The sequence below is a fragment of the Octopus bimaculoides genome, chromosome 7 (genome assembly GCF_046866305.1).
Source record: "Octopus bimaculoides isolate indiv1 chromosome 7, ASM4686630v1, whole genome shotgun sequence".
In the NCBI taxonomy this organism is placed as follows: domain Eukaryota; kingdom Metazoa; phylum Mollusca; class Cephalopoda; order Octopoda; family Octopodidae; genus Octopus; species Octopus bimaculoides.
Genome location: NC_142934.1, coordinates 76,206,613 through 76,329,112, shown reverse-complemented (window position 1 = coordinate 76,329,112; position 122,500 = coordinate 76,206,613). Strand labels below are relative to the sequence as shown.

The 122,500-nt window shown below is 37.1% G+C and overlaps 1 protein-coding gene across 1 annotated transcript; it reads right to left on the bottom strand.

Annotated features, from left to right (window-relative positions):
- Positions 1–2,146: 2,146 nt before the first annotated feature.
- Positions 2,147–121,353, bottom strand: LOC106878151 (protein patched homolog 1). The gene is made up of 29 exons (XM_014927283.3): positions 121,262–121,353; positions 120,616–120,732; positions 101,704–101,896; positions 49,221–49,407; positions 39,518–39,587; positions 37,057–37,154; positions 32,816–32,918; positions 29,794–29,886; positions 29,567–29,688; positions 28,529–28,676; positions 27,652–27,783; positions 26,793–26,951; positions 26,188–26,280; positions 24,645–24,770; positions 17,072–17,190; positions 15,334–15,923; positions 14,911–15,071; positions 14,467–14,640; positions 12,961–13,099; positions 12,671–12,816; positions 10,880–11,048; positions 9,765–9,853; positions 9,201–9,392; positions 8,422–8,559; positions 7,139–7,281; positions 4,447–4,546; positions 3,322–3,582; positions 2,363–2,459; positions 2,147–2,243 (listed from the first exon to the last, which is right to left on the bottom strand). The coding sequence occupies exons 1-29, from the start codon at positions 121,301–121,303 to the stop codon at positions 2,158–2,160; spliced, it is 4,287 nt and encodes a 1,428-aa protein (XP_014782769.1). The 5' UTR covers positions 121,304–121,353; the 3' UTR covers positions 2,147–2,157.
- Positions 121,354–122,500: the final 1,147 nt, after the last annotated feature.

Here is a 122,500-nt window from a genome sequence, read left to right as displayed (position 1 = left end):
TTCTCTGTACTGTGGGTAGTAGTCCACTCACAAATGGTGTCTGTATGCTTTTATTGAAACACTCCAATTGTAGAGTGTATATGATAGGAGAACATACCACTATTGTCTGTTCAATGGGAATACTCCTCTGCTACCTGCGTTGTTGTCGAATAACCCACCACCTGTGGCTGTACCCTTGCTGAACACTCCACTATCAGTGGCTGTTCTATTATCGAACACTACACTTCCACCAGAATTTATTTTACTTTTGTTGAATACTCCAATCCCAGTTCTTCATCTGAAGATTGAATGTGTTGGCCTTTCTCAATGCACATTCCAACCTATCTTGCACAAAGGATAAGTGCCTTCCACCGTATGCTGACCATTTTGCCCAAGAAGGTCTTGGTCATTATCACATGACTGGTAAACAGCTCTAAGCAGAAGTTAAATCTCTGTGATGGTTGATAAAGTTAAATAACAGGGATGAGAGGGTTGATGGCAGTAGTCAGAAATTGAAGTTCAATAATCTGGTTGGTAAGGATGATATTTTGCATGAATATTTCTGAAAAGATAACAAAAAAAAAAAAAAAAAAAATATCACTGAATAAATTAATTAGTAACAAGAATTTAAAGTCATTGAAAAATTCTTTTCCTGTTTGTTTTACATTTATTTCAGCCGCCACACCATTTGCTAAAGCTGTAGACCCAGGAAGACGTGGGATGAAGTGGTGAGAAAGAATCTTCAGATACTGGACCTAACTGAGGAAATGACTAGGGACTGGAAGGCATGGCAATTTGCTGTACTTGAAAAGATGTGTCAAGCTCAGTAAAATTGTCTTCCATACATACATGCTTGTCCTTTCAAGTACCAGTGCCACATACAAAGCATCCATGCTGGTGGGCCATAAAAAGCACCCAGCACACTGTTAAGTGGTTGGTGTTAGGAAGAGCAACCAGCCATAGAAACCATGCCACAACAGACAATTGGAGTCTGGAAAGCTCCTGGCTGCCTAGCTATGTCATACCATCCAACTTATGCCAACATGGAAAACAGATGTTAAACGATGATGATGATGATACTGTCCAAAACTTTAATGAGGATTCAAACTTGGCTCCTATTAATTCCTTCACATTTATTTCAACTCTTCAACTCATAAAAAATTAGAATTAACAGAAAATATAAAACAAAGCAGAATAATGTAGGTTTCACAATTGAAGGGAAATGAATCACAGTGAAGGGACGCAACTCCAACTGCTCATCATATACAGCCACCAACACTTGACACTTTTGATAGGATGCAGAGGGTGGGCTTGGAATACATATACATTACGTAACGATCGTTTTGATCTTCGATTTTCATCATCTAGCTTGTTTATAGCGTTGGGTCTGCACTAAGAGCTAATAAAACGTGTAAATGATTATATATATATATATATATATATATATATATATATATATTTTAGCGGAGATGATACTCCATGTATAGTACAATTGTTTTTTGTGTGCTCGTTTATGAGCTAAGGAGTAATAAAATTTTTAGTATAAGATAAAAACTTCGGTTGTCAGTAATTTACATCCCAATAAACGAAATCATGTTTCCAGTGATTTATAAGACGTGATTGAATGGGATACATTTATCTTCTAAAAATCATATATATACACACACACACACATAAATATACATACATATATATACATGTATATATATATATATATATATATATATATATATATATATATATATATATACACACACACATATACACACACACACACATATATATATATATATATATATATATATATATATATATATATATATATACATACATACACACACACATATTCATACTGTTAATTCCTTTGTTGTTAGAGATGAGTAATTTACAATATTTACTTCTTAATATATTAACAGAACAGTAGTCATTCCTTTTGATTTCTAGACAGAAGCAAATAAGAAATAACACTGATCAAAGCCTAAAACAAAAAATTAAAATTTTGTTACAGTGACCAACTCATACCAGTATGGAAAAAAGTGGTGTAAAAGAATGAATAATTGAATACTCTAAAGATGGGTAATAATCTAGATTATGATGTTGATTGATTACGTCTTCAGTTGTATTGTTTCATAAAAGACTTCTTCAACTTACTTATGTTAAATAATTCTTTTTATTTTGCTATTTACTGCCGTCTGAATCTGAACTATCTTGTTCTTTAAGCTTCCGTCTTTTGCTTTTGTAACTGTGTTCTTGCTCCACAGCACCTGGAATGAATAATTGAAAGAATTATATCATATTGGTGAAATGGTGAAGCCTTAATATATTAAGACATTCTTACAATAAGAGCTGGTGAAAAAGAATGTTCTATGAAATCTTTCCTTACCTGGTAAAGGTGTGTGCACTTCAACTTTGACTGTAGCTGTGGCTTTTACTCTGGTTATATGTTTGGTGGGGGCTTGGGGTGTTTCATAAGAGAAATTCTGAAAGTAGAATTAATAATAATAATAATAATAATAATAATAATTTATTCTACTCAAGGTACAAAGCTTGAAATTTGGAGAGGGGAAATAAACAATTAGATCAACTCTTGTGCTTGACTAGTACTTTATTGTCAACCCAGAAGGATGAAAAGCAAAACTGACCTCAGTAGAATTTGAACTCAAAATCTAGAAGGCAATAATAAATTACCATAAGGCATATTGGCTGATACTCTCATAATTCTGTCAATCCACCAACCAAACACAAAGCTATAGACTTCGGAAGAGGGTTACACTCACTCAAATGGTTCCTAGTGTTCGACTGGTATTTATTTTATTGAGTTTATTTTGGTGTTTATTTGGATTCAGAATGTAAAGTGACGAAACTAAGCATCACAAGGTATTCTGTTCGATGCTTTAGTGATTTTTGCCATTCCTCTGACTTCTTGATATAATATTTTTATTTTCTAAGATAGGCATAAGCCCTCAAGTCATTATGAAAGGAAATATTGACTAAATTGAGTCAAGTAAATGGCCAGTACTTATTTTATTGATCTCAGAAAATGAAAAGCAGAGTCAACTTTGACAGGATTTGTACTAAAAAACCCCACAAAAGAACATAATAATGGGAAGTAAATAATTACCACAAGGCATTTTGACTGGTATTCTACTACCCTACACTTACTACCTTCCATGGCACAAAACCTCGCCTTACCTGGTAAAAGTGTGAGCACTTACATTGGCACAATAACATTTTGATACAGAGGGGTTACTATTACCTCTAGTTTTATAATCATTGTTCAGGAGAAAATCAAGGAATCATATAACAATATGTAAAGATATGTGTAGAGGAAGGGGTACTTACATTATCACAAAAGTCTTTTTTGGTCTGTGTTGACGATGTGGTGATAGGAATGGTGGTAGTTTCAACAACCACTTCTGGCTGTACAATGATTTCATGTGAGGAGTACTGCGTAGGTTCTTCTGTTATGGTGCTCAGTGAAATATCTGAAGGCATTCGAGGATATATATGCCGGCTCACTGATTTGATAGGTCTTTCTCTTGGCCTTGGTGAAGGTTCTGGAGTAGGAGGCTCAATCATATCACCATTATCTTTGGGTACAATCTTTGAGTAAAGCAGAAAAAAACAGTCATTAGTTAAAAAAAACAAAATAAACACAGCAACATTAAAGTCAAAACAATTAATACTAATATGGTTATCTTGTTTTAAATTCATTTTTTTTCATGCTTGCATATAAGTGGGCTAGTGTCTATTAAACCTTGATGATTTTCCTGATGTTAACAACTCAAAAGGTGTGTGTGGGGGGAGTAGTGCCCTTGGTCATCACAATCCTTTCAAGGCTGGTGAGATGGGATCGATACAGACATCTAGTTTAACTATTTATATATTAACACATCTGCAAAGAATTCCAGAGCCTTAATGCTTTGAGGAAGAAGGACTGAACATGGTGGTTAGTATGGTGCCTGATGGGTAAGCTACAATAGGGCTGATGAGAGGATGAGAGATGAATTTCCAGTCTTGCTTGGAGTCACTACTACACACAGTGGCTCTAATTAGTTGTTGACGGAGACTAACCCCGTGGCTAGTGGTTCAGTCATTTTGAAAATAAATAAATAAATAAAAAGTAAAAAGATCTATTATGATAAATCTAGACAAATTCAAGTTACTGATAACATGTGGTAAATATAAAAATGGAAGTTACTGACTGAATTAGTAACTGTAAGATTGAGAGTTCAAACTTTAAAACAGTAATTATATTGTAGTATAGTCTCCTAGACAAAGTATTTTAGATTCTTTTCTACTGCAGGCTGCTCAGTGAAAAACAGGCCATACCTCTCCAAGTCCCATGATTCAATTTTACCAGACTAACTTGGATCCATTACAAATGAAAAGTGGAAGGGAATGAAAGTAAGGAAGCACATTGGGGGAGTAAAAAATAAGCAGAGCCATTGCTCTTTGCAAGCTTACCTCACCAGGTGGACCGATCACAGAGAGAAGTACAGGTAAAAACCATAAACCATTTAGTAAACCTAAGAGTACCAACACTGATAAAACATTGAAGATATATCTGAAAGAGGAAAATATAAATCAAAATAAGCAACAAAATATCCAGAGGTAATGCAGTACGATCATTTCAAGCAATTCCATTTAATTGAACAATGCAACCATTACATCAATTTAAATGCAGAGCAGTCCTCAGCTGCATAAAGACATATAATTTAATTAAATTAAAACAGATGGACACATTAAAGGCAACATGATTAATAATCGATTAGACCTTAGGGTATCATGTGCACATAGTGTCACCCGCACCTTTAAATATTTTAGAAAGTAGCACTTTATTGATCTTGTGATTTAAAACCTATAATATACCCCTTAGTATAAAATCAGTGTATAATTAGCATGTCCTACAACATCAATATTACTTTAGTTAAGACAGGGTATCAATCATTATAGATACAAGCTAAATATGTAAATAAACAATTTTTAGTTTTAAATACTTGAATTATTATACATTTTCTATAAATCTTCTCGATTGATGTTACTGAGTTGTATATATACTTCATCAGGACTTATTCTTTGTAAGCCTAGTACTTATTCTATCGGTCTCTTTTGCTGAACCACTAAGTTACGGGGACCTAAACACACCAGCGATGTTGTCAAGCGATGTTGGGGGGACAAACACAGACACACAAACATACACATGCACATACATATATATATATATATATATGACGGGCTTCTTTCAATTTCCATCTACCAAATCCACTCACAAGGCTTTGGTCGGCCCGAGGCTATAGTAGAAGACACTTGCCCAAGGTGCCAGGCAGTGGGACTGAACCTGGAACCATGTGGTTGGTTAGCAAGCTACTTACCACACAGCCACTCCTATGCCTATATATATAATTTTTAGTTTAGTATACTTTGAATTGTTATACATTTTCTATAAATCTTCTCTTTTGATGTTAATAAGGTATACATGTTTTTAGTGATTAAGCTATTTAATTCCTTTTCTATGGTGTTCTGCCCTACCTGATTATTTTAGTTTTTTATTATTTTATAATAGCCTTTATGTATAATAAATCTAATTTTTGTACCTGTATAAATTCATACTTAGCTTATATAAAACAATACTGGTATATTCACTACTTAAAATAAACTGCTTAGATTATAAATAAATTAATTGATAGTTAGCATGTTCTTTTACCTCAGTACTCCTTTATTAAATACCAGTATATACCAATTGATCAATATTCACAGATACCATCTGATAAGTTAGTATTTAAGTATATAATATGTATAAATATTAAACTATTTCTAGATAATTTCTTTTCCTTCCTCTATTATGGTAAATGTTTGGTACATACTCAAAAAACTTTTTATCCTTTTGTTATAATATTCTTCTGAATAACCCTAAACTTTAACTTTATACAATAAGGCAATCATCATCATCATCATCATCATCATCGTTTAACATCCGCTTTCCATGCTAGCATGGGTTGGACGATTTGACTGAGGACTGGTGCAATATTGTTTAAAATATTTAACTATAGTAGTACATGATAAGATTTCTGTTTCATTACCAATGGTCTGCTAGTGGCCAACCCCCTTAATTGTCAGCTAGCATCTTGATTTCCTTTACCAAATTTCATGATATTGCTTCTAATAAATCTTGATAGTTTTTTTTTTTTTTTTATGACTGTGTCCACTATGATTTCTGTCAACTCCTCAGCCCTATTCCTAACAGACACTGCTCCTTGTTCTCTCGGCCTTTTTGATAAAACTAGTCTGTAAATTAAAACTGACCCCATAGAGCAGTGACAAGCAAAATCTGTAACAAGTCTTTCTTCCTGATACCTTAGTAGTTTCTAAGCTGAAGTGAAGGCAGCATGTTCTTTGTCTATCTCCTTAACTTCTAGATTTTAAGTAAAATTATCTAATTAAATTCTATGTCTTTGTGCAGCTGAGGATTGCTCTGCATTTTAATTGATGCAATGGTTCAATTAAATGGAGTTGCGTGAAACAATCGTACAGCATTACCTCTGGATATCCTTGTTGCTTATGTTGATTTTAATCACCTTATTTTGAAATTGTATGGATAAAAGCGTACTAAACTCTGGTGCCTCAACTTAAGTACCATATTCATCTGAATCTAAATTTTTGCTATAAAAGATATAAATAGATTCAGAAGAAAATAGACATTTTCTTTTAAATCTTATGATGAAGTAGAATTAAAAGATAAAAGTAATAAGATCATAGTCTCAATATTTACATCTTTATTATTTGTTTGCAATTGATAAGTGAAGTAAAGCCACTACTAATTGACATATATATATATATATTACACACACACATTCATGCTTCCATGTTAAATAAAAAATGGCACATTGGTTAATGTATCCTAGAAATACAATGTCTGATAAGCTGGGGTAGTCATGGTTACAATGTCTCTAATCATAGACTTGTGCATTTATGACTAAACAACAACCACCATCACAGTTCTATCTACCAGACCCTTCTCTCTCTCTCTCTCTTGCAAACATCACTGACCATGCTTCCTCAGAAGCTCACCCAGAGCTAAATAAAAACAATGAGGTTGCTAATGTCACAGTCACTGACAATGCCAACAACAAGAACAATTATAGATAAGAAAACTTACTTAATAATGAAATCAAACTCTGCTCCTATTAACATAATGATGCCTAACAATGTTGAGATACCGCCATGGACAACAGGGACGAAAGTGTGTTCCAGTGCTAACAACATACGGCGGTCTCTACTGCCCACAGATGTGATGAAACCCTGCAAAATAGAAATGAAACATTATCATCATGCTAACCAGTATCAACATCATCATCGTAACCATTATCATATAACATCATCAATTACCATCTCTTCTATGATCATATTTATTTTAATCCTCCTACACAATAATCATCAATCCCTTTCTACTCTGCAAATATTGGTTTCAAATTATGGCACAAGGCCAACAATTTTGAGGGATGGAGTAAGTCAATTACTTTGAGCCCAGTGTCCAACTCTTACTTATTTTAATGACCTTGAAAAGATGAAAGGCAAAGTCGACCCTGGTGGCATTTGAACTCAGAAATGTAAAGACGGACGAAGTGCTGCTAGGCATTTTGCTTGACATGCTAATGATTTTGCCAGCTTGCCACCTTCTACTCTACAAATATTATCAACCCCTTCGTCCATCCCAGTCCACCTTCTCTTCATTAGAATCAACAGGTCAACTCTTCTGCTGCTATTGCTCCTCCTCTTTCTCCCCCCTCCCCCTACTACTACATAGTCATGGCCATTGCCACCACAGTTAGTGCCACTGCTTGACATCACCAGTAAAAAAAAGAACTCCCCTGAGGCACAAGGCCAGGCAAGGTTGTTTTTAATGGAAGACCAGCAGTCGCTCATGCATACCAGCCTCACATCTCTACACCACTGATGTTATCCAAGGGAACGGCAAAGGCCGATACAGCTTGGCACCAGTGATGTTGCAACTCATTTCTAGAGCAATGTGAAATAAAGTATCTTGCTCAAGAATACAACACACAGTCTGGTCCAGGAATTGAACTCACTATCTCATGATTGTGGGCCTGATGCTCTCAACACTGAGCTACGAGCCTCCACTTTGACATACCATTAACACAATTGCTATCAACAGATATAAAGCCTGCAGATTTATGACTATCATCACAACTATTGCTACCAATTCCTACAGTGACCATCACCAAAGCCAATGACAAATTCCTATAATTCTGACCAGTACCTACATCTAGCACCACTAATGTCAGCAGTGACTAGCATTGAAAACTATAACTAATGAGATTCCAACTGTAAGCTGATATAGATCAAGCCACCATTAAACAAATCAATGACAGATGTATGTAATATAAGTCATGCAGATGTTGTTACTGTTGCAATACTTACTATGCATACATGTGCAATAAATTCCATGCCAATGCCAACAGCTATGACCAAAGTAACTGCAGGCACTGCACTTAGCTTGATTCCTGCAATACCCATAAAACCAAGGAGTTGTAACACCAAACAAAGCAGTATCGCCATCTACAGAAGAAAAAAAAATATATCATACTGAGTGAATATCATTCTATGTGATAGGTTGGAAAGATTCTGGACATTATCATAGAAGATGGTTAATGCATGTGATAACATGAATGTGTGTGTGTGTTAGATAGATAGATAGATAGATAGATAGACAGACAGACAGACAGAGAGTTTGTATTGTTGTCTAACTCCAAATTAGCTCTGAATGAGCAGACCTATGATCACAAAAATGATCCAGCCAGTCATAATAGTCTGTTTATTTGTATATAACATATTCATCCATTATTAAGATGATAGGATGTTACCCGAGGATATTTGGCAGTTATTTTTAACAGTTGATTCTTTAGAATGAAAATATAGTTGTTGTTGATTAATCCAAGGTTAAGCCTGATTATAAGAATTGTGTGATTATACACAGACAAAAACTGTGCCAGAGCTTCCAGATGCATAACTGTATACGGAAAAGTAACAATAAAGGGAAGTGGGGAGAAGATAGGAAAAAAGACAATAAGATGTAACGTGAGAGAGATTTGGCTGCTATTTCTTTCAAGTTCAGTAACCATGTAGTGGTTCCCATGTCAAAAAGAGTGAACAGTGTGAAGAGATTCAAACAAGAGGAAAAAAATAAAATATATACTTACCACAATTACAGCTATCCATAAGTTGACCAGTATGATAGCAATGACAAGGAATGTCATTATAAGGATACACAAAATAGACAAGGAGAGGTACATGCGAAGGTGCAAATACTGCTCCCAGTAGGTAAAAGGGACCCCACGTGGGTAATTAGGGAGTCCTTTGCCTTCAAACTCCTTACATATGGAACGGATGTGCTGTAAGAGATAAAAATAAGAATATATATATATATATATAATTTCAAGTCACATCAAGATGTGAATTTTCAATTTCAGTTTTGTTGATAGCAATATATGTAATTTTTGTTGTGTCTAGGGAGAGTCATTATGCCAATTAACACAAACACTGGTTCAATTCCACTCCTTTTCTTTATTATTAGTCAAATGGATAAATATCCAATTAACTAATTTGTTTTGTTTTTGTTTGTCAAAGCTCTTTCATTCCTACTCACAACTTTTTCAATTTCACATTATAAATATAACAGTAAAAAAGACAAGTGGTTATTTGCAAGCATGATAATATGGTTGAACTATAAACTGAGGATTAAGGGAAAAGAAATGTGAACTTACTCGTACAGTTTCAATCATATCACTGGTGTTGGATAAATTAGTTAGGTAAAATGGCAACTGAGCATACTGTATTTGGTGAGATTTGAATACTGAAAATGGTAAGAAATGGTATATGGTAAGGTGGTATATAATGGTATGAAATATATAAACTGTAAAGTCAACATAAACTTTTAGAAGAATTCTACAAAAAAAAAGTGTTTAGAGAAAGTAATAGTGTCTCAAAATACTGACTTAAAAAACGATTGTAAAATATGATTAAATCATTTAGAACCCCTTTTTGCTTAAATCCTAATGTCCTAGCGTCTCAGTGATATACAAATACAAACATTAAAGTGAACTGTTTGTAGATAGCACTGGTAATTTTATTTACACTTAAATATGTACATAAGAGTGAGAAGAAAAAAAAAAAATTCGCCACCTTAGGTTGAAAATATTGCAATGCTGGGAAACCTCTCTAATGACTTTTGAGACATGCTAGCACACTTGCAGCATTGCCACGGGTGATGGCGAGGCTGATGTGCTGGAACAACCAAGTGCCCTCACGGACTTCACCAGTTATCTCTGCTAGGTGAGCTGCCAGTGAAGACAGGAATCTTGTAATCAGTGGTCCAACCCCACCAAACGTCTATAGATGTTGTTCAAATACTAATTCACTTCTTTTATTAGCATTCATGTCAATGATTTCAGGCTTTTTCTGTGGAAAAACCTTATGATATGAACACATTAAGAGCAATCTTGACTATCTTTTTGTCTTACCAACTCATCATTTTGTTGAATATAGTGGGCATGTCATCCACAATGAAAATAAAATGGCCAGTAAATCAACTGAGAAAGAAAGATATTGAAGACTGCAGAATAGAAATCTTCTACTGGTCAGTTGTATAAACAAAGGTAGGCTCTTACAGTTTAGTTTCCAGCATTGAAACACATATCAGTTCAGGGTCCAAAAATAGACTGAACAGTCGAGGGAGTACAACCTGTTTAGGTTGACACACTGTACTCCATGTTTCTGTATAATCTTCAGCTAGATGGCGAAATGATACAAGCTTCTTAATTACAAAAAGTCACATCAATTCTATTGAATTGCCACCTGACATAAATCTGCTCAAGCTTACCTTCTAAGCTTCTATCTCGATAGTCATGGACAAAGGATTTTAATGGTGGGTAGAAATCACCCATAGCTGAGTCGTATCCTAACACATCAGTTCCTCGCCAGGCTGACAAATAGTTATAGAATCCTGATGGGTTGATGATGCCATCCTTAACAAGACGTACTTTGTGAACCTGGAAATACAGGGAGAAATAGTATAGGTTATAATACAATGTGGCTAAGTGGTTCAGGTATGTATTTATAGTGTTTAACATAAAGGTGTCTGTACAGTCTATGCTTACAGTGTGTATATCTGCCTGTATGCTGTATGCCATTATGTTAATTCTGTATTGCATTGTGTTAAGGTACCACATACACATGCCATACAACATGTACCATGGTGTATGTAGTCTATATCAGCTATGTATTGCATATTTGACAAAAGCAATATACTGTGTTTAATTTTTTTTTAATGGCCATGCTGGGGCACTGTCTTCAAAGGTATAGTCAACTGCATCAATACCAGTACTTATTGTAGGGATCTTGGAAGAATGTGAGGCAAAGCAGAAGTGGGCAAAATTTCAATTCAGAATGGAATGATACAAAAAGTATTTTGTCTGCTGTTTTTTGTCTTTTGCCAACCACCTTCCATGTTTGTAAATATCTATATCACACACACACACACACACACACCTATGCAGGCATGATTGCGTTGTGTGAGGTTCAAAGCTCTAGGCAGGTATCTTTTACAATACTTTTGGAATTGACCAAAATTATATTTACTATGAGAATATGATCTGGTAGGTGGAAACTAACAATGTTTCCACATTGTTAGTTTCCACCTACTGTCATTGCATGTATGTGTGTGAGCATGAGTCTGCATTATATATCATCATCATCATCATCATCATCGTTTAACGTCCGCTTTCCATGCTAGCATGGGTTGGACGATTTGACTGAGGACTGGTGAAACCGGATGGCAACACCAGGCTCCAGTCTGATTTGGCAGAGTTTCTACAGCTGGATGCCCTTCCTAACGCCAACCACTCAGAGAGTGTAGTGGGTGCTTTTACGTGTCACCCGCACGAAAACGGCCACGCTCGAAATGGTGTCTTTTATGTGCCACCCGCACAAGCCAGTCCAGGGGCACTGGCAACGATCTCGCTCGAAAATCCTACAGGAGCCAGTCAGGCGGTACTGGCAACGGCCACGCTCAAAATGGTGCATCTCATGTGCCACCCGCACAAGAACCAGTCCAGGGGCACTGGCAACGATCTTACTTGGCTTGCCGGGTCTTCTCACGCACAGCCCATTTCCAAAGGTCTCGGTCCGTAGTCATCGCCTCGGTGAGGCCCAATGTACGAAGGTCTTGCCTCACCACCTCAGCCCAGGTCTTCCTGGGCCTACCTCTTCCACGGGTTCCCTCAACTGTTAGGGTGTGGCACTTTTTCACGCAGCTATCCTCCTCCATTCTCACCACATGTCCATACCAGCGCAATCGTCTCTCTTGCACGCCACAACTGATGCTTCTAATGTTCAGCTTTTCTCTCAAGATACTTACACTCTGACGGGTATTATATATATATCTATAAACATATATAGATGCATGTGTTTATGCTTACACAAATCTAAAAACTAGTTTAGTTCATATTGCTGCTCTTTAGGCATCGCTTTATTAGTGGATTCAGAGGAAATAACAGACTTAAAAACAAATATTGAGGCTGATATAATTGACTTAAATCTTTGAATATGGTGCTTCAGTATGGCCACAGTCCAATGACTGAAATCTGTAAAAGAATCTCTAATCAATTCTTACCTGATTGACATCAAAAGGATCGTCAACATTGCCAGTCTGGGCCAGAAGTCGGAAAGCCAAAATACCATTCTGAGAGGCATTTTGGTACCATTTCCGTGGACCAATGCACTTATTAGCCACATCATCATCAAAAGACTTTTGTAAATCTGAAATTAAAAAGGGCAAAAAATGTTGAGTAAGCGAAGGATTTCAGATGTATAACAAATGAAAGCTGAAGAAATTAATACATGAACCCAAGGTAAGGAGAAAGAAGGAAATAAAGGGTTGTTTTTTTAAAATTAGTAGCATACCATGGAGCCATTCTCTGAAAAGTTGTAGCCAGAATGTGGGCAGAGAACCATCTTCTCGCTTGATGATGTGATTGACTTGTTGGAATGCTTTGTGATAGGAATACAGTAACTGCTGGTTGTGAGCATAATCAAAGTTGTTCTGTGGAGAAACACAAGCAAAATGAAAATGAGAATGAGAGGGAAATTGGGAGAGAAGAGAAGAAAATAGTGGAGAAAGTGTACATATATATATATATTGTATTTCGGGATGATCTTTTTTTTCCCCACCAAATAAACACATTCACTATATATTCGTTCTTCACTCATTTATTACTGTTCTTATTTTTAACTCATGTCCATTGTCTGGAAATCTTTTATTACATATCTATGACCTCTCATATATATATATATATATATATATATATATATAAAACAAATGAGAGAAAGGGGAAAATGGAATCCATGAAATACTTTACTAATCACAATGATAGTTTTGACCCATCTTGCATCAGTCCCTCATGGGTGAGATACTGTACAACTGGCTGTGGTGCATCCTCTGGTGCAGATGTTTCTCGTCCGGTGACTTTTCAAATAAACTCAGTTTTGCTTGGTTCTATCATAATGCATGTGGTTATTTGCCTGTAGCTGGTTGCCTATGTATGTATGTGTGTGTGTGTGTGTGTGTGTGTGTGTGTGTGTGTGAGTGAGAGAGAGAGAGAGAGAGAGAGAAAAAGAGAGAGAGAGAGAGAGAGAGAGAGAGAAAGAGAGAGAGAGAGAAAAAGTATGTGCAGGTATGGTGTCTTGTTTCATTCTATTCATGAAGTACAAAATCCCAATTTTTTTTTTAAACAAATGAGAGTGGAGCTGCACAGTTAAGGTACTGGGCAATTTTTGAGCACATGTGCATGCACAACTTCAGATCTTGCTATAGCTGTTGTGCTGTGCTCCTGAGCAAACCATCTAACCCTGCTGAGCCAGTTTGTTTGATTGAAACTTTCACATAATATGGATGATTAATGGAAGAATGTCAACTGTCTGCTTGTAAAAAGAATTGATCTAACAAATATTTTATCTCACCCATGTAAGCATAAGGAAATAGTTGTTAATACAATTTGGTAAAACGAGAACACCTAATGAAATTTATGACTGCCTTCATAGTCAGATTCTGCCAAATGCACCCAAGAGCAAAGGGAACTGTCTTCTGCAATGGCCTTGCACAATGTTTCTGTCTCCCAAATTTCCATTACAGGGCTTTGATGAAGCTAAGATTATAACCAGAGACACTTGCCAAAGTTGTCATGCAGTGGAACTAAACCCATATCCAAAATTAAAACCACACAGTTGTAAAACAAATCTCTTAACTATGCAGTCATGCATGTGTTGTAAACATAGAAAGGACTGAACCAAAAAGGATATCTATATAAAAATGTCAGGATCTAGCCATCCTGACCAATGAGTAAGGGACAGGACACTGTCCTGGAAATCAGGTCATTATAAAAATGTAGAAATACTTATATATTTATTAACCTTTGTCACAGCAAAGAAGTTGTAAAATCCAAAATATTTGGATTTTGCTTCCAAGAAATTGTACTCGGCCGTTCCATGTGGCACAATGTCTGTAAGTTCTAAGCCGTCTTCCACAAGTGTGATGCCATAAATACCAATGAGTGTGATAATCAAAAATACTACAATAGTGAAAACCTGGAAATAAAGAAATATGTATGAGTCTTTCATCATCCCAATTCAAAATAAGAATCAATAAAAAAATTTAGGTTTCTATAAAATATTTCAGAAATTTTTAATTGTAAATTATAACATATTGATTGCTCTTTCTCATTATGTGCTCACTACATTAAGTGTGTTAGTAATCACGGTTGATCTGAAACTAAGCAATAAAAAACACAAAGATCATAACTAACAGAAACAGTTATGGAAAGCAACAACAAATGTCACTTGTGTTGCTGAACCCACCTTTGTTGGTGTCTTCTGTAGAAATGGCCCATAATGATTCTTAACAATATTTGCTAACGAGAAGTTGAAGCATTCATGCTGCATCTGTAGCCAACAATCCTTGAATGAGACGCTGTCAATTGGTGTCAAACACTGACGAGACGATGTATTGGATGGACATGCTGCAAATAGAAATCATTGAAGAATGAGGTTATGGTCTCCACCGAAAATTTCCTTTCATCTTTCTCAAATAATAATTTCACTGTTCAATCTACAGACAGATACACACATACACTTGTATGTATAAAGGAAGAATATGTACACACACACAATCATCATTTTAACATCCATTTTTCCAAGCTTGCATGGATCAGGTAGAATTCATTGAACCAGAGTTTCTACAACTGGATGCCCTGAAATATATAAAAATAAATTCAGGCTTACCTGGAGGATATACAGGAGTTTGAATTGGTGGTTTTTCAGTGAGTACGGACTTGAGTGAATTATCTGGAAACAGGACTTTCAGAGGTTTATCAGAAACAAGGAGTTTTGGAGATTTTTCATGAAGAATGGCTCTTGGATATTTTTCTGGAACATTTGAAGGTTTTCCTGGAACTAGGGCATTTGTAGGATTTTCTGGAACAAGGGCATGTGGAGATTTTTCTGGAACAAGGGCATTTGGAGTTTTTTCTGAGACAAGAGCATTTAGAGGTTTTTCTGGAACAGGGGTCTTTGAATGTTTTTCTGGAACGGGGGCCTTTGAATGTTTTTCTGGAACGGGGGCCTTTTGTGTTTTTTCTGAATGTACTGGCTTTGTTGAGTGGCTTTGATTGACAACACGTTCTGTTGGCTGCATTGCTAAACAGGTGACTGGCTGAGAGCCATTAACAGAAATTTTAGTTACGGTCTGATGAATAGCAACACTTGATGAGGTATTTGGGATGCTCAGGTGTGTTGAACTGTAACCAAAATGTGATAAACAGTGTTCACTGTCCCTTTGTGGTTGTAATTCTATCACTTGGTTGGCCATTGAACTGTGGGAAAGAAAATTTGGTTTATTAGCTGCCATTTTATGTGTTAGGCAAAGCAAGAATGTGTACAAGTAAATTGTGTCCACCCACCCCACAGTTAATTATTCTACTGAAGAGTTTATTTAAAAAGAAAAGAGCTAACTTCATTGTTATGATGATAGTTAAGCAGTTATTTAGACACAGCTTAGCCCTCAACTAAGCAGATCCATCACTATGATGTTTTTGAGCAGATATAGTATATCTAGGACTACATTATTCAATGTGTCTGTCTGTCTTTTAATTCTAGCAGGTCATGTGACCATATAGGTATTCCCATGATGACTTGTGACATGCATTTTTACATAACAACAGTCATGTGACAACTTTATTTACCACCCTTTTTGTGACCAGAGTTTTAATGAAATACATTTTCTATGTTTTAGTAAATTTCCACAATAGTAAAATCTTTGGAAACATTCAGTAAAATATCAAAATTCCTCATTAAGTTAATTACTATAATTAACATTATTTATCAAAAGATTTTTTCCATGAAATTATGATGAGAGTGTTTGGATTTAAATATGAACACTTTATGTCACAACATCTGCCTCAACAAATGATAGATGACCATTTAAAGGTTTCTCAGAAACTAGGAAGCCTTTGGAAATTATACTGGAATAAACCTTTGGAATTTTCCCCTAAAATAGTTTATATTCTTTGTGTGGAATTTAACCAAATCTCCAGTAGATTGCAATACCTTTCCTAGGCAGATGTTAAATGATAAATGGGTTCTCTGAAATTCTTAACACTATGAATCTTGGTATAATAATGTTTTCTACAGAATTATTCTGATTTGTTGCATTTTTTCGTTATTATGGTTTAGTCTAGGGCCAGGCAGGATTAAGCAGATCTAATCAACAATCTTACTTTTCGTTGTATGCTCACACCTAAATTATTCAATGTGTACTTCTTTTCTAAGATGTGACCCGAGGGAGATTTAGTTACTATTTCTAGGAAGGTGAACAATCATGTAAATGCATGAGTTGCTTTTAATTAAAATGTTAATGGTTCATATAGGTGACATAAAAGCTTGTAATAATATAAAATAACTGTTTTAAAACTCAGTAATATAAGCAAAGTTGTTTATAGAAAGAGAGGAGGAAGAAAAATACCTTTGGAAACAGCAGAATACATCAATTCGTTTATCTTCACGTCGAACTAAATCCCAACTAACAACTGCAGGTAGGATCAGAAGGATAGAACTAAGATTGAAGAACACAAGAATTGCAGCCTGAAATAAACAATTGTTGAAATATAGTATGACATAATATACACAACAGTTTATGGTAACACATACAAGATATATTATATATAGAGATAATATGTATTGTGAACCATGCATCTGTTTACTGTATGACAAGGTACACACACACATCACATAATACACATCAATATTTCCATCCACACATAAGTGTGTGCATGTGTGTACGTTGTAAGAAGTGAGCAAAAGGAATGATAACAAAAAGGACATCTGGTCACAAAACAATGCCTCAAGATAACTGTCCAAACCATACCAGCATGGAAAACTGGACATGAAATGGTGTACTGATAATGGAAGCTGAAGAGAGACAAAGGGGGAGAGAGATTGAGTGAGAGAGTGAGAGAGAGTGAGAGAGAGAGAGAGAGAGAGAGAGAGAGACGTATACTCCTTGCTATTTTGATAGGAATACACATTTCATATTAGTTTTAAAAAGATTTAGTACAGGAAACCACATGGTTTCGGGTTGTCCCACTTTGTAGCATCTTGGGCAAGTGTCTTCTAGAATAGTCCCAAGCTGACCAATGCTTTGTGCGTCAATTTGATTGATGGAAACTGTGTGGAAGCACATCGTATATGTTTATATATGTGTGTGTGTGTGTGGGGGGGGGCATCTTTGTTTGCCACCCACACTGCTTGACAACTGGTGTTGGTTTGTTTATGTCACCATAGCTTAGCAGTTCAGCAAAAGAAATTGATAGATTAAATACCAAACTTAAAATGGGGTCAGTCTGTTTGACTAAAACTCCTACAAGGTGGTGCTTCAGCATGGCTGCAATCCAATGACTGAAACAAGCAGTAGATAAAAAAAAAATCTACTCATATGGAATGAGAACCATTATAAAACCAGTAAAGTATGAAGGTCACAACTCGTCATGTCATTACAACGCTGCTATAGAAGAACTACCTCTGTTACATCACCAGGAAAGAATGAAATCCAGAGTTACCACAAGCACACTATGGGTAAAAATTGAGAGCCATCACTACAGCATTGGTAACCCTTTAGCATTCAGATTATTCTGTGAAATGTAAGGCTTAGTTATTCAATTGTTTTGTATTAATCATCTAAAAGCTGTGAGATTTTGATGATGTGGTTGTTCATTTTTAGATTGACATTGTAGGGTAGGTGTGAGAGACCAGATATGGCTGGTTTGAACAGAAAGAAGGGAGAAACTTCTGGCCAGATATGGCTGGTTTAAATGCTAAGGGGTTAATCATCATCATCATCATCATTGTTTAACGTCCGCTTTCCATGCTAGCATGGGTTGGATGATTTGACTGAGGACTGGCAAGCCAGAAGGCTGCACCAGGCTCCAATCTGATCTGGCAGAGTTTCTACAGCTGGATGCCCTCCCTAACGCCAACCACTCTGAGAGTGTATCATTAAATCCACTGGTAAATGAGACAAGGGAGCCAAGTTTGTATTATAGAACAAGAGGTAGTCTTAGACAGGTTGGTACCAAAGGGGTTAAAGAAAATCAAGCAGTCCAAGAGGAAGGAAGTTGTGAAAGAAGACCAGACCAGTTAAGAATACAAAAAAAAAAAAAGAAAAAAAAAAGCAAAGCTACCTTCTCGAGTCATACCAACTCATAAGAGTCTGTTTCATGGCCTCATGGTGTATATATTCCCCACCTGAAGGGGACACCAGTCTGTTGCAGGATTACTTATTTTTGACAGCTGAATGGACTGGAGCAGCATGAAATGAAATGTGTCACTCAAGAACACAATGCCACCTGGCCCAGGAATTGAAACCACAATCTTATGATCATGAGTCCAACACCCTAACCACTAAGCCACATGCTTCCACATGCAAAGAAGTGGTGAAGGGACTGCAACAAGTGGTGTAATGGGTATTCTGGAGAAACTACCCACCACAAATGAATTCCCATTGTTAAAAAGGTGGGCTTAATGATGTAACTGATGTGGCAATAGAGGCTCTGTGGTGCAGTGGTGGCCCTCATCCTCAGCTAGTGGCATATATGTGTGTGTGTGTGTGTGTGCGTGTGCATGTGTATGAGAGATAGACCACGTTACTACTGTTGCTGAAAAATAAGAAGGGAGGGGGGACACCATCGCCACCACCACAGCCACTACTGTAGTTAATAGTGTTACTATTACAACACAATTAATACACTACTATAGAATTAAAAGACAAATTTGGAGTAGAGCTGGACAACTATGCTTAGTCGTAGTAGTGGTAGTAGTAGTAGTGGTGGAGGTGGTAGTAGTAGTAGTAGTAGTAGTGGTGGAGGTGGTAGTAGTAGTAGTAGTAGTAGTAAGAACCAAATAGGGGGAACAAGCAAAACAATTACTACTATCACCACCACAACAAACAACAAATGCTAGTGGTATTGGTGGTGGTAGTAGTAGTAGTAACAACAACAACAACAGTAACTATAGTGGTGATAAGAGTGTCACAGCAGCAGCAGGGCTAAAAGTATATCCTGAGATAGGTTTGGGGGCAAAAGGAAGAGGAGAGGGTGGTGGTAAAATAAGGGTGAGGGCAGTGGCAGTGGTGGTGTAGAACAGTAGTAACCTGAATAGTGGTGGGAGTACTTTAAGAGTTAAGAGGGGTAGGAGGTGAGGGTAGATTACTACTGCTCCCAGGCCTCTTTGCCATACAACCCCTACAGTATCACACAGGCTGTCCTCTTTCAGAGACTTGTATAAACAAAACTGCAGAGCATCATGGGAAATAACAGCCATAGCAAGAGAAAGAGAAGTAAAGGGAGGCAGACAGACAGATAGATATGAAGAGAGAAAGAGAGAGGCAAGAAAAGATGGAAAAGAAATCAAGAAATACCTTCTACCCACCTTTCCCTCCCAAATTCTATCTATTTTCCTACCTACTTGCCAGTCTGTCTGTCGGTCTATCTGTACAGCTATCTGTCTATCTAACCATTTCCTCTTTTCATCATCCTTATTGTGTCTCATCCCACCTAAGCTCAGGACACTTAATCTAATTGTTCTTCTTCTGTAAGGAGGAGAGACAAATTCTTTTAAGATAGGTGGGGGTGAGTCACAAATAGATATAGATAGGTAGATAGATTGATATAGATAGGTGGATAGAAAGATATATAGATTGAGAGAATCACAAGATAAATAGGTAAGTGAATAAAAAAAATAGCTGCAGGTGTAAGAGAGAGAGAGAGGGGGGAGAGAGAGAGAGAAAGAACGGCAGAAAGTGAAATGAATGAAAAGAAAGAAAATAGGGGCTTCTGTTGACCTACAAGCCATCAAAGTCAGAAGGGACCTAGTGACAGTCAATGCTGGGGGAGAAAAATAGGCCTTTTCCACAACCATGGTAGATGGGAATGAGATGAAGGGATGATTGGCTGACACAAAAGGAGAGGAAAGAGCTTGGCTTTTAAGGATCTAGGAAAAGTCACTGGGAAGAGAAAAAAAAATCCCATAAAATAGTCACACACACACACACACAAAGTTACATGAAATCATTATTTCCATTCCCTTTTTTAACTCCTTAATGTTATTCCACAGACATGTGGAATATGAAGGATAAATCTGGAGAATTTATTTCAAAAATAAAATCTTTCATTCATAAATATTACATGTATATGTGTAGATCTGGATGTATGAGTGTGTATACAAGTGTGCAACAAGTATGTGTGTGTGTGTGTGTGAGAGAGAGAGAGAGGAAGAGAGAGGGTGAGAGTGTGTTGTGTGTCTATATATGTAATTATTAGAGTGTATGAGAATAGCATGAGCATGCATATATGAACATGTTTGCACATTAGTGTTTTTTGTGTACTTTCACATCATCATCATTTAACATCCATTGCCCATGCTGGCATGGGTTGGATGGTTTGACTTGGCTGGTATGCTGGAAGGTTGCACCAGACACCAGTCTGATTTGACATGGTTTTCTATGGCTGGATGCCCATCCTAATGCCAACCACTCCAAGAGTGTAATGGAACTCAGCCACCTAACCTCTGTGAAGCCCAACACTCAAAAGGAACTCAGCCGCTTTGCCTTTGTGAGGCCCAATGCTCAAAAGGAACTCAGCCACTTTGCTTCCGTGAGGCCCAACGTTCAAAAGATGTTCTTTACGTGCCACCAGCATGGGTGCACTCGGCTTGATGGGTCCTCTCAAGCATAGCACATTGCCAAAGTTCTTGGTTATTTGTTAACAAGAAGTGACAATAAGCTAATATATTTCTCATACCTCACACTAACAACTTTTCCCAGTCCTTCCCTCACAAAACAGTCATCCCCAGAAATGATGAAAGGTAACAGACAGATGGAATACTATATGTATGCACCTGACAGGTGGAACGTTACAATCATGTACCCTTACAGGCAGAACACTACATGTAAATATCAACAGGTATAATACAATAAATAAGTTCTTATTGATGTCACACTACATTAAGTACTGACAAGTGGTGTATAACAATGAAGAATGAAACTTAATAGTGATGATGTAAGGTGACTGACAGATAAGTAGAATAAATACTACATGTGTATACAAACAGGTGGCACATTATGTGTAAGTGCTAAATGATTGTCAAGTTGCATCTAGGTATCTAGAAGTATTGGTGTGGGTGGTACTATTACAATTAGTGTCAGTAGTAATATGTGGATCAATTGTAACATTAGTGTGGCTGTTAAGTTGGTGAACTAACAACAGATCATCAAAGCACCAGACAAAATGGCTTTCAGTATATTTCTTCTGGCCTTAAGGCAGTGAGTCAGCAGAATTATTAGCACCTGGAGCAAAATGCTTAGCAACATTTTATCCCTCTTTATGCTCTGAGTTCCCCGTCAAAATTGTTCAGGCTGACTTTAGCTTTCATTCTTTCCAGATTGATAAAATAAGTATCATTTGAGTACTGGGGTCAATGTAATCGACTTACTTCTTCCCTGAAATTGCTGGCCTTGTGCCAAAATTTGAAACCAGTATTTTTTCTGGCAGATCACATAAAGTAATTGTGACTTTTTTCCTAGCCAAAATTGTGTTTTTATTACCAGTCAGCATCAAATATTGGGGTGGGCGATGCAATGAAGTGCAAGGTGAATACCGAAGTCCATCTAATCAACTAACCCACCCCCAACAAAAATAGGTAGCCTTGTGTCTAAACTAGAATCAGATATTATTACGGTTTGGGCAGTGTAAATAGATGGAGGCAAAAGTGGTGTTGGTGGTGCTAGAGAAAGTGAAAACAGGTTGGTACTGTTGAAGGTAGTGCAAATGTAATGGTGGAAGCATATAATAGCAGTAGGGGTGGTGGTCATCACTTTTGGCTAGTAACAAGTCAGCCTTGATTGATTAAGACTTATGGTCAAAAGAAATTCCAGCCATGACCATGGACTCTACATCTATAGTATCCAATGTTTCTTACTTTATTCCAAGACATTGGAAAACGTTTTAAGGGAAATTTGGTTGATAGAGTTCTCCATTTCTTAATAGTTGCTGTGGTCTTAGTTGTTGTTAGAAATAGTAGTGGTGGTGGTGGTAGTAGTAGTAGTATTGATGGTGGTGACAGTTGTAGCAGTAATACTACAGTGGTAGTAAGTTGTCACCACCACAAATAGTAGTAGTAGTAGTAGTAGTAGTAGTAGTAGTAGTAGTAGTAGAAGTAGTAGAAGAAAGTGTGGTGGTGATGGTGGTGCTTGTGATGGTATACTGGTGAAGAAAACTATCCTGACCCAAATATGACTTAAGAATAAAAAAAAAAAGGCCAACAAAACAAGAGCCAGAAAGATTGAGAAGGAGCAGCAGAACGATACTGTTATTGTTGTTGATGATGATGATGATGTAAGAAAAAGCATTGGTGGTGGTGATGATGGTGTTATTGAGTGATAGGAAATTGATGTATGGGTTGATAGTGTTAAAACATTTGAGACAGTTGAAACAGCAGGCAGAACACCACCACCACCACCATCATCATCCTCCTCATCATCATCACCATCAAAGTGTGGTGGTGGGTGGCCCTGCTTTCACTTCTTAATCCACTAAGCCCTGTGGACACCCTCCCTGCTCTATCCCCACCCCATACAACATCTGCACATATATTCTCTGTCCCCACCTCTACCCTCTGTTACAGCCACCAACCTAACACATCTCTCTCACCAAGAAACACCCACTCTTACACAAGAATAAACAAGAACATGTAGAGATGTGTCTAGAATTTTACATACATACATATATATGTATGCATATATATAAATTCTAGAAGAATCTCTCTCTCTCTCCACACACACACACATATATATATACATATATATATATATATATATATAAGTAGAAGAATCTCTCTCTCTCTCTCTCTCTCTCTCTCTCTATATATATATATATATATATATATAAATATATATATATATATATATATATATATATATATATATACACACACACATCTATATATAAAATTTATATATAGGTAGATGTATATATATATATATATATATATATATATATATACACACACATACACACACAACATTCCCCCCTCCCCCACTATTACTGATATCATCCATTCCCTATATCTCTCATGTAGAGACACTCACTCTTACACTAAGGTAAACTGAAACATGCAAAGAAACTTCTAGTATTACACACACACACACACAGAGGAGCAGGCATGGCTGTGATTAAGTTCGCTTAGTAGCCATGTAATTTCAGTTCCAATACATGACATTATGGATAAACGTTTTCTACTAGAGTCCTGGGCCAACAAATGATAGAGGGAACTACAATACACTTCATGTTTTTGTGTGTGTTTTTGCAGTTATATATTTACAGAAGTTGAACCCTGTCAAACTGTTCAACCCATGTCGACATGGAACAAAGATGTTAAATGATAATTATGTATTATATATATATATATATATATATATATATATATATATATATTTGTGTGTGTATGTGTATACGAACACACAAGCATGGTGAGGCGAACATCTTTAAATTTAGCTTTTTTCATGGTAAATTTAACTGAAAACAGGACAAGTATTGTTTAATTCAAAGCCCAAAACTGGTATTAAGTTATCTACCATTTGCTCTGCAGCCTTCACAAAGGTAAGAGCTTAAATGTTTATTCACCACCCAATTTCACCATGCTTGTTTTTAAGTGAGCTTTCTGCAGCTTCGGAGTTCATTTGATTCCCACCTCTAGCAAAGCTGGTACTTTTCTAGTTCCATCATATTTTTTAAAACTTGCCTGCATGGTTCACACTTTGAATTGCCACTAATATTATTATCTATTAATAATATACTTGTATATTTATATATACATATACATATATTTCAAGATGTTGAATCTCAGAAAAGTGATTACAAGTGGTTGTATGAAGTGTAATGAAACTGGTGAACAAGACACTTTCAGTCCATGCTAGCATAGAAGAACGAAACAAAGATGTCTGCTGCTGCTGATGATTATGATGATTATATATTATATGTACTGACCTGAAGAGAAAAAGCCCTTAATGCTGGTATAGGGATAATAGCAGCAGCCAGAAAACCCATGATGTTGGTGACAGAGGTGAGTAAAACGCTAACACCAGTCCTTTTCAAGCATTCCCCAGTCCGCTCCTGAAATAAGGGAAGAAAAAAAGATGCAATGAATGTGACATATGATTTATTGTGGGAAGATGGATAATTCTATTATGATAATGATGATTATGATGTTAAAAAGACTAATGTTGAAAATCTGCATTGATGGAAACCAGTTATACCTACTCAGCTAAGGTTTCATGTGTCCCAAGCAAGGAATTTCATGAGAAATCTATCAATGTATACAGATTAGTGAGATTCAATATATTAATATACATACATATTATATATATATATATATATATATATATATATATATACATATATATATATATATATATACATATATATATATATATATATATATACACATACACAATTCAAATATAGGATAAAATCTTTATAAGAATTTATCAAGTAGTTAGCATGAAAAAAACCTCATAAGTGAAAAATCCATCAATTATTCCCTATAAATATATTTATTTATATTAAGGGCATTACTATACATAAATGCCTCACGTTTGTGCTTATTATGGTAGTTTTGACTTTTAGAGTCCCGTCTAGTGTGAGGCATTTATGTATAGTAATGCCCTTAATACAAATATATATATATATATATATATATATAAGTAAATGTTTATGAAAATGTATGAAAATGTATGTATGTATATATATATATATATATATATATATATATACGTGTGTGTATGTGCATGTATGTATTGGCTAGGGATCATGGGTAAATGGGTATGTTGAAGAAAATTATCTTGTGACATTTATTTGTCCATCAAGATGGACCTAGCCATTTGATAAATAGAGAACAAAATAAATACCAGCAAAAAGAATACAAAAATATATGAAACTAAAGAACACCAAAAAAAAAAAGTCCAACCATTTGAACATGAAGAGGGTGTGTAATGAGTGAAAAGGAAGAGAGGAAAGAAATACTTACGAGCATCTCTGGCAGCATGAATAGATATAAAAATAAAATTTAGCATACAAAGAAACTGCTTACTCATTTGTAGTATTCTTCTGATTAATTAACAAAGTATTTTTTAAATCTACCATGTTTCCATTGGTAACATGGTTAAATAGTCCATTGTACATAGACACATACATACACATATGTATATATATATGTGTGTGTGTATGCGCATGTGTGCATGCATGTATAAGTCTTGAGTGAATGCTTACAGACTACACTGAGCTGTGACTACAGACTACGGTGATATTTATTGACATTTCTCATCAATAGATTATACGCCAGCTTTGCACATTTGAATTCCTCTCGAATAATGAATCTCTTAAATGAAAAACAGGAATACATTGGTAACAAAAAGAGCACCAAGGGGTAAAAATGCTGCCTTAAATGCTCCCCAACTGAGCCATATTTGCATGGAAGAACAGATGTGAAACAAAGTCATTTATATATATAGAAAGATACATAAATACATACCATAAAAGGAATGTTATTGCTATTTTCAGCATAGGTGTGAGCTATGAGGAACATATCATCAACTCCAAGACCCAAAGCTAGAAATGGAACAATCTGAAAGAAAAAAAAAATCAATAAATAAGTGTTTCACATTATATATTTATGAATTGGGAGGTGTGAGTATATTTTACAGTATATAAATTCTCTCTTAGACAAGGAGCTTCCATGCTTCCAGAAATTTGCCAACAGTACACCTGTTCTCCACTCCTGTTTCTTCGTTCTTCTTTTTTGTTTTTTGAAAGACTTTTTCACTGTTCACTTCCTGTGCATATTCTATGTACTGTTTATGCAGTTTTGGTTACTTTTCTGATGAGTTGTAGTGCACCTAAGCATTCTATACAATAAGTTCATTAAGTATTATATAAATATCTGTCCTTCCATCTTGCCTCAACACATGGACTCATCCAAGTTTTTAAACTCTACCAAATGATTTATGCTGACATAAACCAGTAAAATTTCACCACAAAACTCTGCTTTTAATTTTGAGACTAAAGAAATATCTAAATAAATGTTTTCATACATAAAATGAGGTAAGGAAAAACAAATGAAACAAAATTGCTACTTACTTGTGTTGTGGACGCATTAAACTTGATGCCCAACACAGAACATAAGCCAAGACCAGCTGCTACAGAAAGACCAACAAGCAATACACCAGCAATACCAATAACACATTGAGAGTTAACAGCATCATTGCACTTCAACAAAGATATGCAGGCATATAGCAACTGAAATTAAAACAAAAATAACAATTATAATGAATTCTCCCCCTTCCACAGATGACTTCTTATATAGATATATATTTATATCTATATATATATATATATATATATATATATATATATATATTATATATATACATGCATATATATATTTTCAGTTATTTGGCTGTGGTCATGCTGCAGTATCACCCTTTAGTTGAACAAATCGACTCGGACTTATTCTTTGTAAGCCTAGTACTTACTCTATCAGTCTATTTTGCTGAACAGCTAAGTTATGTGGATGTAAGCACACCAACACTGGTTGTTAAGTGGTGATGGTGGGGACAAACACAGACACAAAAAGAAACACATACCTAGATATATATACACATATATACGATGGGCTTCTTTCATCAACCAAATCCACTCACAAGGCTTTGGTCGGCCCAAGATTATAGTAGAAGACACTTGCCCAAGGCGCCATGCAGTGAGACTGAACCCAGAACCATGTGGTTGGGAAGCAAGCTTCTTACCACACAGCTACTCCTGATATATATATATCCTTTTTTACTACCCCACCATCCTGAATTTTTTATTGATCCTGTAGGATGAAAGGTTATGTTAATTTCTATAGGATTTGAACTCAGAGCATAGAGAGTTGGAACAAACACACCCCAAAAAAAAAAAAAAAAAAGAGGAAAGGATGAATCAGAAGAGATATACTCACCATTACAATGTACCCCAAAGCAATGCGTACAACACTGACACTAGAAAACTTTTCCATGATATCAGCCAGAGATGTTGATGAGAATACATGAATGTGTTGCTGATGCTTGCCATTGTATATGTTGTCCACTTCCTGTTTAAACAAAAACATCACATACAATTAAATTGCTATCTAATTGACAGCCCAAAAAACTGAGATGTTTTTATGGATGGTCAGTCATATTGTAAGTGCCAACCTGTTCAATACCATTAAATCATAATGGAAAATCTTACCATCATATAATACAAAATTTTATTTTTCTGAAACTTATTTTCTACATATTAGCTTAATATACCAGTAAATGATAAAAATAATATATCCTTTTTTTACTGGAATTACTCTGAATATGAAGCTACAGGAATACTCAATAAAACTACAAAATGGAATCACTTAATTTTTCAATGCCTATATTTGTTTCCAACATTACTTACGCATCAATAGCTTTCCTTTTTTTAATAATCAATAATTTGGAGGTGCATTTATCATCATCATCATCATCGTTGTTTAACGTCCGCTTTCCATGCTAGCATGGGTTGGCCGGTTTGACTGAGGACTAATATTTTTCTTTTTATACAGAAATTTGAAACTTATGAAAAGGTTCTTCCAAAAAATTATAATGGAAGAATTTTAATTTAAATACATTTTAATCAAGAAGTTTTGTATCATAGAAAGAGGCAATATGAGGCAGGTTAGTAGCGAAAGTGTAGACAAAAACTATGTAAAGAAGAGCTAAGCAGGTTAAATTTTGGATGAAAATGTTTAGTTAGGCTAAATTGTGCAATGGGAAGACCAGATTTTTGCAAAAATCCCTCTCTTGCGAAAAGAATGAAGTACTTACAGCTGTGAACTTGCGATGCCACGTTTCCAGGATCCTTTTGGCCTTGTTCATGGTCCAGTCAATGGTGCGTACCTTCCTCACATTTTGGTAATATTCAAACATATCTTTCTCACCCATCAACTGGATTATGGACTGTAGAGCCTCTGCTCTATAATGGTAGAGATGAAAGTAAAACATTGAGAGAGTTAAAGCTACTATTGAGACATCTATGTATGTATGCACGAGTGTGTGTGATATTGTTTATGTACTTAGGTGTATTTTTATGCTAACTAAAGTTAGTAAATGGAAACACTATCATCTACATATTTTCCCATTTTTCTTACCAGTAATGAAAGAATGAGTACCAAATATTAAGTAAAATAGGTTACATTGTGTGGTGAAGCTCTCTAACTGTAGACTACAAAAGAATATGAAGGCGAACACTGACTCACAATGAAAAGAAAATATCTTAATGAGTTTGCCAGTGAAGAATTTCATTTTCCTGTAATTTGAGCACCCTGTTAGTGACCACCTTTCTCCAAGATGTTGTCTAATTGCAGGTAAATGAAATTAACTGTCTCACCAACTTGGAATAATACCTGCGCAAGAGCTGTAACTCTTAGTTTGTCAAAAGCTTATCGTGACTTCGCTCTAAATGGTGGTCATGCTTCAGACACATGCTACTGAGTTCAAATCCTGTCATGAGCCACTTCAAAAATCCAAAAGATACTTTGGATAATGTAATCCAATGTGACTCTAAAGAGATAAAGTTGTCATGGTTAGAATGCCCACAATCATGGATATGCTCAATCAGGATTGACCTGGGGCTAAACAACAAGCATCATCAGGTACCAATCAGGAAACCTTTACTTGGTTGCTCTATCTATTGCAAATAGTAGTCTAAATCTCCTACCAAACTATATCCAATGGCCTTAACTGTCTTTGAACAAAGGTCTGCTTGATCAGGGCTAACATGGAACTAAGCAGCAGCAGCAACTTCTACCAACCAGTATCACTAGCACCATCATCAGCACCAATAAAAGGGGATTGCATATTTACCGAACAATGTGATTTGTCTTGTTTCTTCTAATGCCACCTATAATCAAGTCTTCCTGCCAGTGCATGTATTTCGTAGCAAAGCCAGTGCAGCCATTTGTGAGCTCAGCTCCAATGTCTGGGGGCTGTAAATACAATAAGGAAATGTAAAGGTAAAAAAATTAAGAGGAAAAAAAGAAGTTGAAAAAAATTAAAAAAAGAATTAAGGAAGGAAGAAGAAAACAACTTACCAATCCTGATTGTTTGTTGGGTGCTAAGCTGGGACATTTCGGATCCTTTGGATTAAGACATGGCTTTTCTAGGTAGCCACTTTTGATACCAGCCTGGTTGAAAAAGAGAGAAAAAAATGAAAGGAATAATGAAAGGGGGACAGAGAGAAAATAGAGAGGGTAATGAGTGAAGGACCATGTGCAATGAGGGAAAGTGTAAACAAAAGGAAAAAGGAAAAGAAAAAAGATGCAAGAAAACAACTCCCCCCCCCAAAAAAAAAATCCATGGCTCAGTCAAGAAGGGACAGTGCCCATAAGATTTGCAGATCATCCAAAATTGGTTAAATCAGTGTTTCTCAACTATTTTTTTATTGTGGACCTCTTTGATTCCTATTTTACTCAGGTGGACCCTTCTAGTCATTTGATGTTAAGAAGAAAAAAAAACCCTATTATATTTTTATAAGTAAATATTCTTAGGAATTGTATAAAAGCAATTGTTAAGATATTTTGTGTCTTGTAGAAGTGTAGCCAATTTTTTGCAGATAAATTTTAACAACAAAATCTTCTATGTACTTGCAGAAGCCATGTAGAACCCAGTCAAAAATCACTGGGTTACATTAATATGATTGATGTTCACTGCAAACATTGACAGGGCTACAAAGTTAAGTTGTGGTACATGGGGTAGGATTCCAGAGGATTGATGTTGGATAGGAAGGATAACCCAAAGTGCTTAGTGTGTGACTTGCAGAGGTAGGTGTAGGGACACACAGAAAAAAATGTGCTTGGAGACTTTAGATGTGTAGGAGTTTGGTTATCAGAGCACACAGAGCTAGAATGAAAGCCATAACGAAAAATACCTGATGTTTTAATGACTGTCAATTTGACCAAACCCTTATCAAACAGACATCATCAAATTCCAAATTCCTCACCACTTTGTCTTTTTTAGCTGTATGTAGGAGAACATTATCTAATGTCTTTTGTCCTCTATAAAAACACGTGTATGATTTTGAGGGAGATTTGGCTACTATTTCTAACAGGTTGAGTAACCAAATTGCTGCTCCCTCCACTCCCATCACTGATTTGGGTGTATAAATGTAATTAGCATAGGTGTGTGTACATTTGATTAATGTGTGTTTATGTACGTGTGCACATGTACATACACATGTGCACACACACACACACACAGCCAATGAATAAAGGCAGCAAGAGTGGGGGGGGGGGGGTATCTTTTTTTTCCAGATGTCCCTTCCTCTCTGATAGGCTGTGTTAGGGTGAGGAGGAGTAGGAAAGACCATTTAAAATTACAACAGGAAATAGGGGACACTGGTGCATAAACAAAAAGACTGGGCACTGGGAATAAAAAGAGTGGAGGCAATGATAGTGGAGGGAGTGGTGGTATGCCACTGATGGTTGTAGTAGTAGTAGTGATTGTTGTAGTGGTAGTATACTGCTGGCGACCGTTACAGCTGTAGTAGTAGTAGTAGTAGTGTTTGTGGCAGTAGTTACAAAGGTGGTAGTAGATATGAAGGTAATTGTGGTGGTAGTAATAGTGATGTTAGCCATGCTGCTTAATGTAGTGGTGGGGGGTACAGTTACCATTTGTGATGACAAGCAATGATGACGGACATGGTAGTGATCATGGCAGCACTATTGGTGATGGTAGCAGTGATGATGGAAGTGATAGTGGTGGTGGATGGTTGGCAGTAGTGGTTGTGATGGAGGTGGTAGTGTTGGTGATGGTGATAGTAGAGGTGGTGAGCATGTTAAGAATGACATTTGCAGTGGTGGAGATGGTAATGGAGTGTTGTTGTAATGGTGTAGATGATTGCTAGTGGCATGGAAGTCAAGTGGCAGTGGTGGTGCTATAGAGGTGTAAAGGCTGGTGGGTGCCAGATGGTGTGTAAAGAAGGTTGAGGTTGAGAGATTTGCGACCTCAGGATATAAACATCCTTGTCAAGATCTTGTAAAACTGCACCTCCAGGGAGAAAACGAATAAATAAATAAACAGGCCCTTTTGTCAGATGTTAGAAGTAAGTTTGGGGGGATCACCATTTTCTTTTGTCTTGGTGTTACTTGGTCCTATCCTGGGATTCATGTGGATTTGGGAATAACAGTAGTAGAAAAAATGGGAAAAGGATCTCTAATACAAGAAACAATAGTAAGGAGCTGTAAATGCCCTTAATTTTAAATGTAAGGCAACAGATATGGAATTTTGGTTGGTGGATGGATAAGATTGCTTAGATGTATGGAACATCTGGAAACCAAAAGAAAGAGAGACAGACAGAGAACACAAAACATAGTTTAGAGATCATAAATGTGAGTTCAAACACAACTGGATCCTTGGACACTAGCATATCTTTCTATATGAAACATAGTGATCTAGCAAGGGCAGTTCTCATACAGGCAGACCTACTAAAAAAGCGTACACTCCTCACATACATGCTCATTTTGGAGTTGGTTATTCAGTCTGTTGCCACTCAGAGTTATTTGATAGACTGATTGACGAAAAGATGAAAGATTAAACATAGTAAGAAAGTCACTTCAGCCTTTTAGCATTTAAATATATCTGACCTAAATATTCTACCTATTTTATATTCAAATTGGCTAGAGTTAGCCCCTCACACTTATCCTACAATGTCATCCTTGAAAATAAGCAATCACAACATAATGCATGATTAATTGAAAATAATGTGAATTTGACAAAGTAATCAGAATGTAATGTCCCTTGAAGGGAGTTAAAGAAAACTTGAAACTGTACAAGCATAAAGCATATATTTAAATAAAAATAAACTCTACATTTTTGAGTACTCTGAATCATTGTTTGGTTGGTCTGTTGGAAACTTGTAACCAATGATACTAAATATTATTACTGCAGGCCAGATTTCAGTCTAGTGGTCTTATGTTTGGCACAGTTGACATACGGTATGTATGAGAAGTGTCAATACCCTCTGTCAAGATACAAAGAGAGAAAGAGGAAGAAACAGAGAGAGAAGGGAGGAAAAGATGAGAAAGAAGAGTGAGAAGAAAAGAAATAGACACTTACTCGATCCATTACATCCAGTATGACATCCCTGTTACTGATATCTGATTTTTCAACCATTTCTCTTGGATTTAAGTTGGTCCATTTAACATTGTTGGAATATTTCCTGCGGAATAATCAAAACAACAGAAATGACAATATAGCAGAAATACACAGCAAAAGAAATACCTTACTTCATGTGCGAGTGTGTGTGTGTGTGTGTTTGCATGAGACCAGACCTATACATGTTGTATTTTGGGCAGGGGTAGCATGAAGGCTGTATGAATTGACCAGACCTATCACTAAACATGTATCATCCTTAGCCATATCAATTTTCTTTACAGTGTGCACCAAACTATATCACTCAATAAAGAGAGTGTTTTGAGATTTGGTTGTCGTTTCTAGCAAATCATATGACCACATTGAAGTTCATTCATGCCTATAGTTTAATATAAACAAATGAAGTGAGGTTGCAGATACAAGAGGCATGGACATGTTTTGATAATTCAAAAACCATAAGACATTATTATGGACATAATGTAGATGTCTGATATCGAACTATTGGTACTTCCTTTGTAAACACTTTAAACATCCATGAGGTTAAAATGTATCTCTTTGTATGCACAACAGGTGTAAGTAGGTGTGTGTACTAGTATGAGCGTTTTGAAGTGTAATGCGTTAAAATTCTATAGTGACTCATGCTTACTTCCCTTGGTCCAGCAACAGTAAACATGTGACCTATAAAAGACTTTGGACAGGGATAGATTAGCAGATCCTTCTTTCATTGGAGCCTTTGACTCCTGATGGAGCCATTAGGAGGACATCATGACATGTCTGAACATTGCCAATTTACCTACACACACACACACACACAGAAGGAGAGAGAGAGAGAGAGAAAGAGAAGGTGGGGGAATCAACTCTAGTACTGGACTAGTGCTACTTTATTAACCACAAAAGATGGAAAGTAAAGTTGATGTTAGAGGAATTTAAACTCAGGAGTTTAGAAAGCCACAATAAATACTGCAAAACATTTTATCTGCCAACTAAATGTTTTAGACACAAGATGGCTATTAGAGACACATAGATAGGACATACAGAGATATACACATGCTGACATGCACATAGTTGTCTGTCTGTCTGTCTATCTCAATGACACTGTTTCTGTAACAGTGGCACTCATATACACTTATCACAAGATGTTAAGACAAGAATATAGAAACATACAAGCTCTCTCTCACACACACATACACATAACCGTTTCAGTTACAAATTCACCAAATCCACTTACAAAGCTTTGGTTAGTCAAGGGCTGTATTAGAAGACACTCATCCAAGGTGCCACACAGTGGAATTGAACCTGAAACCATGAGGTAAGGAGGCAAACTATTCAACCACTTAGTCACATCTACACTTAAATCGAATGTCCTTTTCTTTTATTAAGATGTGTATTTTGAAGGAATTCTGACTGCTATTTCTAGCAAGCTGAACATCCACTACAGGTTTTGTCATTGATTCCTGGTTGCCATACCTCTGGAAAAATACCTATGTATGTCTGGTGAATAAAAACTTGATAGTCAAGTGGCAGATTGGCAGAATGATTAGAGCATTGAACCAAAATGTGGTATTTGTTCCAGCTCTTTAGATTCAGAGTTCAATTCTTACCAAGATCAATTCCACCTTTCATCCTTCTGGAATCTTATAAACCAAAGTACTTGTCAAGTATTGAAGTTCATGGTTATCAATTAGCTGTCTTCCCTCAAAATTCCCATCCTGGAGCCTCAATCAGAAACCATTATAATTACTTAGTAGTAGTAGCAATAGTAGTATTAATAGTAGTAGCAACAGCAACAGTATTTTTTAATCTGTGTAGACCACCCATGATGGTGAATAGTGGTGGCAGGCACCTAAGCTAAGCTGAGCTGTATAGGTAAGGAGGGAAGGGGCATTTCAGCAGGCATGAAGAGAAGGGAAGGAGAAAGAGTGAGAGAAAACCCATAAAAGTATCAGGGTTAATCAGTCAGACCAAACTGGTGGTACAAACAGCAGTAGAGGAAGTAGCAGTAGTCGTAGTAGTAGTAGTAGGAGGAGGATTATAGTGACAGCAGCAGCGGTCTGCTTATGGCATTATTTGTTACCTACATATCCTTGAAGTGGTAGTATGCTGTTGTTGTTTAGCCCCAGGTGAAAACTGATCCAGTAGACCTACTTATGCGAGGAGTCATTCCAGTTGTACCTATCTAGTTTCTCTATTTCAGTCACTACATTTTGCAGTGTCTTTTATTAATGTTGTGATTTAGTGATGTTGCTAGTATTTTCAAATAGATTGATTTGCCACACACAAACCTTTGCACTGATAATGGTGGTGTTATTGTCACGAATCAATCCTGATAGAGAGGCACTATGACCAATGGAAATATTTTCCTTTTTTTTTTTTTAAAGACAGAGGGTATAATTTGAGTGAGAATTGGTTATTGTTTCTAATAGAGAGAGTGATGAAATACAGGTAGTTTTTATCAGTAGCATCTTCACAAGAAATGGTGGGTAAGGCATGTGAGATTTGACTTCATTGGCTCATTGAATCTAGCTCCCTTGCTAAGACTTGAACCTTGACTGCTTGGTTGAAAGCTAGAAATCCTAGTGATGGTAGTAGTAGTAGTGGCGATGTCGAAAAAATAATGGGTGGGGTACCATTCTTACTTGGTGGTCTAGATGGACTAGTGTAGAGGTGGGAGTTGTCAGTGATGATGATGATGTGGTAATTTAAAAAGAGAATGTAAGATAAGGGGAGGGAGAATCAGCAAGGGCAAAGGGGTGGATGCAGTGCAAAAGGCTAAAAGAAAAAGCAAAGTACATAGGAAAAATATAGTGGGTGTGTTCTGGTGCTGGTTGAGCACTGATTGGGTTCACTGCTATACTCCTGATATATTCACAAAAAAAGCCTCTGTGTAGTTACTCAACCAGCTAGAAATAGCAAACAAATCTTTTTATAAATCACATCTCAATGCCTTAAAACAATATGGGAAAGTCACAGTTCATCATTACCTGTGATCAATGAATAAGATGAAAACGACCTGTTGCCTCTAAAGTGTCCAAAATTTGATAAAATCGTCCGCAGAAGGGATGTAAAAAATTTTGTTTTTTAATAACTTATTCTCAAATTGCCCCCTTTCTCTATTGGTATACTAAACATTGTGTACAAAAGGTATAAAAATTCAACATAACCCTATGCATGCCTCACCAAAATATTACCATGCCCCACATTGGGAATCACAGATCACAGGTCTGTTGGTTCAGGATTGTCATGGGATAAAACAACAGGTAATGGTGAGAATAATAGATTAAGCTACCACCCATGTTAATGTGATGAAATGACAGAGTATTGTAGACCTGCTGGGTGGTTAAGTTTGCTTTTCAACCACAAGGTTTTGGGTTCTGTCCCACTGCATGGCACATTTGGCAAGTGTCATCTATTTATAGCCCTAGACCAACCCATCATCCTCAATCAGTAGTACTTTAGTGTATGATATGAGAAAGATTTGGCATTATTTCTGAAGGTGGTGAGCTGGCAGAATCGTTAGCACACTGGGAAAAATGCTTAGTGGTATTTCCTCCATCTTGATATTCTGAGTTCAAATTCTGCTGAGGTCGACATTGCTTTTCATCCTTTGGCTAGTTCTAACAATCTTTGTAGGGGTTCCTGTATTGAGCACACTAAATATCAAACACATGTGTAGGTAAGGACATGCAATGGGAATAGACAATAAACTGTTAGTGAAAAAGTGGTGTGTGCCGTCAGTAGAGGAGGAGAGCACTTATTGACAGAGAAAGGTATGAAGACTGAAGAAGATGAGGGGGTAGAAGAAATTGGTGAGGAGAGATCTTTCGATGCTAGCCCTCGCAATTGAGATGATGCAGGACTGAAGAAAATGGCCATTGGCCCTTGTGCGTGTGACTGGCTCTCATGCTGGTGGCACGTAAAAGCACCCACTACACTCTCGGAGTGGTTGGCATTAGGAAGGGCATCCAGCTGTAGAAACTCTGCCAGATGAGATTGGAGCCTGGTGCAGCCTTCTGGCTTGCCAGTCCTCAGTCAAATCGTCCAACCCATGCTAGCATGGAAGGCAGACGTTAAACGATGATGATATGAAGTGGTGCAGGATAAAGACAAGAAAAGATGAAATCAAGACATGGTAGGCCCAACAACTTATACAAGCAAAGATGTTAAAACAATATTTAATTAAAAATTGAGAGAAATAGTTTACTTACATTATAGACAAATGATTTTCAGGTCCAAAAAGCTTTGCTCCTTCCCAAAAGCAATCCAAAGGACTTATAATCATACATGGTAACAAGTCAGTCAGAATCTATCGAGAAAAGAAGGAAAAAAATTAGTTGTTAAAATCCCAGTGAAATAATAAACAAGTATTTGAAGTTAGATCACTAAAATATTCCAATTAGATTAATTAAAAACTTCTTTTTTTTTTTTTGCTGGTTTCAGTCACTGCATTGTAGCCATGCTGGAGCACCACCTTTAAGAATTAAATAGATCACACTCTCGAATACTACACTCTCAGAGTGGTTGGCATTAGGAAGGGCATCCAGCTGTAGAAACTCTGCCAAATCAGATTGGAGTCTAGTGTCGCCTCCTGGTCCACCAGCCCTCAGTCAAATCGTCCAACCCATGCTAGCATGGAAAGCGGACGTTAAACGACGATGATCATGAGGACATTGTCCCCTGTACTTATTAATCTGTTTTTTTTTTTACTGCTAAGCTACAGAATATAAATGTAAACAGTATAAATACATGCAAACACCATGACAAGCTTCTGTAAGTTTCCATCAACCAAATTCCATGCATGAATTACTGATTGACCTGAGACTACAGCAAAAGACATTCGTTCAAAGTGCCAAAGTGGTGGGACTGAACCCAGTTTGTTCAACTAAACTCTTGAAAGTGATGCTCCTGCACGGATGCCATCCAATGACTGAAACAAGTAAAAGAATAAAAAAACTGGATCAGGTGGTCAGAGAATTGAAGTTCTTTCTTCCTGGCACTGCAAACCACCACATAAAATCTTTCTACCACTGTCTTCCTGTCTGCTCTCAAGTCATGATTACAGTGTAGTGGAAATGATGAGAGATGAACTTAATATTATTTTAGCTACTCAACCAATATGACTGGTCATTTCTATAATGTAAGGTAGTGGATAGTTTCAAGAGGAATCGCGATTGTTATCTCATGTTGCCTTGTGTAGTTCTAGAGACTTGCCATGAAATATGAAAAGTACGTAGCTTTGTGTCAGTCTTGCTGCATAACACCTTATGCATGTGTCATGTCATCTACTACAGCCTTGCAAGAGAGATTTAGTAGGTAGAAACTGTTCAGAAGCCTGTCATATATATATATATATATATATAAAATTGGCACTCTGTCACTTACAATGAAGAGGGTTCTAGTTGATCTGACCAACAGAACAGCATGCTTCTGAAATTAACATGCAAGTGGCTGAGCAAACATGTGAACCCTTAACGTAGTTCTCAGGGAGATTCAGTATGACACGGAATGTGACAAGGCTGGCCTTTTGAAATACTGAATTCAGATACTACTCATTTTTGCCATTTTAGTGGACTGGAGCAATGTTAAATAAAGTGTCTTGCTCAAGGATACAGGTTACTAGGATTTGAACTCACAACCTTATGATTGTAAGCCAAATACTCTAACCACTAAGCCACGTATATATATATATATATATATATATATATATATATATATATATATATATATCATCATCATCATCGTTTAAACGTCCGCTTTCCATGCTAGCATGGGTTGGACGATTTGACTGAGGACTGGTGCAACCGGATGGCAACACCAGGCCCCAATCTAATTTGGAAGAGTTTCTACAGCTGGATGCCCTTCCTAACGCCAACCAGCTGTAGAAACTCTGTAGATATATATATATATATATATATATATATATATATATATATATATATATAATGTTAATTCTCTAAATGAAGTATTAACAGTAACTGCACGATAAAGTGTAGTATATTGCCACTTAAGTGTGGCTGACCCCTAGGGGTGGATGTTACTGTTGCTTTTAGCCCCAGGAGGACATCTCCTCCAGCTGGCTTATCGACACACGACTGTGTCCTGTTTGCCAAGGGAAGTTATCCCTCTCACCTTGATCAGCAGCACGAACGTATCCGGATTTCAGGGTTATTTCCCTTCGTCGGCGTTCGACAGCTGATGACCTTGGTGAGAGAGACAAAAACCTGGCAAACCTTATATCTTCTTTTCCAGTGAAATTCTTCACTGATATTGAAAAGGTGAAAACAAGCAATGTTAATTCTCTAAATGAAGTATTAACAGTAACTGCACGATAAAGTGTAGTATATTGCCACTTAAGTGTGGCTGACCCCTAGGGGTGGATGTTACTGTTGCTTTTAGCCCCAGGAGGACATCTCCTCCAGCTGGCTTATCGACACACGACTGTGTCCTGTTTGCCAAGGGAAGTTATCCCTCTCACCTTGATCAGCAGCACGAACGTATCCGGATTTCAGGGTTATTTCCCTTCGTCGGCGTTCGACAGCTGATTAGATTGATTTGCTGCAAAATTACTTAGACAATGAAGTAAAAGAATATATATGTTTTTTCATTAGTTACATCAATGTAGATATTGTCTGTGAAGTTGAGTTGCATGAAATAATCAGAGATACTTACTTTCTCAAGATATGGCTGCACAAATATATCTGATGAAGGAGCATAACAAATATCATGCAAAGACCATGTTCTGTAAAAATAAAATTAAAAAAGAAAATATTTAGCATAAACGTTATGAACCCCCTCCCCTCACCCCCCAACCTATTGTATTGTAGAAGAATCTTCTTTACCAAGAAATAAGGGCACAAATGAGCCAAGTGGCAACTTCTAAGCAATGATTGGATCTTCAAGAAATAGACATCTAAAGAAAACAAAAAGGGTGTCTGTCTGTGTAGGGGGGGAGGGGTACATAGGGTAATACAGTTCTAGAGAGTCAGCGAAAACAGCATGAAGTGGATATGGATGTGATGCCTTTGATTAGGTCTACTCAACCAGACCAGAGCTAGCTTAGAGTTAAACAATGATAAACAACCATGCACTGATTGTGATCATTAAATATATCGTTTATTTTTGTGTTTATTACTGTCTTACATCTATGTTTCAAATGTTTGCTTGGGCCAAATGGCTTTTTCTGATGGGGAAGCTGGAATCTATTCCAACTATCTGTTCAATAATGAAATATTTGTGCAGGGTACCTGTGGAAGATGTAGACCTAGGAGGACATGGGATGAAGTGGTGAAATATCATCTTCAGATTTTGAGTCTCACGGAGGCAATGACAATGACCAAGATTGTGGGCATTTGCTGTACTTGAGAAGATTAGTGAAATAGTAGTCATGGCCAGTGCTGGTGACACATGAAAGGCACCTGTGTCATCGACATGTTAAAGGCACCTGGTACACTCAGTGGACTGTTTAGCATTAAGAAGGGCATCCAGCTGTAGAAACCAAACAAAAACAGACAGGAACCTGGTGCAGCACTCCGACTAGCATAGAAAACAGATGTTAAATGATGATGATGTAGCCATTGAAAAAGTCAGGTTAATAGATATTGACATACAGACAGACAAAAAGAAATCCAACACACTCTCTTTGTTATTATATATTTCTGCAGTGAAATACTGAAAAACACTGGTATAGATATGTAACATGCAATATAAATTAATGGTGCAGGCATCATTGGTGAAAAGGGTGTTGCTGCTGTAGTTGTTTAGGGGCCTTTGCTTCAGTTGTTTGACGGCGGCCATGCTGGAGCACTGCCATGAAAGTTTTTGTCAAACAAATCGACCTCAGGACTTATTTTTTAAGCCTAGCTAGTACTTATTCTATCAGTCTCTTTTGCTAATCCACTAAGTTAAAGGAACGTCAACACACCAGCACTGGTTGTCAAGTGGTGGTGGGGGAACAGACACAAAGACACACACACATATATATGACAAGCTTCTTTCAGTTTCCATCTACCAAATCTACTCATAAGGCCTTGGTGGGCCCAAGGCTATAGTAGAAGACACTTGCCCCAAGTGTCATGCAGTGGGACTGAACCCAGAACCATGTGGTTGGGAAGCAAGCTGCCACACCTGCACACTGCCACACCTGCACCCATATGCCCCAAAATGTTCCATCACATCACTTTTTCCCAGACACAGTAAAGCTGTTTAGCAGTGATCTGATACAGACATGGTTAATATTTCTAGAAAATGGACCAACTGCATAGCAGCTCACTTTGTAAAAGAAGTGTTCTGGGTCAGAGCAGATGGGTGCTTGTAGAAGGGTAGATATATGTATCTCTCTATCCATATGTATCCACAAACATGTGCACACACACACACACACACATACAGAGTAGAGAATGCACTTAGAAAAACTGGTAGAGTAGTGGTGAACATTGTAAAAAGATGATGTATTGTATGCAGACTCATAACCCATTGGATAGATTTCAAAGATACCCTGCACAGAAAAAACAAAACAGAATAAATAAAAATAAAAAAACAGATGTTAAAATCGTGATAATGACGATGATGATGATAGAATTCCTCAAGAATAAGAATAAAATTGCAATTTGGTTTTAGAAGATGTAGTTTATTTTCTGTACTTTTTTCTTTTCTTTTGCACTCAGTCACAAACTGGTCAGATGTTCTCATCGCTAGGGAAATGTAAGTGGTGCTATTAGCAGACAATGTTTAACAGTATAGATAATAGACAGAGACAGGAGCCTGTTTCTAATGAAATGCAGTTAAAGAGATAAACCATCTACACCACATGGCTACCATCTGGGAGTATTTATAACTTTATAAAATAGAGGTATAAAAGTTAGGTATGTCCATAACCTTTGTAATGCAGCGTAAACAACTTACAAACTTTATTATACAGTATAATACTGAAGAGCAACTAAGCTTAGAATGATACGTTGTGAATTATAACATGTGTTGTGAATGTTGATATTGTTGTTTGTTTTAATAAAGAGAATAATTAACCATTTTGTGAGTGACAGTTGTAACTGATCTAACGTTCTATTCCAGAAAGCAATCTTCAAAGATTGTTTAGAATATTTATCTATTAAGGATACACACAGATCAAATAAAGAGATTTAAACATCAACTGCTTGACTCTGTGTAACTAGTGATAACTTGTATTTGAATGATTAGCTTTAAGGATTTGAAGGTTGAAAAAAAAAATGAGTGCATTTATGACTGTACACATTTCTAAATGTATGGCCACAGCATGGTTGAATGGTTAGGAAGTTCTCTTTGCAAAATGAAGCCTGGAGTTCATTCCCACTGTGTGGTGTCCTGGACAAGTGTCTTTTGGCCATGAGTTGATCCATATCATGTGAGTGAAATTAAGATAGACGAAAACTGTGCAGAAGCCTATTATATGGATTGTATCTGTAATTCAAAGATCCAACTATGTGACACCACTAACAGTGATTCTACCTGTGGACTATAAAGGGGACAAGTTTCTTTGGAATACTCAGCCACTTACACAAATAACTTAATGATCATATTATGTAGTTGATCAAATAACTAAAGTAAAGTTGATTGCTTGCAGTGGTAACATACACACAGACTGATTTGATAGAGCAATAGAAAATGCTAACGAATCTAATGGGGTACATTAATACCAATAAATTACAGTATCAATATCAACAATGCACTATCGATTAGATTACTAAGATGCTCTCTCAATATTCTAGATTGAAGTATTTGTTCTAGATCTTTACATTTTGAGTTCAAATCTTGCTATGGTCAATATTGCCTTTCATCATTCTGGGAATCGATAAAACAGCAGTTGACATGGTCTCATGTCGATAAAATAGGTATCATTTATACGTTGAAGTCGAATTCATTCAAGCTAATTCTCAATTTCCAAAGAAAAATCAACATAAACACGAAATTTGTATTTTGGTTCGTTGCATTTGTACTTAAATGCACTTCCTGCGCTTGATCTCATGTAAACCTAACTCTGCTTTTCCTATGGCTTCGTTACTCGGTGGTGGTGATGGAGTAGTATCGCAGAATTCTAAACGATTGGCGAATAGAGTTATCTCCCTTAAAGCTCGGAGAATATAGCTACACATCCCTGTACTCATTACACAAACACTCTCTCTCGCGCGCGCAATGTCCTTAATCTTTTGTTCCACTCAATGGTCGACGGCCATGCTTGGGCACCACAATGAAAAGTTTTAGTGGGACAAATCGATCCCAGTACTATTTTGAAGTCTGATACTTAATTCTATCGATTTCTCCTTTGCCGAACAGCTAGTTTACGGGAACGCAAACAAACCAATACTGGTTATCAAACGATGGATCACACACACGACAGGCTTTCACACAGTTTCGTTTACCGAATTCACTCACAAGGCATTGGTCAACCAGGGGCTATAGTATAAGACGCTTGCTCAATGTGCCGCGAGTGAGCTCAACTCGAAACCACATGGTTGCGAAGTAAGCTTCTTAACCAATGCATGCATGTAAAAGAGATAGATAGATAGATAAATAGAGAGAGAGAGAGAGACGCGGAGCTGGGCGGTATGGTTCAAATATAATCGGTATGAACGATCGATTTGATACCGATAACATGACAATGGAATAATGCGTTGTCGTTGCTTTTCTGATTGCAACCGCAAGTAAATAAATAAAGAGCTGAGAGGGACCACACAGAATTTTCAGATTATGTGGCAATACGAGTTTAAGGAAAGCGAGAAATTGCATTCTGGTTCCGTTCATACCTTTGCCAAACACGAAAACAGATAAGTAGATGAGCGAAAATAATGTCACATGAAAACAAAATTACAGTAAATATTATTAATATATACACAATGCTATTAAAAAGTACACGATCCAACAAATTACACGTTTGAGGGGGAGAAAAGAAGTCAGGTTCTAATCAGTAAAAATAATTTTAAAAATACATAATTCCAATATACGATTTTCATTTTTGACATTGTGTTCTACATGTCCAGGTCGTACGAATAGCCTTCTCGCAACTTAGATGTGAAAATGAACGGCTTACATTTATATTGAAACATAAAAAGGATTACATGTGGAGTCCCCACCACGAAACTTGATATGCTAGAAATAACAGCTAAACGCGGACAATCCAAATCTTGCATTGGTCCAGATGGACTATATGTAATCTGAACCTTCCCCCCCCCCCACACTTATTTATTTTTTTTTTACGGAATCCCACGTTTTAGGCAATGGAGATTCCGATTCTGAAAAAAAAATTTTCAAAAATCTCAAATTCAAAATTTCGAATTCCCCCCCCCCCCCGGTTTTTATATAGATCCACACCCGGTGGAAAAAGTGAAAAAAAAATAGTGTAGTAGTTGAAGTGCACCTTATATGAAATAAATATGAAAGAAAAAATGCGCTTTGGCAAACGGGGTTAGGGTTAGGGTAAAACTAACCCTAACCCTAACCAGATTTGGCTGTTATTTCTAGCATGTAAATAGCCTGCTTGGTGGGGCGGGGAATTGAAATTTTTCAAACAATTTTTTTTTCAGAATCGGAATCTCCATAGCCTAAAACGTGGGATTCCGTAAAAAAAATTAAATAAATAAGGCGAGTTAGGGTTAGGGTACGACCTGGACATGTAGAACACGTCAAAAATGAAAATCGCCTAAATAAAATAATAAATACCCCCCCCCCCGTGTGTGGGGGTGAGGGAGTTGTGTCCAAAATTTTTTTTGTGGGGGGGGGGGATCGCATGACCGTGACATGTAAAACACATTATCGAAAACGAAAATCGCCAAAATTAAAAAATAAAAAAGTTACAGCCATTTTCCCTCAGTGTCTAATTCCAATGTCCACCCTTCAGATATTCAAGCTGTGTAGTTTCAAACTACCTCAAATCAGGGCCATTTGTATCTCTTCGTAATCACCCATACTGTATCTATCTCTTCAAGGCCCTGAACTAATAACTATATTCAATCATTCCTTCCCAGAACGTCAAACATCTGGAATTCTCCCTCTGCTCTTGTAGTGGTCAATTTGTATGCTCAAGAACAAAATAAACTGCGTCAACCTCACAGGTTTCGGTCTTTGCAGGCCATGTGCAACGGAGATCAAGCCATAAAGACTCCTTACTTCTAATAATACAGAAACGGCAATTAGTAACTTTGGAACTATTCACGTAGCAATTAGCTCTAGAGTATTCATCAGAAGCACTTCCTGTCAACTTACCACACACACACACACACATTAATGCAAACGTACAGAAATACAGTACACTTAGAACAGCAGTTCTCAATCATTTTGAGTCATTGGAGCCCTTTGATTACTATTCTACACTACTGAACTTCCATAACCAGTCGATGTTTAAAAAATCCTCTCATATTTTTATTATTAAATATTATTAGGAATTGTATAAAAATTATTAAAATATTTTGTATATTGTAAAAAGTATAACCTATTGCACATACATTTTAACAAAATCTTATGTGGACCCGGTTGAGAACCACTAGAATATTGGTGTCAGGATCAATTTTCTAAAAGATCACCGATTCAAAACTTTTAGAATATTTGTATAAAGCAGAGCCCTTGTGTGTGGTCAGTTAGAAAGTAATTTCCTCTTCATCTTTCACCTTCGGGAACCTCTCTCTCTCTATTTCATTTCATCTCTTTCCTTCATCCCTCATACTTCTCTCCCACCTGCTTTTCACCTTATTCCCTCTCTCTCAGCAACATCCTCTACTAACCCTCTTTCCTCATTTTCTAAACCCCCCCCCCCTCCTTTCAGCACCACCACCATGCCATCGAGGTATCTTGCACTGGTTCAACTGAACTCACTGACACTGCCACACACAACCTAGTAAAGTGGAGGAGCTGCTGGTGATGGTGGTGGTGGTAGTGAAACAGAAGAAGAAACCTTCTAAAAGAGAGTGGGGGGTAATAAGAGGTGATAGCAAGAGGAAATATGATGGCGGGGTGGTGAAAAGAAGATAGAGCAGTGAGAGTTGTAAGCCAAATAAAGCATGCTATAAGCTGTGTATATGTGCTTATGTCTGAGAGAAAAAGAGAATGTGTTTTAATAAATGAATGAATGAAAAAAATATTTGAATGACGGGAAGCGTGTGAAAGATGGGTGTGAGAAAACGAGTACGTTTTAACGTACGCACACATATTTACTCGGAGTTTCCACGGATTCTGTTTTAAAAGAGACAGTTACGTAACCATGTCTTCTAAAGAAATGACACAAAAAACAAGCTGAGTAAATTTAACGATACAATATGTAGAATATGTTTCTTCTTATCATTATTCATTATAATCAACGCGACCATATATATATATATATATATATATATATATATATATATATATATATATATATATATATATATATATATATATATACACGAGTGTGTGCGTGTGTTTTGCTTGTGGCCATTAGGCCACCGAGGCCAGATGACCAGATAATCGGTCACTGGACTGCGACCATGGTGGAGTACTATCTTAAAGCATTTAGTCGAACAAATCGACCCCAGAACTTTTTTTAAAACCTGATCGGCTTCATTTGCCGAGCCTCTGTTGCAGGGACGTTAACAAACCAAAACCGGTTGTCAAGCGGCGGTGGGGGGCACACACAGACACAACAAACAGAAATGAATATACGCGGTCTTCTTTCAGTCTCCGTCTATCAAATCCACTCACAAACCTTTGGTCGGCCCAGGACTATAGAAGATACTTGCCCAAGGTGCAACGTAGCAGGACTGAACCCGGAACCTAGTGATTGGAAAACAAGCTCACCACACAGCCACGCATGTGCCTACACACACACACCCAAGTACACATATGAACATGTGCGTGCGTCTACTAGATGTCATCTACATAAGTTTAGTACCTCACCACCAACTGTGCGATTGAATAGGCCGGCCTATGATGATTAGCGGCAACAGTTTACTCTGAACGGTAATTATCTAATATGCTTCCCACTTTTTAAGACATTAAGGTATGGTTTGGTGAAGATTTTGGTTATTCTTTCAACGTAGACGCGCACAGAGCAGCGACTTCATGTACTTGTCCGACCTTTCAAAAATAGCAGCCAAATTTTCATTCCGCTATCTTTATACACATTGGATTCTGTAGTCTTGGAAAATAAAACGGCTGGGAGGTTTTGATCACAGGTCTGATAGATTAGAGCAATTTATGCTCCCTTGGATTCTAGTATAGATTTTATTTATATTAGGAACATAGAAACTAAACCTTAGTACCTGACCAAAATTTTATATATTCAAGTGTTGCCAAATGAAGAGTCCAGTGATCGCAAAAGTAACTAGTGAATTACTGCAAGACCATTTACTTTATACGCAAGACCATGCCAACCAGGAGTACTGTGTAGAATGTATAATAATGGAAGAGAGAACATTTATAAATTTAATGTGTTATTTTTTTCGTTCTTTCCTTTCTTTCATCTCAACCCTTTCCCCTTCAAGCGAGCCCCACTCCGCCTCGTCTTCAGTTAACATTGTAAACTAAGATAGGAAGAGCGTGGTATTATAGAGAGAAACGAGGAGGGACAAGGGAGAGACAGACAGACAGAGAAACAGACAGACAGATAGATAGATAAATAGACAGGCAGGTAGATAAAGAGAGCGAGACAGTGACTGTTTATTTTGTTGTAGTGACTAGACCGTGATGGAGAAGGAAATCTTGTGTGTTCTTTCAGGGAGGTCTTGGGGCAAACTTGAAAGAGAAATCCGTTGAATATATGAAGTTTATAGTATGAGAGGAGCAGAAGATGATGGTGGTAGCCGGCCTGCTTGATGGTTCTTAGGGCCCAATGGAAGACAGTTTTGTTAAGATCGACTTTCAAGTTTAAGCTTACAAAATATATAAGAGTGAAATAGTACGCATGCCATGCGTAAATGTAGTAGTCGTAGTATTATCAGTAACGTAGTGAAAAAAAGGTTTACTATAAAATAGCGTGCGAGTATGTACGTAGAGAGATTCTCTCTCGCGTGTGTGGCGTAGCCTTTTTTTTTTCTTACCCCTCCGCCACCACTCACTACATATTCACATTCAACTAAGTCCCTTTCCTCCTGACAGAAAACCATAAACCTTGAAAGACCTCTTCACACTGGAGTGTCAATCTGGGGCCAGTTATATATCACAGCAACACACATTTCTACGTGTGTGTGTGTATTTTTGTGACTGTATAAATAGCCGCAAGCTCGCACGCCCGTGTACGTAAACACACTTTCCAATGTGTGTGTGTTGAACAAAATGTTAATCCTTTCGTTAATTTCAATGGGCCATCGTACACGGCCAGTACTTAAACCTGAGTTGTTAATGTTTAGATGCGTAAGATAAACTTCACACCCGAATAGGACGCTAGCCTATCCATATTAACTTTTCCAATGTTGCATTTTTTTCCTTGCTGGCTTTGTACAGTAGACTTTGGGTATTCAAAGACACAAACCCACGAATTTGAAGAAGAAAGGGATTAGTGAGGCGATCTAGCACTTGCGCCAAAATTGGAAACCAACATGACTAACACTAGTTATTTTATCTTTTACAAGAAAAAAGATTTGATATGCTTTATAAGGATATCGAATCGATCCGGTACTTGACGAGTACCGGATCGAAGATGAAATTGTTTGCTTGTTAAACACTGGATTAATTAGATTAATTAGGATTATTATTAAAATCATTCAAGCTATGAAGGTTTTTTTTCTTCTTTTGCTGGTAGTATTTCAAGACAGACTTTTTATTCTATCTATCTGCCAAGGATACGTACCAGATAACATTTAATAGAGGAACCAAGGAGGAGGTTTCTACGTGGTCGCTCGAACGTCCAGAAATTGCAACCAAATCTACCTGAAATGACACCGTGTCGTTTTAAAAATAAATTACAATATATCGGATAATGTGATCCTGGATTCCCTGTTTGCAGGAAGAGAAGCGACGCTAATGGGTTTCACTGGTCGAAAGCCTGTGATAACTTTAATTAGGTTTGTTCAATCAAGGCTGATGTGAGCCCTAAAGAATAACGACATCAACAAGCAATAGGCCAGCGTCATATATCATTCAAGGAGACTACAGGTCTGTATCGGTAAGACTTGTATCATTTGCAAAAATCGAGAGTACAGGAAAATTGCTGTGGGGAGTGGAGTATCAAACATTTCAGGGTCCCTTAGGTCAACATACTGATGTTTACATTTTTCTCCGATTTTGGCAAGCAAAACTCAAGGATTACTTGGATTACAGGAGTAAATGCTAAATATTGTTGAAAGCTGATGATATCTAGATTACGTGGGAAGGTTACACTTTGGGTTATGTCGTATCAAAGTTAAAGATTATCCGTGTAGAAAACATCTATACTTACATATCATATAACTTCACTTCGATTTTCGCAGCAGCCATCACAGCCTGTAGGTGAAGTAACATAGACTCCACACTCAATATATTTAGTCCATTTTCTGGTGTCTGGATAATGACCTCGTACGTTGTACCACTTCCTTCACCTATCGTTTTCCTTGTATAATCCCGTTCTTTGGACAGACGACCATCTTCTGCATGTTGATAAAAATGAAAGAGAAATCACTTATTTGGTAAATTATTAGAAATCATAGTAAAGATTTCAGAATATAAGGAATAAGAATTATAAATAATAAACAGAGAGAAACATAGGTAAATAGATAGATAGAAAGATAGATAGATAAAGAGACAGATAGATAAGCATTTGGTGAAATGACAGACCTACATTATAAATGTGCCAACAAGACAATCTTTGCACAATCGCCTGACCTGCAGGAAATGTTAGCTAAAGTTAAATCTCTTTCAGATCACAAGGGACACACTGCATTATGTAGTGTTGGGATGGAATGGTCATGAAAAGAGCATTTTTCATTTTAGATCAGATGGATCAAGCCTGATAAAAGAATTCCAATTCAATAACATACACAGCAAGAATCTGGCTTATTTATAGAAATGGTGTAGCCCACCTCCATCCCCAACCACCCCACCAAAATATGAAGATTGGGCAATGTTGCATCCATATTAATGATATCACTCCAGTATGGTCACAGCCCCCCCCCCCCCCGGCTGAAACTATGAAAAGAGTAAATGGTTATGTATATTCAATCTCTGGAATGTCTCTGACTATATGATTTGCTTGACCAGGGCCAGCCTGGAGCCAAACAATAACCTAGCAAACCCTTCTATATAACAATAATCTAGAAGAGAAGATCTCAACAGCCATGGTAGAGATCTACTGACTTCAAGTTTTATTTCACAAATACACACATTCAGGCAAACTGCTCAATCAGAGCTGATCTTAAGGCTTATACGGCAACAGCACGTCTATTCATATTACTTTCTTAGTTAATCAACATTGCACAGGTAATTAGTCCCAGTTGACATGTACACCAAAAACATCTCTCTCTGTCTCTGGTATGTGGCTAAAGAGTTGCTTCCCAACCATATGGTTTTGATCTCAATCACACTGCATGGTGAGTGCCCTTTACTAGAGCCAACCAAAGCTTTGAGAAAGGATTTGTAAGATGGAAGCTTATAGAAGCCCATCACGCAACGTGTGTGTGTGTGTGTATGCTCTTCCTGTTGCCACTCCTCATCCATTTCCAAGCGAATTTATATTCCCTGTAGCCGGACATGTTTTCACAGAAGACTAAAAACAGAGGATGCCAATGTAAAAACCAGGAACAAAAACCACAAGGCATTTTTTGTCTGGTAATGCCAATCCCAAAACTATTGAACATGGTAACACCTCATTTCCCTTCCTAAAACATTGTAGACTTCAGTTCCAATTGACATTGGGTGTTAAGGAGCTGATGGTGATAGAGCAATAGCTTTTATGGTAAGACTTGTTGGCTATCTTATTACACATTTGTATTGTACTCTTCAGCAAGATATGCAACTCTACATAATCCAGTTTGCTTAAGGTGGCTGTATGCTAAGAAGCTTGCTTACCAACCACATGGTTCCAGGTTCAGGCCCACTGCATGGCACCTTGGACAAGTGTTTTCTACTTTAACCTTGAGTCAACTAAAGTCTTTTGAATGGACTTAGTAGACAGAAACTGAAAGAAGCCCATCATATTGTGTGTGTGTGTGTGAGAGGGAGAGTGTGTGTGTCATTGTGTCTGTGTTCATTCCCTACCACTGCTTGACAACTAGTGTAGGTGTGTTTGGGTACCCATAACTTTAGTAGTTTGGCAAAAGAATCTAATAGAGTAAGTATCAGGCTTTAAAAAAAAAAAAAACTACTAGGGTTGATGACTAAAAATTCTTCAAGGCAGTGGCCCAGCATGGCCAAAGTTTAATGACTGAAATAAGTAAAAGAAAAAAAATATAAATGGTACCCCCTACTCCATAGTTGAGTGGTTAACAGCAGGAAGGATATTCAGCTTACTGAGCAAATTGCTCTAACAAACAACCCATCCTACATATTAGTGGTGTAAGTTTAATACTCTGTTGCAAGTACTTGGACTAGACCCACCACCATTTTTCTGGCAGATGTTCGGGCTGGGTGGGCATCCATCACATCAATATCACTCATCAGAGCGAACCTGCTTCTCCTCTGGCTAATTTATTATAACAAATAAAAAGTAAAACAGCATGGGAGGAAAGGGCTATAAATTTAGCCATGCCTCAACAAAGCCCATTATTATTATTTTCTATTTTATATCATCTATTTTGTGTTGATTTATAGGTTTACAGTGGGTTAATCAGGGTTTTTAATTGCATTTCTAATGGTTAGACTAATGAAGAAATGTCTGTGCAATACAGGCAGAATAACTATCATCAAGTATGGTTGTTTGATGCATCAATTTATAGACAGTTTTTTTCTTCTCACAAATATGTATATTTTTAACCAATTTATAGATACAGAAGCTGTGTGTTAAGAAGCTTGCTTCCCAACCACATGGTTTTGGGTTCAGTCCCACTGCCTGGCACTTTGGGCAAGGGTCTTCTACTATAGCCTTAGGCCGACTAAAGCCTTGTACAGAATGGATGAAAAAAACTGAAAGAAGCCCATCATATATATATATATATCTGTGTGTCTTTGTCCCTCCTTCACCACCTGACAACCAGTGTTGGTGTGTTTACATGTCCGTAACTTAGTGGTTCAGCAAAAGAGACCAACAGAATAACCAATAGGCTTAAAAAATAAGTCCTGGGGGCAATCTGTTCAACTAAAACCCTTCAAGGTGGTGCTCCAACATGGCCACAGTCTAAAACATGTAAAGGAATAAAAGAATACAAGCACATATCACATATTTGTGAGTGTACAAAAGATGTACTGTACCCTCCTCTGACAACTCTAATGACTTGGTGAAATATTTTCCATGTGTAATGCAGCTCTCAGTAAACCTATAAATTATGATCAAAGGTATACCTGCAATAGCTTCAAACAATATATTTATGACTAAATTATTGAATATGGTCATCTTTTTAATGACAATAGGATGTGGTTTGAGAGAGAGAGAGAGAGAGATTTGGTTTCTATTTCAGTTGACTGAATGACCACACAGAGGGAACAGAGACTTCTTTGCGGGGCATATTTTAGTCTGATATGATGTGTTTGTGCGTATGTCATTAATGCATGTATTGTATGCGTGAGTTTACATAGACATATGTATGCACACACAATATATTCATAAATATATGTGGTTCTATGCATTTTTTTTCTCTATATATACTGAAAACAAGATTCTGATTAAAAAACACTCAAACTCAAAAAATAAGCAAATATATGTACACACACATACACAGACATACAAATGAAGGTGTTTGACTAAATTAGTGATTGATAGCAAAGTTATTTTAAAAACAGGTAAATGCATGTATATGTGTTTATATGTGTACATATAATGTAGTATAGGATACATGGGTTATCTTTTATGTGTGTGTGTGTGTGTATTATATATGTGGTGTGTCATTTTGTTGTGTGTGTGTGTGTGTGTGTGTGTGTGTGTGTGTGTGTGCGCTGAACCTTGGCTTTTCTGTTTAAAATTACTTCCTGCCCTTTCCTTCCTCTCCCCACTGCCTAGGGTAAGAGATTTCTCCCCTATCACAGGTGGGTAGCACCCCTAAAGTGCTCAACTACCATGACTTTAATTCCCTTTGACAAGTGTGTCTTCTTGTGTGGGCCTTCTGCCACTCACCTTCCTCATAACCTCAAGTCCACCACCTCCTCCCTACCCTCCTGCCTTCCATTCCACAATACAATATACACACTTGTGACACAGCCAGCCTATGGTTGTGTGTGTGTATGTGTCTTAGCACACAGTAGCAGCTTTCACCCTGTTGATTACACACATTTCCTCTTAATCAAATATATCCACTAACTGTTCTATACATACACACACACAAACCACCACCACTGCCACTACAACTACAACTACTGAATTTTTAAACCACACAGCCAGGCCTGTGCCTATCTATAATTAATATAAATATCAAATGGAGGATTTGGGTTCTTTCTCCACATCTTTTATGTAACCCCTCCCCCATGTAAATTGTTGACAGTCCTTATAATGGGCTCCTCATCTATGCCCCCATGGCTAATAAAAGAAATAATAATAATAATCATTGTTTCAAATTTTGCCACAAGGGTAGCAATTTTGGGGGACGGGATGAGTCATTTCATCGACCCCAGTGTCCAACTGGTACTTATTTTATTGACCCTGAAAGGATGAAAGATAAACTCAACCTTGGTGGAATTTGAACTAAAAACATAATGCCAGGCAAAATACTGCTAAACATTTCATCCAGCATGCCCTGATGCGATACCAAGCAGTGGCTCTCATGGCTTCTGATCTTAACTGATTGGAAGTGTTATCATGTACATTGTTTTGTCTTGGTATAAAAGATGGGCTACAGCAAATATTCTGCTTAATACCACAGATTTGCTTGTCAGTTGTTTGACCTTAACCAGTTGAGCATGTTCCTTGGTGGCTGACGATATGTGCATCTCTGATCACAAGCAGAAGTAGTGGGGGAGCATCATAGCCATGTGTTGAGAGGAATTCTTTGGGGTTTGAATAATTCACCTTTGGAAACATGGGAGTTTTGCTCAACATCCTTAAACAAACCTTATTCAGGGACCTTTTGAACGGGATGGGCTACTCGACCTGAAGAAAATTCTAACTGGGCCCCACCTGCAAGGTCATGCACTGTTTATCTTGATATGAGATCACCATGTCGCGCACATTGGTTGTGATGCATGTGCCTGGTGTACCCTTATCAGACAGGTAGCCATGATGGGTATACTGGGCTTCGTATATTTTACCCCAGTGTCACTTTGATGGCATGCACTGCTCTCTCAATAATAATAATAATAATAATAATAATAATAATCCTTTCTATTATAGGTACACGGCCTGAAATTTGGGGGAGAAGGATAGTTGATTACACTGACCCCAGTACTCAGCTGGTACTTAATTTATCGACCCCAAAAGGATAAAATGCAATGTCAATAACAACTTATACCAACAAGGATAATAAACATAAAATGATAATGATGATGATGATGATTAATGTCAACCCCGCCCCCATTGATCAGACTTGAAGTTTTAATTAGGTTTTCCAATCTATTTGCTGTTCTTATAAGTGATCTTACTTTTCTATCTACCTTCTAGTAAAACAACTGAAGTCACATATTAGGTGGGAGTTGTGGTGGTGATGGTGGCAGCAAGGGTTATAAGACATTGCTAAGACGGGAGATGGAGAGAGGCAGGTGTGTGTGTTCCTTGCTTGCTTCCGGAGCTCTTTGTATGTGAAATAGCCTGGATGTCCTTGCTAATGGAAGAGGGGTAAGAGAAGGTATGATAAGGTGGGGGCTTGGGTCAATAGTATTAAATATTGAGATGTTCCTCTTTTATACAGATTTCCAGTGAAATAAATAGGCTGACCCTTTTTTTTTTAAAACAAACTTGGCCAGTTCTGGGATTTATTGATTCTTTCTTTATCTCACCTGGTCCTTATATTACCTTCCCTACAAATATCATCAACAAATAGGGAGCTCAAACTGATCTTATATATCAGCCAAATGTACATCATTACCATGAGCCATTGTGGGGAGCCTCAATGTGGTCATTTGACTTCCTAGAAATGGCAACCAGATTTCCTTCAAATCACACTGCCATACTCAATACAGACAGAACATACTGGATAATGTAAATTATCTGATATAACCATAAAAAAGCAAATGCACTGGTCATAGCTAGAATGCCTTTCATCATAGGCTGGCTTGATTAGGCTTGTCCTTGGACAAAAAAGAAATAGCCCCACCATGAATCAAGCCTAAGCAACAAGAAGGAAACACTTATCTTGTCCAACTTGTTAGAAATAGCAGCTGAATGCCTTCAAAGTCAGTTATATCATCTCTTAAGAAAGCAAAGAAATATTTGATAATGTAGTCCAGTGTGTACTATGTCAGGAAAAAGATGGAATAGCCATGGTTGGAATGTCTTATGGTTGTAAGTTAGCTTGATTAATGCTGATATGGGTTGAACATTACCACAAGTCAATAAAGTAACTCCTTTCCCTCTGTTTCAAAGATACACTACCTACTAGTGGCTAGATTTCCATCAAATCCTATTCTAATATTCTGAAAAAAAAATATAAGACATGTTTGATAATGTAGTCTTAGATACACAATGTCTGGAAAGAAAGAAAGCAATGTGATGGTCATATCTGGAACTTGTTTGATCACAAGGTCTCTTATGTAAAGATCAACCTGAAGTTAAACATGAATTTCACCACTAGTTTGGGATTGTCAGCTTGCAAATTGGTTCATAAGCTTCGTTATTTTTTCTTAAAAATTAACAGCATAATAAAGATAGAGATGATAAAGATATCCCCTTTTCTTACATGGCTACACATTTTGGGAAGGATGTGATTGATGGAATTGACTCTAGTTATAACCACCATCAACCACCACCACCACCACCACCACTAACAACACAACAATACTACCATCGTTACATCACTGTTTCATCACCATCACCGTTACCAAGTTGAGATCAACAGAGTAATTCAGGTTATCATAGTAGCTAACCTTCCTATACTGGATAACACAATACCAAGCCGTCATTTGTTGCTCCTGCCTGTGAAGTCTCTTCTTGGACAGAGGCAGAAGTTGGTTGCAAGATTAACCACTTGCTGCTGTTTCTGCCACAGCAGGTACTCATTTTCAGCAGAATGAACAAACAAGAGCAATGTGAAGTGAAACACCTTGCTCAACAACACAATGTGCAGCTTGATCTGGGAATCAAATCTAAAGTTTTAAATTGTAACCAACAACACTGGTGTCTGGGATGGGGCAAACAGAGATACAGACTAAGACCAACACACATACATATGCACATTTTTGTCATCATGATGTCCTGCTTTCATGCTGGGATGGGTTAAACAGGTTGTTACAATTCAGGTTGGTTCTTGTTGGGAGTTATTGCCTCTCCATATACGTTGGAGAGCTATGTTCCACATAAATGCTTCAGTTTGGGCTTTGTTTTTATAACTGGATGCTCTACCTATCACCAACTATATTTGCACAGTAATTTGACTTCTTTTTCTAGCATGTCAAGTAACTGCGCAGAAGCTTAACTCAAAAAGAAAACGATAAGTACTGGAGCTGATTTATTTGACTAAATAAACCCTTTAAGGTGGTGCCCCAGTATGGCCACAGTCCAATGACTGAAACAAATAGTTGCTTAGAACTATAAGCCTATTATAAGCACTGCAACAACTTTCTTCCTCTTAATTCAACATAACCCCTTCCCATTCTTCCATTGCTAATGACAGAACCAGGTTTTGACCTTCAACAAATAAGAGGGAGGCTAACATCTCCAGGGGGGACCTTCACCTCCTTCCAGTATGAATTGAATTGTGCTTGTTGATATTTCGATGAATCCTTGAGCAGAACATTCAGCTATTTCAAGGCTGTAAAAACACTTGCCATAACAATACGCAGATTTATCATCACATTTGGAAAAGCCGTTTCTCTCCTCCCCTCTGCATTCTCTCTCTCTCTCTCTTTCATATATATATATATATATATATATATATATATATATATATATATATATATATATATATATATATATATATATATATATATATATTATATATATATATATTTATATATATTAGGTATATATGTATGTGCACATACATACACACATGTATAATAAATAAACAAAATATAATGGCAGTTTGATTCTTTCCCAATGTATGTGTATATGCATGTATGCATATCTGTGTGTGTTTATTTGTTTACCTTTTTTTTTGCCCATTCTTGCCCATGAATACAACAAGCCACCAGCTAACACACATGTACACAGACACAAGCAACAAAACAAACTCCATTCAAACTACCAGGCTTTTATATACATCTTAATGAGCAAATTGTTCAAATGCTTAAAACTGTGTGCTATATATACATACATATATCAGCATGTGAGTCTGGCGGGGTTCTTAGATTGTAAACTTTGTTTTTCCTTTTAACATTGTTCTTCTTATTGAGGGCAGTTTGTTTTATTACCATTTAAACAGTCAGTAGTATTCATTGTTTCACAACAATCACACCACCATGAGGACCTCTACCTCCACCACCACCACCACCACAACCAAAACCTGTCACAATACTCAGTATTTCTCCTCCTGTACAATAAACCATCTTGATTATTCAAGGATCTCTGCCTTGTGGTTAGCATTTTGTGGGGAGTATGAGTGAAATGGGATGGGGACGGGGAATAAACCACTGGAGTTTGGTGTCATTTCATTTTCACTGAAAGTGTGAGTGTGATTTGGAAGACCTTGGTCCAAAACATTTCCCAATTGATTTAGCCACACACACATATCAGTCAGCTTGTGGCATATATTCATCAATGAAAATATTTTATGATATTGATATTCTACATTACTGAAAAATTACATTAGAGCTGTAATTACAGTCGAGCATTGGGAAGTGGGTTTAACACTTTCATATTATTTCTATATATTATTTCTAAATATGAATAGGCTGCTTCTTTTGTGTGCTTCAATTCATTCCTAAAATACTCAAGGATTTTGAGAACCACAGCTCTAGGCTTTATTTATTTGTATATAGGCATGGGCATAGCTGAATTGTTAAAAATTTTGCCTTGCAACTACATGGTTCTGAGTTCTGTCCTACTGTGTGACAGAAAACATCTTCAATCTAGCTTTAGGTTGAGAGAAGCCTTGTGAAATTTGCTAGACAGAAATAAACTGTGTGAAAGCCATTCTCTTAGATTTATACATGAATGTGTGAATAATACGAAGGATAATGGCATCATTAGAGGGTCAACAAAATGCACTTGTATTTAGTTCTGTCTTGATTATGTCCCTTTACACTCAAGTCAATTTTGTCTTTCTGTCCTACCAAACACTCGGGGAAAACTGATGAAAGGGGGTCTTCTTTCAACAGGACAATGTTCCAGCACACAAGTACTTGGTTTCAATGGCTGCTGTATGTGACTGTGGCTTTGAACTGGTTGCCCACCCTTCCTATTCTTCTGACTTAGCCTCATGTGACTATCATCCGTTTCCCAACATGAAAAAACACTTGGTTGGGAACCAGTATTGCAGTGATTGCGTCATATCTACTGTTGATAACTTTTTTGACCAACAGGATGAAAGTTTCTTCACCAATAGGATCCAAGCACTGCAACACCAGAGGAAAACATATGTGGACTGCAAAATAAACTCCATTTGGTCACATTCCATGAGAGTATCTTAGTCAGCCTATGAACTTTTCAGCCGACTCTCATAAAGAGTGGACAATTATAAGATTGATATAATCATGCATGTGTGGCTTCATGTAGTCCAGTGATTGAAACCAGTAAAAGAATAAATGAATATTGCACTGAAATACAACTCTCCTCATATGCAAAGTAGAACCTTCTTTCATTATAATTTTATGTCAAAATTGTTTAAGTTATAATGTTCCAAACATTAGCTTAATAACTGTTTCAAATTTTGGCACAAGGCTATCAATTTTAGTAGAGAGGAATTAGATGCTCAACTGGTACGCATTTTATCGACCCTGAAAAGATGAAAGGCAAAGTTGACCTCAGTGAAATTTTGAACTCGATATAAAGAACTGAAAGAAAAGCCATTCAGCATTTTCTCTCTGTGTGCTAATGATTCTGTCAGCTCCCTGCTTTCAGTTTTAGGTGGCAAATTGGCAGAAGCATTAGTGTCTTATGCTATTTATTTCAGCTCATTTCAATTTGAGTTCAATTCCTGCAAAGGTCAATGGTAGCATTTATCTTTTGGGGGTTGATAAATAAAGAACCAGTCTAGAGCAGAACCAATACGTTATCAGGCAGGATGCAATGCATTGTGGGATTTGTTCCAGCTCATTTTTTGTGTTCTGAATTCAAATCTTCCTGCAGCAAGAGTGGTAGACTTAATGACTCTCCACTCTTAACATTACTTCTGGACTCTTTAGCAGAGTTCACTTTTATTGTAAATATTCTAGCTAGGTCTACAGTTTGAAGACATCTTCCTTCTTTACAACCAACCATCTTAGAGGCTCTGGAAAGGCCACTGTCCCCTCCACTTGATTAAGCAATAAACAAACATTTTCTACTATAACCCTGGGCTGACCACAGATTTGTGAGAGAATCTGGTGGACAGAAACTGTGTGGAAACCTATGGTGTATATATGTGTACATTTGTGTGGGTGTGTTGCTTTAGTTATGGCCCATAACTTAGCAGTTTAGCAATAGAAACCATTAGAATAAGTATCATACTTAAAAAAATAAGCACTGGGGTTTAAAAGATATGAACAGTGCATTTTCTTTTTAATATATATGTCGTGGCTGATGCCAGTGTCATGTAATTGGAACCCATGTTGGTGACATGTAAAAAGTTACATTCTTGGAGTGGTTGGCATTATGAAGAGCATCCAGCCATAGAAACCATGAGAAATCAGACTCGAACTTGGTGTAGCTGTCTGGCTTATCAGTTACAGTCAAACTGTCTAACTCATGCCAGCATGGAATGCAGATGCTAAATGATGATGATGATGATGATTATATGATTACAAAAGAATTAATGCAGGTGATTTGGGGCATGTTGGTAACATGACACCAGTGGTGGTGTTAGGGACAACAAACAAATCATACATCTCTCTCTTAGCCCCTACAAATCTTTTACATTGAATGTTTGTGTATCACATTTCTTGTGCATACCTTATGCAGTCCCTTTTTTTTCAGGACAAGGAAACACAAACCTCTTGTGGGTCTACAGATCTACACAACTCCCTGAAATTCTTAAAACCCCATATTAGTTTTCCATTAACTACACCATCACAACTGGAACCACCTGCAGCAATAATTGGTAAAATAAACTACGAGATTACAAATGGTAAATTGTTTTGAGTAATTCCCAGACTTTATTCAATGGATGCATCTCTTTTGCTATGGACTCCTTCAGCTAATGAGAAAATATAATGGACCAACAAGAGTGCCTTTGTCTGCTTCTTTTACATTCCAGAAATCTAAGAACAGAAGACAAATCTATTTCAGATCCTATGTTTCTTAAAAAGGTTCTGCTGGATAAAATAGCTCTAGACAATGTAGATAATGTTTGATGTGAATGAAGAAGAAGAAGGGAGAAGTTAAGTCACAGCTAGACTACGATAGATCTGAACAGAGGTTAAACAACTGTACATATTATATTTGAAGCCTTGGACCTTTACTTTTATTCATTTATCTATTTTTCATTAATTTGTTACTCATCACTCATCAGTTTTGAGAGCCCCACATGTTAAACAAGGAAAGTTACAGCTATGCTGATGGACTTACAAGACAATTATAAAACATAAGCAGATCATCATCATATCTTGTCACTGGCGCCTTGCTGTGTCTATGGGAAAAAAACCCCACAGAATTCTTGTGGTTTTAACCTAAAGTCCTCTATACAACAGGATTGAATCACTCACTACTGTAAGCAGCAGCAGCACTGTAAATTTGATGTGTGTTCCATTAGCTTGCAGTACCAACTACAACTCCCTCTGTGCATATGCTTCTCCCCACCACTCAGACAAGAGGGGGCTGGGCAAGGGCAATGGGCTTGCAATCCACTCCTGAGAAACAAACAGATGCTATACAGGAACCTTGGATGTGTGATAGTGGAATAACAGGGGAGAAGGGAGCAATGGTAGTCCCAGTCCCAAGTTATAAGGTGTGTGTGTGTGTGTGTGTTTGGGGGAAGGGTACTACAGGAAGAACAGTGTATGTTCTTTTGAAATGAATAAAGACTGTGGGAATTGTAAGATGTAGAGATGGTGATGATGGTTAGTAATGGTGGCAGAGAGGTAGTGAAGGTAGTGGTTGTAAGTGATAGCAGGAGTAGTGTTAATAATGGTGGTGTTGGTAGTGGTGGTGATGGTGATATTAGTGGTGGTGATGATGGAAACGGTGGTAGTAATGATAAGGTTAGCAGAAGTGATGGTGGTGGTGATGCTGATGGTGTAACGATAGTAGTGTTAATGGAGTGGTGTTTGTATAACAGTGTTTCTAGTGTAACAATGGTGATATTGATAATGCTATTTATGAAGATTACAGTTGTGGTGTTGGTAGTGGTGGTGGCAGTGGTGTTGACAAGAAATGGTGGTAGTGATAGTGGTAGTGCTGCTGTAATGGAAGTGGTGGTAGTAGTGGTGGTAGTGATAGTCTAAGTAAGATCATGTCTGTTACTCTATATCACTGCTGTAAAAGTCTGACAGCACTAGGGCAAAGGAAGGTTTTTAAATTAGCTTTACTTTACTGCACACGCACACCCACATATGTACACAGGCAAGGCATACACACACACACACAGATGTATAAACATACATACCAGCACACACACATGTAGACATGACATACACTTACAGATGTATAAACATACATACCAGCACAAACACACGTACAGACATGGCATACACTCACACACAGATGTATAAACATACATACCAGTGCGTGTGCACACACACACACACACACAGATACATATGTACACAAGCAAAGCATACAACCATACAAATGTATGACCATACACACACATATACTGAAAGACAAATAATCAGAACCACAAATTTAAAGGCATAAACACATGCACACACACACACAACACAACAGACACAGAAATAGTCACATTTACATAGATTTAAGCATTACATTATACATACATGTACGTGCACATGTGCATATGTGAATACTTCTGCTTTAATGTGTGCATTTGTGAACTTGTATAGTTTGATATGTGTGTGCATGTGTACATATTTACACACATTCATGCACTATATATATATATATATATATATATATATATATAACTACATAAAATGTTTCTAAGTATATATATAAAATGTATGCATGTAATGTGTGCTTACACACACACAAACACACAGAGAAAATAACACCAATTTCATACATAAACACAAATATACATACATATATACACCACACTTGAAAGTCAGTCAGTCTGCTCCAAAAAAGAAAAAAAAAAGAACCCCCCAGTTAGTTTTATAGACTTTCTCTACATATAACACACTGCTTGATGCCACCCAAGATGTGAAGCGGAGGGGGGGGGGGGTAGAGTAGAGGGTGAGGGTAAAGATGGTGGGTAGAAGGAAGGAGGGGAAAGAGAGTGAAGAGGGAAGCAATATGTTAAGGAAAAAAAATGAAATAAAAAAAAAGAGAAGGAAAGAGAAAAATACTCAAAAAAAGAAAAAAGGAAAAGCAAGAAGCAACTCGAAAAAGAAACTTCTAAAGAGATGGGTGAAGATAAACAATATTTTTTTTTTTCATGCATATACACCTACACACTTACAGACACTGATATACATACACAATCCAATCTCTGAACTGCTTTTGTAGAAAAGAAAGGAGTGTAGTGAGAAGGAAGAGAACACACATCTATCACATCTCATCATCCATCTTTCAACACACACACACACATATATACACTTGTAACCACACACACACACACATTCAAAACCACACATAGATAAACAATCATTTCCTTAAGCCAATATACACTCCTTAGCCACTACCACCAACACCATAAACTCCCATTACTTTCACCATAAGTCTTGCTACCACAACCACACACACACACACACACAGCCCACCTACACAAATATAATCAATTTACCCAATGATCTGGGTGCTATCATAGAACAATCAGGAGATTGGAGCCCATGAAATAAGAGCAGACTAAGGGCAGCAAGATCAGTCTTAAAGTCACTCAATACAATCTGGAATGAGGGACAGAAACTAATAAGAATATCAAATTAAAGACTCTACAGACACTAGTTTGGCCTGTTGCACTGTATGAATGTGAAAGCTGGACCCGAAGAGCAAATGACTTTGCCAAACCAAAATTATTTGAAACAATGTGCTTCTGACTTTGCTAAACCAAAATCATTTGAAACAATGTACTTCTGCAGCTGAGATAGTAATTGAGGAAATGGGAGTAGAAAGAGAATATTTGACAACTATCAGGAAGAGAAAGCTACAGTATTTGGGCATGCCACAGAAGTCTCAGAACCTCAGTACCCACCTACATCCAAGAGGGAGTCAATGGGAAACAGGGGAGACTGAGCAGATGCTAACTGGACATCATCAAAGGATGGACTAGAAGATGTCTGGATGAATTCACATTCACGGTCAGAGGTGTTCGTGGAATCAATGGCATGAGAGATGACACATGTACCCATGGTGCCTGATTCTCAGCAACGAGGATGGGGAATAGGCAAGGCAGGGCCAAGGTGAAATGAGAGACTCCGATAGAATATACTGAACTGTATTGTGAGATATATTTTAATATAGGGTGGTGGTGTGAGTAGATCACATAGAGCAGTATGGCTATAGTATCCATAGTATAATGGTAGCTATGTACACACATACACAGCTACATATCTTTGTAGGTTTAACTGTGAAGTCAAGAACTCAAATCCTGTGACCATCATGGCACAGATATGACTGTGATGAAGATAAAGAAGTTCACCTTGCAATCACATGGCTTCAGGTTCAGTTCCACATGCAGCACTTTCTTTAACAGCTTCAACTATGACATTGAGGTCATTTGCATACATAAGTTTGCATAACAGTCAGTATGAAACTGATATGACCTGGGGAACTATAAACAGGAGAGAGATTGAGAATCAAGCTCTGATGGACAACTACTTGTATGATATAAATTCCTTACTAAACTCAGTTTTCTATGAAGTTAATTCTTAGACTCCTGAAATTATCCCTTCTAATTGCTGTTAGATTTTTGCTTTCTTTCTATAACTAAAATGCAAACTTCAATTCATTTTTCAATTCACTTAGAATAAATGTACATCACAACCTACCCAAAAATGAAAATACTGTTGGTAAAGATACTTCAATTAATTCACTGAAGATGGTACAGGAGATGAGTTCTAGGTGATGCTAGTGTAGAGAACAACAATCTGAATGTCATGTCTGTTGTTTTAGCTCCAGATTAGCACTGATCCAGCAGAACTGTATTCCATCTCAGATCACTCAGTCTCTTTTTCTTAGATATAGTATATGTCCTACTGTTGTTTTAACCCAAAGCTAAACTTTAAGCCATTTGTTTTCACACATAGTGTATCTTGGGACTACATTATCGAGTCTGTTCTTCTTTTGAAAGATAGTAGAGTGATTTAAGAAGATCTATTTGATCTCATCGTTGCCTAGCATAAGGTCAGCCACCACTAAATAGACCAATAATCAAAGACCTTCTAGCTAAGAGAGCACAACATTCTTCAAAGTCATTCTTTTAACCCTTTAGTATTTAAATTTCTGTCAAATGTAATGCTTATTCATTCATATTCTTTTGAATTAATCATGCATTATCTCAGAGCCTCAAGACTTTAAAGATTCTGGCCAGTTTCAACATAAAATAAGGCAGAATATTTGGGTTGAATATGACTGGTCTAAATATTAAAGGGTTACATACAGTATAGTGTGTATTTGAGATATTTTCGTTGCTGTTACTTCCAGCAGGTTGAACAACCATGTACAGACTACCATTTGTGGTTGTTATTATTTAGTCTTACTGACTGAACAGACCTATGATTAGACATTCCAGCTCTGACAATTCTGTCTTTTTACTTTGTGCAGGAAACCTAGAGTCACACTATCTAATGTGCCCTTTTCTGAGACAGTATGGTGTGATTTGAGGGTAATTTGGCTGTTGGGGTACCACCCAAGCCTTTTATAAGGTCTCTAGGTGGTAGTGGGTGGGTGATGAGGCAGAAGAGAAAAACCCAAGACTCATGGATTACTGTCATAGGAATCAGTACAATATTCCAAAATACCCCTAGAATGGAGATCTGTCCCACAATAGTCAGATAAATGGTGCTGCCAAACAGGATGACAAACAAAATCACCCAAGAGCAGGTAGAGGCTGAGAGGCTTCTTCACAGTTTCCATAAGGCTTCGGTTGACCAAAAAGATGTTTGGTCAAATTTGTCACACTGAAGGATTGAACATGAAATCTGGAAATATGTGGATGTGAAATGAACTTCTTAAACACACAACCTTGCTTGCACCTATGTTGATGTTGTTCAGTCCTACGTTATCCCTAATCCAGATATATAATGCATCTTGGACTACAATATTTCATGTCCTTCCTTACTCAAGAAGGAAAGATGTGATTTCAGAGAAATTTAGGTGCTATTTCTAGCAAGACAAGTGACTGTGTAGAGGCTCACTTGTGGATGTTAACAAAGTTGTTGTTAAGCCATGTCAGTCCTGTATGACTGTATCTATGAATAAAGACATTTCAGCAGTGACCACCCTGTCAGTTTCATGCATGTAAGAAATCAATAACCAACATTATCCAGCATGTCCTATTTTAAGATAGTAGGTTGTAATTTGAGGGCTGTTATTTCTTGGCCTGTTGACAGAGTGATGTACAGAAGTGGTTATGGTGGTGACGATGGAGCAGTGATGATTGTGCCAGTGATAAATGTATGTATATTAAGGTAACACCACTTATGATAGTGCTGATTATAACGATGGTCATGTTGATAATAGCAGTGATAATGACTGAGATGTGATGCATAGTATTCAACTGATAATAGTTGTCTTATAGCTCCGGTTTAACCTAGGGTAAGCCCTGAGAGAGAAGGTTCATAATCAAAGACCATCCAGTTTTTTCAAGCATAGCTATATTTCACCCGAGCACTGTACGTAATAAGCTCATCATTATTTATATGTGGTTAATCAGTGTGATTTGAGGACAATTTGTCCGTTACTTCTAGCACATGGAGCAATCATGTTAGAGAGCTCCACTGTTGGCTTTGGTTCAATAGTGGTAATTGAAATGATGGAAACGGCTGTGGCAGCAGTGATGCTCTAAGTGGTGGTAATGGTGGTGGTTGTACTGGGTGGTGTAAGGATGACAAGGAAAAGCGGTTCTTGTAGCCCAACAATTGGTTCAAGTTATTGGAATGTAAACTGATCTTTTTTACAACCCAGGAGGGAGAATGGGAGAAAGAGAGAGACAGAGAGAGAGAGAGAAGGGAGAAGAAAAATAAAGACAGAAAAGGAAGGCAAATAGAAAAACTTTCTTTTAGTATCCAGACAAATTGCATCCACCAAGAGTACAAAGACACACACACATATATACATACAATGTGTATGCACATGTGCTTCAGTTTGTGCATGCATGTGTGTGTGTGTAGAAATATATATATATACTTTTATCTGCAAATACATTCACCATTGTGTGTATGTGAATATGTACATATGTGTATATAATTTACTTCAAGTGGTTTGCTATGTAGCATAAGAATCAATTAATTAACCAATAAAATTAAGCTAATTAACAGCGACAACAGCAACAAAATAAAGGGAAAGGTGGGTGAGGTTTGGTAAAAACAGAACAAGAATATTCTTACTATAATAAACTTAGGTTTGTGGTTGGCACAACGTGGGTGGTTGGGTGCTGAGAAGGAAGAAATAAAGAATTGTTATCCAAAGAGCAGAAACAGGAGTGGTAGTGTGGAGGAAGAGGTTGGGGCTAAGTTTCCACTCTGTAGTATTTTTTCATTTCTCTCTTTTTTTAATATTTTATTTATTAATACCTAAAAAAAGGAACTTTTTTGTTATCAATGGAAGAATAGATAAGGAGAGTGTCAGTAGAGCTTAGAACTAAAAGTCCCTGTCTGTTACTTGATTCTTGTTCTTTTTCCTATTATGATCTGAATTGTAAATCCTCTTCCCAGAAGATTAAGGGTATTGTGAAAGGCCTGGTTGGAGGCCCAACCTTCTGAGTTCTTTTACAGAGCTTAAAAAGAAACTGGAAGACTACTGCAATAAGTGTGTGACTCTGAGAGGGAAATATGTTGAATAAAATTTTAATTAACTGATCCTCCTGTATTTTCTTTTATCCAAAGCCAGGAACTCTTCAGCACCCCATCATAGTGTCCATTGTTGGAATCATATCTGGCTGTTGATCTTCACATCAGATGTCTGTTGATATTAAGGAGGTGAGCTGGCAGAAATGTTAACACGCTGGGCGAAATGCTTAGCGGTATTTCGTCTGCCGTTACGTTCTGAGTTCAAATTCTGCCGAGGTCGACTTTGCCTTTTGGGGTTGATAAATTAAGTACCAGTTACGCACTGGAGTCGATGTAATTGACTTAATCACTTTGTCTGTCCTTGTTTGTCCTCTCTATACTTAACCCTTTGTGGGCAATAAAGAAATAAGATTTCTGTTGATGTAGAGTGTGATTATCTTCTGTTCATGATATTGTGAATTTTGTTAGTCGAATGCCAACACAAGTAAAAAGTACAAATACTAGATTCAATTTAGCCATATTCCTCCACTAAAAATCTATCACCTTCTACCAATCATCATCACCATCACCAGCAAACCCTTGCATTATCTCAAAACCATTGCAGCCTATACCGATAAGAATACTTAAAATGTAAGACTATCTGTATATTTGAGAAACATAGCAAGTTGCTGTATAACATGTCCAAGCCACCAGTCACCCTCAAATAACAAGATACATTCATACACTACCACAATATTGAGCCAATAAGGAGACTTTGATGTCATTGCAGATCGACATGCTAGAAGTAATAGCCAAATTTCTCTTACTTCACAAACCACTGTCCTAAAAAGACAGTGATGTAGTATGAGGGACTACATTAACTGATGTAGTGCCACATACTCCTAAAATGATAGGATGGTCATGGTTGGAATGCCTGTAATCATACATCTGCTCAATCAAGACTATCCCAGAGCTACACTATGTCCTCAACAAGAGGCATGCAAGAACAAGCTAAAAGTGTAAAATGTCTAAGCTATTATGCTGCCCTTCATGTAATAAACTTGCACAGTATGGTCCACAATCGAACAGAACAAGGGTTCTCAAACTTTTTGGGCCACTGCCACCCTCATGGCCACATAATACCCTCAGTACCTCCACCCTTATTTTTATGTGTGAATAAATATTTCATATTTTACTAATTTATATATACTATGAATCATTTGATATTTAATATATTATATAATTTGTATACAATACTATAATAATATTATAATAAATTCATAGCGTCCCCCAATTCACTGCCTTCCTCCCAACACCTCCTTTTTCTCTACCATCCCCCACACTGCCCCCTTAAGCACCAGCGCCCACCTGGACTGTCTCAATGCCCACTGGGGTGCGGTAGCACCCATTTTGAGAACCTATAGAATAGAAGAATACACTGTATCTGAACCACTGGATCCATGGATCATACCTAATTATTTGACTCATTACTTATATTTTGAGTAATAAATCCTTCTGTTGTTTGGTTTAACACCACCTGGCCCCTGGGTTCCTTTAAGAGTCTAAGCTGTTGCGAATATTCAAGCAACCATCACAGCTTGAGGATAACTTTGTCTCTTCCTTTCACACGTCCCTGAGCCCACTGGGATCTACATTACTCTTCATTTTTCTAGGGGCCAATGAAATACATACCAGTCAAGTAGTGATCTTGATTTAAATAACAACACCAACAACCACAACTTTATGGCATTGTATCTAAGTTAGAATCATTAATACCTTTACTCATGCATGGCTTCTACAGTTGAATGCCCTTCCTAAAATTATCACTGTGCTTTTTTCATGGTATCAACATTAGACAAGTCACCATGTAGTTTGCAAGGCTAAAATCCCCATTGACTGGAGACAGGTTTAAGTAGGAAAGGAGAGTTTGGAACAGGTTTCTTGCTATACAGAAGCTACATGGCTACAAAAGAATGGAGACAATTGCTTTATACTGTTTGATATTTTTCTTAAGCTCAAAGTCACTTGACATTTTCAGTTCAAATCCTATTCAATTTGAATTTCTTTCTTTATTTCATTTGCTTCTTACTTAAGGTGAGTACCAGTAATGGACCACAGTAAAATGAATCAATTATATGCTTTCTTAACAAATCCTCACAATTATCATCATTGTCATCATGATAAAAAGATGATGGAGTAGGCTTTCTGTATCTACAGTACTTGATGCTATACCTCATGTCATTGCTTATGATGCTATCAGTACTATACAAGACAAGCTGCTAGACACACCTTTCCAAATCTGCTCTCTGAAAAATGCAGTTCAGTGTCCCTACCACCCAAAAATGATACTAACCTCTTTAGTTACTAATCTATACAATTCCCGAAATGAGGGTCAGATAATAACATTTTTTGCCAAGTTTCCTCCCACACAGCTACTTAACTCTTTAGCATTTAAACTGGTCATATCCAGCCAAAATATTCTGTGTCCTTTATGTTCGAACTGACCAGATCCAACATCTCATACCTACCCTAAGAATAAACAATCACATTATTGGAATCTTGAAGTCATGAGATAATGCATGATTAATTCAAGACAATGTGAATAGATAAGCATTGCATTTGACAGAGTAATTTGAATGCTTAAGGGTTAAATCAACTAGTTCTAAGGACATTTGTGAGTGAAGGGACATTGAGACCAAGTAGACTTATAGCTTTTTGAAAGCCAGCAGGATCCACATGTAGATAATCCACAGTAACCACTTGTAAGGGTAAGTCTCCAATTAAAGAGAGAGATGCAGAGACAGAGAAAACATCAACTCTAGCAGTGAAGACAGAGAAGCTAAAATAAAACTCGTTTTTCTCCAGACTCTCTATGATGAACTATGAAAATCACATTGTACACTCACCTTCGACTTAAGTCTGCTCCACTCCACATAAGAGAGTTTGATTTTACCACTATGTGCCCACTACCATCTCTGTCCAGAGGCCGAGAGGAGGAGCAAGTTTACTCCACATTACCAAGTCCTTTGTCCTCTCACACCAGGCCAGATTAAGTCCACCCCAATCTACATCAGTGTGCGAGCTTAGTTCTTGCAATTCCCCTCCCACCACCATCACCACCACCACTGCTGTTGCCGCTGCCACGAAGTTGGAGGGACTGGTGGTGCAGGCTTATTCCATATCACTAGGTTCTACTTGTAAGAGCTCTTGTTAAAGAACCAGTCTTCACATCAACTAAATCTCAGTAAAGGGCTATCAATAACATTGTTTTCTCTGCTCAAGAATTTGTATTGTGGTGTGTATGTGCATGCATCTGTGTGTGTGTGAGTGTATGTGCATATGTGTTGTTTATATGTGTCTCTATGTTTATTCATGGAGGTATATGTACATTTTCTGCAAGTTTATATGTACTTATGTATGTAATGGGTGTGTGTATGCATATGCACTTATGTATGTGCTTGAATGTTTACATGAGGTTTATATAAGCATATGCGGTTGTGTATGTGGTTACGTGGATGTTTATATATATGTATGTTTATGCATGAGGTTTTGTAAGAATGCATTAGTACTTCTATACTTACACATATGTTTACATATGTATGGTTTTATGCGTTCACATGTGTGCATGTGATCGTGTGTGTGTGTGTGTATGTGCCTGTGTTTCGTTTATGTGTTTGAGTTTTATGGTGTAGATTTGCTTTCTAAACTATCAACTAAAACAGGGAAAGGAGGTGTACGTCTAGTGCCGGGTGTGTATAACAGAAATGAGGGAATGGGTGAGGTGTATGTGCGTGTGTGTGTTCATCTGAGCAAAAGAGTGTGTGTTTATGAGGTCATGTATGTGTGTGTGTGTGTGTGTGTGTGTGTGTACATTATATCAGTAAATAACCATAGGTGAGGGTAGCACTAAATGTATCACCATCATCATTGTCATTGCCATCGTCATCATCATCATCAACATCTCTTTTCCACGCGTGTATGGATTTGACAATGTGTAAATACATGTACGCACGCACACACGAGGTATATGGAGGATAACAGCTGAGTAAAGAATTGCCAGGATAGCCAAATGGAAAGGAAACTGAAAGGGGAAGACAAGAGTAGAAGTGGCTAAAAGCTGACCTTAGGACGTTGAACTTCACTCGGATGTACTCTTCTACGTAGACGAAGAGACAGACACATTAATGTGTCTGTGTGGGGTGCAAGTTCATACAACACAAGTGTCTGCGTTGGCATGAAAGTAGAAAAGATTCACATACATCCATGCGCGCGTGCGTGTGTACATACATATTTTTATTTAGGTAAACTTAGGACCGTCCTTAGCTAGCAAGTATTATATTAGCCTCCACCGGTTGTTTGTGTATGTGTAAGCGCGTGCGCGCAATGTCAGTGCAATGGACTCTAGTGTGAATTGTATTGACAGCAAGCCACAGCATAAATAGATCAGAATTAGGCCCGTAGGCCCGTGCGGACCCCGGACAACTGCGCAGTGTGCCCGTGTGTTAAAACGGCATTGGGTAAATTTGACCGAGGGAGATGTTTGTGCGCGCGCGTAAGAGAGAGAGAGAGAGAGAGAGAGAGAGAGAGAAAGGAAGAGGAGGAGGAGGAAGCATGTGAGTGTCTATATGGCTAAGTAAGGCCTATGGACAAACCCCTGTTCAGATGAGAATACGTTACATACATACATACGAACATCCATACACACATGCATACATACATACTAAATTACCATTCTAGTTAGTTGAAGACTGTTTCCCCACTCCACCTCCCCGCCTCACTCTTCCACACACGATCCTATTTTAATTCAACTTCCCTGTCCCAAATTTATATATATATTGATTCTATTTTGTTATTTTGTTTGAATGTTAGTTTGTAAAAGAGAGAAAGAAAGGAGAGAGAGGTGGTGGTGGTGGCGGCGGGCGAGAACCACACCTCTGCTTCTGGGAGGTCCTTCCTGCTGGTTAGTTAGGGTAAGCAGCTAAACAACTTCACATAGCTGGAATACTTATATCATACCACACACAAAACATACACATGATACATACACAGCACTACTAACAGGCACACACACACAATATATATATATATATATACATGCCAAACACTCATAAACACAGTAGTACCATCACCATACATACACAACATCGCTATGCGCGCGCACACACACACGCAGTCTTACGATATGCTTAGCATCATCACATACGCACACGATATATATATATACACACACGCACACACATACCACCAACATCATCACTATACACCATGATATACATAACTTTAACATCACCACACACAAGCAGAAACACTATGATATACATACTACCACCACCACCGCCGTCGTCGTCATCATCAACAGCAGCAGCTAGCAAGATAGCCAAGCCAAAACATTATAGTGTTGTTTAAAAAGTAAAGCTATATAGCACACGGCAAAACCTTGCGGTTCACATACAGAGGGGCAAAGTGAGGGTAAAGCAGAGAGATAAAGAGCGGGAGAGAGGGAAAGAGAGAGAGAAAATGAGAGCCGAGTGGGAGAAGAGACAGAGATATCTAAAAGAGTAATGATAGTGTGGTAGTGGTGGTGGCAGCGGTAGTGCTTAGCAATTTACCATGTGTCCCTGTTTCAAGCTAGAGAGTGTGTGAGTGCGTGTGTGTATGCGTATACACACACGCACACACACAAACAAGTTAAATAAGTTTGAGTGTATAGATGCCTTGCTCCTCCTCTCCTCGCTCTCTCTTTCTATATATATATATATATATATATATATATATATATATATATATATATGTGTGTGTGTATAAAATATATACACATGTACGTATGTGTATGTACACATGCACAGAGTCCAACCCATGCCAGTGTAGAAAACGGTCAGTAAATGACAATATGTATGTATGTATGCATATCTCTCACAAAAGAGAAAACAGAACGAGAATCCTTATCTTTTGTCTGCCCTAACGAGTAGTAACGGGTGTGAAATTCTGCGTCCCACAAACTAGAGATGCAATTTGTTCCTTCCCCATCAAAATCCGGCTCTTTTCCAAGCAACCGGAACTTTACTGTTTTCATCAAATTCCAGCTGTAGTTGGCTCTCCAGAAGTGATCAACCCATCTTTTTTCTTGGCATAGTGTACTTGGGCCACATTATTCAATGAATTCATTAGCAAGATACAAAATGCAATTTGCGGTAGATTTGGTTGCTATTTCCAGCAAAACGAACAGCATTCCACCCACCTGTAGAGGTTCATTGATTCTAAATTCAAGCAGTTGCCGATTGGCCCAAAGTCAGCCCTGATTTAGCAGACAGATCTATGATCAAAAGTAGTCCAGCTGTGACTGTGTGGTATTAAGTCTGTTTTCAAACCATATGGCTTTGAGTTCAATCCCACTGCGTGGCGTCTTGGGCAAGTGTCTCTACTATAGCCCCAGGCTGACTAAAGCCATGTGAGTGGATTTGGTAGATGGAAAGTGAAAAAAGTTCATCACATATATATATATATATACTCTTTACTATTTACTCTTTTACTTGTTTCAGTCATTTGACTGCAGCCTTGCTGGAGAATTGCCTTTAGTCGAGCAAATCGACCCCAGGACTTATTCTTCGGAAGCCTAGTACTTATTTTATCGGTCTCTTTTGCCAAACCGCTAAGTTACAGGGACGTAAGCACACCAGTATCGGTTGTCAAGCGATGTTGGGGCACAAACACAGACACAAACATACACATATATACGACAGGCTTCTTTGAGTTTCCGTCTACCAAATCCACTCAAGACTTTGGTCAGCCTGAGGCTATAGTAGAAGACACTTGCCCAAGGTGCGACTCAGTGGGAATGAACCTGGAACAATGTGGTTGGGGGGTGCTGAAAATTCTTGACATCATGAAAGGTCTGCTTAAGAACATTTCGTCTATAATTATGTTCTGAGTTCAAATTCTGCCAAGGTTAAGTTAGTCTTTCATCCTTTTGGGGTCAATAAAATAAGTACCAGTTATGCACTGGGGTTGATGCAATCGACTGGTCCCCTCCCCACAAAATTTCAGACCTTGTGCCTATAGTAGAAAGGATTACTACTGTAAAAATAGTTGTATTTTGTTTGTAATTTTAGTATTATATATTGTTAAGGCAGTGAACTAGCAGAATTATTAGCACACAGAACCAAATGCTTTGTGGCATTTCTTTAGGATTTATGTTGAGCTGAAATACTTGCTGAGGTCAGTTTTTTCTTTCATCCTCTAGGGATCGATAAATTAGGTATTGGTTGAGCACTAGGGTCTATGTAATCGACTAACCGTCTCCCACAAAATTTCAGGACTTGTGCTTATAGTAGAAAAACTTATATATTATTGTATATATTACTGTGTTTTATAGTGTATTACTTGTAAATATTATGATGTACATTATTGTATGCTACAGTATATGCTTATTCCGGTATATTGTGTCCACTCTGTATCGCAAGCAATCGGGTTAAGTCTCTGGTTTTCGAATATCTCCCTCCATCCATCTCACCCACCTAAAATTCCTTGACAATACAACAGGCACTGCCCTTCCAGAAAAATGAATTAATTTATTATTTATTATTTGGGAACAGAAAATGCATTGAAATCATTATGATGGAAACAAAGAGTGTTCATGTGTCCAACCGGTTTCACTGTTTGAAGTTAATCATGATTTTGCAATGAAAAATGTTGGTAAAATTTCATCACAAAATGCTGTTGAGACTAACAGTGAAAGTAATAAATGAATGTTGTTAACAGAGACTGAGGAGGTAATAAATGAAACACTTACATTCTTTAATTAATAATAAACATACAGACAGCATATCTTATTTGCAGAACTAAACATGCATTGTCCTGGATTTAAGGTATCAATCACATTTGTTTTGTATAGAATAATCTTGGTTTTTTATTGAACTTTGCTTCATTTTGAGATGAATTATGATGTATTTGTAAGAATACATGTTGTGTGTATTTATGTCTACATGTATGTATGTTTATTTCTGCACAAACATATGTATGCATACATATATAATGGTACATATTTGAATTCAAAGAACCAGCCTCTGGATTCAATCATGCATCGTTTCTTGTAATAACAGTCATCATTCCCTCTCTAACTCCTCATAACTATGGTTATGCCACAGGTATACACATGCAATGAAGAAGGCAACACTAGAAGGAAACTAATGAACATTATGTATATTGAAAAACCCCTTGGATGGAAAAAGTTGAAGGCTGCTTGCAGGATTTGAACCCAATATTCTACATCCCCACCCAGTTACAGACACATCCAAAACAGCACTAGACAGCTTTTAGATTTGTAACCAATTTGAGGATGAAGTACAACAACAATCTCATAGAAAGAAACAACCACACAATGCTTGCTTATTGGGCAAAACTGCTGCAGTTTAAACCAGAGGGCACCAATGAAATTCTTCTTTTGATTAAAGCTATAAAATGTTTTATCTGTAGCACTAAGGTGTTACCTTGAGACGGAAGGAAACATTTTATATGGAATTCAAGTTATATACGGTCAAATATGATAAGCTTGCTTAACCCATTACCTACCAGTGATCTCATATGAGATCACTTAAAAATTACAAATTTTGTTGTAATTATCTGTCAATATTTACACATATCTAACCTTCTCGCTATATCTACTAGGTATATTTCTCTGATATTCAAAGGAGGTTTGCTAATTTTTCACCCAATATCTCACTTATTTCTATTTAAAATGTTATTTTGATCATTCCAGTGTGTTTCTAAGGCTGTTTTATGCTAGAAATCAAAGTTTCATAAAAAAAATTCCAGTTAATAGAATTATGGGAGGAAATGGGTTAAGTAATTAATTTCATCCTATTTTATTTTGTTTTATTTATAATGATTTTAGTCAACGGATGAAGGTACCTTTCTAACCCTTTTTTAGAGTGTCTGAGAGTATTCAAAGGAAGTGAACAGAGTTTACTCAATAGTAGCAGAGTCTGCTCAACTAAAGGCAGGTGTTACTAAAACAAGTAATAGAATAAGTCTCCCACCTAAAATTACAAACCTAGGCCATTCCTGATTCTGCAGACTTATATGATCAAAGACAAACTGACTGTGACTTCCATTTGTTTGCATATTTATGATTACAACGACTCTGGTGCTGGTGCCATGTAAAATGTACACAGTATACTGTGTAAAGTGGTTGGCACTAGGAAGGGCATCCAGTCGTAGAAACCATACCAGAACAGATTATGGAACTTGGAGTGGCCCCTGGTCTTGCCAGCTCCTGTCAAGCTATCCAACCCATGCCAACATAGAAAATGGATGTAAAATGATGATAATAAATAACCAATGTATTCTTACAGGTTGCTGTTTTTTTTTTTTCAGATCAAGATTCCATATTGGATCACAAAATGGTAAGGCATACACAGGTGTGAAAGGCTTGTGTTGGGATTTTTAAGGTGAAAAGTGGAATTATATAGATGACATTTAATTCCATTGATTTCCAACATTGGTATTGTTTTTTTTTTTATTTGTAAGCTAAGTTGACCAACCCACCAATAAAGAGAAGGTCATGGCTATGTGTTCATGTGTATATATATCTATCATAATGTATTAAACATTCATATACATACATACATGTATATCTCTCTATATATAAATATATACACACAGAAACATACACATGCATACATATACACACATGCATCCACACACAATCTATTGCTTTGTTAAGAAAAAAAATGACAAAAAGAAAAAAGATAATTGGGATTGGAGGGGGGTAAGAAGAGGAAAAAGATGAAGACACATGTGTGTTGTGTCTGAAGTGGGTGAGAGGGGGTAAAAAGAATAAACACAAGTAAATTGATAGGAAATTACAAAAGTTGGAGAGAGAGAGGTGGGGTTTGTTCATCTGACAGCTATAACTTACTTCACTGGGCCCTGGGGGTGTAAGTGAGTAATGGGAGGTAGTGGTTGAGAGAGTTGGAATCTGGGTGAAGATGAAGAAGAAGAGAGGGTGGTGGAGTTGCATGGTTGGTGGTAGTGGGGAGGCGAAGGGAATCAAGTTTGTATACACATACACAAATGTATGTGTGTGTCTGTGGAGGAGGGGAACTAATTTAGTTGGTGGCCTGCTGAAGACTTACCCTGTTGGAAGTATTGGTGGCTTGTGTGTGTGTGTGTGTGTGTACTTGTATGTGTGGTGAGGAGGGGGGCTGAAGAATTTTCATTCAATACCATACCCACCACCAAGATTTAAAAAAAAAATTTCTTTCAAGACATATATATATATATATATATATATATATATATATATTGCAACTTGCCTGTTACCCCACACAGGTCAGAATTTTGAATTTACAAAAACTGATAATAGGAAAGTAGGAAGTATAAGATCTTAAAAGAAATCTGTAATTCCCTTGCCAAAATTCTGGAGGAAGGAAACTGAAGTTTATACACAAACACACTGATCCAATTTACTGCTTTCAAATTTTATATGTATTTATAATTTGTAAAAAGGAGATTGGATTTATCTATTCTGTGCATATATTGTATATGTATATACAAATATATTATGTGTGTATATATTATATATATATATATATATATATATATATATATATATATATATATATATATATATATATATATATATGTGTGTGTGTGTATATCATAATTTAATGTCCATTTTCCATACATATATAATTGAATAGATATATAGATCAATTTTAATTTTCCACTTATTTTCTATTTTTCTTATACATTTTCCAATTAAAAATTATGGTCTTAATTTCATATTTGAGTTTTCAAAATTCTAATTTTTGTGGTTGGGGTGAAATTTTGTTTTTCAAGCAGGTGTAAAACAAGTACATCACCTCTTATTTATATATTTACCTTATTCTGCCCATCCACATATGTGTATATGCACATACGTACCTGTCCACATTTCACTCTTATCAACCCATATTTTAAATATATAAAACAAAAATGTTTAAAAAATAAAACCCAATCCTTCTCCTAAAGGGAATTTAGGAAGTTCTCCTTCTTTTTCGAATATTACAAATAATTTTAGGGTGCGTTTTGTGTGTGCATGAGTCCATGTGTAGATTAGATATTCTATGGGTGGGCTATCAGATTTACAGTTTCTTTCTCTTCTTTTTATTTTTAAATGTGGGTGGGTAATGGGTAGAAATGTGTGTGTTTATGTGTGAGCATAAGTAACTGCTGTACCCATTAAATACATACTATTACTCACAACACATTGTGAGTGTGTGTGTGTGTGTGCATTTATGTATATTCCTTTACTTGTTTCAGTCATTTTGACTGTGGTCATGCTGGAGTACCATCTTTAGTTGAACAAATTCTATTGATCTCTGTTACCGAACCACTAAGTTACAGGGATGTAAGCACACCAGCATCGATTGTCAAGCGATGGTGGTGGGGCCAAACACAGATACACAAATATACACTGTAACCACATGTGGATCATTGGCGATTTTTTCCACCATCTTCTTTTCCTTTTTGCTTGAAACGTAAAACTACCTTTCTTTCCTTCTCTGAGTGTCTGCTAATACTTTGCATGTACCACATTCTTGCGTCGTCATTTTTTTCTTGTGCTTGTTCGTTTTTTGGGGATTTACTATATATATATATATATATATATATATATATATATATATATATATATGCATATGTCTACGACAGGCTTCTTTCAGTTTCCGTGTACCAAATCCACTCACAAGGCTTTGGTTGGCCCAAGGCTATAGTAGAAGACACTTGCCCAAGGTCCCACTGCGTGGCACCGAACCCGAACCCATGTGGTTGGGAAGCAAGCTTCTTACCACACAGCCATTCCTGTGCGTCTATGTATCTTATATATCTATGCATGATTATGGTCACTACTGAGGGGGAACTCTACATTTTTATAAGCTGAAAGCATCTGTATTGTCAACCACTGACTCCCCTAAAAACCATCCATATATTAATGCACATACATACAAACATACCTGTACACAAACACACACCGTTACTAGTGACAGGTCACACTATGAAAAATGTTATTACTAGCTTATATGGATTTAATAAGTTACATCTCTAAGTATTTAATTGCTAAATAATTATTATTGTTATTAATAACATATATTTATTGCAACTATACAAATGAGAAATTTACTTTATTTCTATTTCAGTTTAAAACTTTTTATTTTGAAAATGTGAATTAATTTCAAACATGTGTATAAGTAGCATGAAATTTAAAAAAAAAAAAATGTAAAAATTAATAAGTATTACCCACAGTGGCAAAAGTATATTCTCAACATTATCAGCCATAAGCTCATGCCTGGGTGCTCTTCTTGACACTAACCTTTCCTGTTTTTTCAAGTGAAGTACTATAGTCCCACACATTTGCACAGTGAACTGTTAGCTGATGACTTGTTTATGGAAGACCCAAACCATGTCACTGTTGAAGCAATGCTAATATGAAGACTACCCCTACAGTACCCCAATAAACACACATGACAAACTTCCTGTAACTAAATTTCACTTACATTAACACTGATCTCAATGTTATGGTAGAGGACTGAATCCCAAACCACATGGCAAACTTATGTGTACCAAACAGTCAAATGCAATGAATGGCAGAATCCCTTTTAGATTTTTTCAAATCCAGCTCAGCTTAACTTTGCTTAACATCCTTAGGACAATGAAATAACAGACCAATTTGAAACCAGGTTCAACCCCACTGAACAACATCTTGGGCAAGTATTTTCTAATGCAAGTGTCCTGTGCCCAACCAATGCCTTGTGAGTGAATTTGGTAGATAGAAACTGTATGGAAGAAGGCGGTAAGCTGGCAGAAACGTTAGCATGCCAGGCGAAATGCTTAGCGGTATTAGTTCAAATTCCGCTGAGGTCAACTTTGCCTTTCATTCTTTCGGGGTCGATAAATTAAGTACCAGTTACGCACTGGTGTTGATGTAATCGACTTAATCCCTTTGTCTGTCCTTGTTTGTCCCCTCTGTGTTTGGCCCCTTGTGGGCAATAAAGAAATAAGAAACTGTATGGAAGCCTATTGAATATAAATATATATATATTTAGACCTATTATTTTATGAATATTATTATTCATAAAAATATTAGGTAATGAACCAGTAATTCATTGGATATTACTATACCTTAATGAAGCTATTTTAACCTGTAACTGAATATATATATATATATGTGTGTGTGTGTGTGTGTGTGTGTTTGCATTCCAACAGTCCACAGGTAATTTATCAACTATAGAAGTATGAAAGATAAAGTTGATCGCAGTGTGATTTGAACTTGCAAAAGGGGCCAGAATGAATACTGCATATTTTCAGCAGATGCTCAAGGAACTGAAACTATGACCTATCTCTGTTGAGTTCAAACCCAAACCAACACAAATTATATATATATATATATACAGTTTAGAGAGAGAGAGAGAGAGAGAGAACAGATAATATAACCTTTTAAGCTAAGAGTGTAGGACTAGCTGGTTCCATTCACACTTTTGAGTCTTGTTCTAAGAAAAAAAAGTCATAGCTGCCATCACCATAACCACCACCATCATTCATAGCTCTCTCTTCTATCATCAGTTTCTACCCAGTTTCAAACATTACTAGAATGACACCACACACATGATCAGATACTCCACTGGTGCTTTCACCACGTTGCCGCCGTCACCATCACTTGCTATTCTGAGTAAATAGAGTTAAGGGAGAAAGTGGGAAAGAAAATAGAGAGAGACAGAGTGAGAGAGAGAGAAAGAAAAAGAAAAAAAACTAGAATGTTTGGAGGTAGGGGTAGGATAAACTTAAAGTGGAGTGGTGTTATTGATTAGGGTGGGGATGCAGCTGAAGGAAGACAGAGTATGAGGATGAGGGATGAAGAAGTAGGGGAAGGGGGAGAGCTGGTATGTAGAAGAAAACAGAAATGAGGAGAAATGGCAGCAGTAGTGATAGTGGTAATGGTAGAGTGAGGAAGTGGAAGTAGTGGATGCAATAGGGGTGGGGTGAGTACAATGTAGAAGAGAGAGAGAGAGGGTGTGTATATGTGTGTGTCAGTGTAGAAGAAAAGTGGGAGCAGGGGTGGGAGTTGGGTAGAGTAGAGAAAATGCTGGGAGAGTGCACCCAAGCAAAGGGGTGAGGGTAGTGTGAAGGAAGGTAGCTTCCACCCACAACCAGAAAACAGACCACCCAGCTCTGTATGTATGTGTAACATTATATGTGTGAGCGTATATGTGTGAGCGTACATGTGTGTGTGTGTGTATGAGTGTGTGTGTGTATCATATGTATATACAGTTGGAATAAACAAAGCTGCTAAGAGAAATAAAACAATAAAACTTGGATGAAATAAAGAATTTTTGTAAATTTTATAGATATTTTTGATTTTGTTTTGAAGTTTTCTCATTTCACTATGACTAAAGAGAGAAAGAGAGAGAGAGAGAGAGAGAGAGAGAGAGAGAAGGAGAGAGAGAGAGAGAAAGAAAGGGAGTGAGAGTGAGCCCTGTGTGGCTGAGTGTGTGAGAGAGGGGAATGTGGCTGGAAGCTTACTGAGAGGAAGCAAACATTGTTAATACAGCATACACCACCAACACCATTGCCACTACTACTACTATGATCAAGACATTCACCTAACAAATCCTCCTTCACTTCCACCTCTGTCATCATCGTCATTGTTGCTGCCACCACCATCACTGGTTATAACACACCTCCTCTGCAATTTTTTATCTTTCTCACAGTTGCAGGCATGTGGTAAAGAAATTTGTTTCACAACAATGTGACTCCAGGTTTGATTCCACTGAGAAGTACCTTTGGGGTAAATATTTTCTGCCATTGCTTTGGGTCATTTGAAGTGGAATTTGGTTCACAAGAACTGTACAGAAGAGCCTCCATATATGTGTTGGAAGGTGTCAAAATTGTGAGGATATTTGATTGGGAACCGATGAGGGAGTTGGGCTTGTCTACATCTGTTGTGCTTTTTCTCTTGTTTTTCCATAAAAACCACTGTTGTCTCCTTGTGCCATATTTCCACTATGTATGCATAATATACATATATAGCTGAGAAACCATGCCAAATCAGAATGGAGTCTGGTGCAGCCCCTCAGCTTACCAACCCTGGTCAAACAGTCCAACCCATGCCAGCATGGGCAATGAACATTAAATGATGACGATGATATGTAGATATATATACATATTTATTGTGCTTGTGTTTGTGTTCATGCTGGTCTGAACACTTGTAGACTGAAATACATAGAAATGTCCAAATAAACCATACAGCCATTAACTAAAAACTATTATGTTTACCTTAATAAACACTGTAAATTAGTCAAAATACTAGTCTGATGGTGAGTTAAGGAGAGTAGTGAGTGATTTATTAAAATTATATCATCATCATTGTTGTTTTATTGACCCATTGTACCATTTTCTATTGCTGCATGCCCTTTCTGTTGCCAACCCTGGGCTGATTCTAAGCAAAGTAATATTTCCAATGGCCAGATATGTTTACACAGAAGACTGGAAATGAAGGACATTACATATATGACAGTGATACTCATTTACAACCATCATGCAATGTAGAAACAAAGGGGCATACACATATACATACAGGTATACCACCCACCTTCTCTTTTTTATTGTGTAACTTTGAGCCAGTGTCAGAAAGCAGTATTGTCTTAGCTGACACCAACTCTGCTCCTTATCCATCTCTCTACTCCATCTTTTCCACATTAAGCAAATAACATCCATGTTCAGTATGATATTTCTCACCACTAAAGGAGTCTCCACGCAGTCACTTAGCTTGCTAGTAGTAGCAGGCAAGATTTTTGAAATTTCACCTCCATATTAAATAGTATAACTGTAGTTATATGTGAGAAAATGGAATGGTCACAGTTATGATGTCTGGTCATAAAGCCAACACAATCAGATTAAATGGAAACAAACTTCTAGGAGTCTTTATGTAATGTAGGTCAAGACATTATGCTTTAAAAAAAAGGCAGGATAGTCACAATAAGAAGACCTTTGGTTATATGTGTTTCATCGAGGTGAGACTCCTTAAACCAGCCAAGGTAACTGAGGTATAATAACCCAAGCTGCAAAACAACGGCAACAACAGTAACAAAAAATGATTTATCTGTTAATGCAACCTGCAAGAATTAGTGGTCAAATATTCCTAAAATCATACTCTACCATCTTCAAAACAGAAAGGCTGGACACATTGGAAAATGTAATTTTAGATATATAGAAGGAAAATGAGATGGTCATAACTGGAATGGTTATGTGTCAACTCAATTAGTACAGAAGTGGAACTAAACAACAGTAACAGCAGACAAAATGTAACCAATGCTCTTGAAAGGTGAATTAGATCTTCAAGCAATCAAGAGTTGACTATAGCATATTAATTCAAACTACAATCAGAGCCACAAGCTTGTCACTCTAGGAACCTCTAAACAAATGTATAACCACCTAAAGTGGTTATACAATATTGTAGATTAGGTCACCATTGCTCTTTACACAAGGAGTGTATGAATAATCTACAATTGTTCATAATGACAACACATATATCTGTGCATGCATGAGTATACATGTGTGTGTGCATGCATGGATGCATGCATGCATGTATGTATGTATGTATGTATATATATATATGCTTAGAGAGCTCCTTAGAAGGAGTAGTTAGCTTCTGATATCCAGGTGATCTAATTAGCAGTGGAGGAGGTGTCTTCTGAAAGCTTAGTAACTTAAGAATGGAGAGGACCTCACAATGGAGATGACAATAATCCTCAAAAATTGGTGAATGGTGAGACATGGAAGAAGAGATGTAAAATCATTACATGTCCATACAATAGACACTGAGCCTACTGAGTAATTGTGAGCACAGTTTGGTGTCCTGCAAGAAGATCATAGCAAGCAGTGCAAAATATCAAAGTCAACCAGCATATGTTGGTTTTAGCTGGTCATGACATTATTATTGTTCAGTGGTAGATTTCATAATTGTGGTCAGTCCAGGAGACCTCTGGCAGGAAAATAAATCCAATATATGAGAATTTCAACTTCCTCAGAGTTCATATACCATGCTTGTTCAGAATATGTAGGTGTAACTATATATGATGTACCATCACTCAGTTTGATCTGAGGCTGCCTTTGACTGTTTAAACATTTGTAACACTTGATTTTATATGAGTGCAGTATGTAGACATAAAGGATCCAGTGTGGAACTCTGATTGTGTTGCATGATCCCAGTTAGCCTTGCTGAATCAGACTTATGGTATATAGCAAGTTAGTCAAACACAATAATCTGGACATGTGTTAACTATAGAGTGATGGGTTGGATATGTTGTGCTTGTGCAGAGTAATGTCACAGTCTGGATATGTTATGTGAAGTGAAGTATATGACAACTAGGCTATAACAACAACTACAAGTTGATATTATAAAACACCTGATGGTAGAGGTAGAATAGATAGGCAGAGAGAGAGAGAGAGACTAAAGAATAGCTGGAATGAAGGGGCTCAATCATACCTTAATGTGTGTGTGTGTGTGTGTATGTGAGTGTCAATTACCATAGTTGTTTTAAGATTTCAAGTCAATGAGCAAACCAATGGGGGAGTCTACGTCTCTATATGGTTACACCACCTGCTAGAAATAGTAACATGATCTCCTTAACTCACAACCCCACAGCCTTAGCACAGTTAAAACAAATTGAAACATGTAGTGTCAAGATTCCATGAAAAAAAATGATACAATCATAGTTGAGATGCCTTTCATTACAGTTCTATTTGATCGGAGTTGACAACTCCCTCCCAGAATGTGACAAAGACATGAAATTCATATTACTGCAGGAAGACAGAGTATTAATAACAACAATAATGATACCACATGCACCTCTGTAAAATATGAGATTCTGTTATTCAAGCAATCATACAATAAATTATGCATAACTCTTTTCCTGTATGTAGAAATTTTTGTCAACAGTTCAAGGAAACTATGATGATGAGGCCTAATGGATTGAAACATGTCCCACCAAATATGTAATTATCTGATGAATTGCAGAGTTTTGATAATTTATCTCCCCTTCTCTTTGATCGTCACAGTTGCCATTAGGTCTTTATTTTCTATCCTCTGGCACATATAAAACTACTTTCAACTTAGGTAGAACTGGACCAATTTATGTAAGAGCAATACTGAGAAAGAGAGAGAAAAGTATGTAAAAATTCTCCTTACTTGATGTAATTCACAACACACACATAATTATAACTATACAACTACAACCATCAACATACAAGCAAACACACATGTTAAGAAACCATCACCAAACACGAGGAGAATATCCAACATACTACTTTGTCCAACAGCTAGCAACAGGTGAAAAGAAAAGAACATAATTAAAAGAAACTGAATGAGGTGGGGGGAGTGAATATGACAAAACTATACATATATACATGCATTTTTACATATACATTATTGTATGTGTTGTTTAACCCCAGGGTAGGTCTGATTGAGCAGACTTATGATCAAAAGTGTTACATTCCTAACTATCTATCCTGTCTTTCTTTCCAGGACCATGCATTTAATAGAAAATTATTCAACATTAGTGTATGATTTAAGGAAGATTTGACTGCTATTTCTTGCAGGGCCAGCAAGTGCATAGAGGTTTATTTCTTTGTTGTTGAGCCCCCAAACCAGCCCTATTCAAAAGGCATTCCTGCTGTAACCATACTGTTTATTTTATAAGATTATGTAGGACTTCATTATGTGTCCTTTTTGTCTCTTAAGATGGTGCAGTGTGAGTGGAGTGGGTTTTGGGTTGTTATTTCAAATAAGTCAGACTATGGAATGGCTCCTTTCTTCCCTTTGCTGCAAGTGGTGATGGTAGTGGTGGGGGTGATAATCCATTGGATAGCTTGAGTAGGGAGTGTGGAGGTGAGATGAGCAGACACTGAAAACCACCAGATGTACTAAATTAAGGTAACTAAACTAAGCTACACAGCAATAATATAGTCTGTATACCAAGGTTGCTGTTGCTGTTACCACTACAACCACTACTTGCCAATGAGGTGAATCTTTATGTATCTGTTAGAAATAGCAGCAAAATCTCCCTCAATTCAGACTGTACCTTCCGAAAAAAGAAAAAAAAAATGACTGGATAGCCATGGTTGAATTGCCTTTGACCACAGGGTCAATCCAATCAGTGTTGACCTAGGATTGCTAAGCAACTAATAAAATGAGATGCAAGGCCATGAAATTGGGACAGTAGGGAGAGATTAAATCAGATAGTTTATTTCATTAACCCCAGAAGGATGAAAGGCAAAGTTGTCCCCAGTGAGATTAGAACTCAAAATGTAAAGCGAACTAAGTAGACACTGCAAAGCATCTTATTTGTTAGTCTGTCAAATTTGCTGCCTTGACATTGATGAGGATGATGATGATAATGTTGACCTTAGATTCTAATAATAATAATAATAATAATAATCTTAACTGATTGGCAGCATTATCATGTACATTGTTTTGTCTTGGTATAAAAGATGGGCTACAGCAAATATTCTGCTCAATACCACAGATTTGCTTGTCTGTTGTTTGACCTTTACCAGTTAAGGTCAAACGATATGTGCATCTCTGATCACGAGTAGAAGTAGTGGGGGAGCATCAAGGCCATGTGTTGAGAGGAATTCTTTGGGGTTTGAATAATTCACCTCTGGAAACATGGGTGTTTTGTTCACCATTCTTAAACAAAACCTTATTCAGGGACCTTTTGAGTAGGATGGGCTACTCGATCTGAAGAAGATTCTAACTCGGCCCCACCTGTGAGGTCATGTGCTGTTTATCTTGATATGAGAGCACTATGTCATGCATGTGATGCATGTGCCTAGTGTACCCTTATCAGACAGGTAGTCATGATGGGTATACTGGGCTTTGTAGATTTGATGGAATGCACTGCTCTCTCACTCAATAATAATAATAATAATAATAATAATAATAATAATAATAATAATAATTATTATTATTATTATTATTATTATTATTATTATTTCAAATATTGGCACAAGGCCAACAATTTCAGAGTAGTAAGTTGATTACATCAACCTCAATATTCAATGGTGTTTCTTTTTTTTATTGATCCTGAAAGGATGACAGGCGAAGTTAACCTCAATGGAATTTGAACACAGAATGTAAAGATGAATGAAATGCCACTAAGCATTTTACCTGGTGTGTTAATGGTTCTACCAGCTCACTGCCTCTTAATAACGAGTCATGAGAAATATTGCTAGGCCTTTTGTCCAATGCACTAATGATTCTGTCTTTTAGATTTTAGCATGAGGCAAGCAATTTTGAGAGCAGGGAGGAGAGTATGTTGATTACATGGACCCCAGTACTTGACTGGTAGTTATTTTATTGATCCCAAAGGATGATAGGTATAGTTGACCTTGGTGGAATTGGAACTCAGAATGTAGAGCTGAAGGAAATGCTGCTTAGCATTTTGCCCAATGTGCTAATGGTTCTGCCAACTTGCTTTACATATAAAACTTTTTAACTTTCTTACAGAAGTGTATCAAAGTGACTGAGGTCATTACACTGTATGTCATTTCTTGAGCAAAACAACCCCTCTCTACTGCCCTAACACACACACACACATACCACCATACTCATTTTTCACTTAAGATTATTTTTAATTTCACTATTTGTTTAGATACATGCCAATTTTGAAAATAATATATATATATACATACATACATACAATACACACATATATGCACATGTGAACATACATCCATATATATATACACATGCATGCAAACATACAATACACACATATACATATGTACATGCATTTTTTACACACACACACATTATATATAACGATATAAAGAAGACAAAAAACATTCACACACTGACACACTGAGATATACTTATGTAAAGACATATTAAATTCCTAATATCTATTTCTCATACAGGAACAAGCTCACAAATGTACATACAGAGCAGGGGCCTAGGCAAATTGACCCCAGTATGTGTGACTGATACATATTTTATCAACAACCGAAGTGGGATTTGAACAAGGATGTAACTGAATACCATAAAGAATTTTTATCCCCACATTCTGTTGTTTCAACCACTTTACTCCTTCCCACTCAGTTTAATATAAACAACACATGCAATAGCTTTCTATGTCAACAGTCAGCTCATTAAAGTCTCTTATTAGAACAAACAAACAAGTCCTATAAGGAAGACACATTCTTACTCTTGTCCTGTTACAATCTCTGCATGTCCCCACCATCATACTAAACACTTTCTAGGGATGTCTATGTGGTAAAGAAATTTGCCCAGCAACCATTTGTTTTGGCAGATTTAATCCTGCTGAAGGGAAACTGTAGCAAATGTTATCAATCATATACGAGGATGAACCAATACTTTGTTGAGTGGAACTTGATAGATTAAGATTCTGTGGAACCTGTCATGGCAAACTTGGGCAGGTGTCTTCTACTATAGCCCTAAGCAACTAAAGTCATACGCATGGAAAGTGAAGTCAATCGTATATATGTCAAACATGTGAAACTAATCCACAGGCATTTTGCTTGGTTTTCTTCTTTTTTTCTATTTTCTTTCTTTTCTTCTTATTTCTCCTAGACTTTCCCCTAGTGTCTAAAGAAGGATTATATCCAAAACTTTAAAAGTTTTGTACCTTCCGAGAGTGTCAGTCTAATAATATTATCTGTGAATGTCTCTTGTACTTTTGTGAGGTTTTTTTCTTTTTGCAAGTGTCAATGCTTTTAATTTATTGCAGTCTGCAACAAAACTATTTGATAAATAAGTTTTTGTGAGTTTTTTCTTTGATATTGGTTAATTAGCGATACTAATTGCCCTTCAAATTATATCATCATCATCATCATCATCATCGTTTAACGTCCGCTTTCAATGCTAGCATGGGTTGGACGATTTGACTGAGGACTGGTGAAACCAGATGGCTACACCAGGCTCCAATCTGATTTGGCAGAGTTTCTACAGTTGGTTGCCCTTCCTAACGCCAACCACTCCGAGAGTGTAGTGGGTGTTTTACGTGCCACCGGCACGAGGGCCAGTCAGGCGGAACTGGCGACGGCCACGCTCGAAATGGTGTGTTTTACATGCCACCTGCACGGGCAATGATCTCGCTCCAATGTCTTTTCACGTCTTTATATATACACACATACATACACACATAAATACATGTATGTATGTATGTATATGCATGTTTATGTAATTTTTGCCAATGTCTATATCAACAGAATTTATGAATGAACCTTAGTGAAGAAATCAAAAATTTGTTTTAAGTCCTTTTATATATTTGATTTGCCTGTCAGTACAGACACCCCCTCATCCATCTTACAGAAATCCAGTAAAGCAGTGATGCTACTGTTCACCTTCATCTGTTACTACATAAAATAAAATATGAATAAATCCTCTTTGCCCCCAGAACTGTAAGCATCTGAAACTCCAATTTTAGTACTATGTTTTTCCCTATAAAAAAACAATCTGCAAAGGTCAAATCTGGCTGTAAAGCCTCACTAGCAGAGTCCTGCAAAAGATATGTGCTGTGTTCCTTTCTTTCTCCTACCAGGCTTTTGATTTTTGGCTACAAGGCTTCATACTTAGAGTGTTTAAATGAGTCTAACATTTTAAACCTTTCAGCATTTAAACTGGCCATATCCAACCAAAATATTCTATGTTACTTTATGTTCAAACTAGCAAGATCTGGTTTCTTACACCTACCATATAAAGTCTTTTTTATGCCTGACAACTGATGCTTATGTCCCTTTAACTTAGCTGTTTGGCAAAAGAGAATAATAGAATAAGTACTAGACTTACAAAGAATATGTCCTGGAGTCAATTTCTTCGCCCAAAACCTTATAAAGCTGTGCTCCAGCATGGCGACAGTCAAATGACTGAAACGTGTAAAAGAGTAATAAATTCTAAACAATGATATAGTAATCTGAATGTTAAAGGGTTAAGGGTGTCTTTTGATAACAACTCCTGAAAGTAAGAAAGATAAAAAAAAAAAAAGTTATCTCAATGGAAATTGAACTCAAAATGTGAAAAAAGCCTGTAACTAAATGCTGCAAGTAATTAGTCTTGCACTCCATTGCTTCTGCGGGCGAGCCCACAGAAGCATAAAAAAAGAAAAAAGATAAAAGTCAAATTTAAACAGTAATTTGCTAATTAGTATGTTCAATGCTTCCTTACTTATGGGATACAGTACAATTTGTAGAGACACACACATTTTACAAATATGCATACACACATACAGAAAAAAGAACAAGAAAATGTGGTTTTGGTGAAGACCAACCCTACTGAAACAAATTAAGTAAGACGTACCAAGTTCATTAAAAAAACTGCTGCTGTCACCCACAACCGCTACCATCTAGCTACCACCCTTCTGAACATCACTACCACCCAGTGCCTACTACTACCACCTGTCAACCAAGCTGGTACAAATACAACCACCAACACCGACACCATTAACATCACGTTTCTCAACTATAAAACATAGTCTCAAAAACTTTTTAAATATTACTTGTTAGTAAAGAGTTTTAATTGCTGAATTTAATCATCATCATAATTTAATGTCTGTTTTCTATGCTGGCATGGGTTGGACAGTTTGACAGGAGCTGGCCAGCCGGAGCACTGCGCCAGGCTCCAATTTGTTTATTTTGGTATGGCTTCTATTGCTGGATGCCCTTTCTGTTGCCAACCACTTTACAGAGTGTATTGGGAGCTTTTTATGAGGCACCAGTACTAATAACAATAATTTTCCGTAATTTAGGCACAAGTCAATTTTGATGAGAGGGGTGAGGTAGTCAATACCATTGATCCCAGCACTTAATTTATCAACCCTTAAAAAGATGAAGGCTGACTGTGGCAGAATTTGAATACAAAATGTTGAGTTGGAACAAATACAGCAAAACATTTATTCTACCGTTCCGATGATTCAGTCAGTTTACCATTTTAGTAACAGTAATTATAATTATTTCTTTATGAGTGACAAGGACCCCAAGATATTGGGGACAGTACAAAGATGAAATACAAAAGGATTGAATAAACAATAAATAGTAGGTGATTTACATTGCGCAAAAGGGAAAATAATCAATATTAACGATGATGATACATTACTAGCAATAAATAGTAATAATAAGAACATAGAACAATAACAATAAAAAATTCCTGAACTCAATGGGGAGAGCATACAGGGTAGCTCAGCTCCCATCACCCAACCATGGATTACACCTAACACACCAAAAGCCAAGTGCCTTCTCTCAGTTCTTGTCACCAAACTACAGTAACACTATTATTTTTTATATTTATGCGCCCTTTTCAAGCCTAGCCAGGCTCATGGGCCTGGTTTCCCAGTTTCTATGGCGTATGTGTTCCCCCCAGCTGGACGGGATGCCAGTCCATCGCAGCGTTACTCAAGAAACAGGAAGAAAGAATGAGAGAAAGTTGGGTCGAAAGAGTACAACAGGGGTCGTCACCACCACCCCCTGCCAGAGCCTCATGGAGCTTTCGGTGTTTTCGCTCAATAAACACACACAACGCCCGGTCTGGGAATCGAAACCGCGATCCTCCAACCACGAGTCTGCTGCTCTAACCACTGGGCCATTGCGCCCTTTAAAAGCCTAGCCATGGACCCGGTTTCCCGGTTTCAATGGCGTATGTGTTCCTCAGCTAGATGGGACGCCAGTCCATCGCAGCATTTCTCATTTTTGCCAGCTGAGTGAACTGGAGCAACGTGAAATGAAGTGTTTTGCTCAAGAACACAATGCGTCGCCCGGTCCAGGAATCAAAACCACAATCTTACAATCATGATGCTGACACCCTAACCACTAAGCCACGCACCTCCACACAGTAACACTATTAAATAAACCCAATTAGGCACACCAATTTTGCAAATCTCTCCAACCTTTCATAAAATTTATTAAAGGGAAGTACCTTCTTCTTTAACCTTGCCTAGTATGTGAAGGTCTGGTCTAAAAGGTAAAACAAATCTGTCCTCAAATCTTTCAACAATATCCATTAAGGTAATTTCTTTCACCACAGCACCAGGCAAAAGAAGACTGTCCCTTTTCCTTGCCAGAGGAAAGGAGTCAGGCAATTTTCACCAGAGATTCTGCTGACAGTTGGGTCTGTGTTCCACCTCATAACGAATTAACAATACAGTGTCATTGAATAAGAGTGTGCAGAATGTTTTGTTGCCCTTCAAGCATTTCAGATAGGTCCAGTTGCTGGCACTTCTGTTTCTGTAGAACAAACAGACAGTGCTCACTGTGTAGCACAGCCAGGCCAAGGACTTTTAGAAATTGTTTGTAATTTCCAACTTGAAAGTTCTTCAGGGAACATGAAACTGTCCTCATTGATACCCATATTGCTCCCAGGCAGTCACGCTCTACTAACTCCCTAAAGAATGCACAGGCAGTACCTGTCTCTTCAGGTGGAATACTATTGTTAATAATAGCAACAAGAAAATAGACAAGGGCATAGTTGTTTAGGAGGTCTTTGTTTTGCAACCATGAAAGTTCTACATTTGATACTATAGCATGGGATTACGGCCAGGTGTTTTCTGCCGTAATCTTCAAATGAGCTGGTATTTGTGCCTGTACGTGTGGGTGCAATTGTGTGTATATTTAAAACTGACGTAAAATTTAGTGTTAACGATGTGTCTTTTTATGTCCCATAACTTTATAATTGAATGATTTCACAAATATTGATTGGTAAAATAAATATCAAATTGAAATAAGTAAAGGGAGTGATATGGTTGCCTAAAACTTTGAAGGTAGTGTCTCAGGTTGCTGTTCAGTGACTTAAAAACAGACTTCTTTCAGTTTCTTTCTACCAAATTCACTCACAAGGCTTTGGTTGGTCCGGAGGCTATAGTACACTTGCCCAAAGTGCCATGCAGTGGGACTGAATCTGGAACCATGCGGTTGGTAAGCAAGCTACTTACCACACAGCCACTCCTGGGGATGAGTGGGAACATGAGCAGAATTTTAAACAAAAATCACCATCATACAAGCAGTGTCTTCAGTGAAATCTTGTTCATCCATTATTCTGTTTATGCTTAAAGGACAAGGGGAAATATTACCTAGCTTGAAAACAATTAAGAGCTGGCGACATGCAAAGCACTTTACCATAAAAAATCTGTCGACGAATTTCCCCTGACCCAGTGAAAGTATAGCAGAGTGGATGATGATAATGATGATAATGAATTAAGAATCTAGATGAGTTTCACTGTACGACTAATAGTTGTCATCATTAAGCTAATAGAAGGTGGAAAGCTGACAGAATCATTAGCATGCCAGACAAATGTTCTGAGTTCAAATTCTGCCATGGTTGACTTTGTCCTTTATTCTTTTGGTAACAACAAAACTGACTAGCCCGTTCCCCAAAATTTCAGGCCTTGTGCCTATAATACAAACGATTATTTAAAGCCCTTCTGAGATCAATTTTTACCTTTCATTCTTCTTAGATTGAAAACTAAAGCACCGACCAGTCAACTACACTGGGATTGACTAACTTAACCCTTCTCCTCAAATCTATATCCCTGTGCCTATGTTAGGAATGGTTAATAAAGTGGTAGACAAAACCCCTTCTTTCTGGTCAACACCTAACTAATTCAATAATTATTCCAAGATGAAAGTGGTGACTTCAAAGGGGTTCAATGATGGGGAGCAGTGGGAACATGAGCAAAATTTAGGAGAGGGCACATGCTTTGGTACTCCACACAGACTACGTCTTTTGGTATGGGGAGGGGTGTTCTCTGATTGGCCTTGTGTTGTCCCTCACAGTTTAACACACACACACACATCATCATCAACAGCAGTATTATCATCATTTTTAATGTCTGTCTTTCAACGCCGGCATAAGTTGGACTGGATATTTTGAAGAAGTAGTTTATGGCCGGATACCCTTCTATCTTAAAGATAGTAAAAGATGTTTGCTTAAGTGGATTTCGACTACTATACAGAGCAGGTCAAAGTTTACAGGCAGTAGCAAAAAAAAAAAAAAAAATCAATAACGAACACACACACTAATATATAAATGTTGCCTGATTTATATTTCAGATATGAAACCATTAGTTAGTAACTATGTGTTTATCTGCAAATTGACTTTGTACATATAAAATTTAGTCCCCACTTGTATTGAATACTCTATTTTTATTCATGGAGATTTGTTTACAATATACACACACATACGTATCACGGTAAATGAATATTTGCGCGAACAAAAATACAGATATTTGTGAATAACTATTGGTAAATTTTCAGATTAACACCTGCACGATTTTCACTAGGGTGTTAGGGTTAGGGTTAGGATTAGGGACGGAATTCCCTAACCCTAACCGTAAAACTAACCCTGACCCTAAAACTCTAAACCTAACTCCCTAGTGAAAATCGTGCGGGTGTTAATTTGAAAATTTACCTAACTATTTTCTTTACAATAATAATTTCTTTGAATTTAATAATAATGTATAGGGAATAATTGTTGTTCACCATGGGGCGATTTGAACTCAGAACATAAAAACGGCATTTTGCTCACAGCTTCGCTGTAACACCCTGCAAAATTGTTCAACAATTTCGGACTTTGTACTTTTCTTCATGCAAAACAAATTTTGCCTTTATTGACAGCAGTGATTTCATTTAAAACTTACGGCAGAAAAAAATATCACATTGTTCCATCTAAATTTACAGGAGAAGAATCATGCTTTAAAATGAGATGAAATTCAGTGAAGAATTATTATTATTATTATTATTTATTTTTTTTTTACGAAACAGCGGCGTTAAAATTTCCGTGTTTTCGGAGTTTCGGAAATTGTGTTTTCGTTAACTGAAGAGTGCTACTTCCTTTAAGACATCATTAATTTGTAATGAAACGCGAAAGATGGTTAGATAGAAGGGAGATAACTCTACAAACACAACTAGAAAGTTACTTGATGTACTCTAACCCTAGCTTATATCCGACGGGGGCAAACAGAATTATAATGGAAGAGACCTGGCCATAACAGAGGAAAATTTATTTCTGAACTGTTGAGCGACTATAGCACACATTACATATTGATAAACAAAACAGGTGATAATGATTGCACGAATGAATATTAGTACAATCATCATCACCTAGATATTCGTATTATTTACATTATTTAAGCGCGCGTACACACACACACAGAGAAACGGAATGTTGTAGAACATTTAAAAAACAGAAGCAAAGAACGATGGTGGTGCTGGGGATGAGGACAATAATTAAAGTACGCTTAACATCCAACAGATTGGAAATCTAAATCCAAAGAATGATTGAGCTGAGAAAGTGTACTATTATGAGAGTAGATATAAAATTTACGCTTTATCGGAATTCTGTTGACCTCAGTACTCGACTGGTACTTTACTTAATCAACCCCAGTTGATTTGAGAAAGTAAATAGCCGTAAATACCAGAAGGCACTTTTGTTCCCGCTCTCTCGTCTACCAATTCGCTATCTAATAAATGAGAAATATCAAAAGATATCGCAGCAGACAGTAGCTATGTTTCAAAATAACTAATCCAAGGATTGACCCAAAATAAGTTAACGGCTAATAGAAAACAATGATGCTATTTATGGCTCCTAAATAATGAACGGTGCTTTAGTTTCGTTTGTCTCACGTTAAAGCAGACGTGTGGATATAAAACGAATTGGTCAATCGAAAGTACATTTCTCTAGTCAGATGATTTGGTATTTATATATCATGACAGCTAAAGAATAAAGTGCTCTAAACGGGAAAATATCATAACTAATATCGAAGCTTACACGGTAGTGGGTATATTTTCTTGATGCAACGAACCCTGAAATTAACGTATAAAATGTTTAACAATTTTTTCCAAAGTTAATATTTTTAGTTCCTCATTTACGTCCAGCATCACTATCGCTACTCACTGAGCATGGCTGCTCAACATGCTAGAAATAACAGCTATATCACCCAGAAGTTATATCCCACTCTCTTAACAAATAACAACGTTGATGAACTGGATACTCCTAAAAAGAGTGGATGGTCTCGATTAGAATGCATTTGGTTATAGGTCCTCTCCATTAGGACTGACCAGGAATGAAACAACAACAATAGTAACATCTAGATTTATAAGTTCCCACCTATGTAAACATTGAATGACCTGTATCTACGAGAGGGAGCAACTATGCGGTTGTTCGACCAGCAGGAAATGATAGCGAAATCCCCTCAGAATACACCCAACTGTCTTAAACCCGTGTGTCTTGTTTTTTAAGGATTCACGAGATAATATACTCCGTGATACACTATGGTAAAAAAAAAAAAAAAGACTAGTTGCGGCTGGTACGTTTTTGATTATGACTGTTGAACCAGAGGCTGACCTGGTCAAAAAACAACGTAATAAAAGAGAAACCGAGCAGGGCTCTATGTTGTTGATCGACCTGCTAGAAATAGCAGCCGAATTTCCCTCAATTTATATCTCCCATACCACCAAGAAAAAAAGTAAACTTATTTATAGGAATGAGAGAGAGAGAGAGAGAGAGAGATTTCCTAAGCAATGAAAAAAAGCTAAGGACACATTAGATAATGTAATCTCAGATACATTATGTTTAAAAAACGAAAAGGCAAGTTGGAATGCCTTTGAATTTAGATCTGCCGGATCACGGCTAACCTAGAGTTAAACAACTACAAATCTAAATATATCTATACCAAATGTAAACATTCAATGACCTATATTATCCAATATCAATTTTTCGTATTCAGACTTAAAATTATTTCCTCCAACATAGTCACATTCTCAAGAAAGGTGTCATCTTTATTTTGTTTTTCGTCACCGTTTCTACAAAATTAGATAATAAACAGAAAATTCCATTCTACATAATACTACGAATACTGATAATAATAAAAGGTGGTTTCCATTTCAACATTCCTTCCAACCAGCCAACAACCTAACCACCAATATATCTCTCTTCTTGTGTTGTAGGTTAAGGACCACCAGGATGAATAGAAAGCAGCTGTATGTCACAAGAATGTTAAAGCAATAAGGAATAATACCTCCGATAAGTTAGTTAAGTGAGTTTATAACTTTACTGTTCACATTGGTAAAATTCTTCCCTAACCCTAAACTGATTTTTAATTAGGCATGAAGATTTTTTTCTCTAAGGTGGTGGTGAATGGATAGGAAAATGTTTTAAAGTATTTTTTTGTTGTTGTGGCTCAGTCAGAGGTTGTAAAGTAGGAACCATGACCATTTTTTGCAGAACCTATGAATCTGGAGGTAGAAAGGTAGATAGATAGACAGATATTATTATCCTTGGATCAAAGGCCTGGTTCAAATCCTTGCAACAAAGTGAACTTCCTTAAAAACAGTCGAAGGTTAAATTGAATGGCCATAATTTCTTTCCAATTAACACAATAAAACTTGCTTTAAACAATAAGTGGAATAGAAGCCATGGTTTAATACATTGGCCACTACTTCGATTTGACCTCACACGTTGGTTTAACATAGCCGACAGCAATCCAGATGTCATTTTGTCTCACTCAAAATGCTGAGTTAGTGAAAAGTTTGTATTCAAGCAATGTGGATAAATTGTGATCTATTGTTTATAGGAATGAAGGAAAGAGAGAGAGATTTCCTAAACAATGAAAAACTTTTCAGGGCTGATTACGTAATTTTGGCTTCCAGATTAAGATGCTAGATTATTGCAAGTAAAATTTCCACAGTAGGACAAACTAAAGACTTCTGATGAACTGCGAGCTAAAATAAATATTATATCCTTAAGTTTGGAGTGAAGGAACTACTATAAATTGCTAAGTCCATGCCATTACAGAAAGGAGCAAATATAAACCAATGGAAGAACCTCAACATCTGAGGTAGGAAAACCCTTGCTTCCAAGCAAAATTTTGGACAAATTCTAATTTGAAACCACCCACTGACAAAGTAAGTCTCTAATAACCCATGGGGGAAAATAAAACAGTTCAAACCACAAGATCTAAATAGTAATTTAATTTTTTAACTAGTAATTCAATATAAGTAATTTAATACATTAGTTACATACCTATAAATTAACGAAGTTAAATATCCATTGCACCCCCACAGGTTCTTATGCAATTGCCTCTTCTACTAAAAAGGGTTCTTCACCATTGCTGGCTTGCACGTTGCCCAAATTATTGGAAATAGCAGCCAAATCTTTCACAAATCATGCAGACTACGTCGTAAGAAAGGGACACCTTTGATCAAAGTGTTCCAACTATGACAGCCCCGCCTTATTTTTAGACAATGTATTCAGGACCACATTATCCAATGTGCCCTCCCGTTTTAAAGATAAGGTGTGCTTTCATGGGAATCTGGTAGCTTGTTCTAGCAGGTTGAACAACCATGTAGAGGCTCCCTCGTAGGCTTGTTAACACCAGATATTAGCTATGGTTGTCAATCTGCAGTTTGATGACGATTCCTTATGTCGACATGAAAGGCACATATTTGCAAGGCCTCTGCAGCAGCAAAAGATAACTTTTAATGCCAAAATGTAAAATGAAAAAAAAATATATATAAATAAACAAATAAAAATAAGGCATATATTTAGCCCGGCGATCTGTCTCCTCATCTCTATACATAAGCAGCAATTTTCTAAGTACCACATTTATGCATTTCCCTAAATAGGTTTATCTGATTGAAATGATGTTTACAAATACGAGGTGATCCAGCATGACCACAGTCGAATGACTGAAACAAGTAAAAGCGAATGGCTTCCTTACATTGGAACATTTTCTATGTTGGGGATGAGCTTTAGTTAAAAGAACCAATTCAAGTGTATTTATGTTATAACTGGTTACTTATTTCTATGGAGAAGTATTCAGAAATGAATAGAGGTACAACTGATTTTGGCACTCAACAAAATATTTGTAATACCAACAGCCGAAAAACTTTAATCAATTTTCTTAAGTGTTTTACTTTAAAAAAAAAAAAAAGAAATTAAAACTGAAATGCAATAAATAACAATTAGGGAGGACAAATTAATAATGAAAAAAAAACTGTAAAATTTTAAAAATGAAACTAAAATACAAAATATTCCCCGTTGCTATCTTGGAAAGTTTGAAAATCGTAAAAATGTAAAAGAATATGATGGTGGTAAGAGTAAAAAAGACAAGAGTGAAGTGAAGAGATGTTTCCTTTTCTCTCCCTTCCTCTCAGATTTTATAGGATGTAGTGGTAGAGTCAGGCACACACAAAAGTATGTCGGTGGAGTGACTGTGCCAAAAATACCAGACCACACACGCGTTCATTGAATTACACCATTTCTGGGTCACGGGCCAAGATGGCGGGTAGCACTTCCTTTTTTTGTTTCCAGTGACAAGCAAATAATAGTAGTGTGTGTAGGTATGTGAGAATCTGTGTGTAAGACTATAGAAGAGTATGTGCGTGCGTGTATGTGTGGATTTCTGTTATGTGGATGCATATAGTATGGACTTGTATAATGAGGGTGTGTGTTTACGAGTGTGTAAGATGCCTTTCAGAACGTGTCAGTTATATGTACATGTATATATGTGTATGTGTAAGCCAAAACTAGAAAGGTCCCAACGCGCATTTCATTGAAACTTGAGGAAATTAAGATTTACTTTTTTTATAGTCCGTGTTTATATTTGTTTTTGTTGTATTTTTTTTATCACGTTTTGGTGGATTTAAAGTTTTGTTTTTGTTTATGTAACGTCTAAGAAAAAAAATTTAAATGTATAAAGGATCCGTTGATTTAAAAAAAATTATTTTGTAATAATAGTAATAATGCTACTATACATTATAAAAACCAATTTTAGGCAGAAAAGAGAAAACAGGCCGAAATTTTGTATCAAATTAGCTCTTATGTGTAATATCATTTTACGTTGAAAATCTTAGTTAATTCATTCATAATGTGCGTGTGTGCGTCTCTCTCTCTGTTTCACCCTCTCTTTATATGTACTATTTTTCTACTAAGAAAGTCAATTTTGTAGAGATGCGAAGAGTCCAAAGCATGTACAAGGCATCAGATTTGAATGGGTGGGAGAACAGTCAGTTGAAACGACCTCTCTACCCAGTATTCGATTTAACAGGTACTTTTATTTTATCAACACCGGAAAGTTGACTGGCAAAGCAACTTAAACGTACAAGAGATACCACGAAATGCTACGTTTTACCAATTCTACCATCCAGTCATTTTTTTTATGCCCCCTAAAATATAATGCCTAATAATTCTTACTAATATTGGTATAACGCCAGCAATTTTGAGAGGAAGGAGTCGATTACTTTGATTCCAGTGGTACAATATTTTATTGACTCCTAAAGGATGAAAGGCAAAGTCGAACTCGGCGGAATTTGACTATATTGACTAATAAGTACTTATCTGAATCAAACCTCAAATGATAAATATAATAAAATTAAAAGCTTTAACATCACTAGGGTCTGAACTTATGTGAGTGGGATAAACAGCTAAATTCCAAGAAAGCCGTTTATTCAAATGCCATTTAATTCATCGAGCATAAAGGTTCTACATTTTTCGGGGTGGAAGGAATAGGAGTATGTTTACGGTTTTTTCATATTCATTAGTTTCTGGTGAGCAATGGGCCACATTTTTATACCACAAACATATATCGGGACGTGTGGTTTATCTTTTATTTATTTATTTATTTGATACTATAGGCGCAGGCGTGGCTGTGTGGTAAGAAGCTTGCTTCCCAACTATGTGGTTCTGGGTTCAGTCCCACTGCGGGGCACCTAGGGCAGATCAAAGCCTTATGAGTGGAATTGGTAGACGGAAACTGAAAGAAGCCTGTCGTATATATATATATATATATATATATATATATATATATATATGTATGTGCGTGTGCGTCTCTGTGTTTGTCCCCGCTTCCATCACTTGACAATTGATGGTGGTGTGTTTATGTCCCAGTAGGGACCGATAGAATAAGTACTGGGGTCAATTTCTTTGACAAAAATCCTTGGTAAATTCTCAGATTAACACATGCACATCTTCACTAGGGTGTTAGGGTTACGGTTACGGTTAGGTACGGAATGCCCTAACCGTAACCCTAACCCTAATGAAAATCGTGCGGGTGTTAATCTGAAAAATTACCAAATCCTTTAAGGCGGTGTTCCAGCATGGCCTCGGGCAAATGACTGAAACGTGGAAAAGAACACAGAACTGAATTGCTGTATGAGAGAGGGCTGGAAAGATAAGATGAATCTTAATGGTATTTAGCCACAGATCAGCTCCGACTGAACAGATTTATGATCAAAAGCAATTTAGCCAGAGACCTTCGTCCTTCTCTCGAGTATTGATTATCGAGGACTAAAATTACACAATGTAAGCCCTTTGCTTTTAAGACAGTAATGCTGTAACTGGCCCCTGGGGGGGGGGGGTCCTGCTTCTAGGCCAGGCGACCACATAGAATTATTCTTGTTGGGTATTGTAAAAAGAAAATTTGAAGGGTGTAAAATGGCAGAGACGACGGAAAAGAAGTGTTTTTATTTTTTAAATGTATTCGGATACTTACGTTCGACCCAGAGCTGTTCAACGTTGGTTTCTAACGTGCCTGTTTTCAAACCGATGCAAAACAAAGAGAGCAGCAGTAATCCAAGGAAAAGAACTTTGCCATAATGAAGTTGGATAAAACAGCCAACGCTGAAAAGTTGTTTCTGTAGGTGACATCGCACCCACAGAGCACATGTGTTTCCATTAGATTTACCCTGAAAGAAAAAAAAGAAAAATACTTAGAAAAATATATTAAATATAAAAAATTCAATTATATTTCCAAATTTTCATTGTTAACAATTTTCTAATGATAAATACAGTATTGTTTATATTTTAATAAATGAAATTAAATAAGACTTATAAGTAAAACAAAATCCTATGTCATACATACAGGTTGCTTCTAGGCATGCTAGATTTGTAATGCATTGATGCTATCACCGACTGAAATCTAATTAACGTAATAAGAACAGAGTTACATTTATTAATTCATGTGCGAATGGGAACATGGATTATTCTTTGTCCGAGTGCGTGCATTCAGCAATCATTGGACCGTTCATTTTTTCTATACTCGAATGAGTCAGACAGGATTGGTAAGGAAGTTCTTTTTTTTACAGTTGGAGGCCCTTCTTCCCGCCAGCCCTCACCTGTTTTCAAGCAAGGTGCTATTTCACCATGGCTAGACATGTCTCACGGTGACGTTCATTTTGTATCTATGGTGTCGTGATGTCAAGACAAGGAGACACACGAATACACAAATATACTTATGTCATTCATTTCCAATATTCTGCGAAAACATGTTTGGCCGAGGGGAAATAACACCTAACTTGGAAATGAGTGAAGGCTAACAACATGAAAGGCATCTGGGGCCGTAGAAAATTTGCATCGATAAACTGTCCGACTCGCGCAGGCATGGAAAAGTGGACGTTAAAATGATGATGATGATGATTTACATAGTCATTTTCCATCAACCATATCCACTCTCAAGCTTTGGTCGACTCAAAGAAGACACTTGTCCAAAGCGTCACACAGTGGGACTGAACCTGAAACCACAAGATTGGGGAGTGAACTTCTTAATCGCAAAGTCATGTTTGCGTTTATATATATCTTTCGAGTGTAGTCATGCTATTTTTAAAAATCAATCGTATCGGATCTATTTTAAAACGGGGGCCACATTTTTCATTAATGTTTTACGTAGTGTTTTTGGTACCGAAAGACTTTCAAACTTCGAATACTTATCTATTTTGTGTTATAGAACAGAAAAATATTTTTGTATTCGAATTTATTTTATGTAAAAAATTGTCTTATTTCGATAATTTCAACCAATCACTGACAAGTATTCAGTTGTTTACATTTACTCCTTTGGCTGATTAAGCGATGTAAAGCGTATTTAATCTCCATACCTTCGTTTTATTTGCTTTTTTCATTTTAGGGTTAGGGTTAGGGTTAATTGTTTCAGAATCGTTTGTTTATGTAGTCGGCACTTAATGTATATCGGCTGAATGGACGTCAGTGATTGGTTGAAATTACAGAAATACGACAACTTTAACATGGAATAAGTTATGGATTTCTTTTTTTTTTAAGAAGACTAAGAGAAAAAGATGTTTTATATGACACATTCTACCAGTGTTCCAAGTTTCAAAGTGTTTCGTTAATGAAAAATGTGGCCCCCGTTTTAAAAAAGATCCATCGTATCGGCTCTAGAGCCTTTACTTTATCGATCTCTAATTACGTCCAACTGAATTACGTTCCTTTTGGAGACGGAAACACCACAAGGTAATACACTAGTGCACACACACAGCAATTTTACATACTGTCTACACTCAAGAGACTTCCTTCAGCTGTCAACGAGAACATAATTTCGTCACCTTCCAACAATACCGCCACTCCCCACCACCACCACCATTAGTGCCGATTAGCATTGATGCTACAAGGTTATTTTGCTCCACACTGTAGTATATTTATCAACCCAAGTCGGATGCAGCTGTAACAACTCCAACTAAGCAAGCAACCATTTTGTTTTATTTTTCGCTCAGGATTGTTGGTCTCCTCTGCTTCAATTTTTCTCACATGCCTCAACCATAACCACGTTGAAGCATTTTCTGCTTTCCTCTCCAATTCACGAATCAGTGTACAGGTGTTCTTAAGGCCAACGCCAGCCAGCTAAGACATCGTGAATCATTGTGTATCTGACTCGTGACATCCCACCTTTCCAGAAGCACCAAACATTGCCATCCTCGTGCCTCGCACGATCCATTAAGTCTTTTTTTTAAATGTTAGGCTCTTCTTTTCATGTGCTCATTCAATGGGTGCAGTCAAGTCATCAATTAAATTTCTTTTTCTTTTGTCAAGTCAGACCAAGCCATAAAGCTAGGACTTTGTTGTTGTTTGTTCCTTCTCGAGCCATGCCTGGCTCATAAGGGCCGGTTTCCTGGTTTCATTGGCATATAAGTTCCCCCACCTAGACGGGAGGCCGGTCCGTCGCAGGTGAGCTGCAAGATGCAGGAGGAAAGAGTGAGAAAAAGTTGTGGCGAAAGAGTCAGCAGAACTCTTTCGCCACAACTTCAAACCAACAAGGCCACCGGTCCTGGCGGTGATGTTTCCACTAACCTCAGACAAGCCTTAGAGCTAGCCCCTATACTCAAACTCTTCAATCTCTCTCCGCTTCCTCCTCCTCTGTCTCCAGGGAACTATCCTAGCTTTTAGAAACACGCAACCACATATCCTATTCCCAATGAAAGCAATCTCTTCTTGGCCTTATCAACTATCGGTTCGTTGCACTCACTTCCAATATCTCATATGTAACACAGACAGTTATTAACCACGACGTCCTCCCAACAACTCAAATATTTCCCTCTCATCTTGATGACCACCAGTACGATTTCAGTAGAACTTATAAGTGCCCTTGTCTTGGAAGAATTTGGTGTAAGTAATGTTGTGGCCTATGACATCAGCAAAACTTCTGACTGTCTGGTATTCAAATCTGCCGCGTGTTGACGGAGCTCTTTCTGTTGTCTCACATTCTATCAACTCTGGCGTCCCATATTTCGATTTTATCCTCTGTCTCTTGCGTCTGTACATCAATAACTTACTTGCCACTACATCCAACAATATGCTGTCCTACTCAGATAAACTGATTCTTTCTTACCTAAATATTTTCCAGCCATGCACAGGCCATTCGCACACACTGACTCCAGGAACAGAGACCTAGCAGTCAAATCTAAAGCGATAGATCAAAGTATGCAATGTCTTGTCAAAATTAAGCGATTGGCCACTGTGACACTCATAAGAGGAAATATCAACAGTCAGTAAATGATAAAGTGCCGTTTCGAGGAACATACTCTGCATGCCAACGAAAGCACCTCAGCCAATTAGAATCTTTTCGTGAGGCTCACCTGTTAGAAATAGCAGCAAAATTTCCCTCCAATCAGCCTTAGTTACCATCTTGAATAGGAAAGGCCATATTAGATAACGCAGTCCTAGGCGTATCATTTAAAAGAAAGTGGTTTATTTATTTATTTATATTTATTCATTTGTATTTTAATGAATTCTTTGCCAGACTTTCAACTCGCTACATTCTAAGTTGAAATCGCGCAGATGCGAACTTTCTTCCATGTATATCTTCCGGATCGATGGTATTCGACTCAAACCTCTTCTTACAAAATTGCTGGCTTTGTGCTTAAATCAGAAATTATTTAGCAATTGCAGGCCGCCACTAATTCATTTGATTGTGTTTAACTCTTGCTTTCAATACACAGAGAGATATGGACTTTAAGGTAAGTTCGTTCTGCGAGCCTACGAAATTTTAAGCTGCATGGAGCCGAGTCAAACTTTTATAAAATAATAATAATAATCCTGTCTTCTGGCGGCACAAAACCTGAAATTTGGGGGAAGGGATTAAGTCGATTACATCGATCCCAGTGTTCAACTGATAATTATTTTATCGACCTCGAAAGGATGAAAGGCAAAGTCGACGTCGGCGGAATTTGAATTCAGAACGTAGCGACGGGCGAAATACCGCTAAGCATTTCGTCCAGCGTGCTAACGATTCTACCAGCTCGCCTTATTATTATTATTATTATTATTTTATGTTTGACTTTTGTTTTGCATTTGTACAAGTTGGATCCAAGTCTCACCCAGAGACCTCAAGAGACAACAAGTTAGAAGTTCATGTAGGTGTTATGCCTAGGGTACCATATATTTGGATTTGTACAGTTTTGTTCAAGTGAATGTTTAAGAAACCATAAGAAAATTATGTTTGCTTTAAAATTTGAGATCACATAGACAGTATTTTACGTAGGATATGGGCAGTTCCCATGAGCACTATCTTTTGGACTTCAGCCATTTTGGGGTTTCCTGGTATCTGAGCTAGGTAGTAATCAGCCCGTTTCGCTGTCATTCCCAGGGCACCTATGACAATAGGTATTGTTTTCGTCTTCAGATTCCACATTTTGCTAATTTCTATTTCAAGATCTTTATATTTGCTCAGTTTTTGGTAGGTCTTGACAGATACGTTTATATCAATTGGGACAGTCATATCAATGAGGAGGCATGATTTTTGTCTGAAGTCTTTCAGTATGATGTCTGGCCTATTTGCGTCTATCTTTCTGTCAGTTTGAATGGTGAAGTTCCAGAGGAGTGCAATGTGATCATTTTCAAGTACTGGGGGTGGTTTGTGTTCCCACCAGTTTTTATCATGGGGCAAGTCCAGGTTTTTGCATATTACCCAGTGAATATATTGTGCAGCTCTATCATGCCTGTTGAGATACTCTGTAGGCGCAAGCAGACTGCACATGGAGACAACATGATCGATGGTCTCATTTTGTTGTTGGCATATACGACATAATGGGGAGCTGCCGTTCTTTAATATGTTGGCCTGGTAGTTCTTTGTAGGTAGGCATTGATCTTGGGCTGCTATGATAAACCCCTCTGTTTCTGATTTCAATCCAGAGGCCATTAACCATTGGTGGGTAAGGGCTTTGTCAATATCTGCATTATTCGCTCTCTTTGGGTATTTGCCATTGAGAGGTTTTCCATGCCATTTTTCAGTCATAATAGCTAAGGCAGCAATTTTAGCACGGGTTTTCAAGCGCTTAGCTTTTTCTGTAGGTGTTTCTAGTTCGTCTAATTCTTGAATTTGTTGCAATTGGAATTCACTTAGATATTCCTTTGCCTGTTTTGTTACTGAGTAAGATGCTTTCTTGCTTTCATATTTTAAGACAAGTTTTAGCATCCAGTCCTCAGAGTTTTTCATATAGGTGTCTAGGCCAATTGTGGCTACCTTCATTGATAATGCCAGCTGTAGTAGTCCTCGACCTCCCTCTTTTCTTGGCAGATAAAGACGTTCTATATCTGCCTTAGGGTGGTGCATTCTATGCATTGTCAACAGTTTTCGTATTTTTCTGTCAACATTACATATTTCAGTAATTGACCAGTTAACGATGTTGAAACTGTAAGTCACGACTGGTATGGCTAGAGCATTGATCGCTTCGATCCTGTTTCTCGCGTTCAGCTCTGTCTTCAGTATTGCTCTCACCCTGCGATAACATTCTCTTCTGATCCTTTCCCTCATCACTGAGTGCTTGATATTGTCCCCTTCAATTACCCCTAGGTATTTGTAGCTCTCCGCTGGTTCTAACTCTTTTATGACATTTTGCTGGTCAAGGTTCACATTAGATGTATTTGTCATTTTTCCTTTGATAAAGATAGCTTTTGCACATTTATCAAGGCCAAATTGCATCCTGATGTCATCACTGAATTGTTTAACAATCGCTAGTAGGCCTTTGAGTTGTTGGTCATTTTTTGCAAAGAGCTTTAAATCATCCATGTAAATGAGATGATTTATATTTTTATCAAATATTTTATAACCATACTGTGCATCATTGAGCAATTTTGAGAGCGGTATTAGGGCTAGACAGAAGAGGAGTGGTGATAGTGAGTCACCCTGGAAAATGCCACATGAAATTCTTACATCTCCAGCATTTAGAGATTCATTGTCATTGTTCAACATCAGTGTGGTTCTCCATGATCTCATACTTACAGATAAAAAGTTTCGCAGAGTAGGAGCTATTTTATACATTTCCAGACATTTCCTAATCCAGCTATGTGGTAGGCTATCAAAGGCCTTTTTATAGTCTATCCAGGCTATTGACAAGTTTTTGTGTCGCTTGTGACAATCTTCTAAGATCATCTTATTGATGAGTAGCTGATCTTTACAACCATAAGATCCACGTTTACATCCCTTTTGCTCATTAGGGAATATGCTACTTTCTATTAAAAAACTATAGGTGTACTCGGTTAGGACAGATGTTAGCGTCTTATACATTGTTGTTAAGCAGGTTATGGGGCGATAATTTTTTGGTTCGTTTGTTTCCTCATTTTTTGGAAGCAGGAATGTTAAACCATTAACTAGCCAAGAGGGCATCAAACTAGGATTTTGCAAAACATCGTTGTAAAGTTTTGTTAGCAGTTCATGGCTTTCTGGGAAGGCATTCAACCAGAAGTTAGGAATTTTATCCTTTCCTGGAGACTTCCATTTGCTTGACCTCCTGAGAGCAGATCTTATATCTTCTACCCTGACCCCCTCCCACTTCTGCTCCTCTAAGGAGTCTAGGTCTGTAGCTATTCTATCAATCCAAGGGGCCTTTTCATTGTGTGTTTTATCTTCTGCCCAGATTTTATTCCAAAATTCTTGCACTTCTTCTTTTGATGGGACAGACTTTATTGTTACTGGTGTTTTCCCTATCTTCCTGTAGAAATTTTTGGGGTTATTTTTGAACATGTTATTATCTCGGAAGAATTTAACACGCTTTTCATACCTTGCTATGCGGGCAGCTTTAGCACATACCTTTTGCTTGATGGTTTCTATGGTGGCATCAATGTCAACTATGGTTTTCATGTTATATTTTTTCTTTAGTTTTTGGGTCTTTGTAGGTTTGATACTCTTGTCAAATTTAAGGTTTTTCAAACATTCTATGTCAGATCTAAGCAGCTTAATTTGGTGTTGAATGCGTTCTTGCCAAGAAGGCTTTTTGTGGGAGTGTTGTCTTTTTCTAATCTTTTCACCACATAGAATCGTTGAGATTCTTGCGGATGCATAGTACAGGTGGTTGAGATCTGTAATATCAACATCATTAGCTGAAATTATATCCTTAAGTGCAAGGCGGATTTTACCAATTATTTTCAGGTTTTGGTTAGAATTGCGAATTTTGGGGAGAGTGTCGCGTTCATTCATACTAGTTTCTTTAATTTTCAGCCATTCAATCATGATTTGATTTTTTAGATCATGTAGTTCTGTTGCGTCGATTTCTGTATGACTTCCTTCATCTATTTGATTTTCACCTGCCTTAGTGTTTATGGTTGGTTCAGAGAGTATTTTATTTTGCCTATCAGTTACCTTAACTCTTTCAATTATTACTGTATTTTCATCAGCCTTGGGCTGGTTTATAATTATTTCCTCTGTAGTATCTTCTTTAGCTGCAGTTTCATTCTTTTTATCCTTTACTGCTTGCTTAATTTGGTCAATCTCTACTTCAGTTAGTAATTTTTTTTTTATAATGTTTCTTCTGACGTTGGCAAGTTTATTACTGTCTATGTAGGGTCTTACTGCAAGGTGTTTCTGTCTCCAGTTTAAGTAGGTTTGTACAGTATTAGATTTATCTGTAGGGAAATATATGGCACGGTAGAAGGCTCTAAGAACTTCTTTATTATCTTCCCTAGACCATTTTTCATTCTTTTTCTTTTGGTTATTTGATGACGAGCATGGATGGCCATCTGTTGGAATATTCCGGTTGTGGGGTACTTCCAGCTCCTGTGTGTCGGGAAGATTTGAACCAGTAGCAGATTTCTCGTCTCGGATAATAATAATAATAATAATAATAATAATAATAATAATAATAATAATAATAATAATAATAATAATGTGTGTGTGTATTTAGTTAACGAATAACAAAAGAACAGGAATTACCTAATCACCTTCATTAGCTTAAGGCATAAGTGAATTCTAACAACTGTTTATTAGTATCGCTATATATATATATATATATATATATATATATATATATATATATATATATATATACACACACACATATATATGTGTAAAGAGATTGGGGAGGAAGTGAAGTGAGGTGTGTGTATATGTGTGTGTAATATTCATGCTTTTCCCGAAGTTTTTAGCAAGCAAAGTGAAATGGCTTTGACCGACGATGAAAATCAGTCGGTACAATCTTGCTAAGTAGGTTTGCACATGATTCTGAAAACGTTTCTCCTTTGGGTCCTTTCCGTCAGTTGTATTTCATTAAGACGGTTGACTAAAGTAATTACAGTAAAATCCGGAATACGAGAAACTGATGATGGCTCTGCGTCGGCAACAATTACACCATAGGAGAGTTCATAGAAGAGTTCGGTAAGTTCATTTGCTGTGATTATACAGTAATTACGGATGCAAGTTTAGAATGAAACACATTTTCTAGAAATTAATGAGTACACGCACGCACGCACATATTTACTTATACAAACGCATATATAGATGACAGCACACAAACACGCATAACGCTCCAACAGAATAAGAACATGAAAATGGAGACGTGGAGAAGCCACTAATTATTATTGTTATTATTATTTATAGGGTGGAGTCCATATGTTTTGCTACACTTGGCTAGCAAATATATATAAAGTTACACGAAGTCACTGTTAAATGTTTGTGTTTTATAACTTTATAAAAATCATTGGCAATAAATATTGTAAATTAGACATTGCCAGAACTAAACACACACAATGAAAAGCCTATCACCTAAGCACCAACTGTAAGTCCACGCAAATATGAATAAATAATATGTGAAAATGTGTATATTTAAAGGTTATTTTAATGCTTATATAAGGCTTAAAATATATATTTATGTACTTTATATGGTTTTAATGTATAAATCACCTTGTGATGCGTATGTATGTGTGTGGGGGGAATTCAGACGAATATGCTCCGCTGGATGTGTAATGTCAACATGCATGAATGATGGAGCACATTTGAGATGGGGGGGGGGGGTATAAGAGGAATCAGCTGTAGTGTGCACGAGAGAAGATCGCGCTGGTACGTTTGAAGGATGACAGTTGTGTAAAAAGTGCTTCAAGCAACCCACTATAAAGGAGACTGCGGAAGAGGAAGATCGTTGAATGCGTTGGAAGGAGTGGTGAAATTTGATCTCAGGAAGCTGAATGGACATCACGAAGGGGAAGTCAAGACTACTACGAGTGACAAGATGCTGGAAAAAATAAATCCCGTCCAACCATTGCTAGCATGGGAAAAACAGGCATAAAAATGATGATTCTGATTATTTATTTCTGAATCATCTAGGATCTGGTTAGTACCAGTCAAGACTGTGCTTCGCTAAAGAGGTCTAATAAAGCCGAAACCGGTCCAGAGTTATCGCAGTGCTCACCAAAGATCGGAAATACTGCCCGTTGCATATCCTCGTTTACTACTTAATTTAAATTTCGAAGTCGTCTTCTTACTTTTGACAGTCAGAATTTAAAAGCAATAGGATTTCTTGTTCCTAATTATGGATATAATTTTAATGAATGAATTATATATCTCTTGCTTACTGCAACATATATTTTAGTAATTATCAAATTCTTTGAGAGTGTGTGTGTGTGTGTGTGGGGGGGGGGGGGGTTAACATCCATTAAATAAGCTGTGATTGCGAATCAGTTTCGATTCCTGGTAGAAACCGTATACCCAAAGTCTTTGAAAAAGGCAAGAGCAACACACATTTTTTTGTTCTTTGCTTCTTATAAAATCTATAGTTGTATCTATGTAAGAGATCATAAAATAAAAGGAAGAGAAAATAATGGTTCGAAGTATTTCACTGGTTCACTGCATTTCTGACAGTAACAGCGACAAAAGAATGTCTAATCTGTTGTAAGGAACTTAATTCGTAAAACACCGTTTGTTTAATACGGTTTCCTTGCCAATTTTAAATGTTTAAAAAAGAACAGACATGTTTTATGTTCTTTTCTGAATAAAGAAATAATAATAAAAATACAACCGCAAGATAAAATCAACATATGCTTTATTAAGAAGGTAACAAAGAAACAAATTCGAGAGGTAGAGACAAAACTGAATTGCAGTTATGCCTAGTACTTTATTTTATCGTCCCCAACTCTCTCCTCGGAGGAATGGCAAAGTTAACCTCAGCGGGATTTGAACACAGAATGTGTAGGAACGTAACTAAATACAACAAGATATTTTGTCTGTCACTCAACCAATTCTGCTGTCATCCACCGCCCTTCGCTACCAACTTATAATGAAGAAAAAATAAAAGAGGGAAAATAAAATGTCGTTACGGAATGTTCTCGGTGAACATGTGTGGCCCAAAACTCTACTGGCAGAAGTGAAGAAATCTTGAGATTAGATAGCAATAGTCTCGGTTGTTTGAGGGAGACAAATGATAAAGAGTGGAAGGAAGTGGGAGAGAGATAAGGAGACGCTAGGGTAATACAACAAATAGAGAGAGAGTATGTGTGCGAATAACTTGGGAGTAGAAATAAGAGGCAAGGGGGTGAAAAAAAGAAAAAGAAAGAGAAATAACTAGATAAAGGGAGGGGGAAATGAAGACGAATAACAACAGAGCAGTGAGAAATAGAAATTTTTAAAAAATGAGGGGTGAAATAACTAGAGATAGATAGAGAAAAGGTGTATATGTAGGTTCGTGTGTGGCTAGGAACTGTGTACTATTAAACTTGATTGCATTGTTTCAATCAAAGCATAATTATATCACAATAAAAGTTCTTTCTAGCCATTCCCTCACTCTCTGCACCACTTCTGTTTAATCCTTTACGAAATGACTATCACGATTAGAAGATATATCTTTGGGAGGTCCTGTGTCTAGGTGTCACACACAATATATAAATAAATAGCATGGCGGAAGAACGGTATAGTTAAATTTTAATAATCTGTTCTGATAGATAATTGTGTTTTTTGGTCATTTGTTCTAATGGAAGCCATTCCTGAGGAAGTGCCAAACGTCAGACATCCAACGGATCAGTCGCTGGATAGAGTTGAGCACAGAAATGCTGACATCGAATGGTCGGCTGGAACATTTGCAACGAAAACTGTGTTGCAAGATAATTCCACAGAGTCGAGTGACGTTCTGGCAAGGAAGGATTAAGGTAGAGCAAGTCTCACTTTGAGCTTTACAGAGAACCAGCAGCTGATCAATGTTGAATTCTTTTTTTTTTTTTTTTTGGCTCTAGAGAGGAAGGTTCTACTTTTAATGGTATGACTGTAAAGATCAGAGAGAGAGATAGGGATCATCAGAGACTGAGAAGTATGGCATTTCAGGAATTTAACTACCTGTTGCCCAAGAGTATAGAAGGTGGTTTCTAAAGATATACGTACAGTAATTAACATTATGACATTGTGCCACCAACTGAAGGAGACGAAATTGCTGTGCAAGTCCTGTCTCCGTTAGAGAACGTTTTCGAATTCTCCTTTTTATGAGAAAACTGCTGGTTTGACGTAAGATACGTTGGTAACTTACACGTAGAAGACATGTGGTTAATTGGCTGGCAGACTGGTTGGATGGTTGTTTGACTGGGGTTGCTGGAAGTGACACTAAATAAGTCTTTACGAGGGAGGAGAATACTTGCAACAACAGAGTAGCAAATGAATTACACTAAAGGAATCTCCTCACTCCCAAACAAAACAAATCCAATGTTGTTTTGTTCCAAACATACTTTGATTGATCATATGATCAGAAACACTTCCAACCACGACAGTCCTGTTCTGTGGAAAATTCGATCACTATTTCAATCAGGTCGAACAACCATCCACGTAAAGGTTGCCCTTCTTTGCAAGGTGGTAGGATTAAGCAATGAAACATGTCTAAGTCTCTAGGTACAAACGATCCAATCGAAGTACCCACCCACCCAAAGTAAAACTAGAGACAAAAGAAAAATGTGACGAATTTGAATTGAATATTGACCATTCTAGTCAACCTCAGTGCTTCATATATACATACTGTTTGTTCTAAGCTAAAAACAGACTTATCCAAAACTGTGTGGTTTTACGAGTGAAATGCACAAGTTGTGTGCACGCATGCACGTTCATTGTGGTACGTTTGTACTGTGCATGTGGATATGAAGCAATGAACATCACACAATTTCAATTCCTCATATCTATCTATTTATATATATATATATATATATATATATATATATATATAATGTATATTATATATATGTGTATACACATGACACCTCAAGACAAATACACAGTCATATAAAAACGAGAGAGTGGGTGAGAGAGTTAAGACCCTGCTTTCCTCACCCATCTGTGTGACTGACTACTGACATCAACATCAACTAATCTACCATCACTACCACCACCACACTGCACACAAAAAAGCGTAAAAAATATATAGAAGAGAAAAAAGCAAGAAAGAAAAATGAAACAGACCTCCAACGCTGAAGGCGTCAGTGAAGAGAACTGGATGTCTCTGGGGGGAGACGTTGAGATGTAACTGGAAGCCCATATCGTCAGACAAGACAACACAACAGCGGGGAGGGAGAAAAGAGAGAAAAACAGAGGCCACCACCCCACAAAATGCTATCATCATCACCATCATGTTTGATTTCACCCAGCAGATCTCATTCTCCTTGTTTGTTCAACCTTTACCACCACCACCATCTCCGCCACTTACCATTTCTATCCCGCTATAAAGTATAACCCCTACCTCTTTTCTCCGTTGTAATATTGCGTGCACTTTCGTCTTTCCCACCCGTTTACTTACTACTCATCAATCTCCTGTGGTAAGAAAGAAAGAGAATAAGAAAAAGGAAGAAAATAAGAGCGGAGGATCCCTCTAAACCCCTTCCTCACTACCATTTTCTATCGCATTCTCATACCACAATACCCCACCTCACTCTTTCCCCATTAACAGTGTGGTCATGGCAACCACCAAACCCACTAACCCTAACCTCTCGCCCACCACACACGGTCAGGCACCTGTCAACACTGACAGAGCAAATTCAGGAAGTTTCTTTAGATTTCATTGTTCGAAATGCCTTCTCCACCACCATCACCATCACCAACCAATACTCAATTATAAACACACACCATGCATGTATCTCTTAAGTTCTATATAACGTACTCACCTGTATTTTAAATAAATAACTACGAAAAAAATCTTACGAGCGCAAGATCACTTCATATGTATTGATATACAATAGAGTTGCGAGTTATATATTCGTATATACAATTCAGCTGTATGTATCTATATATAAATGTGTGTATACATATAGGCAATCTTTCGGTATTCAGAAAGATTGCCTGTAGTATATATATGGATGTGTATATGTACATAATTATAGATAGATACCTATATCATTATTCAGTCATCTACTTACGAAAACACACATTCATACCATATATATATATAAGAGGATAAATTTTAAAATATCTATCCTTTTTATCTATCAATCAGTTTAGCTAGCTCTGTTCACTCACTCGAACTATCAATTTTATTTATTCACTAAACTTATCAACCCACTCAAACTTTGCAAACTCTATGACTGTCTACGTTGGAAGGATGTAATATATTCACAACACAATTCGCTTTTGAAAGAATGTGCGAAAGTACAATTACAAGAGAGAGAACGAATGAAAATAAGAGAGATAGAGAGGGGAAGGATGAGAGACAGAAAAGGAAGAGGGGGGAGGAAGAACAGAGGCTTTTAGTAGCATCAGAAAGAAAGGAAAAAAAACCCCAAAAGATAAAAAGTTATAATAGAAAAGAAAGTTTGAAACTAAACCAAATACAGTTTACTTCATAGCGTGGAGAGGTCGAGTAGGCGGGGTGGGAAGATGTAACTGGAAAAATCGTTCCAGCTTCTCACTTGAGGACGAAAATAAAATAAAAATGTAAAACAAATAAAACTCTACACAAGGGATAAACGAAAAGCAAAAAAAAAAAATGAAAAAAATGAAAAAGACAGCAGCAATAAGTGAAGTCTGAAGCAATTTTTTAGGGGTGGTAGATACGAAAGATTCCTACTTAAAGAACCTTCGTCGGTAAACAACGTGCCAAACTCTTTGGTTAAATCATTAGATGCTTTGTTGATTGCTCTAGGGTATTAAAAAAAATTGTATTGTATTTTTTCTTCTACCCTGGTAAGAAAACAAATAATAAAAAAGGAGGTAATTTATTAAAAAAATATTCTGACGTAAAATTTGGATGTTGGCATTAAAATATTTGTATTGTTTGTTAGAAAGTTTTAAGTCAAGTGAATTTCAACTGCTTTCTCCCTCGTCTACTATTTCTATTAACTGATTCCCTTTTCTTGTTTCATCGACGTCGTCTTGAAGTTTTAAATACACTCTATCGCAGGCACTGCGTGTTTAGTTTCTGTCTTTCTCTCTTCCCCTGTTTCTCTCCCACTATCAAGAGGAACCAACCTGCCGCCGCTTTCACCACGCAACAGGAGGTGAAAATAAACATGTGTCTGCGAGAAGAAGCAAAAACACTGACGACAACGATTTAGAACTTCGCAGTACTCTGAGATTTCTTCCCTTCGTCTATAAGCCTTTTAGACGAAGAGAAGAATCTGAGAGAGAATTGCTGTTGATTATCCACTCCAGTACTTTTCTTTTTTTATTTCTTCCGACGGATTTGAACTCCGAAAGTAAATACCGCAAGCCATTTTGTCCGGCGTTGTACTAATTCTATCAATCCATCGCCGAAGAGAGTAAACCAGGGGACCTCTACATGAACATTATACGAAGGCAACAAAATAACAGCTATATCTCACTCAAATCACACCCAATATCTTACAAACGTGATGTGAATTTCGCTATACTATGTCTGAATAAACGGCGAGAAGATCAGAATTATAAAATTGTACGACCAGGGACTACATAGGACTAAACTATAAAACTACACCAACAACAGATATAAATATATAAGGAAATAACATAGGATCTGATCAATTCGTATGTATTTATGTGTACACACATATTTCAAAATTTCTTCCAGAAATTATAGATTCGAGATTGTTACCATCCGAAAGAAAAGCAAAACATGTTTTGCTTGCAAGTATGAGTCCCCCACCTTCACACATACACGCAAAAAAAGATGCCTAACCATGTGGTTTTAGAATGTAGAGAGAAGGGATAAAGTGTCAGTTATCAAATAAAGGTGAGAGGGGGAGCAGTCGATGTCTCCCCCCCCCATCATCATTATAAACATAGGAAATTGCTTTCGGATGTCTGGCCTCACACCATGAATCTTGTGTTGCTAACACATCGAGCGGGCATATAGACATATACATATCTCGACATGCACACAATATATATATATATATATATATATATATATATATATATATATATATATATATATATATATATATATATATATATATATGGTAAGATGTATGTATAGAGCTTGCGCGTTATCTATCTATCTCTCTTCTATATATAAGAAAATTTACATACATACACATACATATTGTACATGTGATATTACAAGCATAAATTTATATACATATACATTTGTGCAAATATATATGGTCTGACACATAATAACGCAGACATACTTGTGCATGTGTGTATAGTATGTCTATGTAACACGAAAGTATTTAAACAAATGGTAGATACAATTACTACTGTTACCGATGCTGCAGTGACTTACATTTACTCCACCTCATACAGATATTCACATATGCAACGAAGCAAACAAAGCAAACTGCTTCCCCAACACCCAAAATTATCTAAAAAGGGTCTCGATTCACCGCCACCGACACACCTTTACCACACGAAATAAGTTCAAGGAGTTTGAGAGAAACTTTCAAAATGATGGGAGCTGACTCTTCAGGGAGTTGACACCGATAGACAGACAGATTCGTCTCAAGGGTCTCCCTCCTCATACCCTATCTTTCTATTCCTTCACAAGCAGCCTGAGCCCTGCCCTCGTAAAGTGGATAGAAAGTTGTCCTTATCGGTGAAGCGGCGGTATTCGATGGCTGATAGATGGATGGTTTCCATTGGCAAGTTATAACAGCTTCGACATTCAACGGGAGTATAATGTAAACAACATATACATACTTACGCAGTACGTGTATACATACACATATTCTGTGTGCGTGTACGCGCGTATGTATATGTATGTATATATTTCAATGATTTACTTATGTAAAAGTCTCATACACGTGTGCATATCCATATAAATTTTTTAGACTGCTTTTTTTCGGACAACTGACCGAATATATATATATATATATATATATATATATATATATATATATATATATATATATATATATATATATATATATATATATATATGTATGTATCTATGTATACACACTTACATAGAACAAAAATACTTTTATCGCACACGTGTATTTATGTATATAATGTAACATGACATACACAGTACATAACATTGATACATATATTGGTGTTAAATAAGCACATACACATATGACATTGTGCGAACATATTTCTAGGGAGATTTTGAGACGAAATATCATTATTATATACGAAGTGTGTACAACTGTTAAATACAAACGTGAAACCGTATGTGCGTGGGTGTGTTACTGTGTAATTATATGTGATGTCTCATGTATGTTTATGCTAGTGCGCTGGTGTTTTGTGGGGAGTAAGAGGCAGTGTGAAGGAAGGAGAGGCGGTGTGAAGCGAGTATTTGGCTCGGAGAAAAATAGTTCCTCGTACGTTGAAAGCTAGGCTAAGACATGGTTGGTGAGCAAGCTTATGAGAAGAACACACACGGAGAATAAGGGAGAGGTGTGGTGGGAGAGAGAGAGAGAATGGTCGGGAGCAAAGTGAAAGATTATAAGGAGAGGGAAAAGGGAAGTAGATCAGAAATGAAATACAAAAGAGTGGGATATTATTATATAGAGAGCGATAGATAGATAGATAAAATGAGCGTCAAAGATAAAGTATAATATAATGATAGAGTGATAAAGCGATAGAGTAATAGGAAAAAGAGATTGACAGTGATGCAGTGAATAAGGGGGCTGTAGGCGAAGGCATGGAAAAATGCTAAAAGGAGAACAACAGATGGCGTGAAGGAGAAACAGAGAAATAAACAAAGTGGGAGGAAGTAGAATAAAGAAGAAATTAGAGAGGTTAAATAGAAAATAGATAAAGTGTGAGAAGAAAGATCGTAGATTTCATGCATTCCACCGAAAAATATGCCATCCACAAATTCAAGCCCCGCTGAACGCCTTGTGTATGGGAGGTACCATACGGTACTTCTTCAAGTGTTTAAACATATGTAGAATTATTCAATTTCACCATCTCCCACCCTCACTACATACACACACATGTCCAAGCGCCATTCTTTTCACTCCATACCTTGTGTGTGCCCCCTATCTGAGAGAGTATGTGTGTACGAATTCTTTGTATTTGGTAATTAAGAATGAGCAAGCATGATGCATTATATTTGTCAAGTGAATACTTAATATATATAGGTTATGATCGGTAGTTAAGCACTGTTTGGAAAGCCATCTCCATATCTTCACTAAAGTTTGGTTCGTTAAAAAGAGATCCGCTAATACGTGCAATAAGCATCTACAGGTAGGTAATGCAAAGCTGTATGAATTAGATGCTAGCCTGCTGCGCTGTTTTATCAAAAAAAAAAAAAGATTTTCGCATCATGACTTTTCGTCGATTTGATGTCGACAAATAAATAGCGAAATAAAACTTTTTCAATAAATATAGTTGTCTCCTAGTATTTCTAGTGGATGAACGTTTTGACATCTTTCTCACTCTATATTATGGAAAATAGTTCACAAAACAGTGTTAAGACAACAGGGAGAGAACATGGTTAAAAGCAGTTAGTTCAAATTAGAAAAAAATACTGGAAGGGGTGTGGAGACAGCAGTTTTCAATAAAAAGAATGCAGATAAGTGACATGAGCATATCAAGTCGGTGGTTAGAGTAAAATAATAGTTGAAACACACAACATGGTGTTAGATTTCCTACTTTCTTTCTTTTTTTTAAAAAAAAAGTTTTGGTGATGGGGGCACAAAAAGAACATATCACAATATTCTCTAAATAATCAGGAGTCTTGATCTTGCAACTCCAATCTGCACAAGAGGCCTTTCTAACTTTCTAGACCACCAACGTAGATATTTGTAATCTGGATAGTAACGGTAAAGATAAACCTGCACAAACGTGATACTTTCGTGTTATACAAAATTACTATTAGACACACACACACACACACACACACACACAACATTACACACGCACGCGCACGCACACATTACGCGCGCGCACACAACGTGGTAGGTAAAATTGGAACATGCCGCTGAAGTGGAATTCTTTTAGTGAGGGTTTTAAGTAATTTTCACACTTAAATGAATGGCATGCCATCAGTAGCAACATGACATTAGATCATATATCCTTGTACACACGACATATGTGTCCAATATATATGAATATTATATTTATATATATATATACATATATAACACTCACACATATTAGACACATGGAACTATAAGCTAGACATACATTTAAGTATATTGCATACTGAATCTTATGAGAACATAGCTCGGTTGATACCGATAATTGCGTAAAGTGACACATTTATATTACGTGACAGTGATACATTAGATTATGTGACAGCCAGTGTTGCATGAAGTTTGTTTTGTCATTGTTAAGTACGTGTATGTCATAGTGTTTGTGGCTGTTGGTTGTATGTATAAGATGCCGTTATGATCATTGATAGTACACATATGTTAGATAAATGAGACCATAAATTGACTACAAGATGACCACAGATGTCGGTCCCTTCTGATGATTGAGTGACTATATCTATGTAGATGTGTGTGTTTAATTAAGCACTTTGTCTAGTTGTCTTAGTGTTATAAAACTATTCAAAAGTAAAAATGAAAAAGAAAGGTGTCTTACCTTCTTAATTTGCTTATAGGCAACCTCTGCATTAACCCAGCTAGTCCTGGTAAGTAAATCTATGTCGTCCTTAGTGTTAGCTGGCATTGATCTTGGAACCCTAGTCATCGCGGGCCCCTAAAACGAGGAGAAATACAAAAGTTCGATTAACAAGCCAATAAATATACTGAGTGTATAAACAAATTTGGGAATGTTACCTGCCACATACTGGCGACATATCCAGGGACAGCTTTGTCTTGCACAGTTAATAAAAATCAGGAGATAAGCACTAATGTGTGCATGCACGCGCGTATGTTTACATACAAGAATATGCACTCGAATATTCAAGTATCTTCACACACGTATATATAATTTACAAGAATATATGTATGTACTTATTATGTGCAGGTTACGTATGTATAATGTGGTTATTTCATTGATAAATAAATATCCATAGACATACATATAGCATAAGATGCAAAGATTGTATGAGAGAGAAATCAAATTAGATGATGACATAAACAGACAGAATCAGAAGAAAAACAAAATTAAGAATACAGAAACTAAAATGTAAAAGACAGAAGTCCGAAACAGATGACAGATAGACACAGTTGGATGAATGTTAATAATTCTTGAAAGTGTGAAGAAAAAAATATCCGAAACTAACCTTTGCTGTTTTGGAAGAAGCTGGATGTGACCAGCTTGCCATCGGATTGACTTCATAAACGAAGGATTTTGTGGTGATGAGTGATGTTTAAATATAAATATATGTAGTATATATATATATATATATATATATATATATATATATATATATATATATATATATATATATATGTATATATATATACTTATGTGTTTGTGTGTGTAAACTGTGACTAAATATTTGTGTGCGTATGCGAAATATAAAGAACTTTTACTTTGATTTCTCAAGTTTTTGTTACGAGTGAAAACGTGTGTGCACGTATGCGAGGTGGGTAAGTAACTTTGAGACTTTCTGAACTGAGAAAAGAAGAGGGCAGAGGGAACTTCTTTCACAATCTTCCTTCCTTCTAGTATACGAGCAAGCTTGAAACTGTTGCTCGTAGTAGTAAGGTACTTATAGTAGTAATAGTTAATATTGTTATTTCTGTTGATGATTGTTTTTTTTTGTTTTGTTTTTTACTTATACACAAAATTTCTCGGTAAAGATAATTAAGATAGTTTGATTGCTGTTTTTCTATTTTCGATCCGAACAGAAAAATAGACAGGAAGAGTGTTGACTTAAAGAGCCAACTGACAAGCTGATTGTGAGAGACAGAGACGGACGACTGCAAGTAAGACAGAAGGGTAAGATTAGAATGAGGAGGACACGAACTGTCGTACTGTGCCTTCCTTCCTTCCTTTCGGTTGTAGTAAAGTAGCACGCCTGACTCCCTCATGTCAACTCCCTCCCCATTACACTTGCTCTTTGTCTGTCTATCTCTTTTACAGTACCCGCTTTCCTACCCTTCTCTTTCTCCCTTACACTAACAGCTCAACCCTTTCTGTCTCTTACACTGTTGCTTTCCTCCTCGTGCTTTCTCTTTCTCTATCTCTCTTTTTTCTTAGGCTGCTTATTTAACCCTCTTTTTCTCCTACACTACCCACCTTTCTCTTCTCTCTCTCCCTCTCTTACACTGCTTTTTTAAACCTCTTTTTTTCTTTCTAATACTGCCCGCTTTCTTTTACTAATTCTTTATCACTCTTTTCTTCACACTGACTGCTTAACCCTCTCTTTCTCTTTCACAATGCCCGTTCCCTTTCTATCTCTTACAGTACCTATTTTCCCCTTTCTATCTCACACTGCCTGTTTACCCCTCTCTTTTATAGTCCTTGTTCCAACTCTCATTGGCCTCTCTCTTATGTACAATTCCCTATCATACTT

Excerpts from the sequence above, each read along its gene's own strand:
- LOC106878151 (XM_014927283.3), bottom strand. The coding sequence starts at position 121,303 with ATGGCAAGCTGGTCACATCCAGCTTCTTCCAAAACAGCAAAG. Across the intron at positions 120,733-121,261 it reads CTTCTTCCAAAACAGCAAAG|GGGCCCGCGATGACTAGGGT; the intron begins GTTAGTTTCGGA and ends TCCTCGTTTTAG. Across the intron at positions 8,560-9,200 it reads TATGGATAGCTGTAATTGTG|ATGGCGATACTGCTTTGTTT; the intron begins GTAAGTATATAT and ends TTTCTTCTGTAG.